This window comes from Cyrtonyx montezumae, unplaced genomic scaffold, assembly GCF_038088225.1.
Source record: "Cyrtonyx montezumae isolate F1298 unplaced genomic scaffold, pur_monq_1.0 scaffold_17, whole genome shotgun sequence".
Lineage (NCBI taxonomy): Eukaryota > Metazoa > Chordata > Aves > Galliformes > Odontophoridae > Cyrtonyx > Cyrtonyx montezumae.
The window spans coordinates 20,533,648-20,655,543 of record NW_027071903.1 but is presented as its reverse complement, the minus strand read 5'-3'; the positions used below and the strand labels follow the sequence as shown (position 1 = coordinate 20,655,543).

At 45.6% G+C, this 121,896-nt stretch overlaps 1 protein-coding gene across 1 annotated transcript; it reads right to left on the bottom strand.

Moving 5' to 3' along the window:
- Positions 1-2,376: 2,376 nt before the first annotated feature.
- Positions 2,377-96,768, bottom strand: HCN4 (hyperpolarization activated cyclic nucleotide gated potassium channel 4). Its single transcript, XM_065733639.1, has 8 exons — positions 96,068-96,768; positions 66,693-67,116; positions 40,014-40,175; positions 32,119-32,337; positions 21,078-21,224; positions 19,356-19,596; positions 17,314-17,478; positions 2,377-3,920 (listed from the first exon to the last, which is right to left on the bottom strand). The coding sequence occupies exons 1-8, from the start codon at positions 96,766-96,768 to the stop codon at positions 2,377-2,379; spliced, it is 3,603 nt and encodes a 1,200-aa protein (XP_065589711.1).
- Between the last annotated feature and the right edge of the window lie 25,128 nt (positions 96,769-121,896).

Here is a 121,896-nt window from a genome sequence, read left to right as displayed (position 1 = left end):
TGGCATTGCTGGGCTGAAGACCTTTCCCACTTGCTTGCACTAGATTCCCCAGACCCAAACAGCTTAGCTCCCAACCTCTCGAGATGTTCGTTCTAGGGGGCCCTCTAGTACATGGGGAAAAGGGTTGTTAAAACAAACAGAATACTTAAAAGGATACTGTGAGTCTTCCTCTAGGAACTCGTACCTCTGAAATTATGAGAGGGCCTGTGAGTCTGCTTCAATTCCGCCAACTGATTCTCTTTCAAGATGAACCTGTACATATTTTGGAAAAGCAGGATCTATGCGTTACAATTATCACTGGCCAATCCGTCCTACAGGAGGGTCAAAATGGACATGTATTTTAAACCTAGGTTATATATATATATATATAAATTTGTGTGTGTGTGTGTGCGTGCTTACACATGTGCATAAATAGACTACATATGTGTATGACTGTATACTACATATATATAAAAGCATGTGTGTATATATATATAGATATATATAAAAATCTATACACACACACAAACACACACACACACCTCCCGACACACACACTCACACATACAAAGTTGTATGTAGCTAGTAGAAAAAAAACATTTCTAGAGTTCCCCTGACCCTTTAAGGAAGACCAAAGCTGATTACATCTGAATTCTGAGCCACCAGAGCACACTGAAGTAGGAGTGCCCAGTAATGCCTGCAGCAACATTCAAGATACAGGCACATGTCAAGAGTTTTGCAAACAATTTGATATAAAAATCAACTGTCAGCCAGTGGTTTTGGGGAGAGGAGGTAAGATGAGGGGTGGTATGAACCTGTTACTGTGATAATATTAAGTTTTTGGCACTGCTGCAGGAAGGTCTGCTTTCCCTCTGTGGACTGGAGGGACTCCAAGACAGCTGGGAACAGAGGGTAGCCAGACAAATGTTTCTAACAAGTGTAAGAAAAGTTGAGCACCTGACTGTTTGCAGTGAGGTGGCTGGAGACACCTCTTGGTCTAGGGAAAAACCAAGGAGGAAGGAAGAACTGAAGGGGAAAAAGAAAAGGAAACATTTGCTCTAGAGGTAAAGGCTGTTCTCACTGCTGCGTGCACCCAAAGGTGCCTTCCTGTCTTCAACCTGTTTTGACTGCCTCAAATCAGAGGAGCCCAAAAATTCCAGCTCAAGGTGCCTGCCAGCCCCCAGATGTGTCCAGTGATGCTGCAACTGCAGGGTGAGACCAACGCCAATCAGGTGCAGGCTGTTATTGCTGGTGAAATCAAACAAAAGATTTCAGTTCCCCCATCAGAGGAGAAGCATGGACCATGGCTGGCCAGATTTCTGCTTTAATCTGTTTTAATGTTACAAACATATTTGCAAATCTGGAGGATTCTTGGCTGGCACTTGTATTGCCCTCAGTGCCTTCAAGCTCAAACTCCCCTGGGCTAAGGAAGAAGAGGGTGACTGCAGCCCACCCTGCAATCTTACCCTACCCAGTTCTCTTCAAAGCAGTCAGCCCATGGACACTGAGACATTAAAACGGAGAGAGGGAAGGTTAAAGTGCTGTCTCTTTCTTCATCCCTCCCCTTGCTTTGCAAGCCCCAACCTGGAAGGCAGCACGCATGCTTCCAGCCACGGACAGGCTGAGGCTGGGGCTCTTCTGCTGAGGCCAGCTGCCCTGTGTAGTGGCAGAGACAGGACTTCTCCCACAACCCACGTTAGAGCATCAGCGGAATGAGACAAGCATCTGAAGTCCAGTCCGTCCATCTCCTGGTTGCCTTTATCTTCAGATGGAGTCCAAACAAAAACTCAGCCCTTCTGAAATTCCTCAAGAGGGGACTGCTTTAAGAAAACTCACCCCTCTTCTTGCTTCTTCTGCAACCTGCTGATCACAGGAGAAACCTGAGGAAGTGACACTTCCTGATGCGCACACTGAGCCATCTGAGTCCCCCCAGCAGCCGGTGGCCAACCAGAACTGTTCCAAAACACCAGCTACGGGCCCGGCCTGTGGCCCACGTCAACCTTGGATCTTTGTCTCAACAGGAAAACCTTTTTTTGGTGGCTTCTATGGCTGATCATTCACGTGTTCCAGCTCAGACACACGCCCTGTCTGTGCGTTACCTCCTTGGATTAAATTTGCTCCTATCCTTTTGTTCCATGTATTAAAATATTCTATAAAATCAAGTGACCAAAAATCTATAGCTCTAAGAATACCTGGTTATCTTCTTTTTCTTTTTTTTTGTCATTTTTTTCTGCGTATTTTTTGTTTGTTTCTAATCACAGTTAAACCTAAACAAAAGAAATGGAGAAAGAAAAAAAAATTAAAGAAAAAAAGGGAAAAATAAAAAAATATGATTCATGAAAGTCTAATCAGGAACCGAATTGCACGGCTGACGTTACCAGCTCTCGGAAGGAGTCCTCACAAATTGGAGGGCAATTTGGATCTGACAGGCTCCAGATCCCCTGTGAGCACTATGGACGCTTTCCGCCCAGCAGCAGTCAGAGGAGCGGTGCCTGCAGCGCTGGCCCCAAACACCAGCGGGTGCGGTAAAGAACCTGAGGACATCTGACGTGGTAAAGTCACGCGCCCAGGGACTGAGCTACAAGGCTTCCCGAGAAGTCCAGTCCCTCCTCCAGGAAAAGGAGAGAAGCTGGAAATAGATTCTCTAGAGGAATGAGAACTTTGGCTCAGTGTCTGAGCCAGCTCTTGGGGCAGGGATGGCTGGGAAGCAGAAATCAACTTGATGTCCTGGTTCAAGCGTCCCGGCGGCACAGGCGGCGTGCTCTTGGACTGCAGGATCTGCGGAGGTGGGCTGGCAGTCTGAGGCAGGAGCAGAGAGCCGTGAGAGCCCGAGGCCCCGAGCGGGCCACACTGAAAAGTTCTCGTTGCCACTGGGCTCTGAGTAGGAGGACTAAGGCCAGAAGGGGTGTAACAGGGAGAGGCGACGCCAGACTGCTGTAGAGGAGACATGGAGGCAAAAGGGGATCGTTCTTGGTGGAGCTGGGCTATCGTTCCAGTTAAAGATCCTAATGCACTTGGCTGTGTTTGGCACAGGCCCGCAGATGGCCCAGCAGAGGCCTGTGCCAGCTGGCTTAGGCTGGAGGATGGAGAATTGGAAGAAGGAGGGGGCTGGAAGTGATTCATTCCCCCCAAAGTTCCACTGCCCGACAGCTGCTGTAACTGTCCCCCCTGCAGTGGTCTGGTGGTGGGCTGGAACTGGTTGAGGAGGCTGGGAGGGGAGTTCGATGAGAGCTGGGTGAGTGACGTTGACGGAGAGCTCATCGCGGCTTGCTGGAAGTGCCCAAATCCACTGCTGGAAAGCGAGGGCTGCCGCTGCAGCTGCTGCTGCTGCAGGGGCTGAGCTGTCCCCAGGGGTGACCCAGAAGGTGCTGGCTGGAACTGGCTCAGTCCCTGCTGCCCAGAGCCCGCAGGAGGGGATCCCACCTGGAACTGCCCTAAGCCAGCAGCGGCCGAATACCCCGCGAGCTGCTGGATGTGGTAGGAAGAGGACGAAGGGGTTTCTGCTCCCGGGGTGTGCAGCTGGGATGGGGTGCTGGAGGGAGAGCCGACAGCAGAAGGCCCCGTCGACGGGATCAGGGACTGAAGCCGCTTCAGCTGTCTCGGGGTCTGGTTGGACTGCTGTCCCAAGGAGCCCAGGACGGACACCGGGGGATGGAAGATGGCTGTGGGGAGGCGTGGGTGGTGGGTGAGGGCTATAGCAACAGAAGTGGTGGCGGCTGCGGCTTGCAGGGGGGCCTGGATCAGTGGAGTCCAAATGACAGGGGTGGGGGTGGATGCGGCGGCAGCGGCAGCGGCGGCGGCAGCCTGGACGTTGTGAGCACAGTGTGCCATCTCCCTGTCGTGCTGCACGATCTGCTGGATGATCTCATTCTCTTGGTAGTTGAAAACCCCCGAATTGAGGTCATGCTGGACTTTATGCAGCAGAATGGAATTTTTCTTACCTGTAGGGAAAGTGAAGAGAGAGAGAGAGAGTCATTCTCATGTGTCAGGAAGCAGGAGAGGCTTCCTGCCAGACCTCCCTCACATTGTTGGCACCGTCTCCACTGTCATTATGGGACCTGGGTACAGTCTCTGTGCTCCAGCAACAAGACGATAAACGTTATTTCTTCTGCTTCTGCGGTATGATCAACAGATTCTGAGACCCCAGAGAACATGGTCTCAGTTAGCGGAGTCAGCTGTGAGAAGTAGGGCAGAATGGTAGCAAAGCTTATGAATCCAGAAGTTTCTCACTTGGCATCTAAACTTCCATTTGTAGAAAAGGAGCAGAAAAACAAAGACCGTAATTCCTGTGTCTGCAAAGGAACTCCTCAAGAATGTAAGCTCACTGAAGCCTCCTAAGTCTTCAGCTACTCTTCAGGGATAACTTTTTCTCATACGCCTCATGCACTTTGTTTGCTCTGAGGTCAAACATCTTTTTCTAGCTGAAATGAAATCTCTTTTCAAAGAAGGGACAGAAGGACTTCACGTGCTGGCCCAAGTGAGAGCCCTCCAACATGCAGCTACCATTCTATTTGGCCGTGCCCTTCTAGCCTCAACTTTATGGAAACTGCAGGCTAGCAAACTTCATGTTCCAGCTGGACTTTCTAGCCTGCAGCAAAATATTAGCTCAGCACTTTGCTTTTTCAATGGGCTGGAAAATGTGGCGTAATGAGTTTGTCTGGCCTGAGTGTGCACCTGGCACTGCAGGGATGAACTCCCCTGGACTGCAGCAAGGAATGAGATGCTGCCAGTGATGCCCTTTCACCAGAGCACAAATGCCTTCTCAAAGGATGGGATTTCTGACGTGGATATGCACTCTGTTTAATACCTTTTGTATCTGTGTTCTCGTAACAGTCTGTGCATGCACAAGTAACTGTGCCAGCACCGATTTACAAGGTGTTGGTATACGCTGGTTTGAATGATTTACTTATAAAACCAGTGTGGTTTAGATCCTCTCTTCTCACCTTTTCAAGGGTCCTCTACCCTGAAAGATTGGACTGATGACAGCACCACCCTAGGGGCTTCCTTTTTGCTTCTGTTTATTGAAGTTGTTTGGAAATATCCTTAGTAACAGGTCCAGCCTAGCAAGTTGTGTGCACACGTGTCAGTGTGCCCCCTGGTCCACCTGCCTGCATGCTTGCATGCACGCAGCTCCTTCTGCAGCTGAAGCTTGAGGGTGCACAGAGAAGGGGCACCTCTAGGTGAGGCACCAGCCAATCTGGATCAGATCAAAAGCTGAATTAACCCTCCCCTTATCCTCAGGCCACACCTATTTTCAAACCTTTCTTCTGGTTCAAATCTCATTTCTGCTGGTTCTGATCTCCTCTAGTTCCTGTGCAGGCCTCCAGAAAACGGACGGCACCCTGCCAGATGCTGGGACCTGGTGGGGCTTCTTTTTCTGTACTTTAATCCCCAGTTAAGAGCTATGTATTGATGACATCCAGATTGTTGGATTTTTTTCTTCACTGTTTGATGCAAATTTTCTACCTGTAGCAGGTAAAAGACATACAACTGAAGGACATGCCTCTTACTGTAGTCAGAATAAAGCATCTGGCAGCAAAGCACTTGAGCAACATTCAGAAGAGTGCAACAGGTATCCTGGTGTTCTAGAAGGCAACTCTGAAATGAGGAAGGCTTGAATGGAACTAGCTGAGTTCCAAATTTACCAGGAGGAAAAGGTGAAGCAATTCTTGCAGAAAAAAAGGAGATAATTATAAAGTATAAGGGAGATACCTGTCACTACCGTGTCCAATGCTAGGAAGGCACACAGTACAATGTTTTAGTTCTAGTGTCTAGCTTGAAGAGATGCAGAAAATATCCACAAAGGAGGCTTGTAAAACAACTGTGGGTAAGTTCTATATACTCAGCTTTTCTCAGAGAAGAGGTGACTTGATACTGATTTATAGGGAGCTTCACAGATAACAGAAGCTGCTAAGAACTGTTCCCTTCAGTTACAGAACCACCCAAGAGATGCTGTGATTTTAAACAAGCCCAGGAAAAAACAAAACAAAACAAAACAAAACAAAACAAAACAAAACAAAACAAAACAAAACAAAACAAAACAAAAGGAGCGATCTGATAGGAGCTGGAATTAAGCATTGGAAGAACATACTGCAGGTTTTTCGTACACTGTGTTTTTTTAAAATGAGGAGTTTCTCCCTTTACATAAGCTATGCAAAAGTGCTCTGCAATTCTTCAGAGTGGGTGAAGCCTGAAAGCTATGGGCTCCCGGCCAGCCCTCCCAGTGGGCTGAACTGCAGCATAAAACCAAATCAGAATACTGACAGGATTTTCATTCTGGGCCTCAACCCGCGTGTTTGGGACCTACCTGTTGTGGACAGTTCTATGGGCTGCTTAATATTTTAGCAAATTTTACCTCCTGCTGATGACTCCCTCCAAAAAAAAAGCAGTAAGGCATCTGGACAGGCATGTATCCTAGAGAAAGACAGCAGCCTTGCAAAGACACAATCACAGAATCACAGAATTGTAGGGGTTGGAAGGGACCTCTAGAGATCGAGTCCAACCCCCTGCCAAAGAAGCTCCCTAGATCCCTAGGTTGCACAGGTAGGCATCCTTAAGGCAAACAGTATTCAGAGCTCCTAATGTCACTACAGGGGCTGGAGAGATTGTATGGGAAGTGCTTGTGTAGGGCACGTGTACAAATGGGATTCATTGTGTAGCAGGCTGGAAGAGACAGCAGCAGATATCCCCTAACAGAGCCTGATTCCACTTGCCATTCAGGTAGCCTGAATTCATAACATGAGTTATGAATGTCACTTTTAAAATTCAGAGCAGTTTTGCAGTGAATGAAGTGGAAGGTCACAGCGTACACACACGGTGCTCTCCAGGCAGCAGCTTCTAGAATCACATACCCGCTCCCAAACAAATTAGATCACAAAGAGCTGCTTAAACAGAAACAAAAATGCTAACTGTTCCATCTCTGGACAAAAAGAGCAACCTATCTAAATAAACTGACAGGCAAGAGAAAGTCTGTCTGGCACTGGAGACAAAGAACAATTCAGACTGCAGGTTTGTAATCATTTGCTTTCTGGATTTGAAAGTACAAATCCCAGCATGGGCAATCTGCAGCTAGCCTGCACAAGTGCAAGGTCAGGATGTGGGTGGGAGATGGCATGCTGAGTTCAAACCAGACAGGTGAAAAACTACCCTTCCTCTCTTGATAACAGACCGAAGAGGAACTGGGCTGAGGAGGGGTAAGAGGAGGAATGGCAGCGCAGCTTTCTGAAAAGCTCAATATCAGCAACTGCTCTGCGCTTCCATCCTCACACCTCACCTCGCTCCTTTACTTCCATGTCACCTGTCTTTGGCTTCTGATTTGCTCGTCTGTGCTTCAGCAGCCTGCAATTTCCAGCGCTGCCCTCAATTCAAACGAGAACCCATAGCGATGTTAATCAGAGCTGCACGGATGAATTGAGAGGACCGATGTTTTCATAACCAGAGCTCCTGACAGCACAGAAAGGCTTCAGCAGCAGACACTGGTTTCCTTGGCAGAGCACTAAATGAAGAATATGTTAACATTTTCCAAACACACATGCTATTTACTGGAAAATAGTTTGATCAAAGCTCAATTTGTGTCAAATTGATAAAACAACTCCAGTGAAAACCCTGGAATGTTTATTTTTGTTAATTTTTAAACAGGATGTCTCTATTTTCCTTTGAAATTACATTTTACCGTTTTCCTGAGTGCAACTTGAACTTATTAACTGTTTCATTACATTAATTTTCTTCCTTTTCTGTTTTTGCCAGGAGACTCAAATTTCTGCTGCAGAAAATTACTGAAAATGCTCCTTCAGTTACTGAAGGGAAAAAGGAAGTTTTCAAAGCCATTTTCCAAAGCTGTAACTGGTTAGCAGACTGAAAAATTAATTGCTTCCACCATTCTAATTAACTGCATCATTCACATGAAGCTCCCACACCCCGATACAAGCCCTATCAGTTGCTACTAAAGAAAAGCCCTCCTTCCAGCCAGCACCAGATTACAACAGGCTCACAGCAGCGCCCTGCTGGGATAAAACATTTTCCTGGCAGGTCTGACTCAAGTCCTGCTCAAAATATAAGCCAGCAGCAGAATGAGGCAGCAGCAGTGAATTTGCTCCGAATGGTGGTTCCCAGATTATTTCTGCTCCCCATCTTATTTAATGAGTTGCTTCAATTCCAGATTTGTTTTTCCCCTTCTGGCTTTATTGTCACTGCACCTGCCTCAAAAGGAGAGCAGAAAAGTCAGCAATCAGAGAACTGAAAGGCTGATTAGTTTGGCTCTGTGTCACCATAATTAGAACGGTGTCCTGCAACTCGCTGCAATGCTCAGTGAACCACAAGACAGCCCTGTGTTCTTGCTAACCCAGTGAGAGGCTTCACTGGGAGGGAGGAAGGGGACTCCTTCTTCCCCTGCATCCTCATCACAGAAGCACAGAGGCTGTGTGTTACAGGAGCTTCTCCTTCTGTACAGTTTATCCCACAGGAATTAAATGCTGAGTAGAGTGTAAGGTAATAAAATAAACATCCCACACATCCATTTCTCCTCAGCTTCCAAGATGAATTTAATTAGATTCTGAAGAAAGATGTAATTTTAATTTATAGCACGTTGTTGTTGACATATTCCATGAACTGGAAATTCAAGTAAAATTTTTGTTTTACATATGACAAAATGTAAGGAATGTTTCCTTTGGAGTCTGTTAACATACCTATGGCAACTTGAGACTTGAAGCTTTTGGGTTTCCCTTACGGGAAAACGTGCCTTTCCTGAAGAAAAAGGTTTTCTTTTCCTGTTTGGATCAGCACAACTTTCCAGTTCGCTCCGGTTGCAAAGCCCTGCTCCGATCTGGACCCAGGTCTTCTGAGGTGAAGGGCTGCTGGATGAATACTGTGACACATCTGTCTCTAGGAGTCTCATCTGCTTTTATGGGGGAAAAGCACTGCTTTTTACCTTTCCCTCCCATATGCTGTTTTGTGCTTCTTGTGGAGCAGGCAGTTACATTTCTCTAAGCAGATTCTGCCTCAGAGCACTTAATCTGTTTAATATGCTCATGGACATTTTAGAAGCTCAGCTCCTCTTCACCCAAAGTCACAACCTGCGCTAACATGAGCTCAAGGAAGGAAGTTTCTTAACCTCAGCAGACCTAGGGATGTACACAGGGACAGCTTTGTCCAGTGCAGGACCCCAGGCAAGACTTGGAAGCAGAGGCTGAATTATCTCTTAAAGATTAAAGGCCCCTGTCTTGTCTCCCAACAGCTTCTTCCATGGCTGAGCCAACTTGCTGTTTCCTGTCCTACGTCTCCCTGTCTCTTCACTCCTGGCCCATTAGCTTTCTACTGAGGTGGAAGAAGCTGCCTTACTTGTGTCACGGGGCAAGACTCTCATCCCCTTCTGCAGGGCATGTGCAGTGTGACAACCAGTGGTGGAGCACAGTTCAAGCACTAAGGGATCGCCACAACTCATGTTTTTTGTTCTCTTCTTACAGCCCCTGGCACAGTATGTTTTTTTCCCATGGTCAGACAAAAATAAATTCCTCACTTCAACAATGGATGAAATGCAGGGGGAAAAAAGAAGCTATCTGGAGCCTAAGACATGTTTATAACAAAGCGACTGGTGCTTGGAAGCGGAGGAGAGCATGTGAAATTGCAGAAACTAAGCTAATAGATGTTGCTCCCTTAATAAAGAATTGCAAAGTCAGATTTTTCTCAGCTGTAGATAGCACACAAAAGAATGGGGAGAAAGGCTCGTGCGATTTCATAAAAAGAGCCAGCACTCAACAATAATTCCTCTATCAAATAATCAAAATTAGCTCTCTGTTGTTGAAATTCTGCACAGACACAGGGGAAATTAGCTGTAGCTTTCTGTTCATTTCTCTTTTCAGTTCTGTCTAAGTCTGTTGGCTGCAGTTTAAGAATTCAGGTCACTGAATTGCTTTTTGAATTTGCATGCATTTGAAATAATCTCACTTTATTAGGTTGGCTTGTGCCCCGGCCTGCTGTCAAAGTGGCTGCCCCCTGCCACTTCGGCTACTTCTCCTCTTGTTACTCATACAACTGGGTTCTGAGCACCCAGCTCGGGTCGCTGCCTGCAGCACAGCTCATGGCACAGTGCAGGTACGGAGGAGGGCTCTGCCCTCCCTTGTCACAGCTGTTTCTGTGCCCTGGGGAGTCCTGCACTAGCACTGCATCAGCTGCAAGGTCTCACTGCACCACTGTCTCAGGTCTCCATGAACAGGGAAATCAGCTGGAAGAGAGGTTTCAAAATAATTCTCGACTCCCAGTGTATGTTCTTCTCCCGCTTGAGCCCAGCTTTCTCTCCAATGTAGGTCACCCCACGCTGAACTGCACAAACTGCCACGTGAAGGGTTCTGCTCAGAACTGAGCAGCTCCCAGAAGGAAGGCAAAGCCAGCTGGATCTCAGCAGCTTGCCTCTGAGTAAGAGCATCCACAAAGGAGTTCAGGGCACTTAACAAATCTGCTCTGGAAAGTAATTCACGTTAACCCTCCTGAGAGCCTGGCTGTGTAAACACTTACAACCTGGATGTGCAGCTCCTGATGAACTGCTCTGCAGAAGTTGCCATGTGTGCTCTTACACCTGCATAATGAAGTTTTATTCTTTCTTGTGAAAGCTGTACCACTTGAAGTACAGTTAATGTACAACAATACTCCCTTCTCCATTTGTTCCCCACAAGCCTATTTGGAGTTAAGCCCATACACAGGGCTTTATTGTAGGAAAGTGCCATATGGGAAGGGAAATAAATTTTATCAGCACAGAGCTCGTTGTTTGGGGTGGTCTGACTGAGTCTGTCGTCTTATTGCCATCCTAACAAACCTCTAACTGGGTCAAATGGTACACAGTGAATAATATTATCTGATGAATCTTGTGATCGTTAAGCAAAACTCGAAATAAACTAAATTCACACTGCTCCTCTCTCACTCCTCATCTTTATGTGCCTCTGCAGAGCTCTGCAGAAAGAAAAAGAAGTCGAACACGCAGAGCTCTCCAGAGTAAACTGCTTGTGAATAGCCACAAAATAGCCATGGAAGGCTGTAAGCATTGTGCAGCTCTGAAGCACAGTGACTGTTACTTAATGCTGGAGACTGAAGCCTGAGCTGCCTTCTCCTCAAGTGGCAGAAGTGCTTGTATCTGGAGCCAAAGCTTCTGCACTCAATCTCAGTGCCCTGCTGGAGCTGACAGCTGTGACAGGGACAGATTCTGGAAGACTCTGGACTGATGACATTCTGGAACTGTTTTCTGTCAGCAGTGGCAGATAGCCACCAGACTGCCCTCGGGACACAAGTCCCCTGAGTTTAGAGGTGTGGCTGGTAAGCAGGTCCTATTTCACGTAATTAAACAGAGGGTTGAGAGTATTTGAAAGGGTGTTAGGATGGTAAAATACTGTCTAAGCAGGTGTTCTATTGTGATGCTGGTAGCAAACAGCTGTGAGCATGGCTCTCTACATCCAAAAGCAATACGGTAACTTGGAGGACCCAAGGATCTGGGGCACAAATACATTGCATTTCCTATCACACCCCCACTCTTGCTTTTGCTTAATGTCTCCTAGCTCACCAACTAACTGTCTGTGGTACCAGTGACCTGGCCCAGAGAACTCACACTTGCCAGTTAGACAGGGCTTGGGATCAGCTGATGTGATCAAGGTTATTTACAAAGTCAAAGGCAGGTCTCCTGAAATCTTATCACTGTCCCCCTTCTATCAGGATGTCTTAGGCTTTACTTCCCTTCTACACTTGCATGAGAAACAGCACTTCCACATTCAGACAGGGTTGCCAGTTCACCTTAATTAAGCTGAAGTCATGTGCACTCACTCATGGTGAGCTGCCAATCGATAGCTTTCCTTAGGCTGATATACACTGAGTTGGGGCCTTCAATTCCAAAGCAAAAGTAATTAAGAAATTGAATTCCTGCCTAAGTTTGAACTCTTACCTTGAAGATTCCTATATCTGAGTAGACTGCATTGCCAAGGTGTGGCACTTCAGACAGCCATCTCAAACCATATCCTAGAAATGCCTCTTTCTCTCTACTGACTGTAAAAATCAGATTTGGGTCTGCACACTGTACCATTACGAACAACAGGAGAGGATTTCAGGTCAGAGAAACACACACAGCAGTATTTGAACCCCAGCTCATTATAAACAGTCATGTTTATGGGTTTTTCAGGTGACCAGAGAGGACACAACAGAGGAAAACCTGTGTTTTCACTTGTCAAGCATCAGAATCACAGCAGCTCAGTATGCAGGTAGTAACTTTCCATCACCTGTGCCTTTATCAGCAACTGTAAATAAGAGACATATATATATATAGCCCTGTGAGCAAATCTGCTTGCTCACCTCACACGTGCAGATCTTTGGGGGTTAATCACCTGCGTACAGTAAACAAAACCAAGACCTCAGTGTGGATGCAGTGCACACTTTGTGCTGAGCACAGATTGCTTTATTTAGACACGTTTCAGTCCATTTCATGTGATTTTGCATGGCGCCTGCCACATGGGAATAGGTAGCTAAGACGTGTTCAGACTGGGCTCCACCTTTGCTATTATTATTTTCCCTGTAGAAGAGATGTGGAACTAAGGCACATTGCAAAGGCAAGACAAGGACAAACAGGGAATCTGTGGCAGAGCTTGGCACAGGTCCCAGACTTCTCATTCGCAGCTCACCAAGCCTAACACAGGCCAGTCCCACCTCTGTGGCAGCAGATCCCAGGGTATCAGTCACGACCAGGACAAGTCAGGTTGCAAACCCAACAGGATTTCAATTTCAACTGCAGAAGAGTGATCATGAGCTGACAAACGGTGTGCCCAGTGTAAAAGTTTAACAACAGCTCTTCTGTGACTTGTACCACAAAGCTTTTAAAACTTCTGCCACTATGATATATCAAACAGGCATTCCTGTGCTGTAATAACATTATGTAATAATATTTAGGCTGGTATTATGCTGCCTTAGATTTGTTTTTTTAGCATCTGCAATGCCCAGAGGAAATGCAAGGCATTTTTAATCCATTAACTGGGATCCTTGGACCAAAATCCACGCAACTGGCATTCAAAATGTATGCATTTCAAACCACTTGAATTGAGATATTCTCAAAGAAACTGAAAAGAATAACTTCTTCTGGCTTCAGCATGTTCCTTCAGCTCCCACTAGTGACCTTCGTATGGATGGTGGGCAACCTTATGGCAGACAGCCATATTTATTCCAGCACAACACAAATCAGAAAATAATTGTCTCCCGATATTTTTTGAATGGATCAGGGAATTCTGATCTGCCAAATATTCACAGCCCATACTGTATTTACCTTCAGTGAACATTTGAGTGGTTGTGTTTTACAAGTGCAAATACTTGTGAAAATCTAATTTGAAGCTTCAGTGGTCACCTCAAGCTGGTTTCACAGCCAGGCAGGAACAGAACCACGCAGCTTACGTAACTAACTGACACGTCGCAAACTGGGCCTGTTCACAAATGCTTGTCACACAAAGGATTACTCACTGGAGAAAGGAACACATCATTTAAACACACAAATGCTGCCAAGAATTTTACAGACTGGTCAAGAACAAGAGGAAATTCAACCCAGTGCTAAAATCATCATTTATCAGTGATCAGCCTGATTTCCTCGAGTCTCCATCTTCAGGTTTCGAGCCTATGGAGAGCTATGCACGTGATTTCCTGCAGCCTGAGGAGTACTTTAATGTCTGAAGTTACTCAAATAGAGAAGTTAAGCAGGGACACAAATCACTGCAGAATCACAGCCCTAGTCAATTCCTGGAGACTAATCCTTTCCAGTCTTTTAAAGAGCTCTGCAAGCGCAAAACACCTGGGAAACCTCTTCCCCAGCCACACATGGCCCAGGCAGGATGCCAATATCAATTCCCATTAACAACAGAGGTTAGGAGGATACATCAACATGTTCCTTGGCAGACGATCCATGGAGCTGACAGCTCCCTGGGGGGCTGTGCCCTTCCTGCTGCTGCAGTGCCCATGTGCCAGCAGGATGCAATGGGGGCACGCACATCAGCATGCACCTGCCCCTCTCCCTCCCCTCTGCCTAGCCACAGGCTTTCAAACTGCATTTGCTCTGCAAAGTGAATGCCTCACTGCACCTTCAGTCAACCAGTACTTCTCCTGTTGCTTCAAGGGATGGGGTCTCACATTCTTCTCCTGTCTCTCTGCTACCTAGACAAACTTAGATCACACTTCCAAATCCCCTGTACAGCTGCTAATCCTGTAAACATCTCTCCCGTGTCTGGATGGGCTGAGTTTTTTCTCTCTGCTCTCAGTTCCTCGCTGCAAAGAGAGAATACTGGATGGACCTGTCCTGGTATGAGGATAGTGACAGAGCCCTCTGAATCCTTTCATGTTCTCAGGCTTGGACTTCACAGGGGCATGTTGTATTCTGGGCAGAAAGGAGTCAGTGATGCACCACTGACTTGGAAGGAGGTTCCCACTTGCTTCCATCCTGAGTACAGATCCTGAGCTGAACATAACAAGAACCGAAAGAGTTGTTCTGCTTCAGCTCATACTTGGATTTTCTGAGCCTCTGTTCCTCACCTTCAGGTCCCTACAACAGTCCCCTTACTTTCAGAGAGAGTCTCAGATTAGTGCAATATTCCTGACTTCACAAAACAGTCCCATGCTGTTACACAGCTACTGTGCTGCTGCTTCTGGATGGCACACGTTTCAGTGGAAGGTTAAAAAATGCTCTGTTTATAAAAGGCAGGGATTTCCATGGAATCTGCCAATTTCACTAGGAAATTGGCTCTTTGGGGAAATTCCAGCCAAAGAATGTTGAGCACAGCAGGGTTGGAAAGTGCTATGAGTATACTATTTTGCAATAGTAGAGGATGTAAAGTTAGACAACAGGCAGCTCTCAATTTATCAGAGATAGACTAGGATTTTCCACTGAAGGTCTGTGTCATTTATATAGTGTAGGGACTAATACTTCCTCAGGTCAGCAGAATGGCAAAAGGAGGGGAGGACAGTGCCAGAGCTCTGCACCAAAGGGCATGTTATTTCAGTAGCTCTGTGTCACCTTCTGACCTTATGCTGACATTTTGCAGCTGCATGAAGGGAATTTCTCCTGGCAGAGAAGCAAGTGGGGTTCTTTACGCCGGTTTGGAAAGCAGAGTTGTAAGAAGCAGTCCACCCCCCTGACCATCACTTCAAGGAAGCAGTCCCACAGCAGCACAGATACGGAGGTTTCCACCTGGCTTTTGCTAACTTTTCCAGCTTTCTTCCATGCTGAAAATGCAAAAGGACTATGCAGGCAATGCCCCACATGAGAGCTCTGATTCACGGTCAAGCAACATCACAAAAATAGTTCCCACATAGTTCTGAAGAAGTTGTGGAAAGGGAGTGCTGCCTTGTGTGCCTTTAGAGGATTAGGAGTTGAGCCAGCAAGGTTTATTCTTTGTAACACCCTTGACTCAGTGTGACCTGGAGCAAGTTGGCTTTACCTTCCCATGTCTTAGTAACTGTAATAATTCCCTGCATTAATGACAACTTTTATTGTGACTTGCTTTGGTCCACGATGTGAAAGGCTCACACTAACAAGGTTATGTCTACACAGCAGCTCAAGGACTGCAGGAGGAGAGGACGTGCCCAGCCAGCTTCAAACTTGCACCTGAGAACTAGTAACATTCTAGCTGTCTATCTCACAATAGTTTAAGCACCCATGGATTTACTTAATTTCACAGGGGTTGTGGGAACTCCCTGGAAGTTGTGCATCACTGCTGGCAAGCAGTCTGCTACATTTTTCATGAATTTTAGTAATGAACGCAGCTTCTCACAGAGCAAAGGATGAGGAGCACTCCAGGCCCTGCTCACAAAGAGCATCGGGCCAGGAAGCTGAGCAGCACTGACCATCTAAAGCTGAAGAATGTGAGATGAAGTCAAGCTGTCCCACCCTCGGCTGTATCTGACATTACATTTTCTAGGAGTTAGTTCAGTCTCATTTAAATAACCCATGTGATAACACTATTGCCACATACACTAGGGCCTCATTAGCGGCCAAACTCTACATATTTAGCTCATAACCTTTTCCTCAAGGGTTACACTTTCTGGTTTGAAACAGGTAATGAGATGCACAGAATACAATGTTCCCCACATAAAAAGCCCCAGAGGCACTGCACCCCTCGCTGGGCTGCCAGCTTCCTCCCTACCCCCCTCACCCCATTATCCTCCTTGCTTTCTGCGTTGTACTCAGACTTGCACTGACCTTTTTGATTCTGAAAAGCAATGGAAATGCATGCAGCTTTAAGCAATGTATAATAAGAAACTTAAGAAGTTAGACTAGGACTCTGAAATGCTCAATCTTCAGCTCTGCAGAGATTTTGTGCATGACCTTGTTTAAGTCATTCAGTGTCTCTGTATAAAATGTTTCTGGCCATGACCAACAGCTGGTGCCCTGGTCTCTGGCTAGACAAGGATGTTTGCAGCACAAGTCAGGCCTTCCTCAGGGCAGGACAGATTCCTGACACGGGCCACCGTGAGCTACTACAATCCAACAATACTCATCATTTAACTTGAGGCATGGGAGGTTAAGTATATTAGCAACTTTTCCATGTCTTTGTTTGGCTGTCTATTTCTACTGAAGGTATTTATAGTCGGTCTCTAATGGACAGCTGGACAGGTGCTGCTTTGTTGTTGTGTTTTGCTGATGGTTTTGCACAGGAGATCAGGAAGCACTCCAAGCTTTCCCTTCCCTGACAGCACTTCCTGCTTCTCCAGCTCCTTGTAAACTATGCAAAAATAAAAATATACTATGCAAAAATAAAAGCAACTGTCCCATGAAGATGCATTACGGTCTGCATTTCATTATGCACTGATATATCAGAGAAGATCTTCCCATCAAGGTTTTGTCTTAAGTTTAAAAAATGAATACCGTTCACGCATGCAGTCATACCCCAGCCAGCACCAGTGTAAAAACAGCTCACACTCTAACAAAAGCCCAAGTCCTCCAGCTGAAACATTTCAATGAAATTCTGAGATTTGCTTGTGGCACTTGGAGGTCACAGCATGGCCTACTTTCTCCTGAACCTGGGAGGCTGTGGGTATTTCCATATTCTGAACTAAAATTCAAACTGCAGTGAATTCACCAGGATGACTCTTGTGGGGTCAGAGTGATCTTGAAGCAGGCACATGAGGGTGCGAGAGAAAGAGAAGAATGAGGTTTTTAACTGGTATTTTTAACTGAAAGGATCTCCTTGTAGTAGCTGAAGCCAGGCAAGGAGAGACAGAGTAGGATCTCCTTCAGTTCATAGCTCCAGCGAAGGATCAAAGGCCCACATGTGGGGAGAAGATGCCAGGGCAGCAGGTAAAGGAAAGGAGCCCTTCAAGCCTTCTACTTACCAATTCTGTCCAGCCTGTCAAGAGCCACAGTTTCAAAAGCTCGCCGCATCATGGGATACTCTTCCAGCACCTCATTGAAGTTGTCCACCGAGAGGGAGTAGAGCCGGCAGTAGGTATCAGCTCGCACGCTGGCTGTGCGTCGGCCACGAGTCAGCAGACAGATTTCTGGAATGAAAGACCCAGCCTGAGAACATGGGGACAGAGACTATCAACCCCACGTCACAAAACCTGGCACTGCTGCTCAGCAGTCCTGCCTGACACCCAGCCCCCTCTCACCCTGGACTCTACCAGCTTTCCCACTGCTGAAAGCAGGAACAGTAGGCACGTCCTCCATATGCAGTAACACTGAAGCAATAAAATACCAGGGGGCTCAGTTGTGGCAGCTGCTACATACAACCGCACCTCAGGGATTCTGCTGATCTAATTAGTCAGTCAAGTTTTGTTATGGTGGATTATCAGAGATATCACTTGTGCATTCAGAATGGAGAAGCTGTCTTTCTCCAGCTTCTCATGGGCACTGGGAGCAGAAGGTCATGTCGTGCCCTCATTGAAGCTAATTCTCTCCCTAGATTTGCAGTTGAGGCTCTGTGCTGACCTGTGGCCTTAGTGCCTGGTAATAACTGTGATCCTCATACTCAAAACATTTGTCATTTCAAAGAAGCTTGGAAGTTACTTGGGGATGTGTCACAAGCTTTCTGATAGTCAGGATGAGCCAAGTCAGTGGCGCTCACTTGGTACAAACTCTAGGTGTGTTTACACTGAAGCCAGGTACTCCTAGGAGGGTGCTCAGCTAGTTAGAGAGCAGGAAGTCCTTGACTCCATCATAAACCCTCAATTGGGCATGCTCCTTGAACACTCAGCACAGGGCTCCTGAGGCCTACTTTTCCACCGATTAAACACAGAGTCTGGGCACCAAAGACGGGTACTTAAACACAGATGGTGTGACCTAAAGACAGAAGGTCTTGTCACTGAAGCATAATTCCCTGTGCTGTTGGGTGTTAATCTATCAGCACCACACTGAGGATTCACTCTGAGTCCACCCCCAGGGCACTGGTTTAGCAGCACTACAAGGTGGTGACTGAGTTTTTAGCTGCTTTCCTAAGGAAATGGTGCTTATAAGACTGTGCTATCTTTGAATGTGTGAGGAATTGTGTATGTAGTATCCTTACTCCAGCACTCTAACTTCAAATCCCAGTGAGCAAACCCAACTTGCTAATGATGTGAAAAATCTTTGCACCCTAGAGCCAAGCCAGCAGTTGGGTGCAAACAGCTTTTCTTTGCAGGAACTACGACGGTAAGAAGAGGATTTAATAGAGAATAGCCCTTATAGAAGGGCAGGTTTCATTCTACCCCCTCTCAGTAGGCAACTGTGCACGTCCAGCACTTGTACTGAAACTTGCATCTCCCTGAGAACAGACTGTCCTGGTGTCAGTGAGGTCCTTGCAGGGCTCTGATAGTTGGGTAGTCTCTGTGTTACTCTGTTAGCAGTATTCTAAATCTTCTCAATGGTGTTTTCTGACCTTGTGCTAGTTTCTCTGCCTCTGACACATTATACTTGCCTGCTGACCTTCACGATGTTTTGCTGAGCCACAGACAGGGGAGATGATGGACTACATTTTCCCCCCCACGTTTACACAGTACTTCACATGATAGATGCCAGACAGGAGGAATAGGCAACACTATAAATGTGCTTGGAGAATTGAGAATGCTCCATTTTTTCTCTTTACATTCTCAGCTTCACAGATCCATCAGTTTGCTTGGGGCAGAAGGAAATGAAACTACAAGAGCTTAGTTTTCCTTCTCCATTTTGTTATTATTTATAGTATAGACTCCTGCAATGCCCATGAGTCTCAGCCACCACCCACTGTACAATTTACTATATGAGAAGCTGCAAGATAGCTGAGATGAACAGAGGGTGGACAAAGAAGTGACTGAGGTATCAGTACCACATGCTGCTCCACCTGTGTATCCAAGACAAGTTAAGGATGATACAAACACTAGCAGTGGGCCTCACTGTGCAAGGGGGACTCGTAAACACGCACCTCCAAAGTAGGAGCCATCTGCCAGCTTGGTCTCCTTGTTGCCTTTGGTGAGGACACTCACCACCCCGTGCTGGATGAAGTACATCTTCTTGCCAATGGTGCCCTCCCGAATGATGTAATCTCCAGGCTGGAATACCTCAAAGCGCAGCTTGGTCAGCATGGACGTCACAAAGTTGGGATCCGCGTTGGCAAAGAGTGGCATGGAGGCAACCAGCTTCCGGCAGTTGAAGTTTATGATTTCCTGATGGCAAAGTGAATAAAAAGAGAGAGAGTGGGGAGAGAGGCAGGAAGAAAAGATGGGACAAGGAAGCAGAAAAGGCACACATTTATGCTTAGTCAACATCTAATAACATATGACATTCTTCCACTTACATTAAAAAATTCACACAATAGTCAAAAAAAGATGCTGTTCCCTTAGTCTGGCTCCCCCAGTGTTGGCTAGAATGGGCCTCCGGATGCTTGCAGCACAGAGCAGTGCTAACTGAAGCTGATAGTTTGACACCATGCTTCACTGCTTTCATTCATATGCTTTCCCTTTGAGCAGGGACAAAAGAGTGATTCTCCCCATCCTCCCAAATACATAAAATATGTATCTTCCTGCAGGAAGCTTTGGAGTATGTGAGAGGTGCATAGCGGTGGTAAAACTCTGCATGAAAAAGCCCAGAGCTCCACTCTGGGAAAATGTTATAACTCACCTTGGCAGCCTTACGTACTCCATTGCCCTTGCTTGACAATGAGATATTAAACAGCACAAATGTGCCACGGCTCTCAGAGAAATAATTATCCTGGGCAGCTGGGGACAGTGTCAAGAGGAGGGAGGGAGAGGTGCCCGCCAGTCACTGGGGCATGGGCTGGATCATCAACCTCAGCTGAAGAAAACCCAATTCAGCTGTTTAGCTGTCACACAGCAGACAGGGACTGTGCCTCTTCCTGCAGCTTGGTGTCACTCGGAGGGTATGACAGCATTTTCCATTGCACAGGAGCTGCTCTGTGCCATGTCAGCTCAGACTCAGAAAGCAGCAGAAAGTGATATTGAGTAAATCACCCAGCACAATGGTCTCCAGTCAAGCATAGGAGGAGGATCTGGATGACTGGAGCAGGAAGAAGGAATACAGGGGAAGCATGTGTCTCCTCCTTACTGGGACTTATCTTCCAGGGTTGCCTGTTTAGACATCATGCCATCCTCAAAAATCCCAGGGTATTTATCCATAGTCTTGACACTGCAGTGCAAAATAACAGACCCTTACAGTGCACAGGAATAAAGGACAGGAGTGACTGAAGGAGGAGGAGCTCAGCAGGATTAAGATCTCTTGTACAAACAAAAAGGGCAGAAGATTGGGGAGTCAAACAGTGCAGGAAGGGGACTGAAAATCGTTTCCACATCCCCATCAGAATCTGCAGGAGAGATCTAACAGTGCCCTTAAGGACACAAAGGGACAGTGGGTACTTCTGTGTGCTATGTAGCCAGCCAGGGGAAAGCCAGGCTCAGGAAAGCAAGCAAGGTCTTTCCTAAAAGGATTCAAAGTATGTGGCTGTCTTATTCTCACTGACATGACCTGTCTTGTAACATGCTGCTCCTCCCCACCACTGTGACGGCCTCAAGAGGTGGCAAGATGTAACCATTCATGTGATGAGCACGTGCCAGGGCCTGCATGTTGCACCGTGTCCTCTGCAAACCATGGGGACAGCTGCCAAAGACAGCAGGAACATGCACCCCCTCACCTCTCGGAGGGGCTCACTCAGCTCTCCCAGGATGCTCTCCTCATCGAACATCTTCCCCTGGTAGCGGTGCTCATAGTAATCATGGATGCGCTGCCGCATGTCTGCTGGGAGCTTGTGGAAGGACATATACTGCTCCACTTGTTTGTACTGCACGGAGGAGAGAAGAAGAGAGGGAGTTAACAAGACATGCAACAAATGGCACCTACCCGGGGTCAAATACACTCCAGAGGATTCCCACAGACTGAGTCCTTCACACAAAGGTGGGTTGTCCGAGGCAGGTAAATCTGGTGCATGACAAAGCAATTGTCTTAATGCACAGAAAGTTTGCAGACACCTTTACTGTATATCCCAAATAGACTCCTGATGTTTTAACCCTTAATTTTATCCTCTACTAGTTACACCATGGTCACAGCTCCTCATTCCCTGAGTGCTGTACCCACTAACACAACACAGAGGAACACACAGAAACAAACACCACATTTACTCGCATGGAGCTGTACCCACGGCCTGCTTTCCTTCTTCTCTTTGTTCCCACCTGCCAACTACAAACACCTTTGTTTTCTCACGTTGAGCTGCACAGGTCCAGATTTTCTTCATCTTTTGTTGGGTCCCTGTTGCTCCCTGCACTTACGCTATCTAACCTGTCCACATTTCTGCCTAACAACTTGTGTTTCCATTCTGTCATTTAGAGTGGAATACAAGGGCATGCTGTCTGATGCCAGAGCAGTGTTTGGGGATGAATGGTGCTTCCTATCAGTAACTTCAAGGGCACAGGACTGTAAATGGGTGTGCTTGCCCTGTAGGTGCTGCAGGGACAAGGTGTATGTGCTGCAATGCTCATGCCCCTTCCTCCCAGTGTGCAGTACAGAGTACCATCTGTACTAATAATGCTGACGAGAGGACCACACACCCCTCCTGCCTTCCTTCTTTCCCCCAATAAATCTGTCCCTGAATGTCCCTTTACTGCAGCTTGTGCTGAAGTGCCTAATTACCAAACTTCTGCTCATTACAGACCTTCCCTGAGCACATCAGTGTCACTCAGCTCTCAGTACAGTCTGTGCTGGCACTGCCTTGCATGCTAACAACTTGATCTGCACCGGGGAGGAGAAGGAATTACTTGGAGAAGCCAAGGTGGCAGAGGGGACACTCGGGGTTTCCTGGCATTTCCAGAGCTTTTTGTCTGTAGCTTGCAGCAGAGGAGCTGGCTGTAAATATTCATGATCACTGTAGCATGATCAAAGTCAAGCGAGTCACCACCTCCCCACGGGGAGCTGGGAGCTGAATTGGCAATGAACGCTGCACTTTATTATTTGGATTGCTGAAGCTCTGGAGAGGCAGGCAGGATGCTGGAGTGGGCTGTGCTAGGTGTGGCAGAACCTGCAGCTCATCAATGGGGGAGGCAAAATGAGTGGAAACCCTGTGTCCTGAATTGGACCCCATCTATCACACAGAAAAAGCACCATAGGAATGTTCCATCCAAGAATCCCGCCGTCAGAGCAGCAGGAGACACCTGTGAGTGTGCCCAGTGGCACAAACGCCAGCCACCATCCCTCTAGCCCTCTTCTTCCCAACGTAAGCATTTGCTATCAATCTCCAGCTGATCTTGGCTTTGTGGGAAAAATGCCCCAACAAGCACACGTTGGATGGGAACACTCAGGACTCTTTGCTTACTACTGTATATGGATTTATTGCTTTGTAACAAAGAACAATAAATCACCACCCTGCAAAGTCTCTGGGGCTTGTCAGATTCTCCTACACTCACTGTCCCCAGATAAGGCTCAGTATAAAAACAGGACAAGCTTACTTCCCCAGAATGAAAGGTTTTCCTTTTGCTTACGAATTTAAAAGAAGATGGTGAAATAAGAAACCCCAAATCTCTATCACAGTTAACCAGAAGGACACATCTCAGCTCTCCTGTCTTTGCTACCTCCCCTCACCCCATGCCGGAGGAATGTGCAGAGATCAGTGGCGTCTCCGAGTTCAAATGGAAAGACTCATTAGGAATTATTTCAATCTTTCTGAAGACAATTGAGTCCATTTAATTCCTAACATTTTAAGTCTGTTTTTCATTGAACAAGCCTTTGAAGGAGGCATTAATATATCCAAAGAGAACCATTTAGACGAGTATTTTTCCTTCTAGAACCTGCTGCTTTCCCTAGCTGTCTCACCACTTCCCTCCCTTACACCACTCTTCAAATCACTCACAGTCCAAGGAGAACTAAATATTTTTAACATCTTTCATGCCCTTAATCTCTGTCATGAGCCCTTCTTTCTTTGGCAGCAACAAATCACAGTCTGAAAAAGCCAGACTATTTCCTCACCCTATTCCTGAATATGAAAAAGACACTGCTTTGGGGAAGAGCTGCTCTCATCCCAGTCCTGGCACACATGCCTCTCAGAGTCCTCTTTTGGTCCACAGACACCACTCTGCAGAGCTTCAGAGAAATGCCATTTTCTGTTTTTGCAACCAGGTTAATTCAAACACACACACTTGCACAGTATGCTCACCAACATGGACATGCATGCACAACCTGCTGTGATGAAGGAACTCGGGATGCTAGCTGCCCTTTACCTAAAGAAAAATATGTTTCCCACACAGAGCTGTATTACTTCCAGAAATGGGCTGAAGCAGCTGTGGGACTGACTATAATCCTGTTGCCATTCTCCACATCTGAACTCCCTGGAGGTCAATAGAGATGCACTTGTGTAAGGATAAGGGGAACCAAGCAGAGTAATGCATTTTCAATGAAGTGAAATATTATGATGCTCTGACAGCTTCTCAAATGCTGTACGGGAATGGCAGGATACATCCTGTGAGACTGGATTAAGATACACATAATCAGCCATGATGTACAGTGCTGCAACTCTCCTAAGTGGATTTGTGCTTCATAAGGGCAAAGATCAAGTGACAAGATTCACCAGATGGAGTGTCTTGATAGGGCACAGTTGCATCTTTGTTTTATTTTCTCTGACATATGATTAGGAGTACAACAGTGCTGCCGTGTCAGCTCCCCAGCACTTAGTAGTCATCAAAAACTAATAAATGCTGACTTCTGTTTTTTGTCTTTTAAGCTGTTCTTACTCTCACCCTCAGGATTAGTTCTGTGACCATGAGATCTCAGCATGATCAACACACATTCTCATGGAGTCCAGTGACTCCAGGAGAGAGTGGTTTAAGGGAAGAAAATGGAACATTCATCACAAATAAAATAAGGCCTACAGTGCTCGTGCGATCTTTGCTAATTTCCCTTTGCTTGGAGCTTATTTTGCATCAGCTTTAGAACTCAACATTTTGCTTTCTCCCGGCTGTCTTGCTGAGGACTGCACTGGGTACAAGCTATCACAGTTTATCCTGCCAGCACTTCAGCTTTGGGTGCCATTGATTGCCTCCTATAGATGCAGTCATCAGTCTGCAAGAAGCTTTATACGCCTTCCTGGTTCCAAGCTCTTCCAAACACTGGGTTAATTTTTGCACTGCCATGCTAGCTCCATTTGCTGCTGGAAGATGATGAAGTGCTGCATGTTACATGCTGAAATACACACAATGCTTTTAACTCTGCTGAAGTGATACCTTCAGAAATGACCTCATGTACAATCAAGCTCTCTATCTCTTGTTCTGTTATGAATATCACAGATGCTAGCAGAGAATGTTTGGACTTTTCCACTGTCTACACAACATTCACTACATTGAGGATGGCTGCAATGAGGAGCCTCTAGCTGCCTCTCCTTGCTGCTCATCAGTAGCTATTCAGGCAAGGATTACACACCAGGAAATCCCATTTCTGGGTGGTGAGATGTCAACAGACTGACGCAGGGTCAATTATGAGCTTGATGGAGCAGTTCCTGCCATTGGCTGCTTTACTGCAGCGGCCACAGCGCAAGCCAAGGAACCCGGTGCGGGTTCTGGTGCTGTTCAGCACATTGGCACGAGCTGGCTGTCACACTGCCACAGGACGTGGCCTTGCTTAGCTGCAAGTGATGGAAACATCTGTGAGTTTCAGGCGTCCCAGCAGATGGAATCCCAGAACTTTGGGACAGACCTGTTTACATGTACCTGCTTGCATTTAAATGCTGTGGCAATGCCTGTCTGTGTGCCTTCACAGGTGCTACGCCTTAAGGTTTAATCCAGTGTCTGATGGCAAGATTCTGCAATTATGAATGTACTACATGCAAACCTTACACCATGGCCATAGAAACAGCTTGTTCTCCACAACCAAGCTGGGGAAGGCCAGCACACCCCAACATACAGCTGTAGTACAGCACAGCGGATGTCTGGACACGACCAATGGATGTCTTATTCTTCAAGCACTGTGAAATCCCTATCACAGGACATTTCTGAGACATCAGGTCATGTCACTGGATTCACATACTTGGAAGCGTGGAGGGGAAAAAGAGATCAACATTACTTTCATCAGAAGAGAAAGAGAAGAGAAATGAGGTAAAATCTACCAGGAGACAAAGACTAGAGATGTGGGAAAGGGAACAGTGAGTCTGATGTGAAATCAGAATCGCCAGGAGCAGCTTTCTGCCAGGAGAGGTGGCTCAGCAGGGAGCCTGAGCTCTTCACATTGTGATGTATTTATTTATTTATTTATTTATTTATGGTTCAAGTGCCAAAGTGAATTTCAAAACTGATAATGAAGTTTGAAGTCCCACACTGAGATACAAAGAACTGCTGAGGCAAGAGCACTTTCCTTTCCATGACAACACGCAGTGCTCGTGCGTGCACAAACACACTGCTCAGCCCAGGCTGTGCTTGACACTGCTTAAAGAACAGAGCTATTTATCTGGCTTTCACTCTCAGAAAGAATTAAGGCATCCAAATCTTAGCTACAATCACTGTATCTTTGATACAGCAAACCAAGACCAATCCCCAACATAGATGCGGTGACAGAAGGCAAAATCCACATGGCAGATTTGTGTTTCCTTCTGTGCAGATGTGCTACAAAGGCACCAAGATGTCACCAACTTCTTCTGCATGAGCACTGAGCGGCCACTGCCTGAAATCTGTACCTCAACCCACTCAGCCAGCCATGCTCTCCATGCAGGCACTGCTGCTTGGAAGATGCACACACTCCTGGGCACTGAACTGCCTGCTTTGTGACAACCAATCACTGCATGGGTATCTGGAGGATGTTCCATAGTGTCACTGTAGGATGTGGGTAAGCACTCTCAAGGAATAGGAAGTTCATTACAAAATATTCTTCTGCAAGAAAACCAAACTCCTTGACTCCAGTTAAGTTACAGCCGTAAAGGGGAGGCAAATTCCTCTGTAAGATGTTCTTAGGAGAAACCATTGAGTTTCATTCAGAAAGCATTTCTGTGTTATAATCAAACCAAGATTCGTAAACGAAAACAATTAAATATCCTTAAAACAACTGACCGAACAAGTGTTGTTTGCCACAGCCTGTTAGCAATTTCTTATAAGCATTCTTCTGAAATGGAGATGGATGTGGTACCTGTAGGACCGCTCCCAATCCTGAGCTGACTGGCCTACAAAGCTGCCAGAAAAGCTAGACCTGCTTACAGAAAATCCTATCTGGAGGCACTGCCTGAGACACGGCACATCAGCAGACATTGCAGCTAGAAACAATCAATATATCACATCATTTCTGTACCTTGTTATCTAACCCAAATTCTTTGATTGACAGTAACATGGGACACAATAGCTCTCAGGCCAGCTCTGAACACAGCTGAGGTAATACACAATTCGTGCAGCCATAATAGTATATAGCAAGGCTCTCCAAACCTTTTCCCCATTAGGAAATTTGATTAAATTTTCCAGACACCTTCAATTTCTCGAGTGCTGCATGCTCCCACGCCTCTCCTTTTCACATATTACCAGAAGAGTCAGTAAGTTTCACAGCCTTCCCACCATCCAAAACTGAGATGCTAGCTCAGGAAGGGAGACCTCTATGTAACCCCTTTGGACTCTAGGAACCTGGGGAATGCCACCTGAGGAATCACAGACATTGGCCAACCTGGGAATAACACTTCAAATCTTGTCCAGGCTGCTAATGAATGGGAAATCTCCCACCTGACAGCTTTGTGGCACATCTGGGAATAGTGGCAGCCTTTACCCACCTCAGTGCTAACACAGCAGCTGACATAAGTTATCTTCATACGTCTGTGTCATGTCATCCCCAAGGTAGCACTAGCTAAGCCAACCCTGGAGCTGCAAGAATTAATAAAGCTTCGGTGCAGTGCTGTGCTTGGGTTAATTAGCTCTGCTTAGAGGAGGGGAGGGAGGGGAGCTAATAAGCAAGGGCATGCTGCCAGGCTAATGTGATTATACTCTATCCAGGACCCCAGCTAGGATGTCTGCACTGAACTCCTTGCACACATCCACTTGGAGACAGCTCAGAAAACTGCAGAGCACAACAGCCTAAAAACACGTGAAAGGTGATGTCTTTGACAATTTCAGATGCTTTGAGGGAGAAGAGAAAGAACAAGAGGCATGCAGCAGCCTAGATCATGGCCATACCCTCCTAGCTTCTTGACAGTGGTTACCCACTGCCACACCTTGGCATTCAGTAATACTTGGAAGAGTTTCTTGTGAATTTATTTAAATATTCTGAGGTTCATTAAACTTCAGGCCTCTGCAGTACCCTGTAGCAGTAGCTCTACAGTTTAATTACTTACCAGAAGAAAAAAATCCTTTCTTAAACCTTCTGCCTAATAGGACTCTGTACTGCTGGTCCCCAGGGAAGGGCAAAGACTGACTGCCCAGGAGATGGACCTCCAGCTTTCTTTGTAGCAGCGAGGCACAACGGTGCTATGGAAAGGATCTCATGAGATCACCAGGTTCAAACTCACCCTTAACGTGAGCCTCTCACATCTTCCTTGACAAACACTGATCCAGTATCTGCTTTGTACTCCAACAAAGACTGTATGTTCTAATATGCTTCAGCCTTTACAATAGCTATTTTTTTCCCAATTACCACTATCAAAATCCTCTCTGGTGAGTTCAGGTCACAAGACCAAAAATATTGAGAGTTAGCTTGGACAGCCAGACCATGGATGAATTTGTGCAAGAAGGGCTGTGATAATGGTGCCTACACAGCTGTTTCAGGCACTGAGAGATCATGTCATGAGTGCTTCTGCAGGATTCAGAAAGCACTTCTCTCTTTAATGCTGCCCCTTGCAATTGTACTGCAGCAGGTGATTATTAAGAATAATGATATGAATATGTAAGTATCTCCCTAGTTTAAAACCGTATTTTAAGAACAACAACTGGATAGACTATTAGCAGAAGGGGTGCAGAGGAATAAACGTGGAGAACAGAGAGCTTGAGAAAATACCAGAGGCAGATCTCAAGTTGAGATGAGGCTCTGGCAGGAGAGATTACAGCTTTGCTGGGCTCTGCAATGCTGACAGCAGCAATTTCTACCTATCATCAGTCATTCTTCTGCATGTACCTGAGAAGATAATGCAGGAGAGCCAAGTTCTCTGCAGGATGCCCATTACTGCCTGCATCCTGCTGCGATGGGAGAGTGAAGCCCAGAGTCTCTCCCTGCTTTGTTCCAATGAGCATGGCTGCAGTAAGCAGCATAATCACCACTCCCAAAAGCCTCAAGGTTACAGAGCCAACTGGGGAGGATGAGTGTGTGTGTTTGAGGTGACTTGACATAAATATTAATCCAGTTGAGCTTTAGGATTAGAGAAAGAAATTAATAGGGCATCCTGCACCAAGCAAGAAAATAACTTGCACATCAGTCTAGTTTACTCATCTCCTGGGCCCAAAATGCTCTCCTCCTCTTGTGAGCCACAGTTCATGTAGACTGTGTGGTAATTTTGCAGTCAATGACAAACTTACATGCTAGAGTTTGAACTGATCCAAGAACAGATGAAAGGAGCCTCAAGCTTCTACTCTTGCCTATGGACCTCCTCCACTATTACCCGGCACCAGCTCTGGCATTCACTGGAATCTGCAGCAATTCAGCCTACTGATCTAGAGAAAACTAAGCCAGAAGAGAGAAATCAGCTCAGCAAAGGTCTGAGAAGCATGAGGAGTGGTGCACCAGAATGAAAGTGCACAGCTGGGAGTAGAGGCAGGGAGCACTGGGTGCGAACAGGTGTGTGAGGCTTCCCCTCCAGTCAGAGCTGCGAGATTCAGTGATAAAATGCTAACTCTGTACCATGACATTGGGAAAAATTTCTATCAGAACCCTTTGGGTGGCCTAGTAATATTTTCCCATCATATAAATGTAAGAAGAAGGACAGCAGTTATGGGTGCAAACATATTCTGGAGCTAGACACTAGTTTAGAGACAGGAGTCAGCTACTGACCCTGTTATTGACTCTGCTGTGTGACTGCAGGCAAATCATTTAGGGCAAAACACACACTGCTATGCAGGACAGAACTTCTAACTTTGCCACTGAGTCTGGAAATAAGACAGCCATTTCAGAGTGCCAGAGCTAACAAGCTATTCTGACTCAGAGCTTTTTAGGGATGGCACAGAGCCATGAAGGCTGTGGCACTTCAGTGCCTGAGCTGTAGGAGTACTCTGTGCCGCACAGGACTCTCCACTTGTACTCAGGAACCTTGGCACTACACTGTCTTGGAGGGTTCAACTTCTATCTCCAACATCTCCATGGTTCCTATCAACCAATCAATCCTGTATGGCTTCCCTGCCTTGCAGAAGCAGCATAACATGATGTTCAGGTGTTTCCCATAGGGGGACATGCAGAGAAAACAGGAAGTGTGTCCAAAGCAAGAGTGAAAGATGGGACCAAATCATGCCCTGTTTACTGAGACAAGCCTGCTGCTGAAGCCAACAGACAGCACATGTTGTCTTTTATTCCTCTTCTCAGAAACCCCATTTGTACAAGAGAACAAGTTGGTTTGGCAGAAAAAAAGATCAGTCTGATACTTCACTACAAGCTCTCTCCCAAACCTTGTCTTGAAGGTTGCACAAAGCCTGCCAGTAAACTTTCTAGCTATTCCCTTCTGTCCTGTTATTATATTCATTTCTGCCACTCCTCATCCTCCCCACTGCCTCCTTCTTTGGCTTCTCCCACAACAGCTGATAAAATCTCTGCAGGCAGAGCTGCTGCCGAGAGGAAACGCAGAGCCCTGTCTGAAGCCCGAAGGTGTACTCAGCAGCAGCCTCCAAACTGCTGTCTGCTTCTTCCAGTCGACCCCACCAACTTGTTGAGATTCCTTGCTTATAATATGCTTCAACAGACACGTTGTCCCATGAGGAATGAGCTAAATTGAGTTGCAGGGCCGCAAATCACGAAGCGGCCTCATTTTAATCATGGCTATTCAAGTGCTAAGAAACTCGGAAAGTAAATACATATTTGTTTTTAGACCATCATTTGTCCCATTTCCAAGAGGAAATTGAATGTACTCAGTCCCCGAGGCTTTGTTCCTAAGAGCATACCTTGTGAAATGAACCTGCTATAACCACTATACATGAAATATACCCTTTGTTAAACCCTCTACTGCTTTTGTCACAAAGCTCCTCTCCTGGATCTATTAACCCTCTTATTCACATCCCCACATTCTAATCAGGCTTTATTTAACATTTCACACTTCTGCCACCCCAGCTGCAATCCCTGCTGGCTTTCTGGTGACTGGTTTCCCTGAGCACTGGCTGGAATCAAACATCCACAGACAAGTTCTGCCCTTGCCTCCAGACCTGGCTGGGGAAAAAAATTGCAGCGCCCTGTCCTGCAGGTGTAAAGTTGGCTGCAGCTCGGTTGACCAGGTGGCTGGATTTGCAAATCAGTCCTTGACTTCTATGCTACTTCAAACAAATCTGAATAAGTACTCTGCACACACAGATTTGATCAGCTCGCATTCCTAGTGCTGCAGTGTCCTTCTCTTTGGCATGTCCTCCTCTCAATTAGCCTTAGTCCAGGCAATCCAGAGCACAGAGCAAAAAGTAACCCAGTCCTCCACGCATCTTCTCCTGGACATTTTCTTTCAGCTGTAGCTGTGGTTTCTGATATTCCCTATCCTCAGAGCATGATTCAGCTTTTGGTCTTTGCTTTCAGTCTCTGCTCTACTGCAAGGTCTCCAGTGTCTCAAACTTGTTCTAGCCCATCTTGCACATCCTTTCTCCCACCTCCACCCATGCAGCAGCTTTAAACTCACCTTTCTTACACCAGTGTATGCTAGCCATACTTCACACATTCTACAATAACTAACTAATTTAACAGCACCAGGCAAGGTCAGAACAGGACAGCACCTCATTCCTCCCCTTCTTAGTCTTCAGACCAAGTGTATCCATGTAGCCCTGACCGTAACACCCTTGAGCCACCTGGGCCCTTGCTCTTAGTTACACATGGTCACTCTTCACTGAGTTCTCCTGTTTTGTGGAAGTGTGGACCTTCTGGCTCTACCAGAACTTGAGGCAGAAGCCCTACTCATCTGTGTCCTAGAAGGAAAAGTATCATTGCACCATATGCTGAATCGTGGTGAGTAACCCTGCTTGCTCCATAACATCTTACAAACTCGCAGCACCACCTTAAACCCACCACCAGAAGCCACTGCTAATTGCAGTGGTAACCTGATCAGTGGTGACACTTCTGTCTGTGCCCTACATTATGCAACTCAACGTCTGCAATTAATTGGATAGCTACCTGGGGAACCTACCTGGCACTCCTGAGCTGTGCTATGGGTTTGTTACGTAGTTTCACTCATGAGCACTGATGTGATTAATCTGGATACTTTATAAGGAAGTGCTGCTAAACAAGAACTGCATATTCTGAACATTTAGTCAGGATTTGAAAAAAAGACATCAGAAAGTGACTTATAATTTTAGATACCCGTGACATTGATAATGCCAATCTAAAACAGTCAGAGACAAAAAGAATCCTCCGCTTGCCCTACTGTTATTCACGTGCCCTTGCATCTGCTTCTTTCTGAGGTTCTGCTGGGTAACTGAATAGTTATGAAATACCAATAAACTACCATAGTGACAAAGATGCAGCCCTTCTGGCCTCTCATGCGGGCCACTCATAGCCCTAATCTCCTCCAAACAAAGCGTAAACCACCCCTGGGTGACGTAAGGGTTGCAAAGCCCAGTCCTTACCTTCTCCTGGTACTGACGCCGCGAGGAGTCCAGAGACTGGATTAGGGCTGTAGCATGGCCGATGAACATGGCATAGCAGGTGGCCCCGACAATCATGCTCAGCATAGTGAGCCATACATCTGACATGCCAACGGGCGCCTGCTGCCCGTACCCAATGCACAGCATGTGACTCATGGCCTTGAACAGCGCATAGGAATACTGCTTCCCCCAGGAGTCATTCTAAAGAGACAGACAGACAGACAAAGCTTTAGCAGTGGGACAAGACATTCGCTGAGGTGAACACATTTCAGAAAAGGATACCTAATGTTAGACTCGAAGTCCATATTTAAAGCACCTCTATGTTTAAACAGTTTAATTCTTTGGTGGCTTAGGAGTATTGGGCACACTGGATATGTATATATAAACCCTACATCTAGTCATCAGAAAATGACAGACTTTGGTAACGGTTTTTAGATTCCATGTGTTCTTTCCAGCACAGCTTCCAGAAAGGAAGCCTGACTGACACCCTGCTAACCTGGGGTAAACTGAGATGAGGCACTGCAATGTATTCAAAATGACTCACGTGTGGGAAAAGGGACTGATGCATACGGTCACTCCACTGAGAAACGGATTTTTCAGAGTACTGCTAAAAGAGAGCCTGAGCAAGCCTTCCAGCAGTGAGACCTTCCAGCAGGGAAAATCATTTACTCCCCAGCAGTTTATGAAATGTCCAGGGTTTCTGGTCATTACTTTAAGAGATGGGGAAGGCAGAAAATTAAGAAGATAATGTCCAGGCAGTGAGTTCTTTGAAGGGTCAAACTGGGCCTTTTCAGGGAGCTGAGCAAACTACCTCATCTGAGAGATGCAATAAATGGCTTCCTCCAGACACACAGTGCTCTTGCACCACAATGAACAGTAGGAGCACCTCAGAGATTACATCATGCAACAGGGAAAACACAACATGATTTTCATGACTACTCTGATTAGTTGGAGCTCACCGAACAGTACAAGGTACATTTACTATCCTGTGGGTATTACATGCTAGCAAGTCCTTGCCACAAAACCTTGTAAAGTAAATGCACTGTCATCACACACTGCTATTACAAGATATGTGAAAAAATACCACTGCTACGGTGACATTCATCGCAGCACACAATCTGTACATCCATCAGTCTTCTTTCTGTTCCTAGGAAGATGCTGGATACACACTGTGGATATAGCTTGCAGATACATACAGCACAGCAACTCAGAAGGTCATTGTGCCTGGCTTGGGGCTGGTCAGATGGGTGAGCAATACTTTAGTGATCTCCATTCACTAAAGTAGCAGCAATTCAGCCTACTGATCTAGAGAAAACTAAGCCAGAAGAGAGAAATCAGCTCAGCAGGCTCAGCACTGGTGACCAGCGACACAGGGAGCCCTGGAGTGCACTGGATGCCTCCCTGGAGGGATCTAATCACAGTCAGGTAGATGGCTGATGACCTGTCTACAAAAATCAGCTCTCTGGGTGTCACTAATGTCGATGGAAATTTTTCAGTAAGCTGACCAGTAGTAAACAGAACCAAAGAACTGTTAATGTTTTGTGAGCCGTGGCAAAGACCTGGAACCTCTGGAGAGTGTTAACACTTGGGTTGGAGATAAGCAGGTGGACAAAGACAGGGGATACTGTTACCTTAGCCATATCCAGTTACATTATGCAAGCAGGCCTGATTCACACTGCAACAAGAAGGGCAAAGCAACAGAAGTGACAGCAAAGCGAACACAGAAGCAGCAGCACATCCAGGGTCCCAGAGGGATGGCTCCCTGCTGGCGCCAGCCGGACTGGGCTCACCTCCCTAACAAAGCAGGAACCAGTTCACCTCCTGCTCTGGAAAAATCTTTCCCTGAGCCCACAGGAAAGATAACGTGCCTTTCGGGTCTCTCTACTCCTGGGGATGCGGGCGGCTTGCCCCTGTGTGTGAGAAGCTGCAGCCGAAAGGGGGAGACAGCTACAGGAGAAGGCAAAGAACGCCTGCGCTCTGATGCCTGCACAGAGCTGAATGCAGCTCCATGAGAGAAGCCTGACAAGGCAAGGAGAAGAGTCAGTCCCAGCACTAAACACTAAGAAAAGCAGCAATCCATGACACAGTAGTTAAGTATGCCCCAGCCTGCCTTTCTATTACAGAGCCAATAGGAAAGTCTGGCAGAGAAAGGACAGAGGTGTGCACCTGGCTTGATGGAGAAAAGTATGATTTCTTCTCCCCTTGCCCTCTTAGCCAGTACTACTTCTTAGCCAGAAGGTTCTCAAAGCAAATATCTTTCCCATGATATTGTGGAAATATCACTGCCTTCTGAGTTCAGTGTAGCAGTAGTTTAACAGGGCAGCACATCTCTGCAACAGAATTGAGGGCAGAGAGAAAAGAAATACTGAGCTGAAATTCCAAAGGGAATCTGGAAAGACAGAGAAAGATCAGCTGAGCTGGATTCTCAGACATCAGGAATCTGGCTGCCAGGGTCTTTCATGACTGTAAATGATTAAAGAGGTGAGTCTGGGCACCAGTCAGGCTCAAGCTTTGAACGCCTTTCTTCCAGCAGCATGCTGTTCAGGAGCAGGCAAGTCACTAAACCACCCTGGATTTGGTTCCCATCTAAGTAAGCGGGAGCCAGCAGTTCCCAATAAACTTCAGGGTGTAGGAGGCTTGCAGTGTAGAAATTAGTCATCCAAACCTATGATGTCCAATACCATCAAGCCCCAGCAGCCTGCAGAAACATTTCCAGCTCCCTGGGAACTCTGTAGTTATGAGCAACAACCTCAGTTTCCATCAGCAGCACAGCTCCCTGCGAGGACAGCCTGCTTTGTGCCAGGCTGAGTAATGACAGGCTGAGGGGCAAGAACTGGAGAAAACACAGGGTGTTTACAATGGTCCTGAGCAGCTTGGCCTGCTGGGAGAAGAGATCAAGGACAGCTGAAAGAGGCACTTCAATGAAGGAAGGACCTTCCAAAGCAGTTATCTTTAGGGCACAACCCCTGAGCACCCTGTGCATCTGAAAAGAGCACTGGATCCTCACGGCACAGTCTTTGCGATGGCTCTTTCCTTAGAGCTCTCAGTATATCTTTATTTTTCAGACCTACTCTACATCGTTTCTGTTTCCCACAGTAGAAACAGGCAGGTCAAGAATGCAACACTTTAAGTCAGACAAAGCAGCACTGGCTCCAAACGTGGACACAAGCTTATCAGCATGACAGTGCCCTGTACTGATACAGTTCGCCCCTATACCAAACCAGTCCCTAAAGTGGGAGGACTGTACTCCAAATACACCCTAGAGGCTAAAATGATCCATCAGGGTAGGTAAATGAGGCCTCCAAACTGCAGAAGGGGAACATGGCTCCTCCTTAACCAAATCTCAAAGCAAGCTAAAATGGAGCTATAGAGCTGTGCTTGAACGTCGTCAAGAGGGATGTTATCTCAAACACATGCCAGGCACTACGAGCATTTGCAAATGGGAATTAAAATTACTTTGAAGTGGTTTCTCAAACTAGCTTGTTTTTAACACCCACACTGGCAGGACTATAAGGGTTTCTTTGGGATTAGTGTCTGGACTTCAATGCCTCTGCTCATACCTCCACTCTTGAATATCTGGAAGCTGAAACCCTTCAAAGGCAGCACTGGAGTCTGCAGTACCTTAGAGAAGCACCTAAAGAAACAGTATGGGCTTTCACAGGATACTGCTTGATCTGAGGAACATGTGAGTGCACCTGGCTGAACTCCCACTGGAGAAGGCTAAAGTAGTGGAAAAATTGGAAAGTACTGGTATAATATTGGGGTAGAGGCACAATCCATGTGCACACCGCAATGCCTGACACACTCACTGCTAACTTCTACGTTTTAAGAGCCTGTCTGTAGTGAAAGAGAGCATTTCACTCTGCATCCAATCCCCTTCCATATATAATCCTAGTCAGATGAACACCAGAGACCACCAGCCCAGAAAAAGAGAGCACGAGTACACTTTGTGAACTCCCACACATGGCCCAGCAATGATCTTATGTGCCTGCAGAGCAGACTCCAGGTTTGCTGCCGCACATCGTTTGAGTTCTGCTGCAGAATAAGGCCTCTGAGCATCACTGCCCTCCCCTGGACAACACCACAACTGCTGGGCAAGGAAAACACCTTCAGATGGAGTTTAGAGGACAGGAGTAGTGAGACCAGAAAAGTAAATGATGGGTCAAACTTCACATTGGATAGCACCTGCCTGTTCTGGGGCTTATTTTCAGGGTGAGCTTTGCATGGCCTTTGCCTTATAGAAGAGAAGATCTTCTCAGGACTTTGAATGCAACAGAAAATCTTCATTGTCCTACATCTCCGTAGGACCCCCACCCATGACCCCAGTCCTTGTCTGAGCTATGTCAGGTCTGCACCTCTGCCCAGCCCCAGACCCTGGCAGGCCTTGTATTTTGCTTTAGCCTCTGGTCCCATATCTTGCTGCTCCTAACTGAACTCCCTGGATGGACGTTGGACACGATTATCACTTTTGTCTTCCCTGGGATAGTCAATGGACCCTTTAATCACCACTTCTGCTCTGCCTACCCTGTTTAGATCCAGCTGGTAAGAGCACTGTTCTGGACTCACCCTTGCTTCCTGGCTCATACACTATTGTGGAACAGCCCTACCCTTGCAGCTGACAGACTTTATGAAACATGAACATTTACTGCACAGCTTCATAAGCCCACTGAGGGAGAGTGTGAGGGAGCTGCCGGACTCGAGGCTTGGAGGGAGTTAGGAATCACCTAGAAGATTCGTGCAGGACTGTTCTGTCTTCCACCCTACATGCTGCACCAGCTTCACTTCCTACTTTCCATCAGCAACACCAAAAAGTGTGTCAAGAGTAGGGGGTGGTATGCACAAAGGGGGAGATACTCTCCTTCTGGTAGAAGGGAAGATGATTAGTATTTCCTATGCAAGGTCACTTCATTTGACATGGGGATATTTGCCCTCCCCACTGGGTTTGTCAGTTCAGCACAACACCCAAGAGAACAAGCCACGTGTTTCCAGCTGCTTTCAGGTCTCAGCAGAGCTCAGATTTCTCTGATGAGGAGCTGCCAGGCAAGGGTCGTCGTGGGGAGATGCTGCTGCCTGCACATATGCCTCTCTGGAGCTGACTCATGAGCATTTCCCTTTTTAATAAAGTGCCCTGTAGGGAAGCTAACGCCAAAGCCCCTGAGATTGGGGCTGAGCAATTAATACCAAAAACATCCATCCCTGCCATTTCAGAGCCAGTTCAGAAAGAAGGAATAGATAGAGTCACTCCTACAATTGCTGAAGATGGAACACACAGAAAACAACAAGATGAACTGGACCCAGGGATTTATTGAGCCCCTGATATGATTTTGGCAACACCAGATGCCTCACAGATCCCCTGGAAAAGGATCAAACCTTTAGGAAGCAGATGGGAGGTGATGAATCTTCTTTTCCCACTGCATTGGAGTCAGAGCTGTTTTATGGACTGCCAAGTAGCTAGGTGGGACACTCTGGCACGGAGAATGAACAGCATTGAAGGAGAAAGCCCACAAAGCATTTGGCATCTCATGTTCACCTCCCTTTGGATGCAGCAGCTTCACAAGACTCGTTTTTTTTACCTACATCCCATCTCAGGTTTTTGGCTTCTATATGCAATCATGGCTGTCATGCACCAAGAATACTTCACCCCTCACAGCTGTGACCAGGTCAGAACTATCTGAATCCAACTTACCAACAGTCAGCGACAGAAGTCACACTGTCCCTCCCACCTCCCAGCACTGTCCATCACAGCTCTTGCACAAAGCCATTCTGCATACCAGCATCAACACCCTTGCACCAAAGCCTGAGGACAGCCCAGGCTGCTGGTTTCTTGCTGTTTCCTGACTCTCTTGTTACTTCTCTATGGACAATAAGGAAATTGTTGCACTAATTATGCCATTCACTCCCATCTAAGTCGACAGGCTACCAGTGACACATTTGGAAATCTTCTCAGCAGATAAGAGAACAGAACCTTATTGTGAGAAGAAACTATCTGATTCCAGATATACTTTTTTTAAACGTTCTTAAAACAAGCTATTTTGGGACTGGCATTTTCTGGAACAACTTTGGAATAGAAGCCACCTAAATTATAGGTGGAACGCATAGCCATCTCTCCAGTTCTTCATCCCATTTTCCTGAGATTCCATTTCTGAGGCAGTCACTGAGATCATCACTTTTTTCATTTTTATGAAGTGAAAAAAATTAAGGTGGCTTAGCTGCAGATGAGAAGCTGGGGAAAAAAAAAATCACACAAGGCAAATTTAATTCCCAGCTTCACAGGCTCTCAAGGATGGAAAGACAAGTAGTGCAGCATGAGTCCTCGCCTGGCATAGCCCTGTTCTGAATAGAAAGTTTCTATCCTGCCTCTCCTGGAGACTCTGCTGCGCTCTCTGCATCCTTCCTCCTCTCTCCTCAGGCTTGCAGCTAGGAAAGGTGCACAGGAGAAGCAGTGAGAATATGAGGTGGTAATCCTTTGAACTGTGGTTGTCACCCAAGCTTTCAGTGCACAGAAATATATGTTCAATGATCACTTGGTTAATGAGCAGTCCCTCTGCAAGAAGACTGAGCCAAGTACACGGAAGGAGGAGGAATTAGGATCTAGTACGTTAGGAATAAGGAAACACGGCTCAAATCTGCTGCTCCAAAACTGTCCTGCAAGGACTCCATGGCCAAGTCACTACATCTGATGGGGATGATTTGTCTGCAGCTCTGAGCTCTCCAGGACAAGGAGCTGTATGTCCTTTTGAACCCAAATAGCTCGAGCACAATGGGGCCCTGATCTTTCATTGCTCCTGTCATATAAATAATAAAAAAGCAGCACAGGGAAGACAGGGCAGCTGCTGCATAGGTTGTTCTTCTGCTGTAGATAAATAAAGGGCTGTAGTGTCCAGAACTGTCAGTCTGTCACCTTTCAACAGCAGGAAATGAACGATTATTGCAGAGGGAAGAAATAAACAAACAAGCCTCCAAACAGATGACTTCTAACAGCTGCTCACTCATCTCAGGCACGGGCAGCATGTGCCCACAGCTCCACATGTAGAAGGCATAGAAGCTGGCAGTTCTTTTATGCATTTTGCATTTGCTCTGCTCTGCTCTGCCCGAGTGCCCAATATATATATAATTTATTTATTTATTTATTTATTTATTTTTAAGAAGAAATTGGCTGGGGAAATCTAGAGGTTAAGAGCTGCAATAAGAGGCAATTTTTTAAGCTTTGTCAGTTCTTGCTGCTTAATCTACTGGACATTGTCCCTTTGAATAAAAGATCCTGAATTCTCAGAGAGATAGCTGAAAGATACCATGCAATCCCTGCGCACGTACCATATGGTATAAATCTCCCTCACAGCAACACTGCACAGCTTGGGACCTCACTGGGAAGTCTGGCCACTGTTCCTACAAGGGGAGGCCAAACTGTGGCACGGCAGCCTGCTTCAGCCCACTTTACTGGGACATTGTGCAGCACGCAGCACGATCACACTCATCCTTCAGGTGGAGCAGGTAGCTGAGCAGTTTCCTTGAGGCCAGTAATGTGAACTAGGATCTCCTGGGTCAGACCCCGCTAGGGCTCCAGGACCCCCTTTTGGCTCAGCATGCCTAGAGCTCAGTGGAAAAACGCCTTAATTCTTCTCTTTGCTGTCTCCTGCCAGGAGGGGGAGCCTGGTTCCTGCCTTCCGCTGCAGGGGCTCTGCCGCCTGGTTCCTTCTCTGCAGCCCAGAGACCATCCTGTTACTGAGACTGTCCCCAAAGTGTCCCCATGCCCACAGTGGCTTTACCAGCGCCTGTTGGATAGCGGAGGAAGGTCCTAAAAGGAGGAGGCAGAAGATGGGAACTGGGAGGTGATGCTGTGAGCAGTGGCTTGGGGAGCACGAGGGGCAAGCACTTACCACCATGCGGTTGAGGGATACCCAGCAGTCATCAGGGAAGTCCTGCAGCATAGGCACGAGGAACTGGAGGCAGCCATCCCAGTGACACAGCAGCAGCATCATCCCAATCAGGTTCACGATCCGCACAACTGCACTGGCCAGATCGTAGGTCATGTGGAAGATCTGCAAGGGACAACAGGGAGCAGATTAGATGGCAGCTCCCCAGCCAACCAACCAACCCAGCAAAATTGCATGCAGTAGCAGGGTCAAGAGCCTTGCTAACATTACAGGAAAGGCTGCATCACCCTATCTCAGGTCAGTCACTGTATGAGAGCAGAACCAGCTGAAAAACAGATTAAAAGACAAAATACAAAATTGTATTCACTCACCCCTCTTGCCCTTTGATTTCTGCCTTCAATTTACATTGAAGGCTCCATAACTCCTCTTACAGAAAATATTGGTTACAAGTATTTCCAGAGCATCAGCCACGCCTCAGAAATAAACTCCATGATTATATCTTTTTAACCACAGCGACCTTCTTTGATTTCTGGTCGTGCTGAGTACATGTGATGCACTGAGTGATGGTAGAAGCTAGCTTTTTACTGGATGTTGGAAGCATCAGATGCAATAAAGAATGGCCCTCAACTCAGCAGAGGCTTCTAGAAGAGGTTCCAACGCAATTTTTTGTACCAGCTGCTGTATCACATCCAGTCTGACACGAAGGAAAGGAAACAACACTTACACAAAGCGTTAAGGAACAGAAAAAACGACGGAGCTATTAGGCAGCTCTTAGCAAGGACACTCAGAAACCTGGAAAAAGGGAACAGCAACCAAAGCTCTGCAGCCAGTTCTCTAGTGCCAAAGCAGTTTACAGCCCTCTTGTCCACAGTACTATAGTCATAAGCAGGACACACTGTGGAAACTGGATGCTCCATCACCAAAGTCACATTTGCAGTCAAGAATTACTTGATGGACAATAATTTGGGGGGACGTGCGCTGTGGAGACATTGTAAGTGCTTGGCTCTTTTATGCCCAGCTTTGTGATGACAACTAGACATACTGGGCACACCAGTAAATTCTGTTCTAAGCTACATATCTGCCCAGGTTTGGCTTTTCTTACCTTGCAACATGAGAAGTTGGTTCTGGAGAGCACGGCTGCCCTATGTGACTCAGCTCAGAGGCCACTTTTGGTCTCTCTTCCCATTAACACAGTTGATGAAGAGAGCATCTGGATGCAGCCTTGAGGTTCCTGTCAAAAACTCAATGCAGGACAGGCTTCACCACCTCTGCAGCATCCAGAGCAGATCAACACAGCCATGGACTCAGCGTAGCTGCTCTGAGCCACAGAATCTGATGATTAATGCATGCCTCCACAAGAGAGAGCAGCCTCTCCAGTGAAAATGGATTGCAGGGACACACAGAGAAGACAGCTTGGACACCCACCACGAGGGAGATGTTCTCACTTCAACATCACCCTGAAAACAGAGACCCCAGCACACCAGACATCCTCTCCCACGTGGCAAATCAGAGAAGGATGGAGGCCTGACAGCCACGCCCCATCGTTTCCTGCCCCAGAGCTTTGCCTGGGGAAATGGTAATCACGGCTACCCTCACACAGCAATGCTGCTGCTGCTGCTGGAGGAGTGAAATATGTGGACAACTGTGTGTGAATGAAGCAGGCAGGCTCAAGCCAGGTCATCTCCAGAGGCCTCCCCATGGTTTGAAAGCACCTGCAGTCTGGCTGCTTTGCATCTTAGCCCACAGTCTGGTGATACAGTGTCTTAGCTGGATTTAACAGAAGGAAACAAAGAAGCAGAGGAATGTGGGGAGTAAACAGGATTACTGTGAATCAGATGAGGCTGCACAGCTCAGCCTCACTGCCACATTTCCATTCTTACCTATACTTGTGACCAAAACTGCAGGGAGAAGTGCACCAGCACTTCCTGAGAGCTGAACAACCCCAGAGTTCCTGTGCAGAAAGGTGGGCACGATCAATGGGCAGCTCAGCCGCCAAGAATCACCTCTGCAGGGGAAAGTGATTACTGAGGGGCTGTGTGCGCATCAGGAAGTACGTAAAGCAGGTGACCTGCCCACAGGCATGTGATGTGGTAGCATGGCTGGGTCCATGTAACTGCTTGCTGCTCTTACAGGACTGGTCTTTTGCAGCCACTCACAGCAGCATGTACCCACCACCCTTGCCAATATCAGGGACCAGCCTCTGCTCCCACAGTGAGTCAGTTCTAGCAGCTAACTAAAAAGGCAAAAAGCTGGTGTTATGAAGGAAAGGAATAATGTTCGTCTACTTAACTTTGAGCTTAACTAGCTCCCTAAATTGGCTCATCACTCTGTTATCAGAGCTAGCTGCTCAATTTCAGTGCTTGTTTCCACACCAGACATTAACACTTCTCTACCTAACCAAGATGCCATGAGGTTATATGCATTAGAATCTGACGTGCTCAATCCTGACCAGGAGGGAGCCACGGAAGAATGCTGGGAACCAGAACAAAGAATGCTGTGGATAACCACTTCTAAACCCCATTATTTCTGTTGCATCCAAGGTGCAGCTGGAGTCCACAGTGTCACTTAGCATGAGAAAGGCCATTCTAATGATATCTCTGAGCTAAAAAGAAGAAAATATCCAAAATCCAGCATGAAAGGCTGTTCTAGGAAATCCAGCTCTCAATGCTGACTCAATAGGTCAGTATGAAAGCAGAACACATAATTCATAAATAATAATTCCTACTGGTTCCACCTTTTCTTTTTCTTTTTTTTCCAATCACAGAAACGATCATTCTCATTTAGATAACCCAAAGTGAATCCAGCCTGTTTGAGTGACAGCCACATGCTAGGCTTTAATGAAGCCACAGCAGCAGTTTGCAGATGGATCACCCAGTGGATCTTTTGTATTATCAGGGTTTTACTGTGCCAGTGACTTTTCCTCTCCCACCTATGCCTATTTTTCAAATAGTTCCAGTCCTCCCATGACCCAGGGAACTCCATCCAGGGACAAGGAGAGAGACCCTATCAGGTTTAGGAAGCGCCTGTCTTCATTTAATGTATTATAAATAGTGAAGAACCTAAGGAAATTAATGCTTTACAGGAAATGTAGATAGAAATGATGCTTATTCTACGCTTTCTATCTATTCTGGCCAGGCTAGGGCAGCAAGCCTTTATTCTACAGCACACCTCTGAAAATCAGGCATCAACAAAGGTGCTTTGCTTCTGCCATTAGGCTCTGCTGCCTCCTCTCAGGCTCTAAAGGGTGAATTCAGCTCATCTACTGAGGAACTGGAGGCTGAAAGGCACCTCCTGAATGCAAAACACCTGTTTTGCAGCACTCACAGATCTGAGTAGGGGAGGCACTGCACCTCTAAGTTTTGTTCCCCTCTGCTACCTGTAAAGTAAACTAGCTAATGAACTCCAGCTGTAAATGTCTGAGCTGCAGATGAGAAAAATCCAATTTCAAATGTCAGTCTCAGGAGCTACCAGCTCATTCCCACTCCTTGAAATACACTTGCATTCACATGCAAGAGAAAAATAGGAAGCACTCATCCCGCCTCACACAGCAATACCTGTGCATGGGTGGAATGAACACCTTCCACTGAAAAGAAGTTCCTGCTGTAAATGGACCCTTGTATGGCAGGGAATACTAAATCCAGAAGTGTGTTGGTGAGGGTCTTAGCCAGGGCTGCAGTGCCCTCTATTAAGTGATCTACAGCTCCCCAGGGAGAGATGGAAGAAACATTATGGAAGAGCTGAACCAGGAGCCAAGGAACATGAGTGGTAAATTGGTACTTCTCTGGTTTTCCTCATTAACACTCAGGGCTTTTCTGTTCTGCCACAATATAACCCCAGCTGGGTCCTAGAGCATCACAACTCCTACCTAACTGCTTATGCTTTCCAGCTTTCAGTTGTATGTGATTTGGAAAAAGGGGGCGAGGAGGAGGAGGAGGAGAAGGAAGAAGCATGAATTCAAGCTTAGAAGCACCTGCTTCCAGGGGCTTTTTCTGATAGAGCCAATAGTTCTGTTCCTTGGTTGCCCAGAAGGAACTGTGGTTTCAGATTCCCTGCTACAAAGGTGGCTCTGGGCTTCTAGCCAGAGGGCTCCTTGCAGCACTTGTTGAAGGGACAGCTTGGGGAAAGTGGAAGGACCAAAACTTTCCTCAACAAAATAATCTCATCTCCATCTTGGAAATCCAGCTTACACTCAACAAGCAACCTATCAGCATCCTAACAGCATGAATCTGAAATCCAGTCAGCCCCAGATAACAGTGCAGCACTCCTCACTTGGCTCTGTAGCACAACAAGATTCCTCTGTCCTGAACGTTTGAGCTGGAAGAGATCAAAGACACCTTGGAGAGATGGGAATCTGGCTCTAGCAGTGAAACAAGGGCTTTGAGTCGAGTCAAAGTTGTACATTTGATTGTTGCATGTTGGCATATAACTCACTGTGGCTATCCAAACCGACAGTCAATAGAATTTCTTAGATCCTTGAAAGCAGAGTAGCATCAGTGCGCCTGTCTGCTTCGAGACTACAACTGCACATCCCTGTGGGCTCTGCGCAGACTGGAGGTGCTGTGCCTGAAACAAAAGGGTTTTCCTGGGGACTGCCATACAGAGGGATAGCAATGAGTCTGTTCAGAGCCAGCATGGCTGAGCTGGGGCTAGACACCCTGCCAGACACAGCTAGCAGCAGGCACCGTCACTCAGCTGAATGCTGGCTCTGCACAGAGCTGCCTTGCATCCACCAGGTTTACAAACAGACTACACCACAGGAGAGCAGTGAAACTGCTTGTTGCCTTTCACTACCTCTACAGGCCACATAGCAGGATTTCTGTAGCACTGCATCCAAACTAAGAAAGCCTGCTGGTCCCAAACCAGTTCTGGCGTCTGCAGCCAGATAACACACAACTGATAATACATAACTGTGAGAAATCCCCTGTGGGTAATCAAGTACCTGTGCACTATTCCAGCTTCATGGAAAGCGAAGAATTTGCACTTTATTTATGGATTAAAAATCAAAAGGCCTTAAAAAATCTCAAAAGAGAACCATAATAATATGTCATATTATTCTGAGTGCACTAGGGTGCAGAGTTAAGGTCGTTCTATTGTGGGGAAATATGCATTTCCACTCACACTTAAGAAGAGTCTTTGAGGACTCCATGGAAGGAAGTTGAGATGTCTTTAATTACTCTTTCCTGCACTTGACTTCTGTAGGTAACCAAGATGAAGGTGTATTTTCCTCATTGAGGCTCTGAAGAGGTTTCTGGGAGCCTGGATGTGCAGATGCACCCTGGAAGGATGGATGGAGGAGAGAGCCAAACAACTCGTGGGGGGCATACACAGCACTGCACACATTGGAGCACTGAGGCACAGAAGCCATAGGTACACATGCAAGAAACCAGTGCTGAGAAAGAGCAGCTCCCCAAGAAATTCAGCCTGCTGAGTAAATACACACCATTAGGAAACACGTTTCAGCAAAGAAACACAAAAGACTTTAGGTACTGATGAGGAGAAATGCACCATCAACCCTTTTACTTGCTCTTTCCTATCCCTTTCCAACTGTTTTACTTTTCTAGTGATGCCTCAGTTAAGCTGTGCCAGAGAATAAACTAATTTTAATGCAGAAGGCTTGTTGTCTTGGGTAACTTGACAGGCCATATGTTTTGTTCTGAATGATGAATAAAAGGAATGCCGTTTGTGCTATATAGAGACAAAGCTCGAATTTCTGAGGCAACTGTTGCACAGACTGGACTGCTGAAAGGGGGCTTAGGAAGAAGGGAAAATTAAGTAAGGGAATGCAATTGAACTTATTTACAACCTCAGAGCATACTGAGAAGCAGAAGTCCCATACAAAGGATCACCTTTGGGTCAGACTGCTTTGAGCTGAGCTGATCACACTGCGTTTGGCATAACAGCACAACAGTAAGGGAAGGAGAGAGCTTCAGGATCCAGATTGTATTGGGACAATGTTGAAAGCAGCAGCCAGCACAGAGCAGATGGACTGGAGACGGGAAATCATCTGTGGTGCACAGCTTACATCTGCAAGCAGTGTGCAGACTCAGGGATGTGCCTGACAGTTTGAGGTGGGGCGGGATTTGGTTTTGCCTGCTTTTTGCTGTGCCAGCAGGGAAAGCTATAGCCAGAATATCAAGTTTTAGATGAAGGCAAGAGTTTGAGGCCGATTCTCTTTTTATGCTTGCTCTGCACCAAATGACATAAGCAATGTCAGCGGAGATGCTGATGCTGCCTTGAGTCAGTGTGCGAGGAGAACCAGGCCCGTAATTCATGAGGTTTAATGCTCAGAAGGATGCCTGTCACAGGGCTGCCTGGAACAGCAAAGAGTTTGAGGGGAGTGCACTGAGTGCCAGGTGTTAGGAGAGATATCCAGGTCGATTTTACCCTTTAACTAATAATCTTGTGTGTTGCTGAGGTAGTTTTCATCTGAAGGTCTCAAGGGGACCAGCTGACATTAATCTAGTATGCTTCAGTATCTCCAGTGTATGTGTTATTTCCACTATTCTAGGTGGGCAAAATTAGGCACATAAATGTGAAAAGCCACTTGCATGGGATTATTCCAAGTTTTGAACCAAATCTGGGGATGGCAGTTGCTCTAATCACTGTCCATGGGTTGTGGCCTCTAAGCAGGGCCAAGGAGGTGCTCCCAGAAACAGCCCCAGCAGCACAAAAGCAGGAACAGGGAGAAGTGGCCTCTGAGCAGCCTGATGCTGGTGAGGCTCTGCAAGAGTATGATGTACACCTGCAAACCTCTAGGTGATCGACTTCCTCCTAGGAAGGTTACTTCTAGCTAATGGAAGTGCTTCTCCAGTTATGAGATACGGGGCCATCGACAAGGAGCAGCAGAAAGCCCAAGGCAAAATTAAATACAAGTCTTTTCTCCTCAGAGACTTGTGTCTACTGGAAAATATTTACAGCAGAGAAAGGTGAAATAGCAGGACTAATTAGCACTGAGAAAGCTGGTATAAATGGCAGATGTTTACAGATATATATAAACCCCAAAGAGCCTACCACCACCATGTGTTTTGCCTCTTGCACTCTCAGAGTGCATGTTGTCGTGACAACAGCCCTCCTTCCCTCCCCATGCCACCATTCTCAGCCTCGACTTTAATCTTCATCCTTTTAAGAACTTTTGTCACCACGGCAACGTGACACAGACTTTTAAAAATATTTTCTAGTGCAACTCAAACGACTGTCTTTCCTGTGTGGCTTTCTATAAACCTCTAGGATAAGAACATTTAGAATTGGATTCTGCCTGCATCGAACTGAGCTGTAAGCCTGCAATGGATGCCAGCCAGCAGCGACAGGAGCCTCCAGCATGAAGGGACAAGAAGCAATGGCCTCATGTTGCACCAGGGGAGGTTTGGGTTGGATATGAGGAAAAATTTCTGCTCAGAAAGAGTGGTAACGCACTGGCACAGCTGCCGAGGGAGGCAGTGCAGTCACCATCCCTGGAGGTATTCAGGAACTGTGCAGATGTGGCACTGAGGGATGTGGGCAGTGGGCATGGTGGGGATGGGCTGACGGTTGGGCTGGATGATCTCAGAGGTCTTTTCCAACCTATTCTATGATTCTATGATTCAGATCTCAGAGAATGTGTTCCCGAGCTGCAAAACGAGGACGGGGACCAGAACCTGTATGACTCTGGGGTATGTGCCCCTCTGCTTTTCAGCAGTGCTTATGTTCTCAGACTGCTACGGTTCAGGTTTTCAATGGCATTCATATATCTCTTGATATAGTTAAATGTGTTAGGAAAAAAGGGAAAAAAAATCAAGCCCCAGAGCTGTAAGTAGGTTAGATGTCTAGCTTTCTGTGGGAATTAGATATCTTACCTGCCAAGGCATTTTTTTAAATCTCTCATGGCTCTTATCAGCATCTTTGGGAATAGTAATTCTTCTGAGAGGCTAGCAATGAATCACTTTTGGAAATAGGTCACAGGCTTTTCTGAAGTTAAAAATGACCACAGCCATCATCCAAAAGGTCCGTCTACCTTGGTAGCTATACACAGATATGCCAAGGGAAAGAAATACCTGGGAAGGATGAGGGAAAGGGAAGCATAAATACCTGAGAAGAAGACAAGACAAGGCTGTCTGAAACTGGAGCAAAGCCTGGTGTGGCCAGAGAGCAGCATCATGGAGGAGCTCTGCGAGGTCGGAGACTGCTCAGAGTGTGATCCCTCAGCAAGTGGAGGTATTCAGTGCTGCAAAGGGTGGCTGAGCAGCAGGGGAGGTGATCGATGGGTGACTCAGATGACAGAGGTGAGTCCAGGCTGCAGGCTCTGTTGGAAGGACCTCATTTGTGGCCTGATCAAAAATTCATTGAGCTAAGTGGGAAGACACTCCCTGAGTCCATTGAACTACCAGGCACAAAGCCAATTAAACCAGCTAGCATGGACAAGTAATGAGACAAAATAATGATGGGAATATTGACCACATTCTGCTATTACTCAGGTCAGCAACACTCCTCCCCTCAGAGCACGGGGCTATTTTCAGCCAGGAAGCTAAAATCTGCATGAAACTGAAGAAACTGGTGAGAGAAAATGCTCTTTTTCTTTTCCAAAACAACGTGGAATACATTGCTGCAGGAATGCTTGAGGCCAAGAACTTGGCAGGATATTAAATGCATGCCTAAATAAATAAATGGCTGAGTAATAATAACTTAAAAAAATGGTTTATACTCTTCAGGGCTTAAAAAAAAAAAACGTGAGGAATAAATCTACCTATGAGCAGATTATTGCAGAGCCGGTGCTTTAGGATTCATCACACACTCCCTCTGAAGCATTTCATTGCTATTAAGAACAGGAGAGCGAAAATGAACTGGTCCACCATAGTGCCTCTCCTTCTCCGTTTACATACACGAAGGAGCCCAACCCAGAACACTAAGGACTGTCAATAGCATGTGTAGCCATAAACACACAAGAGAACATGGAAGAAAGAAAATCAGATCAAGAGATCCTTCACATGACAAAGAAAATCACCTTCTGAAAATTGGGATTGGCTGTAAAACAAGCACAGTTCATATTCTTAGAGTGAGCTGTCACAAAACGTATTAGCAGTGACCTTCGTTTTCATATTCCTTCCCGTCACACTTGAAGGCTTTTAGTCTAAGATTCAGAATAGAATTGGGAAAAAAAACAAGACTGTCATTTAACTCACTGACAGATTCCTACTGTTGGCAACTGGGATATCAAAGAAACCCATGAGGTCCTGCATAGTAAGTGCAAACTCTGAAGAATCACAGAGCTCGTGCAGCTCACTCCTGACCAACCCAGCCCATAGCTCCCCAGCTGGACTCACTGCGGGACCCTGCGGAGGCAGTCACAGAGCCCAGGGCTGCAGCTCCATGTGCTTTCACCCTGATCTCTTCTAGCCCTGTACCTAGCATTTGTGCAGAGGATCAGGCTTTCTATTGATGCAATGATGGCAAGCTTTTCCTCCTCTCATTTTTAAAGAGAGCAGATAATGCAAATTTCAACTTGCTGCATATGCCCGCTGAGGCTGCTGCTGAGTTCCGTTTGATTATATTTACGTACAAAAACGTAATGTGCAGCTGTGGATAGCCCAGCTCTGCCTGCCAGGCTGGCTCCCACTCTGCAGGGAGACAGACTGCTTTCCACCTAACTCAATCCTCCTGTTTAATATGATTACAACCGCGGCAACCAAACCCAACTTCCACCACCTCTGACTCTTTTACGCTGTTAGGGACTGCAACACCCGTGAAAGGCACAGCCCAGCAGCCCTGGAGCCTGAGTTTCCCGTGCCATGAGCACAGAGTGTGAGCAGACACTGGGAGCTCCTCTGGCTGTAACCTTGGCGGCACTAGATGTGAACTGAGGGCAGAGTGCACAAGCTCAGGATGTTTGGCACAACAGCCTGGCTTTCAGACAGGCTGAGAGTTTGCCTGCAGTCTCTGTTGATCCCCTTTGGGCACTTCTTTCTTGCTAGTAATGCTTCATAGACAGCAGGTGAGAAAAGATGCAGCTAACACTGCAGTGAAAAAACTCTCTGACTGCAGAAGCATACCAATGGGGAACAGAGGGGTGCCAGGTCACTGGGTAGGCCGGAGCATGGTTCTCAGTAGCCCATACTTAAATTGTTTTGTTGGGACCGGTTTGATTTGTAAATTGCTTTGATGAAGGCTGGTCTGAATGCTTCCAACAGGAATCTGAATCATCTTTTGGGGGACCTCAGCAGTTTGCAGGCTGAGAGCCAGGAGACTTCTCTGCACAGACCGACAGGAGTTTATTTGCACACAGTGTCACATGTTGCATCCTGCCCAAGACAAGTAGCAGGAGAGACAAATGCCCTCCCACTCTTTTAGAATAATAATAGCAATATAACCTTTTCAGTACTGCAACGTGCACCTTCAAGAAGACATCTCTTAAAAGAACAGTGCAGTGAAAAGAACTGCTTGGGTGCTACACCTAAGAAAACCTGTGCTCTCCTGTAAGCTCCCCAGAGCTCTCAGAGGCTGAGGGAAGAACGAGGAAGAGGAGCTGCAGGAGGCAGCACAGCCACCATCACATGTGTGAAACAGTCTGTGCTGCTTCAAGAGGAGAGGGAACAGGGAGAAGGGTCTGGGAAAAAATTCCCTTGCTTTGTGGATTTGGAGCAGATAGCTCAAGGGTTTTTTCTTTAACCGTCAAGCAGTAGATTATATTCATGAAAATATCACAGCATCCTGCTGTGGTTATATATAGATACTTTGGATGATTATAGAACAAAGTTCTTTAAGTCAGAACAAAGATGCTTAAAAGCAGTATTTAAACGCTACCTAAAACGTTCCTAACTCTTCATTAACACATGCTGGGCAGGAACACAGTCCCTAAAGGCTGCCATTTTAATTAGGAATGCACCAGGAAATGGTGCCTGATGACAGGAATCAAGGCAAAAATACCCAGAGCTGCAGCCAGGGACAAGGAGGAGATCTGCACAGCTCTTTTAGGGGTATCACATTATAATATCATGCTAATAGTATCATACCAAGACTAGTAATAATAGTTTGACAGGGGTGTTGTACATTCAAGTGAAATACTAAGCTGCTAGAATGTGCTGCTGTCCCTGTGTTCTGGGTCTGGGATCTGGAGCTACACCGTCCATCTCACAACACAGCACACTGCACAGGACTAGAGGTAAACCTTCCAACTTTGACACCCAAATACTAGCAATTGCTTTAAAAGGCTGCACCCTTTCACAGGCAGGTTTTTATCCCTTCTCCCCGAAGAGACATTTGGTACTAGATCCCTGTCTGTCAGTGCTGGAATGGAGCAGACACCACTAAGGCACTGCAGGAGGCTCACACAAATAGCAGAGTCGTAATTCACCCTCTTCTTCATGTTGCATCGTGAGAGCAGAAAGCATTTTGTTGGTATTCTTCTCCAACAGACTCTGTGACAGAATTACTGATAGAAAGCTGCCTGCTCTGGCCCACATGTTGCTGATTTCCTTCAGAAACAGCTTTGCTACCACATCTACTCAAGTTTTCCTCTTAGCCCCAATGGGAAGATGACCCTCCTCCCTTCACTCCTCTCCTGGCCTGTTAGCCTGGTTTCCCTCACACAAAGAATAATCCCGCTAGGTTCACTTGAAACCACATGAACAAAACAAGGTCAAACCACATCCAGTGTTGATTCCCAGTGTTCCACAAAGCGTTCCTTGGCAGCAACCAGAATCAGTTAGCTCAGAAGGTGGCATGAGAAACATCAGGCAGAGGGAAGATAACCCATTTCCTTGGAAGGCTTCACCTGAATGTGTAATAGTGAAAGATTGATTTAAACTTGGAAGCAAGAGTGTTTTTTAACCTTCTGAAGCTCCTGCCTACCTTTTAACTCTGTTATTCTTATAGCTCACACAGACATCCAAGCTGCCCTTGAATTATGCTGTCTGTGGAAGAAGCTCCAATGTCTGAATGTGTGCTGTCTGAAGGAGTATTTCCAATAAATTCATTTAGGATTTTCTGCCTTTTCAATTTCACTGACTGCTTCATATCCGTATTGTTGTGTACAGCAGGCATATATATGGCCCTCATCTTTTTCCAGCCCACTTACAACTGTACAGGCTTTTACTTCTCACCTCTTCCCCTTGTAGGAAAGGATTTCAGATTTCTGATTTACTCCAAGTTGCTCTCAATCATTCCCCTCAGCATTCTCCAAATTTCCCTTACTCCTACAGTGCAGAGGTAGCCCAGGTGGCTATAACTGGGATATTTTTATCCTCAGCTATCCTATGATGGTGATTTACACCCTTTTTAATGCTTATCTCCACCCTGTGCTCCTTCAACCCCTGTTCTGCATTTCGGTCACCTCCAGCAGAGAACCAGGCAGTAAGAAATTACACAGAAGAATCTTCTGCAAAGCAGCTACACTATGGAACTGAAACCGAGCTGCCTTAATATTCATACTCTCCTCCTCACTCTGCCTGGTTTCGTGCTTAGTTTGGAAAGAAAGTGAGTCCTTTGGGAATTCACTTCACAACTTGCTCAATTCGACCTCTCCTGCCTTGCCCTCTATGGTCTGGATCATTCTTCATATTCTGCTGCCTTGTCTGATTTAATGACACCTCATTGCTGTGAAAGCCCCCAGTGCAGCAGTAGGAAAATTCACCCCCCATCAGCGTAAGAAGAAATGAGCAGAAGAGATGATGGTGGCAGCACTGAGAAATCACCAGGGGAAATGAAGTACATAAAAATGACAGCATTGATCATTCTTTACAGCCCCCTAGCAGCTCACGGCATGCTGCCGCACCCGTGCCTCCCTTGTCAATACCACTGAATATTTATTCAGACAAATTAAGTCGGGGGTACAATCTGCTTTACTTGTGTGACTGTTTGGGCTTTACAGGGGCTGTGTCTGCTCAGGCTATAGTCTATGTACACAGAGGCTATACCTACAGTGGAAAGTGAGAATGGGCTCCTAGGAAGCGCTAGGTGCGCAGAGGTATGATGGCAGCAGATGTAGCATGGGTTCAAAGCATCAGCAGTGAATTTAGGAGGGCTGAGTATCTCAGGGGATCTGCTCCTGGACAGCGATCAGCCTCTGTCTCGCTCAGTCTGCCCAGACTACACAAATGAGGGCTGAAAATACTCAGGCCATCTGCCTTGGAAGAGGACTAAGGTGTGGAAGCATGCTAACATGGCAGTGCAGGTACCAGACAATCTGAGACTCAAAATGGGGCTGACACATAGGGGAGTGACTGCAGGAATGCTGGAAGGCTGGACATTGCCTTTTCTGCCACCAAAAAGAGTGGTAACAGAGTAGTAAAACTTCAACACAGGACTGGACTTCTGCCCTAGAGAGCCATGCTGTAAGAAGGGATGGGGATGGGACCGGTGCTGCACTTCAGTGCTTTGCACTCCATGTAACGAGTGTCTTTACATGAGCACTTCTAACCTACGGCAGTATTATTATTAAGTGTCAGCAGTGATTATAAATGAAGCTGGATCCTTGACCCCGTAAAGCTTTGGCAAAGCCTGAAATGTGAATCAGGACACAAGCATGTCAGGCAGAGTCTGAACTGGGCATGTCAGCCCAGTTCTGTCCCTGACATAGCTGCAATCTCATAAGACAAGAGGTTTTATCTTCTTCCACTACACTTAAAAGAATATCTGGTGGGTTTGGAGCATCATCACATTTCAGAACTCCCTAAAAACCAAAGCACCTCATACTCGAAAAGGATTAGACTTGCGCCCAAATTTTTAGCAAGTGCCTGAGCTTCTTAACTCTTCCAACCAGAGGGACAAGAAATGATCTGAACATTAGGATTTCATTAAGGATCCCCTCTCTCAGCTGCAGACTGAACCTCACAGAGGATGTAAACTCATCTGATGAGGCTGATGAGAAAGCATTTGGTAATGTGTTCTTCCTCAGACCTGCTGGATGTGAATAGAGAGCTGAGGAGGGAAGTGGTGAGGGGTAGAATGTATTGGGATGCAGTTAGAAATGAAAACCCAAAATAGGGGCTTTGGGTCTTCCCAGTAGGAAGCAGGGAAACTTTCATCCCAGCTATGTACTAGCACCCTCATGTTGCTATGTCCCAGACTCATTTCCCCACCACTGGTGTGCTCCTGGTTTATTCTCCTGCCTCTTTTCTGATGCCAGCCCTGGCATCTGGAGTTAGCAGCTGCCTCCTGTCCATCAGCGTATCTCCTTTCTGGGCCAGCTGTCAATTAAGCTGGCTCATTGGAACAACATTGCCACCTTCCAGCTTCAAAAAGCAGCCCACAGTGTGCTGAACTGCCAGCCCCAGAGGCAGGAGGTTGGTTGTTAGCTGTCAAACTGGGTGAGCTCCGGACCATCCACAAACAAGTGATAGGAACAAGAAGGCACTGTGTGGGGCCTAGTCCTGTTGGGAATTAAAATATTCTCTGTCCCTTTGAAGTCTTTCCACTTTAATCACATGCAAACATCCTCTCTCACCTGAGAGGTCTCTCCCAAGAACAAGTTCTGCCCTCCTAAGACAGTAAAGCAAGGTCTGGGATGGTGTCCTATAGTTCATTCTTCCCTAGAAAGGGGGAAGACAACTTTTCCTCCAAATTACTCTCCAGATTGCTAGCGAATCAAAGTAGGCACTGCTTCACTCAAATGGCTGATTGTAGCACTGGCTACAATTCCTTCCCTCACCCCATTAGTTGATCAGGTTCAAACGCTGGGCTCTAAGGCCACTTGCCCTCCATCTGCAGGCTGTCGAGGTAGTAAGGAAAATGAACGAGGCAGAAATGAGCAGCACATCCTGCAGCTCAGGCTGGGGCATCATTTCTCTCAGGCATGGAAATGGCAGTCGCCCTACACTTCCGCCCTACACTTCCACCCTCAGGAGCTTGCTGCCCCACACTTGTAGCACTTGTAGGGCAAGTATGAGCAGGGGTGATGAAACACCAGCTTCCACAGGGACTGTGCAAACCTCACCAAAGCCCATGGGCACTCAGCGAGGTTACGGTCAGCTCCAGTATGTAAAACTCCCCTCCCGTGGTGCTACTGGGCAAAGCCAGCAGACGTGTGTGTATTTTCCTGCAATGCTGGTGAATGTTTATAGGGGGAGGTTTGACTCTCCTGTGGCTGTGCATGGCTGGCATGGAGGCTGTGCTGCTGCAGCCAGGCTGGGAGCAAGCTCCAGGGAGCTGTCTCCCTTCAGCAGCAGAAGGAAAGCTGCTGCCAGCTGCTGTGTGTCTCCCGTCAGCACTCTGTGCATCTGAAGTCTGCAGATAAGGGGCAAGTGCTTTGCGATAAAAGTTCCTTTTAAAGGAAGCATCTCCTGCAGAAGCTCACAGCATGCTTTGCCTCAGGAAGGCAGGGAGGATGGAAAGGGTAAAGGCCAGAGAGGAACATGTTCCAGCCTGGCTCCATCTCTCATTGTCTGCATTCCCAGCACTCACAGTGAGCCAGGATGCAAACTGAAGGGTTTTTTCCATCTTCCTAAAATGGGCTGCACTCCTCCTTCCAACTGCTGAAATGACCTTCACGAGGGCAAGGAGAGGGGCAAAAATCTGTATAAGAGAAGCAGCAGCGTCATGTGTTCCTGTCTCCAGCAGCATCGTTGCCAAGGGTCAGGAGAGGAGCTCCAGCAAGGATTCTTCGAGTTCTCCCAAAGCACAGCTGCACTGCCTCTAACCTGCATGCAGTCATGGGAAGCACTGTGCAAGGCAGCAAAGCAGGATGGAACTACACCCTGCTACACTCACTTCCCCCCCTCACGGTGGATATGAGAGAGCTCTCCTTTTGCTTTCCGTGCTGGATAAACCAATCTCTTCCACCTGGAAACAGCAAAGGCCAGCTCTCTACTCTTCAGCACATTTGTTCTCTGTGGACCAAAGCAGTCAGAGCCTGGCTAAGCAAGTCAATCTCCTGTATTTGGAAGCAACCTTATTCACGGTATACAAGGCCATGCTGCGAGATGAACTTCCCATGAAAAGTGACGGTGTCTTGATACTTGAGGCATTTAAAACTTATCTTCCAACAGCCCATGAAGAACAGATAGCTGACCTTCAGAGGATGCAGCAGGTCTTCCCCACTGTTCATTTCTTCTTCACTCTGCTCTCCTCCTTCCTCCATTTTTCTTTTCCGTTCCAGAGTTGGACTGGGTCTGCCCTACTCTCAAGACAAAACGCAAATGTGTCTTCAGATCTGGAAGGCAGAGAGCTGAAGGAGAAAGTTCTTATTCATCTTTTGTTGTACCTATGAGCTTGGGATGATTTATCAGTTGAAAAAGCCAGCCAGTAATATGCTGGTACATACTAGCAGGCAGCAGATCTTCGTGGAAGTGTTTGGAATGCAGAAGAGCAAGGCGTATGCAAAGGCCAAGCCTATGCGGAGGGGGAAAGCCTGCTGGGCAAAATGCAATCAAACTGAATCGCACTTTTTTTTTCTCTCTCTCACTTGCTTTCAATTGTGGCGGCGAGACAATGACTAGAAATTGCTTCTCTGGAAAAGGTCTTTCATTGGTGGTCACTGCTGCACCCTGACAGACAACTCTGGGCTTTGGCTGCACGCAATTTATATAATTAACTAGACAATTCCAGCTTAATTCCTTGTAGCATCAGAAAAGCCAGGCACACTGATGGGATAAAGTGGAATTAGTGGATGTTTGGGTGATGCATACTGGAGAGGAATCTAATCAATCCTATTTGAGGGACAGCCTCTCCAAACTGGGCTGCACTGAGACGCAGCAAATCAAGAGGAATTAACACCCAGTAGTTTGCTGAGTGAAAAAAATATATAAATGAGATGGACAAAAAAAAAAAAAGAACACAACAAACACAGCTGCTGTGTCTTCACTGTTTTCCACCCCCTCCAGGGACTCGAGGAAGAGCAGGCCTGTCAGCTGCTTTAGGAGACATTATCCTCACAGTTTCTCCCCAGTGTTTACAAGGAGGCACTGCTGCTGCTTGTCTGTTTGTCACTGCCAGCACACAGAGGTTCTCTCCAAGTTCACCTGCTGCAGGTTCCCCCACCTGACCCTCCATGAGGGCAGACTGCTGGGGCAGGAGAGAGCACCGCCTGTGCACCACCCCAGCACTGGGCAGCATTTTGCAGACCCCAGTTCTTTCCCTTCCTGAGCATGCTGCACACAGTGTTGCACCACGCACTTCTTTTCCAATTTGTCCCCAGTCACCTTCAGGTCTTGGTCCTGACCTCAGTATTTCCCTTCAGGCTCACTGTCCCCTATTCCAAGTCCAAGTGCATACTCTAAAGATCATCATCTTCAGTTCATGACTCAAATCCAAACTTGAGAAATGCATTTGCCAACTTTCCCTTTCTCTCCTGCCTCCTAGGGACCAAAGATCCAAAGTAAGCATGATACCATCCTCTTCTCATCTATCTCAAGTCAACAGTACAAGAGAAACACTGTTAGGCATAGCTGAGTAAAATGAAAAGCCACAAAACGTAAAGATATCTATGTACCACAGTGGGTTAGGGCTCTGTTTCTACAGAAGAGCAGGAACAGTGTCCAATTTTACATTTGTTCCTTGACTAAAATACCATGTGCATGGTGTAAGACACTTCAGGAAGTGCTAGGGGTAGAAGTACTTGAGAGGAGGCACATTTATCAAAAGTAGGGCTATTAACACTACTCTCTCCAAATCCATGTGCACTCTTGTTGAAGAGCTTCTGGAGAGACACTATGCAGCATACAGCTCCAGCAGCTGCCGTTCTGCAGGACTTCCTGCTCAGGAAGGGGAGAAGAAACAGGGGAGGAATAATTACCAGAATATCCCTAACCATGAAGGACAAAGTGAGCAAGGTCAGAAGGATAGAGAATGGGGAACTCTTTCCTTGGGATGAAACTCTGGGGTGAAGATCAGCATCGTCAGCATCATATTGGAATTGTTTCCTGGTGACATGGCACTGGAATGAAAAAAGATTCTTGTATTGAGGTCATAGACACTGTTCCAAGTCCTTTTCCATAAAGACAAGGAGAATTCTGCCATGCATTGAGAAAAGATTGCATAAACACTTTCCACTCTGATTGGGAATGTGGAAAATGCCTCATCCTTTCCTCTAGCCCTTGGGGTGTTCCTGCTTAATCAAAACTGGGAGAGGGAGGAGTTAAAGAAGAAGAGGAAGCTTAAAAATATGCATCCTTGTGGGAAAAGCAAGAATAAAATGTCATCTCTCTGCTCTGAAAAAGTTACCACATTGATTTCTGTTTCATAAAAATGAGGTTAAGTTGGATGCATTAAGCTGGCAAACTGGATAATTGCATGTCCTGAAACTGTCTTCAAAACACTCTTTTCACAGCAGTGCTCAGAAAATAACTTCATCAATAAGGCTCTTGCCCATTAAACCTTCGTGCTTCCCTGTGTATGAAGGAGTGAAGCTTGTCCTTCCCCAGGAAGACCTTTTCCTCCTTTCACCTCAAACTAGCAAAGAAAGTAAGGCTGTTTTGCATTGTGTTAGCATGAGTAGTGCTCCTCAGGGCTCAGTTTGGGGCCTCTCCTGATCAGTGTCCTTATTGATGACATGGATGAGGGCATTGAGTGCACCCTCAGTAAGTTTGCAAGTGACACCAAGTTGGCCTGAAGCGTCAATCTGCCTGGGGGTAGTGAGGCCTTGCAAAGGGATCTGGACAGGCTGGCTCGCTGGGCTCCAATGGGATGAGGTTCAACAAGATGAAGTGCTGGATCTTGCACTTTGGCCACAACAACCTCAGGCAGCAGTACAGGCTTGGGGCAGAGTGGATGGAAGACTGAATAGAAAATGGACCTGGGAATATTGGTTGACGCTCAGCTGAATACGAGCCAGCAGTGTGCCCAGGTGGCCAAAAAGGCCAATGGCATCCTGGCCTGTGTCAGAAATGGTGCAGCTGGCAGGAGCAGGGAAATGATTATTCTTCTGTACTCAGAACTGGTGGGGCCACACCTCAAGTGTTGAGTTCAGTGTTAGGCCCCTCCATACAAGAAAGACATTGAGGCACTGCAGCGTGTCCAGAGAAGGGCAACAAAGTTGTGAGGGATCCAGAGCACAGGCCTTACAGGGAACAGCTGAAGGAGCTGGGATGGGTCACTCTGCAGAAGAGGGGGCTCAGGGGAGACCTTATAGCTCTCTACAGCTACCTGAAAGGAGGTTGTGGTGAGGGGGGTGGGTCAGCCTCTGCTCCTGTGTAACAAGAGATAGGACCAGAGGGAATGGCCGTAAGTTGTGTCAGGGGAATTCACACTGGACATTAGGAAATACTTCTTCTCTGAAAGAGTGGTCAGGAACGAGCTGCCCAGAGAGTTGATGGAGTCATCGACCCTGAAGGTGTTCAAGAAACATTCAGATGTACTGAGGCACATGGTTTAGAGGGAAATATCGGTGGTAGCTGGACACAGTGTACTACAGTCTTGCACTATGGCTGGCAGCTTTTTCTCCATTGTGGATGTGAGAGCAGCTCAGAGCTGAAGTTCAGTCCTGGGTTTGCTGCCCTGTGGAGGAACATTCCCTCATCCTGCAGCCAGTGTGGCCCGGGTCAGGCCCTTACAGCAAGCTGAGCCTTTGTGCACACCTCAGGCCTTCCCCACTAACCAACATTTTTCTTCTTTTTCTCTTTCTTTTTTTTTTTCCACTGTTAAGCTTCTGCTTCATTCACGTGACATATGGATTTGGCACAGCCCTTTCCAACCCTGTCTTGCTAAATAAGAAAAGTGAGGTGAGGCAATGCTGTTCTCTTCAGTGACCTCATTAAAGTTTTTCACTTGATATGAATGCAATCAATAGTGCCTTCCTGGAAGAAGCTGCAATGAGAGGAGCAATTAATTTGCTCCCACTTGCCAAGGCCAACGTGCCTCAGACATCCTGGCCTTAAAGTACCAGGTGAGTGTGTCAGAACATTATTCCCATATAGCTAATGCAAAAACAGATTTGGCAGTGGATCAGCAACTCAAATGGTAACAGGAAACTCCCTCCAAATGGCTCCAAAAGCTACACTGGTTGTTCCTAATGCCAGCGGTATGTAGATATACATCACATATACACTGTGTCAGGCTGTATCAGTATGCTGAGGGCCAAGGGTTCCTGCACGTCCTATCAGCACAGAGCCTCTACAATATTGTCTTAGAAAATGGCAGTGCTTGCAGGAGGAACCTCCTCACAGCAGACTCCTTTGAGGACCCTCTGTCACTGTGACACAACAGCAATAACAAAGCCTGCCAGAAAGTCCTCTCCAAAAACAATGGCCCGAAGCAGAACAGCAAGCAGCTTGCAAGATATGGGAGTCGAGCTGCAGGCAGCTGGTGCTGGCAGAGAGATGCAGGGACGTGAGCTCGCTGAGAGAAAGGCAACTTACACAGCGTCCAGTGAAGGAGTAGGCTAGGAGGAGCTGGAGGGAAGAGGAAAATGAAAGGCTGGAGCAACAACCAGCTATCACAGTGATTAGGGATCATTAGGAGCCCAGCCTTTCTCTTTTGAAAACCTTTCTAATTTCAGGGCAGTGTAAGAGTGCAGACAGCCCCTGTGACACATGGAAAGAGGTTGGGTGCCAGCAAGACCCTCTTGTTATATGCCCAACACCATGATCCATGTGGACTTCAGGTGTGTAGGGGAACTGAAACCCCACTGCTGCTACAAAGGGTAGCCTGAGGCTTACCAGGGCCAGCCCCAGCTGATTCTGTCATGCAGGCACCTGTCTTCCAAGAACACATCAGAGACAAAGCAGCCAGGAGATGGCAAATGGCTTTCACTTGCTGCAAGCAGGATCTGAACTACTGACCTAGAGACAAATGGCTCTGCGCCCTACTCCCAGCCCCTCAAGCCATCTATTCCCCGTATCATACCATCCTGTTGACAGGAGACGCATTAAGCACTGCCAGAAGGTGACTGCAAAAAATAGAAAAGGCTTTTTCCTTTTTATGGCACCCTTTGTAGCTGTGCAGCTATTCAAATATTTGCCTTGCTCCTTGTAATTCATTATAACCTATTTTTTATTATACTGTCTTTGTAACTGCGCACTCCCATTGCCCAGGTGGAAAGCTTAATTTGTGTTACAACTGCAGAGCTTCCAGCTGAAGACAAACTCTGCTCCCCCAAAATTTTTAGGTTTCTTTCCCCTGAGAGGTGACACAGGGCAGGGGTGGGTGCCCACAGCCAAGTGAGGGAGATGCAGTGTCTGTACACAAATAAGGAACACATGCCTGCTTTGGTCATCCGTCCCCTCTTCACAAGGATATCCTGCAAAGGAGACAACAGCTCGGTGGAAAAGGCTGGGGTAAAAGCTTGAGCAGCCTCCTTCTGATTTCTCAACATTAGTTTTTTGCTATTGATTGCCGTCCTTTTTTTCTAAAAGGAAAAGATGCTCCAGTTTTGGGTCACTGTGCAGACAGAATGCAAATTACTGCAACAGACATTATGATTCTAATAAGCTCCTGCAATGACATTAAGACAAATGCTTGATACCGCTGCCTTCAGAAATTAGGTAATGCAAACTAAGGAAGAAACCCAGCCTGTTCTCCCTCTCCCTGCCTCATTCCCTGTGTTTGTTGAGTCCGATTTTACTCAAGGGTGGCCAGAGGTTTTAATGAGTTACTCTCGTGGGGCTGCCTTGCTATTCAACGCAACAGAATTGCAAATCGTATCGATGAAAAATCTGCTAAGCTATTTTGAACTGCTCATGGAACGGGACCCCGCTGTGCTGCTGGGGTACAATCATTTTTCCCAGCTCCTCCCCTCTCAGGAGCTACTTATGGATTTGGACTAACATTACATCCCCCAGGCCACTAGCCATGTTAATTTAATTTAATTTAAGGAAGGCTACAAATAGGTCAGAAGAACCGAGGGGAATTAGTTGTTCAAATGAAAATGAAAATCAGTTGAGGGCCATATTCTCATAGCCTTTGGAAGCTCTCTCCTTCCTCTTCCACACAAACCCTTGAGGTTTTGGATCAGTTTTTTGGAGTATCTCTGAATCTTCCTAAAAGCGATGTCGTCTTTCAGGTGATGCAATTTGTGGCCAATAACAGACATGAGAAGATGCATTTCTCACAAACATTCTGAAATCAAGATGTTTTGGCTAGTGTTGCTTATTTGCTATTTGGAAACCAATTTATAGAAGCAGGACTTTACTGGTGTCCCAATAAATGCTCCTTGCTCATGAGTTACAATAACCTGATCTTAAACATAGGTTACAGCATCCTGGCACCAAACACTGGGGTAGATGTTGTGCATAAAACAGGGAAAGCTCAGCAAATTTCGCTTAGGAAAAAAAAAATTCAATCAATTTTGCCCATGAAAACCTAAAGGGATTTTTTGTTTAACACTCACAATCTGCACTGCATTTTGATTGGGTATATGGGTTACATGGCATTATTCTGCTTTCATTATTTCTGCTGGGTGACCTTGAGATGAGGTTTGTAAGATGCTGATATTCAGACCTGGCTTTCTCAGAGCAGCTTCTCAGAGACAACAGCTCCCTGTGTCTGTGTGCCCTCATTTTCACATCCCAAGAAACACAAACTGCCCAGCCACCCTGTGAGGAGCCACTGGAGTGCTTCATAGGCCAAGATGACAAGAGCTCCCCTGAGGTGGCACCAAGCCAGGCAGTGTGAAGCAGGGTTATGCTGGGTGCGTGCAGCTAGCATAAACTGTATTCTGAAGGCTTCTGTATTTTTGCTGCTGTACTGAGAGCTCTGGCTGTCCAGCAGCTCCTCAAGTAGTTCCAGTGCAGCCACTTTCCTAGCTGCTCCAGGGATCACATGTCATCTTGTAATCTCTTAGGCCATTTTTAGACTGCTCTCATGGCTAGGACCAAGGTATGACAGGAATACCTAGGCTTGCTCTAATCTTAGCAGTACAGCTCCAGATCCAGGCTGCATCCTGCATCTCTGCTAATGCATCTGATAACTCCCAGCCAGTGAAGTTTATAACACAGGCTCACCAGGCCCAAGTCTTCCAACACTGCAGTCAAGAATCTGACTGCAGGATAGATACAGGCAGACACTTCAGAAAGACCCTATTTACATTCTGCCCTACTGGTAAATTCATTCCTTGGACAACTCATGCAAAATGGATAATGCAAATAAACCGCCACATTTGGAACTAAGCTTTTTTCGTACTCCAGTGAATAGGAATGCAATGAATTGTTTTTCTTTTTTTTTGTGCCCTTTTCCTTTAGGGTGTTTGCTGAGCTTCAGGCCCCAAAGCACTTGGTTCAGATCTGGGGGAGGACGTTGCAGTGATCTACTGCTGAGACAGAACGGTGCAGGCACTTCAAACCACTGGCTCTTGAGCCCACAGACTCATGACTAGCATTGATCTGGAACTGACGAGTGGCTGACTGCTTTACAGCATTGCAGCCCTACAGAAGTCTGTTCCTTCCTCACTGCAGGGTGAGTGATGAATTCACACAGAACATGGACAACTGCAGGAAAAGAAACAGAGAGGCTTGCTGTCCGTGATCTCAGGAACTGACCACTTACCCCTGCACTCACTCACACTGACACTAATGCATAGATGCAACGTTCATATAGGAGACAGAGCAAGGAGGCTGACATCTCTGCGTACACTGCATCCTCCTCTCCTCCTCATGCAGGACTCGGAGTCTCAGTGGTAGGTACAAGCAAGGAGCTAAGTTTCCCATGGCAGCAGTGATTGCTCCGAGAACTGTCAGCGTGGCTCCAGGGGGCACAACAGCTTACTCCCACACAAAGATGAAGAAGCACTTCTCTTTCCCATCTCTTTGTCATTTTGTAGCATGCATTGCGCCAGTGGCTAAAGACTGCCCCTTCTCTTTATCTTTTTCTCCCACTCAGGAAGGCACCTCCTAGTACCATACAGTCACTGGAAAACTGCTGCTTGGGTCGTGCCCGGTGTGAAAAAAAGACCATCGTGTTTGCTCTGCTGGGCTCTGCAATGCATAACAGAGTCTGCATTGCAGTGTCCAACTGCAATCCAACACCATCTGTCCCTTCCACTTGCAGCACTGCATCACTCCAGGGCGTCTGCTTTTCAGGAGGGACCCGGAGCGCACCCAGTGCTGCTGAGCCCTGGCACCCAGAACAGCCAGCAAATGGGCAGAATGCCCCACCTTCCTGCACTACCAGAGTGAAATTACACATGGCTGCTCAGTGAAACTGTGAGAAGCGAGACAGGGAAAGGGAGCTGATCTGCTTACACTTCATTATGTTTGTTAAAAAAACTCAGCACAGTGAATGTGAATGTATTCAACTCCTCTTCATCCACGTTAAGGAATGGAAGTCAAGTAGCAGCAGTGAGCAAGTGCTGAGCTTTGTGCTCCCGTAGCTACCCGTAGATCACTACAAAGGACCTACTTCAACAACAACCTAAGCCATCAACTCACTTCTCCCTAGTGCACTCAGATTAGAGGACAAAGAAGCAGAGCGACCAAGGGATGAGACACCAGAGTGGAGATACTTCACTGCTCAGCTCAGTTTCTGAGCTCCTGAGTCATGCCGCGGAAGACATTTCTGCTTCATTTGTCTCCATCTCTCAATGCACTTCCTGTCTGTCTGTGCTATGAATCAAATTAACCCAGTAGTGAATTCTTCAGGGCTGGAGCTGTCCCTCCCCTCCCCCCCATCCCGTAAATCTGTACAGCACCTTGCACAAAAGTCATCCCAAACTTCAGTGAGGCACTGTGGCCTGCTGCAAGTGAAACATTCATAAATAATTAAGGGTACAAAGATGAAGCCTGAAATTTGTGAAGTATGCACCAATACTCTTTCATTGTGTCTGTGCTGCTGGAAGGAGGAAGAAGGCTCACCTCTGTCACGAATTTGTGTTCTGACAGCTCAGTGTGATCTAGCTATGACTTGTGTGGCTGCTTCCCCTTCACATTCCCAGGAGCACACTTTGCATTAGCTCATGCTCTGCGTCAGCCACTGCTCCAAAACAGAGGATAAAAAATGGAAAAGATGAAATTGCCTTGACCAGGTTTCCTTGTCCTGAAAATATGCTACTGGCATGTGGAAAAAGCTGCAGGGAGCTTTCTCTCTGCTTTGGAGAGCACAGAGATGGGAAAAAAATAACTAATTTTCAAGCTACTTGTAAGGTGGTGGCTTCACTCACACGAAACCTGACAACTTGTTCCATACCACATCCTTATCTTTAAACTGGAGATACAGGTTTGAAAGGTGGACAATTTGGTGGGTAAGGAATTGGTTAGATGGTCACAGAGGGTTGTTGTCAATGGCTCTGTGACCAGGTGGAGGCTGGTGACAAGTGGTGTCCCCCAGGGACACCATACCTTGAAGCAGGTATCCTTCAACATCTTTTCAACAACATCAGCAAGTCGGCTGATGGCACCCAGCTGAGTGGAGCATTTGATACGACAGAAGGAAGGACAAGTTTGAACAGTATGAACCTAATGAGGTTTAACAAGGCCAAGGTGTCACTCTTGGGTCAAAGCAAGCACAGGTATAAGTACAAACTGGGAGAAGGACTCCTTGAGAGTGGCTCTGCAGAGCAGGACTTAGGGATCTTGGTAGATGAAGAACTTGACATGAACCAGCAGTGTGCTCTTGCAGTCCAGGATACCAACGGTATTCTGGGCTGCATCAGAAGAAGGGTGGCCAGCAGGAAGAGTGAAATGATTGTTCCCCTTTACGCTGATGCTGTGAGGCCCTAGCTGGAGTACTGCATTCAGTACTGGGGTCCCCAGCTCAGAAAAGTTGTGAAGCTTTTGGAAGTGGTTCAGAGGAGTACCACAAAGATGCAGAGAGCCGGAGCACTTCTGCTATGAAGACAGTCTGAGGGAGCTGGGCTTCTTCAGCTGGAGAAGAGAAGGCTCTGTAAGAGAAGAGGTAGCAGCCTTCCAGTACTTAAAAAGAGCTTATAAGCAGGAGGGAAATAAACTTTTTACATGGGTAGACAGTGATAGGACAGGGGGAATGGTTTTAAACTAAAAAAGGGGAGGATTTAGATGAAATGTCAGGGGAAGATTTTCACTGAGAGGGAGGTGGTGTGTTGGAACAGGCTGTCCAGAGAAGTCACAGATGCCCCAACCCTGAGAGTGTTTAAGGCCATGCTTGATGGGGCCCTGGGCACCTCATGTGGTGCCTGATTTATTGGCTGGCAACCCTCCTCATGGCAGGGGTGTTCAAACTACATGATCCTTGAGGTCCCTTCCAACCCAAGCCATTTTGTGATTCCATGATTCTATGATGCTATACTGGAATTCCTCTGGGACAGCACAGGCTAGTGGGGCTCTTGCTTTTCACCAGACCATTATGTTTTTAAATAGATCCTATTTGTCTGCAGAATGTTCTTCCTTCCTCTTCCTCTAAACACTATGTCAAAGAATTTAGAAAGCAAGAAGGCTGTAAATATATAACCACGCAATTTATTTAAGACCTAAGCATGTCAAAGAAGCTACCTGCATAAAGAAATGCCACCGGTTCTGCAAGCCACCTGTCTCTAGACCTTTCCTTTGTGCTGTCTCTGGACTCCTGAGTCCCTGAGGGGGCCACAGCATGCTAACTGCTCCCTGCAGCAGACTCACCTTTCAGCGTATGTATCCTCTCCCCAGATTATATATATTATGATCCTGAAGGAGACAGCAGTCTCAAGTGACTAAGTAACAATATGCTGAAGGCCCTCTTGGGAACCTGTTAAAGGCAAAGCATTACACTTGACACAACTCTTCAGCACTCACATGGAACAATGCAGGAGAACGGGCATTCAATAAGAGCACCTTTGTGTAATACCAGCCTAAGTGGAGAAAAGATTTAGGATGCAAGTGCACCACAGCCTCTGCTCACCTCCTCCCACTGATGAATGTAGCGGATGAGCCGGGAGAGCCGCAGGAGCCTCAGGAGGCTGAGGATCTTAGTGAAGCGCACAATGCGCAGGGCACGGGCTGTCTTGTAGACCTCCGAGTCGATGCGGGTCTCAACTATCAGGAAGATGTAGTCAACGGGGATGGAGGAGATAAAATCCACCACAAACCAGCTCTTCAGGTACTTCATCTTGATCCTCTGTGGGTCTAGGATGATCTCTGTGTTGTCCTCCACCACGATGCCTGTTCGGAAGTTGAGGACAAGGTCGATGAGGAAGAACGTGTCTGAAACCACATTGAAGACAATCCATGGGGTAGTGTTTTCATCCTTGAAGAAAGTGATGCCCACAGGGATGATGATCAGGTTCCCTACCATCAGCAGCAGCATGGTCAAATCCCAATAAAACCTGGACAGCAAGACAGAGACACGTGAGATCAGCTGTGGGATTGGGAGAACAGGGAGACATCAACAGAACCACTGTGCTTCATACATCTCTCATTACCTAAGCTTTGCTAGTCTGCCCAATGTTTTCCAGTGCACAAGCTGCCAGTGCAATTAAGTATTTAATATCAACGGGACACTCATTTTCTGGCTGAAAATGTTCAGAGAGGAATTGGATACCTGGCTGAACATGCTCACTGGAAAACTTTGAGTGGGCCTTCAGGGCCACCAAGAAGACAGATATTTGAAGTTACCGCACTGATTGCTACAAAAAGGAAAAGAGAAAACAGGTATTTGGAAGGGCTCAAAGTCAGCAAGTCAATAAAGCCATTTGGCTTCATTTGATCAGGCCTGCTCCCTGCTATCTGATCCTTCTTTAGAAGCAGCTAGCACTGACAGCATTGGGATCAGGACGGAAACAGAACCTGCTGGAATCTCCAGTGTTGGTAGGGCTTACACTGAGCTTGAACTCTGAGTTTAGTCCACACTCTATAGATTCCTGAGCTGAACAGAAATGGTCAATAACGCCCAGAGACACATCTAGCAAGGACAGCATTTAACTCATGTGCCATGAAGCATGATCTTCAAGAAACTTACCTTCACCTTAATGGCAAGTCAATAGTACCCAGCAGACTTTACAACCACACTCAGTTTAAACAGTTCCTAGTTCATTCGTTTGGTGTTTTACAAGATTTTCCCCAGGTATTAGCATAAAAGACACACAATCACATGATATTACACAGAATCACTGAATCACGGGAATTGGAAGGGACTTACAGAGGTCATCCAGTCCAATCTCCTGCCAAGGCAGGTTTCCTAGAGCACAGGTACCTTCTGTATATTGCTGCAACTCACCCAGAGTGTGGAATGACATCATTTCTGGATCTCATACTTTGTTGAGAAGCCTCACAGAGGACTCTCATTGCCCAACACAGTGGTGATCCAACCCCTTCCAGATGCTTCATGTGCAGAGATGCCAATGTGCTATGGTGTCACCTTGCCAAGGTTCAATCAGGTCTATGCTGTATGCTACATGGGTGTTACTATTACACTGTGAGGTATCATAAATAGTTTATATTAAGATGCATCTGTTACAACAAATGAACAAAGCGCACAGAGCAAGCTGATTATCAGGTTTGGTTGCCTGTACCTGAAGACACAACATTCAGAAAGCTGCAGTGGTTCTTCAGTCAGTCACACCAACTAGCATGGTGCTATGTTCATATTACTAACTTCTTGAGTACCAAAGAAGCCTAACTCCCTAGACCATAAAAAACCAACTGAACAGGATTCAAGCACAAGGGAGAGAATCGTGCCTTCTCTTAAGCCAGACCATCTCAAGTCAAATCAGTCTGTGATCTGTGTTTACAGTGCCATGATGAAGGAAACTCCTGGGTTTGTCAAAGAAGGGTGTGCATGTGCTGCTCGTTCATTTGCCAGACCGGTTACAGCCAAAATCACTGAAATGTTTTACACACAGTGGGTATGCCTTGAAGATTCTCAAAATCTAGTTTTAGTAAGAACTGTTCCCCTACAGGCCTGTGCCGTGGCCCAGGCTGAGCTACCACAGAACAACACTGCTGCAGTGAGGCATCTGCAATAGAAGGGCAGAACACATCCCAAAAGCCCTACCTGAATAGATTCTCCCTCCCTAATCAGAATTTAGCACTCTGAAGTATCTCTAAGCATATTAAGAGATGCCAGTCACTGCACATGGACAGACAGGGTCACAAACCAGCACACTCACAGTTCCCAGAAACATTCAGCAGAGGCTGATAGCAACTGGCTTTTGTGCAAGCAGCTATTCACTAATGAGGTTTCCTAATACATTCTCCACTTCTTGCTCCCAAGGTGCCATGCAATCCCTCACTTAGTATAAAAGCACAGTAGGTGCTGGTAGACACTGTGCAGATAGGTCCATGATAGGCCCACATGCTCCTAAGAGCAGGGCTGTGTCATATGGCAATTCACATTAATACTGTGTGAATCTCTGTTGTGGCCTTCCTTATTAAGGGTCTGAGATGATGCTACATCTTTCCTAGCCAATTAATCTAGATAATCGCACAATAGCAGGAAGTCTGGAAGCTGTGTATGTTATTACAGAAAATAAATAACCTCCCAGCCATCTTTAATTTGCCTGCAGGGAATACAGGAGGAAATAAGCACGAAGAAAATTATTTTTCCCAAGTTTCAAATTAATGGGATGAAACAGACATGGCCTGACATGCACAGATGCAAAGGTAAGTGGCTTTCCTCAGAGATCTCTGGATTTTTCTGCCTCTTTTCTACAATGGCTGGTGATTTCAGTACTAAGCAGCAACTGGGGACAATGGTGGCTAGGATGCCTGCAGCTCCATTAAAATGCTTTCTGTCTGACTGCAGCACTTTCTGACTTTTCTTACAGACAAGCGTGGTCACTGCATGGTCAGCAGTCCTGCATCCCAATCTTCAGCACTTCATGACATTTCAGTTCTTGGATCCTCACACTCCTCGGTCCCAGCCTGCAGGTGCTGATGACATACCAGTGCCGAGCTGCCCTCGGGGAAGCACAATTTGCCATGTGGACAAGCAGAGATGAAGGGCTAAAATTTGCTGCTGTGTGTTTCTTAAACCACCATTTTCCCCAAGGGTGTACTGGTGACTACAGAGTATTGTCAGACTCCCCTCCATTCTGACCTTTAAAGCCACCACGTGCAAAACATAGAAGGTAAACTTTTCTATCAAGTGCACCGCCTTCTAACAACAGGGTATCCAGAATGGCAGGGAGGAGATAACCTTTGGGCTCTAGGAAGGAGGTATTAAAAACTGGAAACCACCAAGGATTTGGCGTGCACACTGTTCCAACACAGTAAGTTCACCTGCCTTTATAATGTAAACTTCCTGGAAGTTAAATTTCAGCTATTAAGATTCAAGATCTCCTAAACATTAAAATCAACACACAAAGTATGACCTGCTCAGAGTGGCATCGCTGGATTTACACTGAGGGGACTCTCAGGGACTGCGGTGCCCCAGAGCTCTAATCCCATCTGTGCAGCATTTTGTATTTACACCAAGGAACACTTCACTCCCTATAAATTGTTGGCAAGAGTAGCAGAGCACGTGATGTATGTAAGGGCAAGCACCAGCTATTAATAATCTCTGTTTTTAATATTTCTGGTCTTCCTTCCACCCGGAGATTCCACAGAGCTGATGGTGATAAAACTGGCTCCACTGCACCCATCAGTGGCAGATGGAGTTTATTAGTCTTGTCTTGCAAGCAGAGAATCCACATGGCAAAACTGAGAGAATGGGATTTGTCCACTGATGTCTGAAGCTAAGGACTTGGTCCTGAACTTGTTTCTTGAGCACAACCAGACAGGAAACTGTTTGTATGGCTTGGAAATCTAACAGAGATTTGTACTATGAATGTCTTCCTCTGATAACCTGACTTCTCTTTTCCCATTTTCAAAAGGTTACATTAAAAAAAATAATACATACAAATGTATTGTTTTATTATAGCTGACTTAGTGTGACTGAGTAGCTTGCAACATGGGGAACAGCCAGCACAATATAAGCCAGATGTCTTGTTTGCACATACTTGTTTTTAATACTACAGCCAAGTCCACACCACTTCTTACAGCTGAAAACCACTAACATGTACTGCAACCTCTGAATGGTTAATTCCTGGTTACTGCAACCTCTGAATGGTTAATTAATAGCTGCAACAAAACACGTGTGCGAATTAATATGGGCAAAGGCATGTCCAGACCACGTGCCCCATGAACACATCTGGTGACACGCAGTTGATGTGAAGGTATGAACGCTTTGTAGGTATTCATTTGTGAGTTTGGATGAGAAAGCTGGATCAGCTTTCTGTTCTGTCTAGTGCATAATTTAACAGCAGACAAGGAATGTCTTACTTTTGGATGCAATTCTTTTATTAAGTAAACCTTGATTTTTGAATCTATTCTGTACATCAGGAAGGACAGTGACCACTGGACTGAAAATAATGAAGTGCAGAGGTTAGCCTGGCCAGCGTCGCTGCGTCGCTCTGGCATTCAAAGATCGTCCCTGAGTGGGGCACATCTGTGGCCTTAACTTCTGTTCTCCTTGCTCAGTAGTGTTTGCACTGTCAAGAGAAAATAAAGCTGGGCAACCCTGCCTCTAAATTAACAAGGCTTTTTGGATGTCTGCAGCTTCTGCTGAAATGCAGCCAACTCGGGGCTGAACCGAGGAGCTGCCTGACAGGGCACGGAAAGGAGGCAAAAATAACAACGCATCTGCCTTGAAAATGCCAGGGAGCCAGGATATCCTGACTGATGGAATCTCGCTCAGACGCCGCACTGAACCTTCCCTACCTTACAAGAGCACGTCTTTAATGAACGTATCAAGCTAATACCAAAACCAAAGACAAATCCAATGGCTCCAACAAGCCCAGGCAGGCACACCGGCTTCGAGCTCGCTCAGGAAACAGAGTGCCACCTACTGAGTCACCGGCGACATCCTGATCCTCTGCTTTGCACAGGGAGGGACTGTGAAGTTATTCCTTTAAAGAACTGATGAAAATTTGCCCTGTTCTGCAGAGAGGCAGTGCCCTTCCCCCTGCAGCTGCGTGCTCAATTACGCACTGCTGGGATCACCAGCAGCTACCCTGACAGGAGAGAGGTCGCACTTTAATTCCCAGGACTGCTAGTGGGGCTAGAAATAGAAATCTTTTGTAAAGAGCATTAGTGGATGTCAGTGTGGCTGGAGCAGCGGTGGTGGGAGGAGAGTTTACTCCAGAAAGCAGCCATTCATGTAGGTAACACCACCAAAGAGAGAGAAAGAAGCTGGGAGAGATCCTTCCCCAGCTTTGGAAGCACTGCTGCCTCCAGATATGAGTAAGCGCATTGCTACTGCACAGTTACAAACTTTGCATTATTCACAGAGATAATAAGAGGAATATGGTGATTCACTGCTCCTAAACACACCAAAGGACACTCAAACAGCTCCAGAGTCCACAGATTCACTTGCTAGAAGTGAATTTATTCATAGTGATTTATTCAAATACCTGTGCACTTGAAAACCTCTCTGAAATGAATACCCACTTAAAAAAATAAAAAAAAATCAAATGACTTACAGAAATATTCTGTGCTATACAATGGGAAATGGTAAGGGGAACCTGTTTAAAGAGTAAGACAAACAGTTTTAATTCTTTCTACGCAATCTATGCAAATAATATGTACCCGCTGCCATCCTGAATAAAACCCCTGAGAGCACTGTGCATCAGCCATGCCCTGCAGCACGAAGCAAAGAGCTGTGCAGTGTCCCAGCCTCCTCGGGCAACACCTGCTTCAGTTTCCCTGCCCATTCGTTGCTCCCTATGCAAATGCACAGAAAATGATCAGTGGAGATACACCCAGAGCTGATACAGTGGTGAAGGGCTGCAGCCAGATTACCTCTGGGTCTGATGAAGATGTCCCAGCTATCTCCTCCTGCTGACAGTGAGTGGCACAGACTGCTGGCAGTCCGAGCTGTTGGTCTTTCTTTGGAACTTCAGTGCCACAGTCATAAGGACGGCTCAGCTGAGCACTGGAGTAAGTGGTATCAACGAGTTCCTCAGATGGAATACAATTCTGCAAGTGATTAGCTTTCCCATCAGGGGCAAGAGGACTATTAGCTCGTCATGAATGTTAAGTGCTTACATAAGCAGGTGTATGATTAGGGACATCTCACTGTACGGCACACACTGCAGTGGAGGTGTATGCCTTGCAGCACTTCCATTCCAGCCACATTGCTCATGCTGCGTTTGATAAAATCTTCATAGAATTCAACTGTCAGTTTCACTTGAGGCAAGACATTTTCTAAGGTCTCAATTTAGCCTTTCACTTAGATTATCTCCAATCTACACAATTGCTCGCCTAATCCCCTCTGAATACTGCAGAATTCCATACGTGGTCATATTATTATCTTAAATTATAATTACAAGGATTCTGGTGAGTGGAAAATTAAGAAAGCTATTGCTTGTGCAATAGTTTTAGATGGCATCTGCAGTCCAAGCAAAGCAGCATATTAGCTTCTCTATCATCAATTTTTAAATCTAACACTTCACTATTAAACTATAATCAACAGCCTGCATTTTTTCTAAGTAATGTCCTTACATGAATTAGATCAACAGACCTAAGAAGGCAATCATCCTACATTACAGATAGATAGACCATAAGATATTAAAGATTTAAGAGATTTATTCAGAAATGGGATCTAGAAAATATGGGCGCCTAGCTTCAAAAGAGGCTCCTAGTCATGACGTATCCTATAATTTGTACTAACAGCAAAGGGGAAAATTCCATTTGCTTTTATTGTTGGAGTATAAATATACACATTACTTAGTGATACTTTTATTCCAGTTATAACATTTGACAATTTGCAAACAAGACATCTGAGGCACTGATGCATTTACCCTATTAGAACACAGCACATGATGAATTATTTTTCTTCAGCTTAGAAAGCATAATGCATTATATCAATATGAGTTAAATGATTAGTTCTGTGATAGTACCTCCAATACATTCACTCTATTAACAGGCTTCTCAAACAAATGAATGTTTGTGGTATAGAGATCTTTACAGGAGGACTCAAAAGAATTGAGGACGAGTAGACCTTGTGCCAGTGGCAGTCTACCAGGACAGTGCAGTGCTCTGAACAGAGGTTTGGTAGCTACCAGAGCAGTCAGAGAGACCACGGGCAGGGTTCGTTGCTGTGACAGGGAAAGCCTTGGACCTTGCACTTCCCTCTGGCTCCAGACAAACAGCAAAATGCAACATAAGCTCATTAGCAGGTGAGTTGTCTTTTTCTTCAAGTCTTAGCTAAGAAAAAAATGGCAAAGCCTATACCTTGCACAGACTCTGACCTCTGCAGAGGGGAGAATACACTGCGTGGTGGCACCTTCAAAAAATGTCACCCCACGGGGCTGTGCAGGATTGCTGGGACACTCAGCCCTGCCCACAGGAGCTGCCAGAAAGGCCACCACGAAGCAGGCTGCCTCACCACAGCCACATTTACCCAACAGAGGCATTTCTGTGGTCTTCACCTGGCACCAGTCAGTTTGAAACAGGCTTTGTCAACCCGTTCAGGCAGATGGTCCCCATGCTCCCTGACTTTGTTGGAACAACTTCATTCTCTTTAACTATTTGCACCTCAGAAAACCCAAGCACTGTTAGGTTTGTGCTGAAGTGAAACAAAGCCGCATTAAGAGGAGAACTGCTCAAGCACGTGGGGAAAAAAAATGGAACCTTATCCAAAAATGCTGCTGATACCCTTTCTTGTAAGTGTATTTAACTTTCACTTAGGGAAGCAGATGATAAAGGCAAACAGCACTCTAACCACCAGATAGTGCTATCCTTCACTCATGTTCCTCCAAAAGCCATATGGTGCATGTGAGCAGCACAGCAAGGGGTATCACTGAGCTCAGCTTCACACACACTGTGCAAAAAGGGTGCCGTTCCATCCCAACCTCGGGCATGGCAGGACAGAAGCTGCAGTGCTGCTGCCTGGCCTACACGTGCCCGAGGATAATGAGGCTTCTGGACATCTAATCTGCAAAGTCAACATCCATTGCCTAATCCTATGCTTAATGAAATAGCACGCTTAATAGAAATTGTACACGCAGTTTCAAGGGTTTAATGTGCAATCTGCCATTCAATAAATGCAAATGTATTGAAACGCTTACACCTACTGCTTGGCATGCAGACATACTGCATCGCACAGAAACAATATGCTCCTGCATTTCATCTCCAATAATGCTGAAACACAGACATGTAACAAGAACAAGAAAGGTCACAGTGGGTTTTGCACAACTTTGAGCAGTGTCAATCGACCACTTTCCTGCAGCATGCTGCCTTCCTGCCCGCAGACATCTGCCTAACAAATTAAGCAGTATTTTACATCTACACTTAGAATCTTCCCTGAAAGGTAAAAATAAACACACAGACGGTAACAGAAGTAGCTACAAGAGACCTTGTTTGTGCTGGCTTTAAATTTGGAGTACAGAGCCTATACGGAACATATCTCATATCTGACTAAAAACAGCATTAGTGATATTTTCTTGCTTGTTTGACCACAGCTATTACTAGCTCGCAGACAATTCCCCTGCATGAGCTGCATGAGCAGTGAGATCTGGTGTTATTACCTGTTGGAAGGCTTGTTCCCTCTCTCCTTTGAAGGCCTAGACAATTTATTGTTCTCACAGCACCACTGCCCAGGATGAGGTGATCAAAGATATAAATTGTTATGCAGTGGGAGTTCATTGCCAGGAGTGGCTGGAAATACCACTGGGAAGATAATACAGTACGGATTCAGCGGGAGATTCCTAAGCACAGGTTTCCTGGAGATGGAAACCAGCCCGGTACAACCGCTGACAAACCAGGCTCTCCCCTGGCTGGCTGTCTTCCTCCTGCCACTGCAGGTATATGACAACACTTCAACCTCCCTGCTGAGTGGGATGTGCGGACAGATTACACACCAGCTGCTGGTGGTCTGGGATTGTTTCCTACACAGCCACGCCAGTGTATAAGACATGCTCTTAGAATCACTGGCTTAGGCTGGAGGCTTCTAGCTCCAAGCCCTCTTCTTCATTCCTCTTCTCAAGGAAGCTTGCAACACCACATTCCCCCAGAGTTAAAGAGTTAAAGTACAATTTTCTATCTGTACCATTTAAACAAGACTGCAGGAACCCTTGTGCTCATGACAGAAAGCCTCAGCCAAAGAGCTTAACCCTCTCTTTACGTCCCACCATGCTGCACTTGTAAATGCATCTAGATTCCCCCTCCTCTGAAGAAGGCACTCCTCATGCTGAATCCCAAAGGTTTCAAGGTGTTAGATGTGTATTGATTTCACAGCATCCATTATACATGAGGCTGACATGCTAAGGGCCTGGTGATGCTACATTGTTTGATCTTCTGAATCTCTCACTTGTATGAATATGGAAAAGTTCCTTTCTGTTTGCTGTCCATTGATCCAGATGCTGACCCTTCTTTGTGTGCATTTATCTCTGATGATTTAATAACAAAAAAGACCAATAAACTGAGAGAAGGAAGGAAGGCCCTATAGGGGGACCTATTGCCATGGAAACACACCATATGTTGTTCTTGTAGGGAATGGGCAGATCAATAAGAGCAGCAGCTTCCAAGTAATCATGAATATGCTGTGGAATGTAAAGGATTAAAGCAGAAAGACGTGCATAAATTGTGTCATGATGAAGTCCAGGCCCTGGTCTGTATCCATGGTCTAGCATGACTCAAATTCAAATGTTTGTGCAATGTGTTTCAAACATGGATCTGCTCTAGGGACTGAGATGATTCAGGCAGTGTGAGGGGAGGGCTCAAGGCAGGCCACGTTCTCCTCTGGGAGCAGCATTCTGTCGCAGCAGTGTGCACAGACAGGTGCTGTTCATTGCTTGCAGGTTCACAGTCTGAGGAAGTGCTCCTGATCTTTGTCGGTAGAGTGGTGGGCGTTCACCAGAGGGGTAAAACACTGCCCCTTCAGGGAAACCCACAGAGATGTCTGATGCATTCACCCAGACAGAAATGGTAAGAAAGGGAACTGTTTTGGGTGGTTGGTTGCACTGAGGACCTTGAACCTTCTTTTAGTAATAAGGTATCTGTACAGGACGCACACAGGTGGATAACCTTTAACAACAAGTGGCTGAGCTGCAAGAAGCAAAGGCTTCTCAGTATTACACGTGCTGAGAGAAAGAGTGGTAGGCTGTTCAGTACTCATATTCCAGCAATGAACATGGTGAGAAGGAGGCATCTTGGTTCCTGGTGACCCCAAAAGAACAGCGCTCCATTTCGGTCCCCATCCTCCAGCTTCATTATCAAAAACGAATATACTCTTACAGCTACAGACACCCCTGACACTCTTGACCAAGATCTGCAAGAAGAAAGCATTCTGACAGCCTGCGGTGATTAGTGTAAAAAGAAACACTGCATGCTTGCAGTGGGTGGCTCCCTGCTAAAAGGCACTGAGGTTCCCTTCTGCCAGTGTGACAGGAGTCTCAAAAGGCCTGCTGCCTTCCAGGAGCCAGGACACTGCCGAGAGAGTGCTGCAACTTGGCAAGAGCATGGACTGCTGCTCACCACTACCCTCTCATGCAGGCATGAATGTCACTGGATGCTAGAATATGGGCAGAATCAAAGAAGACTATACAGCCCTGGGAGCACAGGTGAAAAACACTGGTGCCCAAATTATCTTCTTTTCAATTTTGCCAGGTACAGGAAAGCCAGAAATAGACGTTTAATGCATATCAATTCCTGGCAGCGTGGTTGGTGCCAGGGCAAGGGTTTTGGGTTTTATGACAGTGGGACTTAATACGGAGATTGTAACCTGTTAGGGAAGGATGGAGTTCCCCTGTCTAGAAGAGGCAGGGCAATCTTTTGCAGCAGACTGGTCAACCTAGTGAGGTGGACTTTAAAACAAAGGACTTAAGGGGTGGAGTCCAAAATGGCAATGCTGCATCACTGCAACCAACATAGGAATGAGCCAAGTCAACCAGTTATGGGTTCCCCAGTTCAAGAAAGACAGGGAACTTCTTGAGAGTCCAGCAGAGGGCCACAGGATAACTGGGGACCTGAAGCATTTCCCTTATGAGGAAAGGCTGAGAGACCTGGGGTTACAGAGCACTAGAATAAAGTTGCCCAGAGAGGGCATAGCTCCTTCTCTGGAGATACTCAAAACCTGCCTGGATGCTTTCCCGTGTAACCCACTCTAAGGAGCCTGCTTTAGCAGGAGGCTGGACTTGATGATCTCCAGATGTCTTTTCCAAACTGTATGATTCAGTGACTTCTGAATTGACTCAAAAAGCAAGCATTTGGGGCCTAAGTTTTAATTTGTATCCAACTATACAAAAGAAGGGGACAATTTCTTATCACAGAGTGCTCTGACTTTAATTTCTTTGAGACAATTAGACATTTCCAAGAGTACCTCTCTGAATCCGATGTTTTACCCTTAGCTGCCATAGTATTAACAGCAACTCACATAAGATTAATTGCTGCAGGTAGAGAACTTACATAGAATCATCGAAACATTTGGGTTGGAAGAGGTCATCTAGGTCAGCTCCCCTTCAGTGAACAGGGACATCTATGGCTAGATCAGCTGCTCAGAGCCCTGTTCAGCTTGACCATTAATGTCTCCGGGGACAGGGCATCTACCATATCTCTGGGCAACCTATTTCATTGCTTCACTACCCTCATCATAAAACCCTTTTTCCTTACATCCAATCTAGACCTCCCCTGTTTTAGTTTGAATCAATTTCCCCTTGTCCTGTCACAACAGACCCTGCTAAAGAGTCTGTCCCCTTCTTTCTAACAGCCCCCTCTATACACGCTGGAAGGCCGCTCTCAGGTCTCCCCAGAGCCTTCTCGGGGCTGTACAGCCCCAGGTCTCTCCACCTGTCTTTGCAGAAAGGTGTTTCATTCCTCAGATCATTTTTGTGGACCTCCTCTGGACGTGCTCCAACGGGTCCATGTCCCTCCTATGCTGAGGCCTCCGTGTTTGGATGCAGCACTCCATGTGAGGTCTCCTCAGCGCAGAGCAGATGGGAAGGATCCCCTCCCTCAATCTGCTGGCCACGCTTCTTTTCATGCGGCCCAGGACACATAAATAGAGATGATACAGATGTATGTATATATGTTTACCTGTTCGGAGTAAACATTTCTGAAAGAGTGACAGAGAACATATGACACCAACTGACATAACATGCATCTTCCACCAACTCAGCAACTCGTGGAGATACAGGGATGACAGGATTGTTAACTATTTTTTACTAACATAGCTTTCTTGACGTAAAATGAATTTACTTGAGATGAACATGTCAGTCTCACCACTAGGAACCCAAATTCACAAAAACTGAAATAGGGCAGAGAGATTATATGAGTCATATCTATCAGGATCACAGTTTAAAAAGTGGAGGACGCTGCTCTCCTTTCTGCGAGCTGTTATTTTGCATTGAATTGACTAATTCATGCCCACATGCTCTGTGGTAGTCACAAAGAGGTGATAACTGCACACACCAATCAATTAAGAAATCTGTCAGACTGAGAAGACTTATAGCCATCTGAGATGTTGAAAATGGTACTCCTAGGTATTCATACAATCATTGGATTACCAAAGCTGGAAAAGATCTCCAAGAGTGTGTAGTCTGACTGTCCATTTTCCAACAATATTTCCCCACTGAACTGTATTGCTTAGTACTACATCTACACATTTGAACACCCTCAGGGATGGTGACCCAAGCACATCCCTGGGCAGTCCATTCCAGTGCCTGACCATGCTTTGAGAGAAGAAATTTTCCAGCATGAAGTGCCAGCCTAAGCCTTTCTGTGGGTAAGAGAAGATAGGGTGGGGGGAAATAAGACATGCAAGAAAAGAACATGGTTATGACTAGGTGTGTTTCAGCTTCAAAGGCAAAAAATACTTCTCCATCCAAATTCCTACCAGTTGCCAGTATCAGACTCCTGTTTGCACTGAGTTACTCAGGCTGGAATTGGAGCACAATTAGTGCACAAAAAGACTAAAGCTGCTGGGACCTTGGGGCTATTCAAGTATCCAAAATCCCACAAAACAGATGAATTGCCTTCTAAAAATGCAACTCTTAAGAAGAAAAAAGTCCAATTGCCTCTGATTATTTTAGGTCTCAGAAGAAGCAGTGCTAAGGCTATGCTTATCTAAGGCATCCAAAACAATCCACCATCCCCTCCAAACACTGAGTGCTGAATTAATTACTGCATGTACATAAACAGGGCAAAGCTCACAAGGGATTTTTGCCTTTTGATTTCAAACCAACACTACGGGAGGTAGCTGTATCTCACCACTGTTGTCTGCTAGCTGGGGAAACTGAGGTATGGACTTTTTCAGGGCCTCTCCCACAGAGATCTAGAGGAGAAAGGAAGAGGCCAGGAACTCCAACATCCACCCCAGCATCTGAAGGGCATCAGCTTAACTCATGACTTGGCACTTCATGTCCACAGAAAAGCAGATCCTTATGTGCTGTGCTCAGAAGCCCTTTTCAGTTTCTCAGAAACTATTTGATGTCCCCACGAACATTTCTGCATTGAACAGACTGAAATGAGGAGGCTCAGCAGAAGTTCCAGGGAAGCAGGAAATGTGGCAAAAAAAAAAAAAGAAAGAGGAGGATTTGGTGCATGCTCTGAGAAAAGAGAACAGAATACTCATGAACTTCAGACATTTAAAATATATTCTCTCTAGGAAAGATGCAGTCAGATGCATTCTTCACCCAAAGATGATGTTCTAAATCACAAATCATACAACATATCGAAAATGCAGTGGCCAGATTTGGGCCATGTAAGGCCTTTCTCCTCATGTCAGATTGGCTGGAACCAGTTTAGTATCGCATCTTTCTGTGGGGCATGGAGTACACTATGTAACACTGCTGTAAAGGAAGCATGTGCTAGCACACCTAGGCATTTTCACTAAGCACATACCTGGCTTTTGTCAAGAATCAAGACATTGATGGATCTGTACAGCACTCTCCAGGACACACTGTGTATTTCTGACATTTGATCTTTCATAGAAAGGGCACATCTTTGTTGTGCTCAAATCCACATTGCAGGGCCTCACTGACCTTCCTAACTTTTCATTATTATTAAGAAATCTTCCTGTGCAAGTTGCTGCCCCTTCTTCTTTCACCATTCAGAATGCCCCATATAATCAATGGGAGCTCACATAAATGCCTCTTCTTAAAAACAATACAAAACAGGCAAATGCTTTGTAAACAACAGCAACTTGTGGTAATTCTGCTATAACAATGGGGGCTGTTCCTCCCATACGTACAGTACACAATAAAAATCCACACAAATACTGATGGGAAACATTAAAAAATGCTTAGAAATCTTTTCCAGTATGGGCTGGGCTTGGTCTACTCTATTTATGTCAATGGAACACAGCCATTGAGCCCTGGGGGAGTTAGTGCCAGCCCTAAATCATTTCTTTGATTAATTGTTCTTGGGAAGGAAGAATTCATTAAGCATGCAGCTCAGCAATTAGAAATAAATATATTTTTAGAATGAACAAGTTGCCAGAAACAAGTTGTTTCAGAAATATATTCTGATTGATGAAGCCCATTTTCCATCAACACATAACAAGGAGGCTTCATTCTCCCTCCTAAGGCAGAGGGACATTGCAGAAAAAGGTAGAGCAGTCCTGCCCTTCAGGAACTTCAGGACTAGCTGTGCCATCTACACAACTCAAGCTCATATTCTGTGAGCAGCTCTCTAGAAAATAATTTAGTTTCCACGTACATTAGTTTTCCATACATAAAATGGGAGTAACTATTCTTGCTATCCTGCAAAATCACTACAGTGTTATTTCTACAAACAGCTGGGACAGTGTAGACACGCTACTGATGGAGAACCAGCAAACAAATAGCAAAAAAAGCCCACCTGCATTTGCACTTAAGCAATAGGGCTCAGACATTCAACAAAATGAATGTGAAGTAACAATCTCTGTAGCTTTTTGCACATACCACAGACTTCAGGTGTAACTGAAACACGCAAGTGGTTTTGCTGACACACTAATCAATTACCAAAAGAACAGTGGGACGGGTCAGCGATAACTGAGAACTCAGTCCTGCCTATTTAAGGTGCAGGTCCCATTGACAGATGAAGGGTAAAGGTGTATGTTAAATCTGCCTGGTTCCGTTTTACATCAATCACTACAGACTCTGAATCTGCCTATAAATAAGTGGATAGCTCACAGCAACATGCAAAGGAAGAGCAAAAAGAACCATACAGGTCTCTCTCCAGCAGAGCTGTTTATGAGCGACACACTGATACTGCAGGGCAGGAGCTCATCACAGACCTCTGTTAGCAGGGCCTGGTGAGGACAGGGCCTATTCAAACCTGAACGCAGAGAAGCACATGCAAATCCAAAGTGAGCAATGGTATAGCTACAGCTCTCCTCCCCAGTCCAGAAATATGTACTTCAGGTCCTTAGGCTGGAAGAAGAAACCCAAAAAGCACCTAAGCGTGCTGTATTGAAAGTCACAACCACAAAAGACTACCACAGACTTCAATTTGTGGGCCATAAAAGAATAGACATGTCTTATCTTTTGCTTTCAGTGACTAGAGGCAAGTCTGTTCCCTGCCCTGTTTCGGGCACCCGTGATGGCAGGAGCGTCTCAATAAATTCATGCATGGCTTTTTCAAGAAGCAGTCACAAAACAGTCTCTAAGGCCTGCTCTGAAACATGAAATACATCTGTCAATTTTTACTGCTACACCTACAGAACCAAACTGGCTTCAGCTTTGATTTCAGAAGGAGCAGGGACGCATTTGCATATTGGGCTGCATTTCAGTAATGTGTGATTAAGTGAACTCTACGTCGTTTTTTTTCTTTTAATTTTCAGTGAATGTCATTCTTCTGTTTAAGACAGCTTTGTACGAGAGCTGCTCCGAAAGTAATGCCTCCCACTTTATTATGTTGGTGATATGATAGAGGCTGAACCTTCTCACCCATGTTTCATTAGATGCTGTTGCCATGTGACAGACTGGCAGAGGGGCACTGACAGAATGCTGTCTGACACGGATATGAAGCAAAGGTCTGGAACTGAATTCCTCCACACAGAAAAAAAGGCACCCATTGGCAGACACTGACACTTGCTGAACGTTGACCCGGCAGCGGACATGAGCACAATGAGGGGGTGGGAGGTGTGTTTCACCAGTGGCAGTAGCTACTGTGGTTCACCTCCACTAGTACAGGTTTTTACAAGCATGGCATGCAGGCTCTTGTTCATCGCTGGCTAAAAGGCACAGCTAGTGGTGGTGAATATGTTGAAAAACAGTGTTTTGCACTGAGAACTTGCTCTACCCATTTTACTGTGCTTTTCATATCCATTGTAGGTTCCATGGAAATAAATAGGAGGCATTAGTTTTGGAGTGGTCTACTTAGTAATAAAAAAATCTAGGAGTTTTCTAGCTATTCTTTCAAATTCACCCCACCAGCAATATATGTGATGTGACTCAGCCCAACTGGCTGGTACTCAGAGACTGCAAAAAGGCTTCAGGAGAGAAGATGATTCTGTGATGAGGGTACCTGGGAGGATGCTCAGCGAGTCACTTCAAGCACTCCCTTGTATCACTGGGGAACAGGTGCCCAAAAAAAAGCAAGGATCTGGGTTTTCCACTCTCTGATCCTCCTCTGTCAGGCAGATAATACGGTCTCCAAGTGAGGGCCTGTTGGGCAAAATTACCTGAAAACTGCAAAGCTCTCATATGCTACAGTAGTGGGACCGTGTGGCACAGGGGAAAGCGGAATCAGGAGAAGTAGCTTCAAAAGATAAAAAGTGGAACCAAATCTTGGAGCCTTCGCTTGATTGTCTTTGTGCTCAGAAGCAGAGGCAGAAGGTCTTTCCACTTGTGTCCAGGAAAAGCAAGTTGCAGATCAGTTCTGCTCTTAAGTACATCCAAAAACATTTTAACTCATTAGACATTCAGATTGTAAATTAGGGATATCCTTTATGAAAGACATCACTGAATCAGAAATAGCTATTTTGTGGGCGACAAGCAGAAAATTCAGTGCTCTAAAATACTTCCTCTGTGGCAACAGAGTGCAAGCCTCACTAAATCCTGCTTTGAAGATCCTCTCCACAAACACCAAAATGTGAATGTAATCTCTTATCTCTCCCGGTGATGCGATATGAGGAGGTCAGGCGGTGCTAGACACTTCCCATATGTGCCTTAGTGATATGTATACAAGAGGCCAGAAGTAGCTCTGAGGAGAGAAAATGATTCCCAGTGTCACCCCACTGGTTGCAATGGATTCTCACAAAGGAATTTTGCTCCACATGTCTACTGATAAAAACTAATTTCAAAGAAATGACGATGTATCTTTCTGCATCCACAAGAGCTACCGTGTGTGGAGAAATAACTCCATCCAGCATTACAGAAAAGCTATCATTGGGGTGAAATATAACAATTAAGCAGTACCCACAGAACAATGCACAGCTACTGCTACAGGGTACTATTACATAGAAGTATTCCATTTAAACTGTATGGAAATGTGTCACCTGGCCCTCTAACAAGACTGTTCTGTTCAAAGCTGCGTACTTGGAATGATCCCCTGAGTTTGTATTAGTACAGAACTAACTTGTTTGGAGCATTTTTGCACCTGGAGGTATAGCCAACCATGTATCTTTTCTCCAAACTGAAAGACAGTATCCAAGTATCCAAGCTTGGGCAGATAGAAGTTTCTACTTAGCAGTCCTTACTTGAAAAAGTGGCTCTTTTCCCAGAAAACAGAGCCAGCAGGATGTGTACAGAAAGCAGGCCTACGGCCTACTTGTGGGACAAGCTGAGGAAATGTGAATGACTAACGTCAAGGCATCTTGTTCAGCTCTTTCACAGCTTGTCTACATCTTATCTGAAAAAGACTAGGAAGAAATGCTGATGGCCTGCCATTACTGAGAAAATATGTGTGTGATGATTACACTTAGAAGAAGTGCTTAAGAGCAGCTCAGTCTTGTGAAAATAATACCCTACAACAGCTGCCAAAACCTAAGTCCCAGAGGGGTTCCAGCTCCCAGCTCCCTGAGTCGTGCGTGACTTCCATACTTGAGTGCCTCCAACAGTGATGCTCACGGGTGGACACTGCCTTTCCTCTCAGCGCACGAGTGAATGTCTCTGTTGTTTGACATCTACCACGGGATACTCTGCTTGCAAAGAGGGCTGCACTGATACAGCAGGGTGAGCTTTTGAGAAAATGCATGGCTTTTCTGTCTCATTTAATTTCAACAATGGAACACTAAGATCTGGAGAGACATCTCAGGTGCTCAGGAAGAGGTGGTGGGCTGGGTGTGGGAATCATGAGGTGCTGCATTACTAGACACACTCCCGATGTTACATATTAATTTTCAAAGCAGACTCATTCACACACACATAACATATCCACCCACATGCAGCAATGCTTAGACAGACACAAAACCATCCAGCAGCCAATTATTTGGGGTGGGAACAGCTTGCAATAGCTCATAATGAAGCTTAGCCTTAATTCTCAGCTAGAGAGGCTAGGAGCTGTGCATTGGTCTCCTGACTGCAGATCACAGAGCAGGGCAGATGATGTCAAGGCAAATCTTTTTTTTTTTTTCTCTGCAGTGCAGATTTTACCACATGAATATATTTGCAGATGAAGTTTCCAGATTCCCTGTCCAAAAGCATGAGCCATAGGCCATAGCCACATCTGCCACTTTGCCTAAAATCCTGTTCATGCTGCAGAGCCAGAGAAGCTGCCCTTCTCTTCGGAAGTCTATAGCAAGCCCACCTTTAGAAAAAAAGAGAATCATAGATCAGTAAATGTAGCAGAAGAGAAAACCAGACACGTTCCAAAGCAGTCAGGGCTGAGCCAATAGTCCCTGACAAATGTGGGGTGTAATTTAAGGCATGGGGCAAGCCCCTCAGTTGCCCTCTAACCATAGCATGCCTACACAGCGTGTCAACCAAGGCTGCCACGAGCTGAAGCACACCTGGCTGTGCACTAAAAGGCAAGGGTCAGAGCAGAACTTCCAAAAGATTTAGCAGTTAGTGAGCTCAGATGCTGTTTTCTAAAGCTGCCATGCCAGAGGAAAGGACAGACACCTTACCAGCTTCCGTGACAGATATTTCATTTGCAAATGCCTACTGAAGTCAAGTTGTGAATCCCAACAAAAAGCACAACACACCTTCCAGTACACATGAACAGTGAGGAAAAGTTGGAACAGCATCTTAGCATCTCCAAACCCCATGTAGCAGCTACATAACTCTCATTACAGTCAAAAAAGAAAGAAAAAAATTAACCTTGTTTCCCTCTCTGTCCAAGCTTTTCTCCTATGCTTTTCCAGTCTACTTCTAAACAAGCTACACAGTATAGCACTGTACATGGAACTGTGAAGGTGCTGGCAATCAGTTTCCTTTTTGCAAGAAGACAAAGGAAGCAGCATTCTGAAATCACCTCACAGTACCTGGGATCTCCTCATTTTTGTGCTCCTAACAACAGATGGACAAGAGAGGTAACAGTATGCAGAGAAGTGTAATCATGGGGAAATACTCATGAAATTGCCTTGTAAATATTAACAAACCCTTGCCGACCTCCACTTTTGTTATGTTAAAATGCTTTAAGAGTTGTGCAGCATCTTCCACAGGCCCTAGCAGTACAATTGTCAAAAGTGGAGAAATTTGGGCACAAAGAGTGTTCTGTTCATTGCTGCTCAGAGGGTCAACCAGGTGCCTGACCTGCCTTCCAGTCTCTCCTTTTACCTGGTACACATTGTTCATGATTGAAAGAGTGTCTGCAGCTAACTGAGCATGGAAAAAATTACACAAATGGGTTTGTGGTGGTATCATTGAGAACAGATCATGAACTGAGATCCTGACTGGTCCTCCTCCTCCCCTTCCCAGTAATTTGCAGAAAATCAGAGATGGAAAAAATGTTCCTCTTGCTACTAATGAAAGTCTGACTTGTGCACTGTCCCTGGAGTCTGGCACGGATGCACGTGTGCACCAGCCCCTCTGCGGAAGAGATCTTGTGCTGGGCAGCACTGATGTTAGTGCGGTGATGAGTTAGCACCTTGCCCTTAAATCACATGTGAAGCTCCTGTTGGCAGGAAGGGACTTATTAATGTGGAGTCCCTGAGTCCTGGGAATGTAACCGTTATCTCCCTCACAAGCTCCAGAGCGCTGATAACTTTGCAAGACATTTCTTTCCCACATCCAGGCAAACCCAATTGTGCTTCATCGGGTCTTCCATCCCCCAGACTGTAACAGTGCTCTGCAGCTCTGACCAGGAAAGCCGAGCCCCAGCAGAGCAGCTCTGCACACAGCCTCGCTGGAGCTGTGAACAGGGTGAGGAGTTACCCAGTGCACAGCTGCTCATTCCCTGGTGCTCACAAGAACCCTAAGCACAGAAAAAAAAGGAGTTATAGCTCCTGCACTAGAGTCAGCTCACATCCTGCAGCACCTCAGCTGCCTCTCAGCTCTTTAACAACAGATGCATAAACACAGACAGCCTCACCACTGAAAGAAGCAGAGATTTAAATCCTTAATTAACACATTTGGACGAGTCACCACAAACGAGATTAGCTTTTGAGCATCGCTGGGGAAGCAGTTGTGTCCCTATCATGTCCAAGTGGTGGGCCCTCAAGCTGACCTTGGAATTTCCCTCTGGATGCTCATCTGCTTTGCTGTCTCTGGCAGTGTCTTCTCCCGCTGCGCGCAGCACCTCTCCAACAGTTAGCAGCCTGGTTTACTACAGCCTTGTGCAGAAACGAGGCGTGAGGTGACCATATTTGATGTCAGTCACTGTGAATATCCTCCTGCACAGAATTAATCATTTCAGTTTGTAAAGGGATTTCCTAGGTAGCAAACCACTCAACAAGGAAGAGGGTCAGAAAAAGGTCCCCATAACAGCACCTTAAAAGCCCAGCACATATCTGCTCTCTTTTCCGTATTTCTGGATTCCTAACTGCTTTGGCTGCTGACAAAACCCAGGTTTTAGTGTTGTCAGCACTGCAGAGCCACACAGAGCCAAGCTGCGTTCTCATCTGCCTTGTACATCACCAAGAAAACTGCCCACTTAAGCAAGGATACCTGAGCGGTCCTTACTGCTTGTCATATATAAATCAGCTTTGATTTGGAGAGCCTGGAACAAACTTGCAGTGCCGCCTGACCGAGAAGCCTTGTCTTTACTTGCAGGCTGAAAAGCAACTAGTTTTACAGCCACCTCACTAAGAAATACTCAGATAATGTGGGAATGAGCACTGTTATTTCCCCTGGACAAAGAGGTTATCTAAACATTTCTGAACAGGGTTTAAATCAACTGCACTCACTGTAATAACTGACTCTTTTGTAACACGGAGCAAGTAAATCTCACTCAGATGCACACCACTCCACACCAAAAAGGTGATGATGTCACCAGCCAGACAATGCCTCGTTTGAAAGATGGCTGGGGATACCTCACCTGCCTTGGCAGCCACAGGAACATGAGGGACACCGAGAACCAGAAAGGGAGGAGAAGAGGCCACGTGGAAGTAATCCCATGCTCTGTAGCAAACAGAGAACGGAAGCAAGAGCATTCATCAGAGTTGGGGATTTCTGTAATTCTTCCATTTGGCTTGAGATCTGGATATAGCCTCATCTTCTGAGTACATGAACAGCCTGCACCTTGCTCAGGGGCACACCATGTGGCACAAACAATTTGGGGTGAAATCCTGTGCTCTACCAAGCCGCTTCCCTGAGGAAAGGCCTTTCCCTTATGCTCATCAGCACAAGTATGTTGTGGTTTTTTTAAGTTCTCAAGCACAGAAAAGGAGTTGGCACCTTCGTTTTGACTGACAGTCATCTGTAGGGAAATTGATTTAATAGGCTGTTAGAGTGCCAATTAGAACCAACAATAACTCAATTGACCTGTAACTGCCTTGGCACCAACAGAGCTTTCAAAACTAAGAGAAAAGATGAAATCTGTGCTCCAGCACAGATGAGAGCTCAGACAGTTGGTTTCAAGAGCGAACTGAGGGATTCATGGGCTTGCTAATGAGATGCTCATAACCCAGCAGAAACAAAGACAAATTTCAATGGTTTCAAGCTAAAATGACACTACGTTATCCCCAGACAGAGATCACCCTTTTATCTATGTAATAAATGGATTTCAGTGCAGCAACAGTGACATTAGAGCAGGAAAAAACTGTGCACAATGGAAAGCACTGGCACAGTTACCTAACCAGAACATTGTACCACAACCCCAGGTTTACCTGCTTGTAGTGGTACTGAAACGTCCCACACTGATTCTGCATGTGCCTACCAATAAACGCTTCTGGAAAACACATTATTCCCTCACACTTAACGCAGTGAAGTCTGCATCTCTATGCAAATTCATCATTTGAGAGGCTTGGCTTTAAGGATGGATGTATTTCAAGCTTAGGAAACATAAAACCGGGTAGAATTTGTCTAAACACTGCTAGGGTGAGAGTGTTCAAGGATGGAAAAAGGGATAAAGTGGAAGGCTCTGAAATTACCAGTCAATATAACACACTGTTAAATTAGGACAGAAAGCACAGTCTGTGAGAACTGGGATTACTTGAAGAGTCATGGGATGACAGCAACTACAAATATACAGAATGAGAGGAAATAAATGTGAGGGAGATCCATCTGAGAAAGACATGAGGGATAAGGTCTGAGAGCAGTAAGGGAACAAACTGATTTGAGATAAACACCATTGACACTGTGCTGAGTTAAGATGCCAAGGGGAGAAGAGGGATTACTAAAAGCCAACGTGAGCTGCAAATGGATGATCAAATATAAAAAATGTGCATTAGGACCTAGGATTGGCTAAACAAGAAACACGGTACAAGAAGCCTGGAGAATGCAGATGACACCTGTGAGATGACACAAAGCTAAAGACAGGGGTAACAACAGGTTGGAGAGAGTGGGGCAGAAGATACCATGCTGAAGCACTGGGGAGAAAACAGAGTGGAGCAACCTTCCCATTGAAGCCTAGGGAGTTACCCAAGAATCTGGCACACCACTGCTGTTTCACTGCGACTACGTGCTCCAGCCATTGCTTAACAGAGAGCAGACTGCAGTGCAGCACGTTCTCGTAAAGGTCCATAGCTGCCAACGAACACAAAAGTATTCTAATGTTTAGGATGGGGATTGATTTCCTTTTTAAAATCTTAACAACTGTACAAAAACACCATATTAAAATTAGACTGCAGAACAGAACGGAGGTCAACTGCATGTACAGACTATGTTATAGTCACTACATGATTTTAAATAGCTCTTCCTGTAGAATTCATGCTTCATTCAAAATGAGAGGAAGGGCTTGAGGCAGACCTGCGTGAGGAAGAGAATTTCCATAGGAGCTCATTTCTTGCACAATCTGGAAGGCTTGCAATAAAAGAGATAAGGAACTGCAGAATGAGATGTGATGGCTGAGGCAGATGAGCTCTGCCCTGGAGATTCCATCTCTGCCAAAACGTTCCTGCAGAGGTGTAAGGGAAATAGCTCAATTCAGAACTGGAATTAGAATAATATTCTTAGGCGATGATTAAAAAGAACGCTATGACACTGTCTGCAGCTACACTGGGTGTTTGTTTTCTCGTTGTTTAGTTTAACAACAGATAAACTAGCAAACATCGGAGGCTTGGGAAGGAGGTGAGTGGGATCAGCATGCCTCTTTCTCAGACTGGCTGCTCACCAACCAAGTCTAAGAAACAACACAAATCTGAATGTCCCATTCTTCTTAAAGAACTGGTTGCCCTTAGACAGGAAGTCAGCACCTCGGTGCCCTTGTATTCTGGGTTGCAGTGATTCCCTACTGGGCACCCCAGAGGCTGAGCTCTGAACACAAGATATGCTGTGTAATGCTACGTGCTCCACAAAAAAGAGGCCTCAAACTGCCTATACCATGTTAATGTTTTTAACCTTATTGTCCACGAGTCTCTATGACCTCATGGTAAACTGGAGATGACGATGCCAGTTCCCTTCCCAAGGTGTCAGGAAGCAAAATGAACATTCATTGCTATTATAGTTGAATATACTGTAAGTGTCAAAAAAGGCTCATTTTTCCAGACTAGGATTTGAACAAGGTGAAATAAATACAGTAAGCTATCTTAAAAAAGAGATGAAGAAAACATTAAATAGCTTTTCACAAAGGAACAACCATCCCCTAGTGCACTGAATGAGGCATGGGCTCCCGAGGAAGAGATAATGTGTTCATCTATCGGCAGAGATTTGCACAAAGGACCTGAATTGAGTTTGTGCAGGAAATCTTAATCACAGCATTTCCTTAAATCTCAATGTTTGCTTTGGTATTTATTCATATTCTTTCACCTCATTTTCTGTACATGAACATATGTAAAAATACTCTTGTAGTATATAAGTATGATCTTCAAACATATTCTGGTAATACACTGAGGTGCTCCGTTTGCTGATGAGGCTTTCCTGTTTACAACTGCTGCCTTTTGTAGCACCTGAGCATGTCTTATACATACACCTATATCACCCACAATGACCCTTTAGCTCAGGATTTTTTATCCTGTGCCTCACAACACAGGAACCAGGCCATGAAGTCTGTGGTGACTTGCCCAAGGACACGGGAAGTACGGCTGCACTAGCTTGGTTTCCTTAGTTCGTGGTCACAAAACCATGTTTCCTCTCCTGCAGTCTGATTCACAGTCCACTGAAGACAACAGAAGTCTAAGTCATGCTGTTCAGCAGGATTTGGATTATCCCTCATATGATTCCTGCTTGAATCTCCTTGTTTTGGTCCAACAAAAATGCCCTGGGAATTGGCAAGAAAGCTAGCTGCAGTAGAGACAGCAAGAACTGGCTTCATAAAAGCATCTCCCTTCCTCAGCTAGTGCTTTCCCCACGGTACTGTAAAGCAAGAAAAGAAGAAAGGCAAATATGCCAGCTGCCCACCACTAAACTTGTGCCCCACGTGCACTGTTTTTTTCTTTTTAATGACTGGCATGGGTTCTACAAGTAAAGCCTTCCCCTCGAAGCAAAGGTTTCAGCAAACCAGTATTTCAGTGTGCAGTACATAAGAGTGACACAATAGCCAGCTTTCATTTTACTTTGCTGAGAGCAGCAGGCAAGTGACAAGATCAGAGTTTGCCATTGTGGGCAGCCTTTGGATGTGGGCAGGCACGAAGGCAGGCACACGCAGCGGCACTCCGGGCAGCAGGAAGAGAAAGGAGCACTATTGTTGGAGAGCGCAACACCCACCTACATGAACTGCCCAAGTCAGTGAGCACGGTGCATGCTTCACCAATTGTTTACCCTCTTAACAAAAGAGCGAAGGGCTTAACGAATGAAAACAAACTCCACAGACAGAGCAGCATTCCGTGAAGCACTCTGCAAATCACTTCTGTTTGGGAGGGTAGAAAAAGGAAAGAGACATCCTTCCCTTTCTTGCTTAATCCTAGCGGTGCTATTGGGGTCAGCATTTCGTACTGTAATGAATGAATCGCTCCGACTCCCCAAGGAAGGCAGTCTGAATGGCACTGCTTAGAGGTCTAGATCAGCAAGAAGAGAAGCAAACAGTTTCGTTCTTCAGAATTTCCCCTACCCTACACAGTGCACCTCCGTATCTATCTCTATTTCAAGGAAGGGAGAACAGTGGGAGGAGAAATTCCAAACTGAGAAGCTGGGACCATTATTGGGTGAAATATTTTTCACTGTTTTCAAGAAAGCAGCAGCTTTTTTCCTGCAAAGAAGTTAACAGATTACTGGGCAGTAAATAATGTGTAGTTCTATTGACATCCACTGTTTGGACTGGACTATTTTGGTCCTTCAGACAGTGTATCTGCTCTCAGGCCTTCCTCAAAGCAGCACGCTACACTGTTTTGCAGACAATTCTGGGTAGGAGCTCCAACCAATATGTTTCAGTCAACTACAAACTAGATAGATCTTTGTTTGTCTGGAATTTTTTTATTAAACCAATTGTGCTGGATCAATGCTTCCTCCAAGCAATAAATTACAATTCAATCTACCCACTGAAAAAGCTCTCAGAGCCTCAGATAAATCTTGATGTAGGAAATAAACTTTGTCTCTGCACCGATATGTGATCAACCACAGATGCAAATAAATTCAAGTAACTAGCACTTCCACTTAAACCTCAGAATAGGAACTAGTACTCTTATTATCATCAGAAATTGCTGAGACACCTTTTAAGTGCTTCCAGAACTAGTCCACTGCATTAGTCATGAGTATTCAGGGACACCGGGTCTGGTTTTTATAAAGGTCATTTGGTGTTTTTTCCCCTCACAATGGACTAAAAGCAGAAATCAACAGAGTCTTAATCTATATTAATTTGCTTTCCTGTTTGAGGGTCATAGGTTTTCCATTGGAATTAGCTATATTAGATGCTAAAATTATAATTTAACGAGATTATGATGAAAGCCTCCGTTCTATTCTAAAACTGTGATGGCTCTCACACAGCACAACGGAAAATAACTCCATGAAGTCACAAGAGATACACAAACGTAATTTCACAGCAGAATCAAGCTCCACTAATTTGGGTCAGAGTGTTTAACTCAGAAGTTCACCTCTTGAGCTGTTCTTAGACAGGAGCCACAAGGTCTGAAGCTCTAGTAAAATGCCTGGAGATGCTCCTCACTCCTCATTTGTTTGACAAGATCCAGGACTGAGTATTCAATAACTCGAAACTGGTACACAGAATGCTACCATACAGCATGGGTGACCATGCAAAGTGCAATGTAATGGGGACTCATGCCTCTCAGAACATCCTAATGCTCCAGAATCTGCACCCATCTACAGCAGGAGCAATCACCCATTGCACTGTGTAATTTGCAAAGCAGAAAACAAGAGTCCTTTGGATCAAGGAGATAGCTCTTGCAAATATTTGGATAACACCTGCTCTCTGGCGCAATCTGCTGCATTTCAGAGGTCGAGAAATGTTACTCGTATTCATGCGAGTTGTTTCCAAGATAGATGCTTCAGTAGCACTCAGAGGGAGAAAACGCAATACCCAAACAGAAGCCAGGAAAGCTCCCACTCTTCTTCAATGCAGCCACTGTTCATGGGTTGTTTTTCTTTCTAAGCAGCAGTCATATTCAAGATAGATGCTGCGAATGACTGAGAAACAGGGGTGAATAAAGTTCCCCTGGAAATCCACATACTGACCATACACTAGTGCATCCAACTCGTGCCCCCTTCAGATGTCTCTGCACAATCAGTACCACTGCCCCATCTGATGCTGATACAAAACAGTAGGGAAAAAGCACATATTTGTGTGCGAGGCTTCCAGCATCAATTTAGAAGAAACACGAAGCGGCGAGATACCAGCCCACCTGGAATCTGACACCGAGCACAAAACGTCTTGCACCAGGGTACAGACGTCCAACTGACTTTGCTTTCTCTGCACAAACGTAAAGCTACACTGCGGAAGATTTCATTATTAACACTACCAAGCCATACGTGCACACATACCTAACAGCGTGCATGCAGACGTCTGTGTGTTAGCAGACTGTATGGCTTGGCAAAGTCCAGCTTGCTTGTGTATTTCATTCCTTTGTGTAAGGAGAGGAGTAGCCCTATAGTGATGCACCTCACCAGTAAGAACGTGCCTCAGAATTTGCTGTGCCATTTTAAGGAATGAGCACTGGTCCTCAAGAAATCCTCATGAAACAAACTCTTTGGACCATCTCACCTTGGGCAAGGTGGCTACCTCAGCTAATGTTACAATCCTTCTACGAAGTTTGACAGTCTGTTTCTAAGCTAGAAACTTAGACATGAAAGGGCATAAAACCATTATTACAGGTACACAGAAGATAACACAAGCTGACTTTCGGATAAATTCAAATATGTTCTAGGGACTATATCCAAGAGTCCTTTACAATGCAGCACACAGAGAACACTATGCTAGAATAACCCAAGAAAGCACAGCAGTTAAAGTCCAGGCTTGTGGAAAATGCACAAGATCTGTAGCCAAGAGAATGACATTGGTTTTGTTCTTGTAAAACTAAACACTCTCATATTTCTCTGAGTTTGTGAGGTACTGACCGGTAACAACAGCAAGGCAATTTTATACTCTTTCCAATCTAGGTTTGAATAAGATTGTACTAGGATGACGTACCACGCTGTAGCTACAGGAAACCCTCATAAGCTCAGTCAGCTGTACGCCTGGGACACTTGACTGCACTAAATTTAAACGACAGTGCAGCCTTCCAATTCATACAGCCTTCTAATAACGTTTGCTAATCCAAGCAAGTATCAAGGAATCTGTTCAGTGCCAGTCCTCAATCTTCTTAAGCATGTGAACTGCAGCTCATATCCCTAAAGGTAGTGCTGAGTGGTTTCCATCACTGGGCACCCAAATCCATCCCACAGCTCCTTCCTGCAATTGTCTCGCTAACTATTACAGGGAGTCGTGCACTGTTTAAGAATCCAAGAATTCAATAAAATCACGTAGTTGGAGAGAAACGTGTTTGAATAATGTTCTTCTACTGCGTAGTTTTAAATGTGAGATGTAAGCCAGCTGTAATTAAAGTTGAAGCAATAGAACTTACCAACTGATTTCACTAAGTAATTAATTATTGATTGCAGTACTTTACATACATATTGCAGAGGACAAGTCACTTGTGCAGTAGACAATACTCAGAAATACCTGAACACAACCCCCTCAGCTGCATGATTGAAACTTAGACCAAAATTGGTTCCACTGTTTACAAGTTCATTTCCTTATTAACCTTCCTGGAAATGCTGCTGTCTTGAGTGAAAGAAAGCTAACTCTCTCACAAAGGCAGTGCTCACCACTCCCTATCCACGTCAGTTTTGCAGATAGGTGCAAAAGATGCAAAAGGGAAAACCTTTGTCAGTAAGACTCTGGAAGACTTAAGCAATGAATGCTCCTCTTCTCTGCACATACTGATTTCTGACAAGGGATGCTGCGGTAAGGAGCAGCACAGAACAATAGGCAGCATCATTCCCTAACTCTTGGGGAAGGAGAATGGAGAGCACTCTGAGGTGTTAAAACAGGAAAGGAAACAGTACTCAGGCAGAGCACAGGGTCTGAGCTGGAGATGGAGTAGCCAAGCTGCAGACACCGTGTTTTATAGAGTTGTGCATCAGGTGGGAACATTCTACCCATTTACACTGGACTATGGAGAGTCTTTTCCCTACAAAAAGATGAAGTGAGGGACATCTGTTGGTCTAAAAGCACCACTGAAAATTAATAACTGTACAAGGATACTGAAATTACTGCTCAAGTATAAATGAAACCTGCAGATGGTTTGACTGGAGCAGATCCTGGATGTGTCATCCCACTCCTCTGACTAGGAAATTAGCAAGGAAAGTTATCTCTGGGTGTGTGCTCTGCACAGAGGTCTGAGCTGGACAGGGAAGGGGAGGGGGCAGGCCAGGTGGTTCAGAACGAGCTGGGAAGGGAAGATTGTACCTGAAGTCGCTGTAGGGGTGGATGATCCAGAACCCAGCAGACTTAACCCTTTCCTGCTCCCTCTCCACGGCCTTCTGGCTGCCAAACATCCTCAAGGAGAATTTGTTGACCCCCGGCTGAAGCATGGCCCCGAACTGCCTCTGCATGAACCCAGCTTGGCCCAGCCTCTGCTCCTCATCTGGGGTGATCTGGTCGCACCCTCCACCTCCTTCCACTTTGATAGAGGTAGAGGAGCAAGCCCGGAGGGGCTGTTGCTGAGGCTCTGGGGGGGAAGCTGGCGGCGGGGGTGCCGGCAGTCCCTGCGTCTCCCCGCTGCCGGAGGGGCTCTTGTCCTCGCCGGGGGAGGCCGGCTCTCCCTCGCCGCCGATCAGCCTCTTCTCCTCGGCCGCGTCGTGGAGGTGCCTGCTGGTCAGCGAGGACAGGCTCCCTTTGAAGCGGCGGCAGTCCCCGTTGGTGCTGGTCTTGGCACCTTTGCTGCACGCCTCCGTCTCTACGAGGCCGGGGTCCTCCCCTCTGCCGGGGTCTCCCCCGAGCGCCCGGGTGCTCCCAGCAGAGGGCGAAGGCAGCGGCTTGAGCCTGATGCTTTTCCTCCGGGTGTCCTTGTCGCTGTCTTCCTCTTCGTCCATGATCGACGCCTTGGGTCCTATCTGCTGGGGCAGGCTGTAGAGCCTCTTGCGCATGGAGGGGGGCAGCTTGTCCATGGCCGCTGCTGCTGCTGCTCAGGTGGAGGGAGGGACCCCGGCTGTGCACGAGGGGGAGCGGCACTGCCCCCAGGCCCCTGCCCCCAGCTCAAGGGGCAGGAGGCACCAGAGACTGGCGTGTCATCTCCTTACCAGGCTGTGGCATCCACAGGCTCTGCATCAAAGCACGGGCTCTGCATCCAGAACGGAAGGGAAAAAAAAAAAAAAAAAGAGGGAAGGCGATAAAGCCCCCCCCTCTCCTCCCTCGTCCCGATTTGGCTACTTGCTGCTTGCCTCCCCTTGGTGAGTGCTACTGCAATCCCTGTCTGCTCAGATCCAGCGCACCGGGCAAGAAGTCTAGAGGACAGCCACGCACTCGTGGCTGGAAGGCGAGGCAGGGCGGCAGCGGCAGCAGCAGCAGCAGCCGTGCCATGTTGGCTTCCAGATGCAAATGTGCCGTGTCTCCGGGCGGGCTGTCATCCTCCGGAAAGCCAAGCGCGAGCCCGGGTACCTCAAACTCCTCAACCTGCCTGCCAATAACACAATGAACTGCAACCTGCAGCGGCCACTGCTTGCTTACATCACTGTCATCACTTATTCCTCATGCAGCCCCTGCTCCTGGGAATATTCATGAAGCGATCCCATTCTGTGGGTTGCCATAGGAGCGACTACTGCACTCAGGCTCTGCCTACCTGAGCCAGCACCCTGGCTTCTTAAAAGGGCAACGTCTGGCTGCCAAGGGTGTGCGTGGCTGTCATTGCTCGCCGCAGCGCAGCGCAGCGGGGCTGCACCGTGCGGGCACTGCGCTGCCCGGCATCCCGCCGCGGCACGGCGTTGTGTGAGCGAGAGCCCGGCTTAATGCCGCCCGCGGTTCAGCAGCGGGAACTGCGGGCAGCTGTTAATGTAAAAATAGCAGCGTCGTAAAAACGAGAGGAGCAAGATTCCTTTTTCTCTTAGATGCTGACGGGCCTTTCTCCTTCTGGAGTTGCAGCCGCTTTGCCGCAGGTTTTCCTGTGAAGACGTAGGGGGGGGTTGTGTGAAGGGGCAAATCCAAATGTAAAGTATCAGTTCACCTTGACAATCGCACTTGCATGCAAAGCAGGGACTCGGGGAACGCCCGTCTTTTCTGGCAGAAGTTTGCCTGCCGGGAAGCACACTGTGTTTCACCACCCATCGTTTGGAAGGTTCTCTTCCTTCGCCGTCACACATCCGAAACGCTCCTACTTCTCCTCTGAGGAGCTGGAGCAGTAGGAAAAAAAAAAGAAAAAAGAAAAGCATCTCCAAGGGCTGCCCCACCGTAAGGAGGGGGGCAGGGCAGCGGCGTGCGGGATGCGGTGCGTGGGCTCTCCCACGGCACACGGGGAAGCCCACTCGGCGCGGGCACTGAGTCAGCGCTTCGTGCGCTCTGCCGGCGGGCAGCGCTGCGCCGCGGTCCCTCCTGCAGCTGCCGGCGCACCGCGTGTAGCAGAGGCCGCGGAGGAAAGCTACCACCGGGCTGCTCCTGCCCTTGGCTGCTAGGAGTAAAGGAAGAAAAGACCGACTGCCACAATCAGCCCTGCCCTGCCTTTCTTTGGGAATGGCTGTTTATTCCCTAATGCTTAAGCGCTTAGATTGATAAACCGAGTCCAGTTATTTCCTAATGTAAAGCCTTTGAAACCAGCGGAGTGCAATTAAGAATCCGTTCAGCCACGGGAGAGAGCGTTTGCATATATATTTTTGCATAGGTTCGGCAGATGCAGCTTTGCAGACTGCTCGCTGTTTTATACATTTGAATCATACCTCCCAGAAGAAGGAAACCACATGAACTTTGTGGGCAGGCAGGGAGCTGAACACGGGCAACCAGTGTGCACTGCAAGCAGTGAGCAGATCCTCACCAGCTCCCAGAGAAAGCTGTGCTCATGATTTCATAAGAGAACATTCACCTTTCTCCCCCAGCAGTACCTTTCAGCGGCCAAAGGTAACTGTGCCACTGAAAGCAGCAGGATGCTCCTTAGCTCTTACTTAAGGGAACGCAGCCATCAGCAGTGACTCCACCATGCCCACAGACAGCACCTGCTTCTTCAGCTCTGTTTTCCTGTTCTCTCTCAAATCCTTTCTCTGAAGCGTTCACCTGCTCCTTTTCTCCTCCCACCTCCTGGCACAGCCTTGACTCATTGGAAATCCTCTACAGAGACGCTACCTGGTACAAATATTATTTAATATTTTGCAATATTATTCTTTCAGACACAAGGTCTGCTTTTCCAGGGAAATAAAGCTCCATTTTCAAATGCTTCTGCAGATCAGATGTTGTGAGCTACACTAGCGATCACATTAAAGGTCTTTTTCCTCTACTTTTTCCTATTTAGGCACTAGGGATGCACTTCTGTGCCTAAGCCGCAATCAAGTGCCTTCCAAAAGGATGTGTTTTGATTAATGAGGTGCATAACATCTGAAACTGATGCGGCTTCTTCAACACAGTCCTTAATGTTCCCAGAGAATGACAGAGCAATAAAGGACGTGCTCAAGGAATCAAGCTGTTCGTCCTCTTTTGGCTGTATGCATTCTAGCCTGCTCTCGGAAAATACCCACACTCTATTTCCCAGTCTTTCTGGGATTACTCTCTGAGTGCTGACTTATTCGATGACACAAATAAGATTCTCTTAGAGCCCTGAGGTGGGGAGAGAACACTGCAGAGCATCCAAGCAGCAGAATGCTCCTTCATCACTTCTGCAGCTAAGAAAGAAAATTATCAGGTGCAAAGACTGAGTCAGGCTGCCTGGCACACTGCTGCACAATGACAGAAGCATGCAGGCATCCTGGTGCTCAGACCTCTGGCTAGCACTCCCCAGGCCACTAATGTCCAGTCTATATATGGCAGGTATGATTCCAAAGAAACAGATAAGCATTTAAAGTCATTGTTTGGGGACTATGTTTTTTACCTTTGAAACTGTTCAATATCACGCTTGCTTGAAGCAATTTTTGAGCACATTGTTTTAGCAAATATCACAGTCGCATTTTGAAGAAAAAATGCTTAACCTGAAATGAGAAAGTCAGTGCTGTCCCAAATCAAGGCCACACCAAGCACATGGCGCAAAGTGCAGTAAACAAGAACGTCAATTCTCGTGCAGCTCTGTCTGCAAGCGCAGGTTCCTAAATATCTCCAGCATTTGGCTCCAGGAGTCACAGGTACCGAACTCAGGGGAGGATTCAAAGTCCTTAAAGTGTAATGACAATTTAGTATCCAGAGAATTTCAAAGTAATTATATTTTATTTGAGAGTCTTCCAAGAATTAAGTGCAGCAGGCTGGGAATTATCCTTGTCTAATGCCATGAAACTTTCATGGCTGTTATTTATTATTGACATTATGGCAATGCTTTCCACGTTGGCAAATGGTCCTTTATAGGCAGGTTTTCAGAACACTCTGACTGTGTTCTGACTTTTCTATCATTGGCTGCATAGTACATTCAAAGGCAGTATAGGGAACCTACTTGCCAGGGAAAGGGAAAACTCTTTTTGAGGGAAATGATCTCTTTTATAACAATGTTTGTCAAACAGTGCTCAAGACCTGGCATAGATACAAAGGGAGTAGATGTAGCAGGGAGAATGCAGGTGAAGCAGCCAAAGATTCACTTATTTCTTAAGGGATTTTGTCAACTCTGTGTACACATCTATGTGGTGCTACTTCAATGAAAATACAGTGCTGCATACAAATGTGAAAAATCACATTACTAGTAAGCCCAGGATTATGCAAGAACAGACTGAGAACCATAACAGCTTCCATCCTCTAGCTCAGGATACACGAAGCAGCTGTGCAAGCTTTCTGCACATTGACCTGCTAAGGACAATCTTTGCTTGAGTGAGATTTCAGATGTCACCCTGGAGCCCTTGGCTTCTCAGATAATAAAGGAGCCAGTTAACATGTGGTGTAGATTGGAGGAACTATGCAAGTCCCTTCAAAGCTGCATATTGTTCCTAGTTTCTAACTCGTAATTGACATTTGAAAATACATGAAATACTCAACTATAAAACAGGGAATTTCTGTCTTGGGGTTTTAGTGGTAGAGCCTTCACTTACTGCCCCTGAAACTCAGATCACACCTAGAACAAATATTCACCATAAATAAATAAAGCTTACCTCCCTCCTGCCCCCATTGCATACACAAATGTGCTGTCACCCTTGGATTGCTGAAATTCAACCAGTGCTTCCATTACTGCTCTATCAATAGGAACTGGAAGTGGGAAGCTGGAACAAATGCTGAAACCCATTTAAGGTACAGAGGAGAAGGCACCTGAGCATTTGTCATGATAAGGAAAGTGCTGAGCAATGAGAAGTGAGACACTTGCCAGAATGTTGAGCTGTGGGGAGTCACATCATGGGGCATGGGGAAGAGGGAAGAGTTCAACTGCACAGGATGTCAGGATGGAAGCAGAAAGCCCTTTTTTGCTGCTGCATAAAAACTGGGTTGGGTTGAGAGAAAGATTAGTTCAAAGTCCGCTGAGAGATCCCAACAACAACGGGCTGCAAAGCCTGGCACAGGGAGGCAACAGCACCAGGAAAGCCTGTGTCAGGAAGTACTTGGAAAGCTGTTATCTGCTCAGCTTCCACTGGCAAACCAACCCGGAGCAATCCCACCCTCTTCATCCTCATAACCACAATCAAAATAGGAGTACTTGCCTAAGACATATATTTCCAGGGGGTTGCTGGCAATGTGCTTATAAATAACAGTTTTGCCACTGGGCTGCAAAAAAAGGAAATGTAATGCAAAAAAATCAGCCATGTTAGTACCTGTGGACATAAGTCACAGACTTTAGACATTTTAGAGATCTGCTGAAGTTGATAATCTCCTCTGCTGCAAGCAGATGAAAATCACAGCCAGAAACAGACTGATAAGCAAGAGCACCTGGCCACCTGACCTGTAATATTCCCTGAGCAGTGGAAAACTTAGGGATAAGTAACTTGGAGCGAAGCTGTGAGGAAGAGAAATCACACAGATTCTGGGAAGCTGCTGAGATCACAGTAACTGTGTGATTTAGACACAGATACATTTAGTTTATGGACTGTGTACATTGTGGTCTAGGCCCCGCTAGTGAGTTTTTCAGAATTCACATTGAAATGCTCATAGTAAGCTTGTACCTTGGGCTTCAATCACATTTGCTTTCCAAATGTACATTCCATCGAATTTCTATTTAAAGACCAACAACTTATTATTTTTCTACCATCATCTGGAATTACTCAGAGGAGAGTTGAGGCAGCACAGGGAGGCTTGCTCGAACTGGATCAGTTCAGTGACTATCAAACGACTCTTTCTCAAAATAGCGCCTTTCGCCAGTGTTTAATGAGCTGTAGCTTCAAAGAATAATGGAGCCCTCTTCATGAGCCCGTCCCTGCCGATGCATCTTCTGTCCACATGAACTGCACTATTTTTTGATTGTCACGCAGTGCTGGATTTGATGGGAAACGTGCTATTGTCTCCAATCACAGCAATGGCAGTGCCCGGCTTCGGGAAGTCCACACTCTGTGCTTGATGATCTGAATTCTGTCGGGGCTGACTTTTAACTTTTAGAGCGTGACTCAAGACAGCTCAGCTTCACATTGATGCAACACCAAACCAGCTTCACACCTGTACAACTGGTCAGACATGTATACAGTTCTCCCTCAGTTAAGTCTGTATGACCTCATTATCTTTATGAAAATATCTCAATGTCTTCACGCAGCTAATTGCTGGAGGAAGGCAGAGGATTTAAAAAATATAAATAAGAGACTGCCTACTAATTAGAAACAAGTTGCTCTGTAAGCAAAATGGCTATGAAAGAAACAGCCCATAGATTTCTGTTTGGTGTCTGCAGTCTCCAGTGTCTAAGGTGCAGAATTCTATAGTTTCCCTCTGTGACTCATTATACCACCATAGGTAGATTCTCTGATGTCTGCTAATTTTCTTGTGCTGGTGTGCAGGCTGCAGCAGAAGGCCCTTTGAGCAGAAGGCCCTCAGAGGTGGTTTCTAACCTAAATTATCATGATAGGATTCTAGGATCCTATAACTCCTGTTCTCAGTGGGGCACAACAGGAATTCTGTACTGAGCCACCTGAGCTACTGGGAGGTGTCCCTGCCTATAGCAGCGGGTTAGCACTAGATGGCCTTAAAGGTCCTCTCCAACCCAAACCATTCTATGAGTCTATGATTCTATGATTCCTTTCTCTAGATATCTACTTTCACAAACAGGTGGAAAGATATTATTTTGAAGGAGATGCCTCTGTCAGATTTGTTCTAACCCAGCAAACAGGTTGAAATATAAGAAGAGGAAGCTGACAGACCAGCGGATACAAAGCATGACTGCAGTAGTTCCATTTCCTTAGGTAAGTAGCTAAAAACCATTTCATTACTTTGGGGAACAACTTAAACATGCTTATTCATGATTTCTGATCTCCTGAAGACAACAAAATTGCAACAAACAAGCATGGCCAACGTGTCTAAACAATATGGTGGCAGAAGAGGTTCAAGCAGAGAATCCCACTTTATTGTTACCCCTCATGCTGCTGCCACAGAGGGTATGTTTAGGTGGTAATTCCTCTCACTCGATAACTTCAATGGAATAGAATTGCACTGCCAATAACAGCAAGGCTGAAGGTAAGGGAGATACAGCATTTCCGCCTGCATCTCATGCCTTACTCTCCTCTGCAAACAAATAACCAGGTCAGGCCAGTCTAAGTCCTCAAGACATCCCCATTATCTTGTGAGAGAAGAGCAATCTGTGCCACTGCCACTCTGTTGCTCAGCAGCAGTGTCTGCAACTGCCAGCAATGCTGAGTGCCTCAGTGAGCCACTAGATAAACAGAGGAAAGGGAAGAGGCAGCAGATGATAAGGCTCACATAATACTGTGAGATTAAAATTAAGGTCTCCTCTGTCTGGGCTTTGCTTTTAGAAACCAGCCCTTCAGTGATACCTCATGCAACCCACTCAACACCGGAAAGAGCTCATGATTGTCCTAAAGCTTGAGATTGTTTGCCGAGTTTGCACGTGCCTGTGTCTGCATACGATTGTTTGTGTTTGTGCAGCTCAAGCTTTTACCTCACTTCTGGATCAAAATAAATGCTTCAGCTCCAATTTGGGCTGTTACTTTTGCTTAAGTGTTACTGAAGCACCTAGAAAATTCTGTTCATCTCAGAGCTGTGGCAAAGTAGCCCAGTCCTAGCCTAGACAGCAGAGGAGCAGATCATAGCAGAAGAGTAAACAATATCATGCTCTTCAAATGCCAGTTCAGGGTTACGTATTTCCATTCTACTTTTTCAGTTTTAGAGAGCTTTGCTAAGAAGCTACTGCATGAGAAAGCAGCAGCAGAGAGGGGTGGATGCAAAGCAGAGGAGAAGCAACTAAATAGGGAAAGGGCATTGCCTGTGTTGCATTTGCTTTTCTGTGTGAGTTATGCTGCAACATTGCCATCAAGGAGGGTATAACCTCCATGCTAAGCTTCTTTGTGGTCATTCTTGACCTCAGCCAACTAAGCTGAAATTCTTTACCAGTAAGTGAACTTTCCTGTTGTTGTTTGTTGTTGTTGTTTGTTTGTTTGTTTTCCAAATGTTAAAACCCACTGGTTTTGAGAACAAGAAAGGTTTACATGTAGAGGAAAATGCACTCTCCTGTTCTCTATTTTAAATGGCATTTTAGGAACTACTGTACTACCCAAGTGGCTAATTATGAGATTTGGACTTCCAAATAAAGGGCAGTACAATTTGGACTTCCTAATAAAAATGCTGTACATCTGACAAGGAAGAAATACCCAGGAAATTCTGAAGATTCATAGAGGACTTTGTTCTTGGCATCTCTCCTTCCCTGGGAACTCTCTGCTTGTCGTGACCCTATCTCAGACATACAGACTAACCAAGTTTTTATTTCCCACACTGGCCCAGCACGTGTGTGGCTGGAGCTGATCTGCAGGGCTGCTGCCCCACGCTACAGCAGTTCCAGCCATCCAGCCAGGGACTCCCCATTGATTAATTCCTGTAGGCAATGCTTTCATTTGTTTTCAACACTTCATTGACCTTTGTGTAAGAGTTTGAACATAGCTCTACAGACACTTGAGGCCACTGCCTTGATAGTATCAGTTCATCATCGTATTAATTCGTCTCAGAGGATGGCAGTCATGTACTTGTGTGCTTTTCCGTGAGAGAGAGGGATCTCGCTCACTTGGCTCTTTTGTGAATGCTTTTTTCATTGAAATCAATGAGAAAACTTCATACTGCATTTAATATCACTGCTCTGTTCTATTTAATGCAAAAGCATGACAATACAGAGCAGTTCTAGGTGCTGCTCCCTGGGCTCTCTTCTGTTTAGGCAATGCTTTTTCCCATGCAATTTGTAAAAACATTCTTGAAGCAGGGACCAGAAACTGGTTTCTAGATGATATGAAGCCCCACACATGCCTGACATGCCATGAGACAATGGGGAGAAATGATCTGTGGCTGCTTGATTTTGTCAGCTCCCTGCCCAGCCTAACCTGCAGCCCCTGCAGTGCTACAGGGACACAAGACTGCAGAGCTCAGCTGGGAATCCTGGGCTTACAGCTACATGCAGTACACAACCTTTAAGCACCTATATCTGCCACTGAGTCTGGCAGAAAGAAAAATGCCTGCAGTCACATAGGGAATCCGTCTGTCTAGCTTCCACAGTTACGTGTTCCTACGGCGTCTAGCTCAAAGTTACTAACAAAAAGTATTTATTTCTGCTGCTGCTTCTGTTCACTACTGCTGTAAAAAAGATACATATGAAGCAGCTTAGTAAAGCAGACATAGGTGCCAAAATGGTTTTCTCCTCCTACTCTCATCAGATTAAAGATGGTGAAGCACTGGTACAGGTTGTGCAGAGCTGTGGTCAAAGCCCCATCCTTAGAGACATTCAAGGTCAGGCTGGACCAGGCACTGATCACTTGATGGAGCTGTAGATTTCTCTGTTCATTGCAGGAGAGCTGGACTAGATGACCTTTAAAGGTTCCTTCCAACTCAAAAGATTCTATGATCCTATGATTAACCAGCACTCTGAAACTGGAAACATCTCAGTGCATACTCTATCCCAGAGGAAGCACTTAAGGTTAGAGAACAAAAACAGTAAATACCACTTCTTTCCTTTTAAGCAACTTCGTCATTTGGGTGCTTGACAAGCTGATGTTAGAAGTCTGCTCAAAGAAAAACTGCTTATATTATTAGCCACTTCTCTGCTTGTCGGTGCTTTGTTTTTCACCATTCTGCAAAACCTCTCACAAATCCTTGTTGCAGTGGAGCAACAGACTTCCACTTCCTTGGATTTGCAGGTTTCGGTTAACAGGATTAGGTGACAGGATTTTTCTAGAAATATGTGGCTATAAAAATATTCTTTTTTTTTTTCCCTGTTCATGAGTAATGGGAGGAAAGCTTGCAATTTTCTTGTTGCTGCTAAGTAGAGAAAAAGGTTCAGGTCAGGTGTTTGCCACCCACACTTTTCAGTACTAGAGAATGCTTAACTTTTTCTAGCAGGGAGAAGGCTGGAGTAGAATAAACAGAGAAGACTGAGTCTTGCTTTAAGAGCTAAAGAATATGAGATTCAAAATGACTTGATCTTCCCATCAAATGTAGGGATGACTCAGAATTTGCTAAAACATCTCCCTGTGACTTTGAGTAATACGAAAACTTTTCTAGCTCGCTTTGGCTTTAAATAAGAGGGAAATGTATTAGTTCAAGCTAGCTAGATCATGTAGCCTCCAACCACACAGTTACCCGTGCTCTACACAGGGTGATATCAGAGCTGTTCTGGTTACTCTGCCCTTCCTCTTTTCTTGGAAGGCTCTCCCAGTGCAGAAGACCCTCAAAAGGTGATTAAATTGTACTCAGGACCTCCTTTGCTGCTTGTGGCAGCAGATGATGGTCCCAGATCCAGGCTTAAGGATCCTGCCCAGTGGAAAAGAACTGGAAGACATGCTTTAACAGGAAAGATCCTGGGAGTTTAATCTTTTCTGGTTAAGTAAAAGGAAGAAGTAATTATTTGATAATAATCTCTAAATACCCACAACGAGAAGAGACCCAAACAGAGTGGAATCCTCACATTCACAGAGTTGCGAAAGAGATGCTGCCTGGGATTTGAAACTACAGGAATTTAGGCAAGATTTAAGCTAATATTTTTTTTTTCAAATTGAGGACAGCTAAATACAGATTAACATGATGAAGCTTTTCACAGGTTCTCCATTATGGATAATTTAAAAACAAGATGTTTGTTTTTTAAGACCTTCTTTACCTCAATCCCAGCTACTAGACTTGAATTTGGAATAATCTGAGTTAGTCCTAAATCATGCCACATAGGAAAGTAGTTAATAATGTTAATAATGACCCTTTCTGTGTAGAAATCTGGAAAACTGGAAAAGCAAATGACCAATAACAGTAGGTAGAAGGCTAATAGTTGGCTTCTGGGGGGTAACAGTATCATAGAATTGTAGAGGTTGGAAGGGACCTCTCGAGATCACCGAGTCCAACCCCCTGCCAAAGCAGCTCCCAGCCCAGGTTGCACAGGTAGGCGTCCAGGTGGGTCCTGAACATCTCCAGAGAAGGAGACTCCACCACCTCTGTGTGCAGCTCCAGTGCTCCGTCACTGCATTTGTGGGGGACATCTATGCTTCTGTTTGAGGCCATTTCCCCTCGTCCTGTCACCACACACTGCTGAGAAGAGTTCAGCCTCGACCCTTTGCCTCCCGCTCCTTAGATATTTATAGACGTGGATCAGATCCCCACTAAGTCTTCTTTTCTCAAGGCTGAACAGACCTCAGCCTTTCCTCATAAGGAGGGTGTTCCAATCCCTTTATCATACTTGTAGCCCTCCCCTGGACTCTTTCCAGGAGATCTCTGTCTTTTTATACCAGGGAGCTCAGAACTGGACACAGTACTCCAGGTGAGACTTCACCAGGGCAGAGTAGAGGGGGAGGATCACTTCCCTCAACCTGCTGGCCACGCACTGAATGCACCCCAGGATCCCACTGGCCTTCCTGGCCACCAGGGCACACTGCTCATGGCCAGCCTGTCATCCACCAGGACACGCAGGTCCCACTCCTCAGAGCTCCACTCCAGCAGCTCATCCTACAACCTGTACTGGTGCATTTGTGAATATGCTGAACTGCCTACATTTCAGTGCTAATCCCTGAAGTACTCTCCTGGTACTCTCTTCTTGGAAGGCTCAAGCATCTCCTTTTATCATCTGTTTCTACTGTTTCTCCATCTACTTTACGACAAGTACCCATGCTACTTTACCGTATCTCCTTTAGCTGCTCAATTTTCTCAAAAACTGGATGGTAGATTTTGCCAGAGCCTTTTGAGAACTCAAATCACTTAAATCACATCAGCAATATTATTTTTCTCAATGACCCTTCAGAACCCCCAAGAGGTTTGTAAACTGTCACCCCACACTGGCTAAACTAGATCATATTTATCTTAGTCCAGGTCCTGCAGGAGGTTCCTGATCCTCAGAAGTTCAAGATTCTGGTTTTGGTTATGGTGATCTATTTGTCAACTCAAGATTTCCATCTAAGCTAGGAAAAATAGGAAGCCTTGTAGTTTTTGTTGTACTGCTCTCTTAACAGGATGGCAGCCAAAGACTGCATGTATCCTTCATAAAACCATTATTATGAAACAGAAAGATTTATCTTCCTTTCTAAGACCTACCAGCACCCTCACCATAACACATACCTGACAATGACTTGAAATATCCCCATTCTGAGCCCGCCAACGTCTTCTACAAACATCAATCAGCCTTCATAGAAAAATGAAAATAGCTCTCTTACTGCTGAACTGCAGAACAAACAGGAGTCTGAACAGTTAGTTGTGTAAATCCTAGTCTATGCAGAAGGTATATGGCTCTTGGTTCAGCACTCCAAGGATATAGCTTCAAGACAAGAACACTGAATTGTGTATAGATGATTTGATCCAGCATACAACAGAACGGTTGCTTGATATCAAGACATATCTCACTACAGAGTTTTGCAAGTCAGCCAAGATCTCTCCACACTTCTTGTTGAAATGTTAGCATCCTCCTCATTCAGCTCTGTGTTTTGCTTACACTTCTGATACTTTTCAGTGCCAGCTCTAGCATTCTGACTAAAACCAGCCTGGAGGGGAACTGTTGGTCACACACATCAGAAGCTGACACTTCTCCTTCCTGTTCATTCCTAGGCTTTTCTCATTGATGGAACTCCTAATATGCCTACATTGTAGATAAAAGCATGATATGGACTTCGGGTGATTGTCCTCTGAGGGGGTCACACACACACATCTGGTGCTTGTGCCCACAGTAAATGGGAGTAATGAAAAGCAGACCTGTGATTCTCAGGAAAGGAATCTGGATGTTTCTCATCTGAACCATTATAGTCCATTCTCTACTGAATTCATGCCCTCCTTATTGTCATAATGAAGTGAGTATTTCCCACAGGGTAACTAATCCAAGAATGAGCTATGCACAGAAACAATGTTAATGCAGAAGTTGCAGCCCCGAGTTAAAAGGCAGGATGACCTTAAAGGGAGAATGTTAGGATGTTCTGAATTCCGAAGTCTTATTTTATTTTTTAATGAGATGCATCATTACAAACATCACTGATGGTATTTGAAGTAAACAGGGAACTGTATGGCCTTTTTTTGCTTTCTTTATGTGGGCTGAATACTGAGATCTTCTGCCAAGCTGGACCATCACAATCCCAGTTTCAACATGGACTTGCTCCAAAAAAAAGCTCGCAATGGATTCTCAGAGGCTCTTTGCTTGCTGGGACTGTGACAGTGTTGTCTAATGGTGAGTCCCAATTAAAAGTCACAAATGGTAAGCTTTCCTCTAGAAAACATATGCAGCACTTTGAGGTTTCAAAGTCTGTGTAAGTATACTGCATGGATTTCCAAGTGCAATGAAGACAGCTTTAGCTTTTCATGTTTATTAATGCCTTGTAGCTAAGTAAAATGACTAATAAACTGGCATTTTAAAGAACTAGATGGAGCCACTGGGAGACTGAATAATAACTAACCATTCATTTACTAAGTTCCCTCTAGCAGTTTTTCAGTATACATAGAATGAAAATCATGGAGCTTCTGAAATAAGTCCAGGCTACTTTGCACCAAAGATGATCTTCTGTGGGCACACAAATTCACTTCAGCACCTTCTGCCTATTTTCTGGGTAAGGAAAGGGAGGAAACAAGATTATCCCACCCAGATTCCTACAACAAAGCCAATGCCAGATCCAGAATTAAAAGCCTGTAAGTCTTGTTGTCACTTCCAAGTCATTAGTCACCACATCATCCTGTAGCATATTAAAAAATAAGAGAATTAAAAAGATAAGAATTCCCCATCCTGAAATCCAACTTTAGTTTGAGGGGTTCTTTCCTTATAAAATCACTCTTTCATTCTCAATCCTCTTTTTAAAAGGGACCAAAGAGAAATAGTTTTCTGAACAGCCTGCCCAGAGACGCTGTGGACACTCCCTCCCTGGATGCACTCGAGGCCAGGCTGGATGGGGCCGTGAGCAACCTGGGCTGGAGGGAGGTGTCCCTGCCTATAGCAGGGGGGTGGAACTAGATGGCCTCAAAGGTCCCTTCCAACCCAAACCACTGTTGTGTGATTCTATGAAATACAAACAAAAACAAAAAAGAGGTGCTCCTAGATCAGGACATTCTCACATTATCATTCCTATATGCACTATTGGGTCAGTGCAGACTGTCAGTATATTCCTCTCTGTTACGCATTACTTAATTTTCTAAGCAAGGCATATTTGTACATTATCAAACTGCAAGCCTTTGTGACTGTTCACTGAAGCAAGTTTTAATGCTACCCAAGATTAAGTAAGCTTGCTACCAAGAATCTAAGAGCTCAGCAAGGCTTCTCAGCGAAGCAGTGGCAGGCCAGGACCTAAAATGCAGGACTTTCTAATTCTTATCAGTCCACTGGAACAAGTTATTTCTCTCCACTTTTGCCTGATCAACACAGTCCCTTAAAACCAAAATCAAGCTGTTGACACTGAACTCAAAGCAGTTCTTGTTAAGCATTTCCCTATAAATGCATTCCAAAGCACGATTGTTTTGACTAAGCCTGATCTACCAGCTGCCACGACCATTAAAACTGGAAGGATCTGCTTTCATCTCCATCTGATAGGAATGTTTAAGCAGGCGTCTCAGACCAAAAAATGAAATTTCAGGCTAGAATTTTGAGTAGATATCCCAACTTCTATTTCTTGAATGGCTCTCTCCACTTGGATACTGCATTATTAAGAGGCCCTTATCCACTTTCAATTCCCACGTTGCAGATATTGGCAAGTAGATGATTAGCAACTGGAATTTTTCATAAAATAAACAGCGTGTGGGATTAAAAATCAAGACAGGGCTTGTAGCTACAAAAGGAAGACAATATTGTTTCAAGGTTGTTTTGCATTTCAGATCAATGACAACAAACAAACTCTCAGGCATAGTCAGCTGAGGTCTCTGAGCCTCAACCAACAACCACACGGGCTCTCTGCTCCCCTCAAGCTGTACACGCCTTGGGTCACCTCTGCATCTTCCATATGAGTGGATGCCAAAGCTAATGGGAAGATGGAATCAGACAGCCTTCCTGAGGTAGTAAAAAAAAAAGGGATCCTCAAAGTCAGTGCTGAACTGAAACATGCAGCAGATAGTGGGAATCATTCTGTTAGGGGACAGTCATTATCTTTTTTGACCTTGACAGAGGTCAGTCTGGAAATGCTAGAGGTGAACATGTGTTTCCCAGAAGAAATAGTAGCACCTCTGAGATGGAGTTATGCTTGCTGTTTCAATAATTCTGCCTTCTTGAATTCAACCTTCAGTGTGTCTCGCAGGTGATTTACAGCATTTGATTTATTGATCTTTTTTTACTCTTCCTGCAATTTCACCTCTCTGATCAGATCTTGCCAGCAGGTTTTCATTACCAAATAGGTGAGTTTTTTAAATAGCACAATTGCAAGTCATCATCATAAATATCAATCTTCATAATTCATCTGAGCACTCTATGTTCTTGTAATGTCATGTGTCAGGATTCTGCTGCAGAGATAAACCCCGTCTGTGTGGCTGCCAGCTTCTCATTCCTTTATTGATTTTCCCCCATTTACTGTAATTGAGTTTTCATACTTACCTTGTTCTTCAGTATATAAATGCCTATCAGACACAGGGAAAAAAAAAAAAAAAAGGAAGACCAGGGATTTCCACTTCTCATAATTTCAGCAGAAGAGGGTGCTGTGCAACTCTTGTTAAAATGGGCACTTGATCAACTGAGACAGCTAAGCTGAGGACCGCTTATCCAGGGATCAAACTTCCTCACAAGCCAGCCAGCCACTGTAGGAAAAAGTTTATATTCCTCATTTTCTAGCTTTGATGGAATGCTTGGGGAAGGAAAAGGGTTTTCCAGTACTGACTCAGCTGCCCTGAGTTAAAGATAAATTTAACCCTTAAAGATAAATTTTTACTTTATTATACAGGACTGTAGAGAAAATCTACACATCACTGTTCTGAAATGTTTGCATGTCTAAAATCAAGAACCACTTTTAATTTAGTATGGATTTGACAGTATTTATAGGTATGTGTTTGCAGAATAGTCCTTCCCTAGCTGATAGGCAGCCAATGAGCCTACAGCTTCCTTGCTGTTGCTACTTCTGCTGTGTGACCCCAGTTGCAGGTGCAGTGATGGCAACACAGATCACTCAAATGCATAGCACGGTGCCTATGCCAGCATAAGGGATCACCTGTACTGCTTACCTGTACTGCTGCAGGTGTATTTCATGCACGCTCATGGGCCACAATTACATGAGCTAGGTACCCTGAGACAAGAGGTGGGGAGGTAGATAATTCCTTGTTTTTCTCTCAGTTTTAGCACCTCATCTCTGTTTTCCAGCGTGATCACAGACAGCTGCTTCATCAAGTGCTGCTCGGGCTGTCGTGGCAGCAAACAAGCGAGTCTGCTTACTGCTGCTACCTACTGGCTGGAACCAAACCGAGCATCTGTGTGTCATGAACTGTCTTCTGGTAATGGCAGTGAGAATATTTGATTCTACAAAATCATCTCTGCAAAGACTCCTCAGAAAGCAGAAAGTTCTCACTTTAGAATCTTCCAGGATTCAACTTAACTCTCAGATACTCTGATAGCCCCCTGCGTGCACACACAAATATGAGATCAAGCTACTTCTTGTGCTTTCGTGGGTAGTAGAGGCTCCTCCATTTTCCAGGTCATCAACTTGGAATTTGTCAGCCATTTTCAGGCATGCTCCGTAAGAATAAGGCATGTATGTAAGAGTTTGCTCTGAAAAAAAACCCACATTTTTGGCTTTTTTGTGCTTCTACCACTAGAGAGCAGGATTACGGTTCTCCCAGCTGACTCTTGCAGCTCCAGCAGAGAGATGCTGTGAATTGCTGAGGAGCTCCTTATGTAATCGAGTTTCTGAGGCTGACACTCACTAGAGAACTTTTCCATCCATTCCTGTGACCCTTTGCAGATGGCACTGCCAGACAGTGAAACCAGGCTAAGTATGAAGAGAACAGTCTGCATCCAGAACATTGTGAAGTTCTAACAGCACTACAGACAGACAGACAATTATCACTCATATATCACCGATACGCTTAGTTGGGCGTTTTTGGTTTTTTTCCTCCTCTTAGGGTAGACTGCACTGGAGGAGAAGCATACTAAGCACTGAACTATGCCGCAATATGCCTAGAATTAGAATTGCAGGGGAAACTACGGTCATGTATTTTGTAGACTGTGATAATTACCCTCTATATAGTTTAGCATAACTAGGAGAAAGATTTTGCTGAGCCATGAAATTTGACCTTAGGTTTTTTGGTTTTTCTTCATGTTCAAGAAAGTAAGGGGATAAAACTACAGCTGAGCTTCCATACAGCCAAGGTTTCTACCAGCAGGCGGATGCTGAAAAGGGAGAGGCCTTAATTCCCCCTCCAGCTCTGCTCTTCCTTCTCTTTCCCTTGTGCTCATTGGACCTTCACAAACATTTCTATTCACCAATCCAGAAGAAGTGTTAGGGTTTTTTTTTTTTTTGTTTTGCTTTGCTTCTTTAGCTGTCTGGCAGTTGTCTGAGGTACAAGCCTTATGAGGAATGGCTGAGGGACCTGGGATTGTTTAGTCTGAAGAAGAGGCTCACGGGAGACCTTATCACTCTCTACAACTACCTATCAGTATTATTATTACCATATTACTATGCAGTATTAGTATTACTGATACCTATTAGTACCAGTTTACTGAAGCACCTGATGAGAACCAGAGGCAGTAAAAGCAGCAGTGCCGGAGAGAGCTGAAAAAAAATCAAACTGCCCTCTTTCAATAGCAGTAACCTTTTGATCTGCTTCACTCAGATGCACAGAATAGCAAGCTAAGGTATGATTGCTGGAAGAGATGCCTTGTCAGGGAAGCTGCTGGGATGGATGTTTTTAGAAAGAAGTGCTGGAAGCCCTGTACCCTACAGCACTCTCAGGACTTTGATTTCAGCAGTTTGTATTACTCCATGTAAGAGAGGGAAGTAGTTTAAGGCCATAAGTAAATTTATCAGGAAGTGCTCTCCATCCAGAGGATTATAGTCTCCATTTTTTATTGGCCATCTTAGGTTTCCTCAAAATAAGCTGCTTCTTGACTTAGAATCACATATTTGTTCCTGATCAGACCACAGTGCACGTGTCTCCTTGGCAGTCGTGTGACCTAGGCATGTTCTACTGTCCCATGAACTCCACAGAAGAATTTCCATTTTCTCCAGCAAAAACTAACTCACTTTTCTGTTAACTTCAGTAACTTCCTACATCAGCCACAAACAGAACAACTGTGATACTGCTATCAGGGCCAGCCACTGTGAATAACAGAGAGGAGGAACACCTCAGAAGACACAAACAACATTTCCAGAGTCTATTTCCCACTCCACATAGTGTGTTAACTTTTCACGTTCAGGGCCTATGTATTGGGTACAATCATGCTGCTTGCCAGCCAGCATTATCTGCAAAACCTGATGGAAAAAAGATGCTGTTATAATCGCATTACTTGGGTCCTGGGATTATAATTGGTTCTGCCTGGATATTACGTCTGATAGTCCTCCCTGTCACAGACATGCCCCTGGCCAAGGAGTGACACTGATCTTCTCAAGAACTATTTCTGCCATTTTCCAGTCCAAGAAGTATTGGGCTTGTTCTTCTGCTACATATTTTAAAGCAAATGCTTCATTGCATGGGACAAAAGCAGGCAGATCCCAAGTAGAGCTTCTCAGCTACTTTAAAGCAGATTCAAATTCCTCTCTGCTTTGTTCCTTCACAAAAGTAGCTTTTTACATTGAAGTCATTTTCCCACCAGGTTGTATCAGTAGATTGTGCTGAAACCCAAGAGGCCGATTTTCTTGCCTGTGATACCTAGCTAAGGTTCCACTTTACATATTAACTGACCTATTTAAGAAACAGGCCAAGTCCAAGGAAGTGCGCTGCATAAATCAAAGGTGGCAGGCAGGGGAACAGGGGCTTGATTTCTACTGATAGTAAAGAATGTGCATTTGCTTGTGCACATATGTTGCAAGCCTGCTTAAGTGGACTCAGGCAATCAAACAACAAATTATCATTACAGCAGTGTACTCCAGACAAAAGTCAAGTTAAAAGTCATTACCATGAAGCCACAGTTCCTAGGGTTTAGAATGGACAAACTCTCTTATCTGAGCTTACTTTATTTCACCAGTTTGTTTTAGACTCTTACTGAAGTTAACTGAATGAAGCTCAATTGCATAAGTTAAAGTTAAAAAAGAATAGGCAAAACTATGAAAGAATAAGAGAACAGATGATAAGCTGCCATAGCTGCAACAAAGATGTGAACAGATGTAAAGACACATTACATTTCTTGACTTACTCATGTTTTAATAAAGTGTTAGGCAAATAATAATGAACTTTAAAGAGGGCATTTTTAATTATGACAAAAAAATCAGCTCTTTTGCTTTCAACTTCCTGAACAGAAAACTGTTTCTGTTTATACCTGGGTTGATGCTTAGAAAGCTCTTTTCCTACTTTTCCTAAATTTTACACGTGGACAGCTTACATCCACCTACTGTACCAGTGCATCTCAGCTCCTACCTATTTCAGACTACTTGTATTCATTTTGCTGCCAGCCTTGTCCTCATCAGAGTCTGTAAAACTTACACCCATTGTAGCTCAAGCAACTCAGTGAGGGAGCTGTCACTGTACTGTATTTCTGCAGTTTACTCTGTACTAGTGGGCTTTATCACAGTGACTTACAGGAGAATCCTAGCTATCAGGCCTTCCTGTATCAGGCAGTGCAAAAAACACACCTCAACAGGCAGCTGCTGTTCCAGAGAGCTCATGCTGTAGGTAATGGGTTAGAGAGCAGTCAGAGGGTCAGGGCAGAATGGTGATTTCATCCTGCTCACCTAGTCATTCATTGAAAGTGGGTGTAGGGCCATGGTCCCCCAAGTACCAACCCAGTTCAGTATATTAGTGCTTTTTCTCTGTTATGACACTGCTACCTCAACTCATTTTCCATTTCCACTGATGCACCTTGTCACCATTTTTATAACAGATAACATTTAGAACAGCCCCAGCTGAAAGAGACCAGTTCACACAGCAGAACCCAGAATGTGTGTAGCTGCTTTTGGAAATAAGCTTTGCCACTGCCCCCAGGCCTTGCAAACATCAGCCTGGTGTGCCCAAGAGCTTCCCGAAGTTTTACACACTATGCATAACCCTGAGCGAAGTCTGAGGCCTTAGGACAAACAGTGTCAGTAAAAAGAGAAAAGAAAGCAGCGTTGAGGGAACACTGCAGCAGCACTGTGCTATGAAACAAGGAAACAGTAAAATGTCTTCTTTCCCACTGCGGTGAAATTGCATGCATAACACTGTGTTCTGTGATGAGCTCTCCTATCATCATAAGGATATAGACAGATTTTACAAGGAGTCCAGAGAAAAGCAATACAAGTGATCAGGAGCCAAAGGGACTGACTTGTGAAGAAAGATTAAATTTGCAAAATGCAATATGTACAGGTTGCTCAGCAATGACTGGGGGCCCACGATACAGCAGCAATAGCTGCTGGAGGGAGCAGAGGAGGAGGGAGAGGGATTTTGTTTGTTATGAAAAGCTATAATGGGAAGAAAGGGAAAGGAAGTAAAGGAGGAAAGACAGCATTGGATAAAGCCCAAGGAGAGCTCTCTGACACAGTGAGATGTTGCTGCTACATGAACAATGCAAACCATGAAAGAAAAAAATTTTAAAGTGGTCTTCAGCACAAATGCCAGAACAACTTTGATATACAGAACCAGAGTATGGAAAGGGAAAGCACAGCTGCTGTACAAAACACTCTCAACCTACTGTACAAGTACACTTTATCTACCACAAAGTGCTGGACAACCTTTTGAGTGCATTGTTGCAAACAAACTACAACAACCTATCCAGAAAAAAAGGAAATATCAGCCTCTATGATCTTGGGTAGTGTGACATAAAAGTTAGCACAAGCAGGAGGTATGACAGCATCTGCTATCTAATGGAGACTCACAATGACAGTGATGATAAAGCACTGGTATGAAAAGGCAGCCGAATTACTCTTGGTAGTTCCCATGTGCCAGTCCTTGGATGCAGCAGAGGAGGTAACTTCTACAGAGCAGCCTTCAGCCTCACCCCTCAGTTTTCTTTCACTCACATAATAAATCTGGTCCAACACCTGCTAGTTCCCAGAGATCCCATAGCAGTCTCCCAAAATCAGGCAGCACACGTGTATGAGTGTGTGAAGAGCAGCTACACCTGTAGTTCCTGCACGCAGTCATCACAACTCTGCTATACAATCAGATAATGTTGCTATCAGAGAGGAATTTTGTTTAGCATCTGTAAAATAGGAATAATTACATCCCCCAACTTCCTCAGAACATTATGAACCCAATAAACTAACTGCAAAAAGAAAAAAAGAAAAGAAAAGAAAAGAAAAGAAAAAGAAAAAAACCCCAGGAGATCTTAGGATGAAAGTGCAAACATCTCATGTTTGCAGAACTCAGAAAGCTCTACACATTAGAGCTTTGCAGAGCATTAGCATTACATTATGGACAAAACACAATTCTCAACTTTCTACACATTATTCCATTTCACTATTATCTCCCAAACCAAGAGCAAACAATCCAGTTGTTCTAAAACCCAGCTACTTGCTTATTCCTGAGCAGCAGCTGTGCGTCTCCACTCAACATACGAGAGGCCCACAGACACATCAAGAGCAGTGTCAGGGACAACTGTTTTTCCCAAAATCTCATTAGACAGTTCTTTTCAGCAGACTCTGATTTGTGAGGCTGCTGCTCTGGCCTCAAGGAGATCAGCTTGGGATCTCTATAGAAATCACAAGTATTGAGTGCACACCTTAGAGAAAAAGCAACACAGATAAAATCGGGATATCAGTTTCAGGTAAAATGTTGGGATTGTGCTTCAAAGAAATAAAATGCCTTCAAATGACCAAGCTTATCTCTCGGCCTTCTGTTTTTCCTGTGCCTTGAAGACATCTGTGCTCAAAGCTTTTCCCTTTCTTTGGACAATAGGGGCTGCAAAGGAGCCTTTTCAGTGTGTCAGGTCAATAGTCCAGAGACTGAGAAGGATTTGTGCTATAGATAGTAACAACATCAAAGAGGCCATTACATCTTCAGCACCAGTAATCCCTATTTTAAAAACTCCATTATCTGACTGGTTCTTCATTTGCTTGTCACGTAAAGCCTTGTTGTTGTGGTAACTGAGAAGCAAATGCTGTGAGGTTAAAAGAGAGAGTGACAGAACTGCCTGTCCCTGGATTCAGTCAGGAGGGTTACAGGGCAAGCCAGGAAGTCCTTACTGACTAGTAAGGACTTACTAACAGAGGTGTTAACTGAGCAACAGGAATAAAGTCTGTGAAGATGCTGATACAATTGTGAAACACTAAAAAGACCTTTCTTGGAACTGACTATTTTCTGATTTTCATGGATCACTTAAAATAAAATCCCAATCACAGCCATTTTGTAGAAAACCTTTCAGTGTTGGTCATACAGTGTTCTCTGGGTCAGAGACTGCTGGATTTCTATAGACAACAATGCCTGCTCCTGGCACGATGGAATATCATTTCCTCTGTTAACCAGAACACCAATTACTCGTTGCTATTTATATCCTCTTCTCTGAAATTACATGTCTTGGCAAAACAAAACGATTCTGCAGCTCTGCTCTTGGGCCACCAGTTGCAGACTAGGTCAAACAAGACTGTTTTGGTTTATGTGGGGGATGCAAGCTGTAACTTAAGCAGCTGCTTCACTCAGCAAACTGAAGGTAGGAGCAGGGCACACTTCTCTCAGGAGGGAAGAGAAAGATTGATAGGCTTGAAAGCTGTTCCACCTCTACAGATCACAGCCCTCTGCAGTTTGATAAAGAAGTGGCTTCCGCAGGAGTACTGCAAAATTAGCACAAAGTTCCCTCACTAAGAATGGGCCAAAGTGGGGAATGCAAAGATGACTAGGTGTGGCATGAAACATTATCAGATTGTCTTTTAATCTCAAGATTCTGATGCAAAGCATTTTAAAATAGCCATTGTAGATGTGATGCTTCAGGCAGGCCCAAGGTACAGGACTCACGATAAACAGCACCTTACAACAGTGCCACCAGATGGGAAGATATAGCTTGCCCCTTAATGAGCAACTTTACAGTGCTTCTGCATGGGAGCAAAAAGACACGTCGTTCAGCTGTAGCACCTGATTGAAACATGGAATCTCTTCACTGGGGTCTAGCCTAACATTTGAGTCTTGAATTGGAGCAAAGTATCCTGTGGTGCAGAAGCTGTGATGCAATGTCAAAAGGGACAGTTCAGCTGCAGCCCATTGAACAGCCAGTAGGAGATGAAGATGCTAGAGTGATGAGGAAATAAGTCAGCTATTTGGATGGCTCACAAATAATTAGGAATTAAAAAAGAAGACACAGTCCCACCTAGAGCTGCTGCAAGTACAAAGTAAGGCTTCTTTTATAAAAAGGTTTCTAAAAGCTGGTTAGTAAATGATATGTGGTTAGATGCAAGTTCTCCACTGCCGCTTAGTGAATGACAGCTGGCACACATCACAGGTTAAGATGATGCAATAGTTGAATTTTCATGTCTAAAGTAGAGGGTAGGGGAAGGATCATCCCTCAGTCACCACAACAATATGACATCTCTTTCTGTCTGCAGTGTTTGGACACCAAACAGCCTGATGAAGAGTAATTTATGATGTGTTCTACATGTATTCTATCTTGTGAATTTGCAGGAAATAATTCAAGAAATAGGTCAATAAACCTGAATTTCAAACTGGCTTGCGATGATGCTTTGGAAAACGAGAGAATTGCTTTACCATAAATTGCTTGCAATGGTCAGGCTGGGACTGGCTGTAGTAGTTTCATTTCACTCTAATCAAGGGAACAACAATTGTGCATTCACATTGCAGCCAGCACTGTACTGCAAGAAGACAGGAAAGCAAACAGACACCCTTTAAAGACAGATTGTTATTTTATCTTTCAGCTCCTGGGAGCTGAGTTTTCAGTGCACCAGCAGACCTCAGTTGCCCTCATCAGCTACTGTTCTGTGCTCCAGGAGCTCCATTTAAGCTTAGGCCTGGGCACCCTTTCGTGAATATACCTGTTCCCATCCTCCTTCCTGAGCTGTTATTTGGCTTTCCTGGACTGACCTCAGACATGACTTGTTCTTTGCCTGGGGATGGCTGGGGTTGATGGAACGAATTACTATCACCAGCTTGCCTAGTTCAGGTACCATGCCCTGCTGGAGAGAGTGCTGCCTGTGCTGTGGTCTCCCTCTGCTGCTAACTTTCTCCTTGTGGAGCAGCCCTGCTCTCACTACTCCCTGAAACCTGGTCACTTGCTTCTCAGGGATGGCAAGGGGCATACGGATAAGAAGAGATGGGATGTGTACCAAAAGAAACAATAAAAAAGAAACGATATTTCCATTACTAGGTTTCATCCCTATTTCTTTTCTTTTCCACACACTTCTGTCGTGCAGTCATAATTCATTGTCAGCGACAAAACAAAATTATGGTTGTGATAAATGGTGAACTTGGGATCAAGTTAGAAAGACAACAGGGCAACTAGGAAATGGTAACCAGAGCCTCAAAACAAATCCAGCTCACATCAGTAGTAAGCCAGAATCAATGCTTTATCTTGATTACTGGAGAGAGAACAGTAAATGATTTCAGATCTGTTCCTGGACAAAAAACTGGCTCACATATTAAGAACAGGATGAATATCAGCAAACCTCTCCCTTTTTAGAGATTCACATATAAGGATAGGACAAGTTCATTCTGCCTGAACTGCAATGTGTGAAAGCCTGGAGTTCACCATGGCTGTTAGACATTAACTATTATTAAAGTCATACATGCACAGTGGAAGTTTTGTAGCTTTAAAAAGATGTACAAGTTTCAGGGAGGTGAATAACCTGAAGGGTATTTCTGCCTCTCTTTCCCACATTCAGCTTTTCACAGCACAGACACCAACTACTTCCAAGATGATGCATCCCTGTCTAAAGGCATTCAAGGATGAGTGTGTGCACTGAAGCATGCTTTCATTCCATAGATTGCTTTGGCTTCGTGTTACACTGATTTTGAAGTAACACAACCATTAAACCTCAGTACAACAGAGTGGAGAACATATTGCTGATGCTGAGGTGCTCATAGCAGTCTACAGTCACATCTTAAGCACACAAACTGCAGCGATGCTCACTTTCACAGCAGTCTTTCTCCCAGGAAACTTAACACAATTTTTCTTATCCTTCAAGGAAGAATATCCTCCCAAATTTGCCAGCAGTGTCATACACAGTTTCATGACTTCCCCAAGGCTACACTAGCCTGGTTTCCAGTCTAAACACCAGTTATGAAGCAAAGCGCATTAAGTATAACTATCACACTGGGGTACATCTGCCTTAAAGCCAGAACAGATCTAACTCCACAGGGTTTTTTTTGGCATGCACACTCACGTGCCACTTGCTTTCCTCGCTGTGAAGTTTAGCTAGACAAAAGGAAAGTCAGGTGATTCATGTACTGAGCTCCAGCAACTTCCAGCTTCAAGAACTGTCTGATGGACAGTGTAAACTAGATCAAAGCAGCATGCAGCTGCTCAAACAGCCTTACAAAGAAATGGTATCTTTTCCTGCAGAGTTTTTGTTTTGTTT

Excerpts from the sequence above, each read along its gene's own strand:
- HCN4 (XM_065733639.1), bottom strand. The coding sequence starts at position 96,768 with ATGGACAAGCTGCCCCCCTCCATGCGCAAGAGGCTCTACAGCCTGCCC. Across the intron at positions 32,338-40,013 it reads TATCCCTCAACCGCATGGTG|AATGACTCCTGGGGGAAGCA; the intron begins GTAAGTGCTTGC and ends CTGTCTCTTTAG. Across the intron at positions 21,225-32,118 it reads GGCGTCAGTACCAGGAGAAG|TACAAACAAGTGGAGCAGTA; the intron begins GTAAGGACTGGG and ends TCCTCCGTGCAG.